The 118,907-nt window shown below is 41.3% G+C and overlaps 5 protein-coding genes across 6 annotated transcripts; 2 read left to right on the forward strand and 3 right to left on the reverse strand.

Moving 5' to 3' along the window:
* Positions 1 to 22,947: 22,947 nt before the first annotated feature.
* On the forward strand, positions 22,948 to 26,052 carry rfc3 (replication factor C (activator 1) 3). The gene is made up of 9 exons (XM_034550976.1): positions 22,948 to 23,151; positions 23,565 to 23,702; positions 23,835 to 23,902; positions 24,329 to 24,426; positions 24,558 to 24,739; positions 24,872 to 25,008; positions 25,118 to 25,216; positions 25,332 to 25,401; positions 25,493 to 26,052. Exons 1-9 carry the CDS (start codon positions 23,065 to 23,067, stop codon positions 25,682 to 25,684), a joined length of 1,071 nt encoding a protein of 356 aa, XP_034406867.1. The 5' UTR covers positions 22,948 to 23,064; the 3' UTR covers positions 25,685 to 26,052.
* A 384-nt stretch (positions 26,053 to 26,436) lies between these two features.
* kl (klotho) lies at positions 26,437 to 34,517 on the reverse strand. The gene is made up of 13 exons (XM_034550977.1): positions 33,737 to 34,517; positions 32,891 to 33,321; positions 32,706 to 32,785; positions 32,409 to 32,571; positions 32,092 to 32,197; positions 31,375 to 31,524; positions 30,547 to 30,782; positions 29,795 to 29,990; positions 29,247 to 29,425; positions 28,829 to 28,936; positions 28,491 to 28,596; positions 27,954 to 28,080; positions 26,437 to 26,983 (listed from the first exon to the last, which is right to left on the reverse strand). The coding sequence occupies exons 1-13, from the start codon at positions 34,466 to 34,468 to the stop codon at positions 26,649 to 26,651; spliced, it is 2,949 nt and encodes a 982-aa protein (XP_034406868.1). The 5' UTR covers positions 34,469 to 34,517; the 3' UTR covers positions 26,437 to 26,648.
* A 4,099-nt stretch (positions 34,518 to 38,616) lies between these two features.
* Positions 38,617 to 67,451, reverse strand: pds5b (PDS5 cohesin associated factor B). Of its 2 annotated transcripts, none has more exons than XM_034550104.1 (35): positions 67,353 to 67,451; positions 61,498 to 61,625; positions 60,904 to 61,107; positions 60,544 to 60,630; positions 56,847 to 56,944; positions 56,081 to 56,207; positions 55,682 to 55,762; positions 54,881 to 55,021; positions 53,934 to 54,049; positions 53,386 to 53,480; positions 53,026 to 53,171; positions 52,132 to 52,283; positions 50,624 to 50,737; positions 50,342 to 50,423; positions 50,196 to 50,244; positions 49,892 to 50,031; positions 48,386 to 48,501; positions 48,148 to 48,253; positions 47,831 to 47,991; positions 47,524 to 47,647; positions 46,960 to 47,118; positions 46,445 to 46,513; positions 46,058 to 46,194; positions 45,692 to 45,815; positions 45,250 to 45,454; positions 44,466 to 44,580; positions 43,971 to 44,103; positions 43,718 to 43,837; positions 43,313 to 43,375; positions 43,069 to 43,214; positions 42,412 to 42,484; positions 40,840 to 41,261; positions 40,637 to 40,717; positions 39,542 to 39,641; positions 38,617 to 39,400 (listed from the first exon to the last, which is right to left on the reverse strand). In XM_034550104.1, exons 2-35 carry the CDS (start codon positions 61,603 to 61,605, stop codon positions 39,368 to 39,370), a joined length of 4,227 nt encoding a protein of 1,408 aa, XP_034405995.1. In that variant the 5' UTR covers positions 61,606 to 61,625; positions 67,353 to 67,451; the 3' UTR covers positions 38,617 to 39,367. The 2 variants fall into 2 exon arrangements, with proteins under 2 accessions (XP_034405995.1, XP_034405994.1); XM_034550103.1 differs by having other exon boundaries at positions 40,637 to 40,720.
* A 1,515-nt stretch (positions 67,452 to 68,966) lies between these two features.
* On the forward strand, positions 68,967 to 70,479 carry zar1l (zygote arrest 1-like). The gene is made up of 4 exons (XM_034549484.1): positions 68,967 to 69,539; positions 69,900 to 69,992; positions 70,066 to 70,140; positions 70,301 to 70,479. Exons 1-4 carry the CDS (start codon positions 68,967 to 68,969, stop codon positions 70,442 to 70,444), a joined length of 885 nt encoding a protein of 294 aa, XP_034405375.1. The 3' UTR covers positions 70,445 to 70,479.
* A 467-nt stretch (positions 70,480 to 70,946) lies between these two features.
* On the reverse strand, positions 70,947 to 116,049 carry fryb (furry homolog b (Drosophila)). Its single transcript, XM_034549485.1, is given in 66 exon segments — positions 70,947 to 73,626; positions 73,813 to 74,048; positions 74,265 to 74,375; positions 74,912 to 74,998; positions 75,112 to 75,210; positions 75,360 to 75,509; positions 75,677 to 75,881; positions 76,651 to 76,865; positions 77,037 to 77,174; positions 77,305 to 77,499; positions 78,122 to 78,292; positions 78,574 to 78,648; positions 79,115 to 79,279; positions 79,395 to 79,580; positions 79,708 to 79,848; positions 80,180 to 80,350; positions 80,461 to 80,558; positions 80,680 to 80,878; positions 81,197 to 81,418; positions 81,527 to 81,725; positions 81,828 to 81,922; positions 82,030 to 82,217; positions 82,475 to 82,596; positions 82,803 to 83,022; positions 83,665 to 83,758; positions 83,894 to 83,985; positions 84,953 to 85,056; positions 86,072 to 86,222; positions 87,524 to 87,597; positions 87,783 to 87,873; positions 88,024 to 88,192; positions 88,429 to 88,575; positions 88,695 to 88,945; positions 89,224 to 89,395; positions 89,550 to 89,649; positions 89,772 to 89,926; positions 90,035 to 90,145; positions 90,250 to 90,410; positions 90,626 to 90,798; positions 90,877 to 90,968; positions 91,314 to 91,371; positions 92,080 to 92,204; positions 92,665 to 92,854; positions 93,019 to 93,278; positions 93,416 to 93,502; positions 93,787 to 93,951; positions 94,260 to 94,373; positions 94,679 to 94,805; positions 95,017 to 95,124; positions 95,361 to 95,493; positions 95,580 to 95,751; positions 96,772 to 96,858; positions 97,352 to 97,460; positions 97,755 to 97,858; positions 98,837 to 98,938; positions 100,793 to 100,891; positions 101,161 to 101,253; positions 101,617 to 101,785; positions 102,976 to 103,056; positions 103,185 to 103,264; positions 103,970 to 104,060; positions 104,524 to 104,663; positions 104,828 to 104,881; positions 106,053 to 106,246; positions 115,846 to 115,915; positions 115,917 to 116,049. Coding segments are annotated over 66 exon segments (9,138 nt in total). The 5' UTR covers positions 115,959 to 116,049; the 3' UTR covers positions 70,947 to 73,367.
* Positions 116,050 to 118,907: the final 2,858 nt, after the last annotated feature.

Raw genomic sequence — 118,907 nt, forward strand, 5'->3', positions numbered from 1 at the left:
TTGACCTTCACAGTGACAAGATCTCAAACCAACTGAACCCCATTGTGAAGAGGTTTTGAACCAACATCACCAAAACACCAAATGTGGGATTATCGGTAAAGATTGAGTTTCAGAGAGTTGGAGAGTTTATGCGGAGGAGCACTGAAGTTCAGATGAAAGTGACTTTGTGTTTTAAAATCATAAAATAAAGACTAATGTAATAACAGTCCAAATGAGAGCTCACATGAATATTTGATCATTCAAGTAAAAGGTGCTATAAGGGTTAAATGTGCTTTTCAGATGTTTTTACAGCTGCATGTGTGGTCAAAGGTCAAAACTGATACACACATACACCAAAATGGCTAATTTTACAACCATGAAACACAGCGTAACAACAAAGTGTAACATAAAACCTGAAGGTACCAGACAGAGTGACGGTATTACGTCCATCTTGTCAGTCAAAGAGACATAAATACACCATGTGACATACAGACAAATGCAAGTAAATATAACGTGAAATAATCAGAATACTTTGACATAACTCTGAGGAGGAGAGGATTAAGTACCACTGACATTGTCCGTGTTTTTTTAGATCATTGTAGACATTTACCACTGATATGTTTTTCTACTGGGATGAGCAGAAGAGTGAAAGAAAAAGTGCCCCAAAACATTATCTGGGGATAAATATCACAAAACACACTTTTGTGCAAAAATCGTTGAATGCCTGCTGACAGGGTCTGTGATAAGTCTTTCCATTTTTCAAAAGGAAACCACTAATTTTACATGTAAGCTTCAGTTAAATCGTCTTGGGAAGTGTAACTCTGCCTGTAAAAAAAGATGTATAAGGCTCTTTTAAATCTTAAAGCTTGACCCATAAAAGTCAAGATGTCTCGGGCCCTGCTGCTTCAGCTTTTACAATTCTTTACTTAATCTGTTTCTTGTGAGTGCCCTACAAAGGCTGTATATAAAAAGTGGTTGTAGCCACCGCAATGTGACCCATTGGTTTGTGGACTACAGTTTAGAAGCGTCGAGTCCGACATTTTGGCCGTCGCCATCTTGTTTTTTGTCACCAAAAGTGAAACGGAAGGTTGGCAACCAAAATGTTACAATTAAATTCCATGAACTGAAGACACACTGTGAAGGGTTCAAAGTTGACCGACCAATGCCGTGGTTGTGACCTTGCAACCCACAGCCATGTCCTAAAGCATGTCCTGCTTTATCGCCTATTTTACTCTCAATGGGACAATAATTTTCATCAGGCTGTCTTGAAAAAGACTTGAAACTAGAAATTGAGACCATCAACTCACATGTACTAAGGTAATATATCATGTGACAAGTAGGGTCATTTTTATCATAGAGTTCTGTATAGTTGGACTTCTTTTTGCAACCAGAGGAGTCTCCCCCTGATGGCTATTAGAAAGAATGCAAGTTTAAGGCACTCCCGCATTGCTTCACTTTTCAGACCTGGAGGTTGCTGCCTAGTCCCCTAATTTTATATAAAGGACATGTGACATTGCTAGAGTGCCCTTTCAAGGAAAAATAGGTTATCACCTCTACCTCTAGATTTCCATCACTGACCTTTAATACAAACATCGGTCACAATTTCTCAGAACGCCAGCTAAGAACGGAGAATTGTTTAACAGTCATACTGCTTTTCACAATACTTTTTTTTTTTTTACGGAAGGATGAAATGTCTTGTAGCACCATTAACTCATATGCTGCACAGTCTCTATTGATGAAAATACAATCAGACTGGGTAGATTGGACTGAAAGCGATGAAAGAAATCGTAGAAACAGAGGGGATTGTGGGTTAATGTCCAGAGACAGAATGAGTGAGAAATAAAATAGGCCCCGGGTCAGAAATGTAACACTTCAGTGGGAAAACCACAACACTATAAGTGACTTTGATCCAGGGTCAGTTTTGTATTTCTCCGCTGTGATGTTGAAGGCTATGTGGATGGTGAGTTGGTCCTGGAGGTCAACCTCTACTTGAGAGAAAACACCACGAGAACTATCTCACAGCAGCAGCCAATCAAAACACCAACCGAACCATTGCAGGGCTTAAACAGCCAATCAAAGCAGCACAATGGACAAATCCGAGATCTGATGTTCAGGATAAATACACAGCAGAGCATGGGCGTGTCCCGTGGGAGAGCAATCAAATCAGGCAGCGGTTCCAAAAATGAACAGTCGGGAAAGGTTTGGAGCCAGAAAAGAGGGAGAAGGTGCAGCAGGAATAGGAGGTTGGATTTCTATCTCTTCATCCTGTCACATTGCAGGTTATGCAATTGTATAATCAGCATCATATGTCAGAACATCTGCACAAACTGCATGTGATGGTCACAAAGATGCTCAATGCCATCTCTTGTATTATCGGTCTCCAATGGCTAGAAATGATTTGGCAAATTCTGCTGCAATCTGCCTGAACATCATTCAAACAACACATTACACTTTGGTATTTCTAAATCCCAATTACAAATGAAAACATTAATTAATGCCAGTTTTAGATGCATTTTGAATGCATTTGTACGTTCTGAACGTGAACCTGGTAGTTTCCAGGGGTTTCTGTCACTGACTCTCTTGAACTCTGATAGTATGACTGTAAAAGGTCAACAGCTGTAAAGGCACACAGATTCTGGGTTAGCGAATTCAGGATGATCAATGATTTAACTGGTCACGTGATCAAAGACTGTGACAAACGCATCTCTGAGCAGCCCACGACTCTCTCCCAGCTTCCTTAAATTGACATGTCTGCTCAGCTACTGTGCTCCCTCTTTCCCTGCCTCCTCCTCTTGCTCCGCCTCCTGTCCCTGCTCATTCTTTCTCCTCTTCATCCCTGCCACTGTCTCAGTGGTCTCTGTCTTCTATTTTCAGAAACACTCAGTGATTCAGGCCAAGCTGCTCAGCTCACTTGGCTCTACTGTTTGAGACTGAAACACAGGCGCATGCATACACCGCCTGTACTTATGCTGTATGTCACCTCAACAACTGCTTACTTGAAATCGTTGGTTGCACTACAATTAAAACTAAACAAAAGAGGAATCCAGACGGATAATCATCTTCATACAACAAATTCCTATCATCCTATAAAATAAATTGTCTGCAGCTTCAGTGAGCACCACCAGTCTGCTAAAAGTGGAAAACCTCAATATTAAATGAAACCATTGAACAGATGGCACTGCGTGACCTTGACCTAAATTCCAAGCTCATATTATAATCATGTCAACCCTGAGAGCACACACACACACACACACACACACACACACCTAATCATCTCACTATGACTCATATAGTAATTCCATATGTTGCTCACTCACTTCCTTGAAAAGCATTTCGAAGAGCACCGCTGCAGGAATCAAATCCCAGCATCTGTTTATGAGTTCATTTGTGATCGTGTTCTTTACCTTCCGCAACACAACATGAGCTGAGACTGTATATCTGGCAAAAAAGTAGCTCTGTCGAAAAATAAAGTTGCTTCTGAATATTTACATAGAGGTACAAACAAAACATCGACGGCACAAAGAAAGTATGTCTATGCTTTAAACATGGGAAAACAATCATTTAGTATTCAAGTGGTGATATTTCTAACCCGACCCTTGACTTTGATACACCAGAGTGACACTGTGATTGACAGGTGCTCCCTGCAAAAGTAAAGGCAGAAAAGATTCAGCAAGAGAAGAAATGCACAGAGGAAGACAGATGATGGTGCACTAGAGATCCAAAGAAGTTTGAAGACATTTGATTTTCCAATAGAAGAATGACTGATTGGAAACAATTCAGACTTTCCTTTCTGACATCTGACTTTGATCTTCATTCAAATGAAGAATGACAAAAAAAATGCATAAAAATAAATCAATGCTTATCACATGTCATCATAAAGGAGCCTGAACTGAAACAACAACATTACGAGGAGACAACATTATGCCCATCTGTTCACGAGGACTAGAATCAACAGTGTCGGCGTGTCTCTGTCAATATTTCTGCACCAGCTGTCGGGGAATGCTGCTCTGGTCAATTCCATCAGAAAAAATGGTCCGTGAGGAAAGTGGGTCAGGAGCTAATTCTGAATGTCTTTCCCCCATTCTCTTTCTCCAAGAACAAAACCTTCCCTTGTCCGGTATGCAAAGATAAGTGTGTTGACATCGTCCACCTCCTATGCTGAAGACTGGATCACCTTCAGCAGGAGATGGCTATCACTGTGACCTGTCTGAGGCAGGGGAACACAAAGCAGAGGTCTTGGCCTCAGGACCAAGGAGGAGAGATGATACAGATGGGAAATTGGGGAAACCAGGGTTTGGATATGGGAAGCAGACTCAACCTGAAGTATAAAGTATGGAACTTAATGGGGAGGGGTAGACACAGACAGATGGGGGGGGGGGGGGGGGGGGGGGGGGGGGTTTGAAAGCTGAGTGCGGAGGGCTACGGGGTGCAGACTGTGGTATGAAAGTAACAGGGCCGGGAGGGGAAACAATAGCTAATGGATACGGAGGAAACTCCACAGGTCATGGGAGTGCAGATCACATGCTGATAGGAGGTCTTGTTGCTGGGTGTCTCATTCTAAAGGCACTTAGGGGCGATATACACAAAGTGATGTTTTAGCTGTTAAAATAAGCATTTTAGCAGGAAAATCCTCAAGGACCAACTTCCTTCCTCAGGCATTTTCTCAGTGCTCGTATCGGGTTGCAGGACCACACGCAAACAAACAAGTGTGTAGAGACAACTCACAAATATGCACTCATAGGTGTGTCGTCAAACACACATGTCAACACATATACACACAATTACACAAGTAGTCGAGTTTTACAATCGTTCAGCTCCTTGTTTTGGTGTCATGGCCTGTAACTGTTTTGGTCTCCCTGTTGGTTCCAGTCGTAGCAGACAGCTACGATCAGTGGCAACGCTCTAAAAAACAACTGCATGCTGCCCAACCGGACACAGTGAGCAACTAGCTGGTGATCATAGTGGAGCATTAAAGCAGCTTGAGTCAGATCTTTCCCTCAGAAGATCGTGGAGACCAAACCAGAGTTAAAAGAAGCGTGTGAATTTTGGACAAATAAAGCCAATCTCCAAATTAATTTAAATCCTGCTCCATATCTGCTGGATGTGCAAATAGACAAATCTTTTCTGACACGTTCCCCGTAACAAATATATACGGTAATAATATGTCTGTGTTTAGAGCTTGTGTGTGTGTTGCTAATTTACCTGATAGCTTAGTTTAATAAAAATAAAAATAATGATTTGGGACTTTACAATTAAGACTAGAGAGCCAAGGTTAAATCATTTGGGATTATAGCAATATACTGTATATGCATAGTAAATGTGTGTTTATTTGTGTATTAATGCATTTGCATGTTGTGTTGCATGTGTATTCTTTACACATGGAGACACAGGGCAACAGAAGCATCACACAGGATTCATCGGGAGGTTTAGGGAGACACACAAACATTGACAGTGAAACGAATCAAGATGGAAGATAAAAATCACTTTGGGGGTCGAGTTACAGTTTGAACGATCAGAAAAGACAGCAGAGGGCAGACAGACAGAGGAAAAATTAAAAGGGAGAGGTGAGGGAAGACTGGTACTACAGCCAAATCCACTTCCAGACTTGTTAAAGCACTGCTGCACACCACTGCAATATTCAACACACACACATGCTGACTTACTCAGCCCCAAGTTAATAAGGGACCTCCTAGCATCACAAACCTTTAATGTATGTACTCTGGTAGCCCTACACATCACAGCTACTAACACACACACACACACACATGCGAGCGATAACACCACAACGAGCTACCACCATTAAGCTATAAAGGTTTATTGCAAGTTAATTGCTGAGCCAACTGCTTTTCTGTGGGAGGTATATCTTATACAGTGGAAGTAGTAGAGGTTTTCAGTCTCACACACACATTCATAGACACATAGACAAACTGAACCCTCTGACACGTTCAGCACTCGTACGCAAGATAAAAGAAAATGTCAAGGAAGTGTGAAACTTTGGGTTAAACATCAGCATGACATTACTTCAAGGAAAATGTGTCAGAAGTTAGCTTGAGCTCTACATCAGCTGAATCCCTCCAGTCAGACATATTAAACACATATTTACAGACATGCAAGGCCCACACCACAAGGATGAACGAACAATAAGTCGAGATTGCACACAGCTTCCCAGAGCGCTTTCCAATAACGTGAAAATCTGTTGGATTGTGTTTTTTTTTTTAATAATCCTGGACTGCAGTGAAAGTGTAGAGAATGTGTGTCAGTGTGTGTTTGGTTCATGCCAAGGTCATTCGTAGCTTATCAGCTGCTCTAAAATAGCAGCACTCTTCTAAAATATCTTTTGAGTGGCAAGTATAACCAGAGCAGTAGTGTTCTCGTCAGCTTGTGTGAAACAATGTCGAGCTGGAACAAAACAACGCACTCGACTCCCAATAATGAAATGTAGCAATGATTCATCTAGAAGGCCCATATTAGTAAACGTTCATTTTACATGAACAGTATATTCACTTTTTGTATATAGTTTGCCTGATGTATTCTTGATAATTTTTCCGAAATGAATTTTTTTGTATTCTATGAAACAATTCATATCTAAAATACATAATGCACTGTGGAGTGACAGATTAAAGTTGTTGTTATTGGTAAGGTAATTGCTTTGCAAGTCCCAAGTCAAGACCAATGAGTCCCGACTTGAGTCGAGGTCCTAAACTTTGTGTTTCAAGTCCTAAACAAATGTATTATTTGTAAGTCTCAAGCCTTTGCACTCAAGTCCCAAGTCCTGAACTTTGGAGTTCTAAAACAAGCCATAATGCACTCTTTCACAAAATGTATGGCCATTTTAACAACATAGTAAGAATATATGAAAGCGTTTACAAAAATCCTGATTGCTTTAAAAAAATTATATTTATTTGTTAAAACAATTTTTAAAACAAGTGCAACTTAACTGATAAAAAAAGAGATATGGGGAATTAAGTGTCGACTTTCTGTGACTGAATATTGTAAATGTTTGTTGGTTCAAGAAATGATTTGATTCGTGCCAAACGTTTTGAATTACATACTGTTTAATCTTTCGGCCTGGAGAAAATAATCAAGTGTTCTACGGCTCAAGTCCTTATGAAGACAAAAGTAATTGTTGTTAAAGTCCAAGTCGAGTCTAAAGTCATACAATTTGTGACGAGTCTGACTTAAGTCCAAGTCATGTGACTAGCGCATACACCTTTCCTTCCTGTGTGCACAACTCGATTGGATTGGCTGCTTAATTTCAGTAGTAGTAAGTATTCAAATTTGAGCTGGCGATGAATTTCATAATTGATTAGTTAGGTCTATGTTATGATGATTGGCATGTAACAGCCAACGATGCACCTTGTGTAGCTGACAGGATGAATCAAAGGAAATGTCGCCATCTCTGAAATAAGCATTTGAAAAGCAGCGGAGGCAGATTACAGGTTCATTTAAAACCAAATGGATGTTGCCCTGATGGATCTATTTTTAAAGTGAACCCTTTCTAGGGCTAACGCCATTCTATTAGACTTGGGTTTAAATGCTGGAAAATCTGGTTTTATACATGTGTTGCAGAGCTGAGGTAACAGCTGACACTGTGGAGGGGATCTTAAAGATTAAGAGATCACTCAAATGCAAATCAACTTTAGATCAAGCAAAGCGCTTCAGCATTTATCCCAAAATACTCATTCGTCTGTTATTGCATATTAATTCCTCAGAAAAAGAATGTGTTGAAAATAAATCCTTTGCAGGGATTAAATATTTTCCTCAGGGCAAATTTGATTTAAACCGCATACCATCATGGCATGCATTCCCTCATACACACACCCACAGAGCCACATTAGTCACACACAAAAAAGACATCAAAAGATATACGCTACCGATGATTACAAGAATCTACAGCCTGATGAGGAGACTCCCGGCAGAGAACACAGGTATGAACACCAGTACTTCTGGTTTAATCTACTAGAGAGGAATTCCCTGTTTATCTGGCAGGGAGCAGACTGAATGTCAGCTATGTGAGCAGAGATATGTGCATATCATATGCTGTCCCTTTGCAGCTAAGACGCGGCCCACACAGGCCGCTTACACTTGATTGATTAGACAGGATTTATGTCAAAAAGCCAATGTGTTTCCTCATATCAGAGGAGAAAATAAACACTCTCAAGAGAGAACACAAACCCAAAGCCCGAAAGCCCAAACAATGAAACTAGTCTACACTTCTCGCTCATTGCAACCATGTTTGTATGAAATGTTTCTGTCTCTCTCGCACAAACACACACTTTCAACCCCAGCAACGGCATCACCTCTGACCTCCTACAGCCTCTGGGGCCTCATTACCCAGACTGCACCTCTCCTCCGTGGACTATTGACAGTAATGTGACCCTTGCTGTGGTCATCGGAGACACCCCAAAATGTACACAACACACACACACACACACACACGTACAGACAACACACAAAAATAAACAATCCTGCAGCATGGCGAATGTGAGACTTGCTGAGTTACCGTTACTATAGTTGCCATGACGCCTGTGCATGTCAATCAAAAAGGGACACTGAGGATAAGAGATATGGACAGGGGTCAGAGTTGGACTCATTAATCATCTCCTCAGACTCTCATATCACTGTCTCAGGGAACTTGAGTCCCAGAGGGAAAAGCAAAAAAAGACAAATGCAATCACCAAAAAATAGATTAAAGTTCTTCTTAAAACAAGAAATATTTTCAATAAGAAAACCTTTGTTTTTGTTCTGGTGAAAGTATGATTAGCTTCCAAGTGTTATCACAAGTTTCCACCAAACCAAAACTTCAAAGCATAAAGTATTTGTTTTTTTGTATGAGCTTGCCCGCATATCTTTGTTTATGTACCTGAATATGTATGTGTTGTGGCAAGGCTGTGTGTGTATGGGCATGTGTTATACTAGAAACAGTATATCAATACTTCTGGGTGGTTGAGGTTTGTCATACCGGCTGGAAGTCCTGTGGGAGACATTCCCAGAAGTCCGGTTTTATCCCAAAGCAGGAATATGCAAACAAGCCAACTGAATGGATACCCCCCCCCCCCCCCCCCCCCCCCCCCCCCCCCCCCCCCCCCTCCCACACACACACACACACACACACACACACACACCCCACATACCTGCAAATCCACTGGTCATCCTGGCAGCAGCCTGACATGAACAAAAGAGAAGAAAACACACAGTGAGAACAAAGACAAAGCAAAACAATTGATTCACATCCATGAATGTTTGTGTATGAGAAGCTTGGGAGAATGTAAATTCAATGTCAGCCAAAGGCAAAGACTCAGTTTCCTTGATACACACACTACGCTGGGAAAGTGGCCCACGTTTAAAATGTGGTTCAACCAGCAGAAACAGAAGCGTGTATGTCATACAATCATATTGAAACACAGCAAGCCCTAAAAGCTTAATTGTTTGAATGTCAACCGGAGTTTATTGGAATTGGAAAAGTGAAGAATATGTTGTTTGAACAGCAACTAAAATCATAATAAATTATTAAAGTAAATTAGAGGAAATTGAAAAGGATATTGTCTATGTGTGTGTGTGTGTGTGTGTGTGTGTATGTGTGTGTGTGTGTGTGTGTCTGTGTTTCAGTGATCTCTTGGGAATCTGTGAGCTGATCTGAAAAGAAGAGAAGGAGAAATAGAGGGCATGACAGAAAAGAATAGGTACTCAAAATAGACAATGGTACCTAGTGTAAATAATAATAATAATGTAGACGAAGAAAAAGCGCGAGAGAAGACAATAAGATCAAAAACAGTAACAGTAAAGTCCATCAGCAACAAAACACATGACGTAAATATTCAATCGCTAGAATATTAACACAGGATACTAAAGCTTAGACTCTGGTTACGAGGAGTAGATTACACACACTTTAAGTCCAAGAATACACAGGAACTGAAAACAAATAAGGTTGAGGAACTTAAAGTTCCAGATGTATTCCCTTACTCGTGTGTGAAACATGATAAAAAACAGACTGTGTAACATGAACACTGCCACTGTCATAGGAAAACCCCACATCCTTCCAAAGCATGGGATTGGGAGCAAGAAACCTGCCAAATGATGCACCTGCACTTCTGCAATTACACAGGAAATCCTGCATGATTCCCAATGGGCTTCCCCCAGCCCTATAATTATAAACTGTAAATCACTAAACACACAAGGCATCATCTTACTTGTCAATTCAAGTTTTAAAACGACCATGTACTAAATGTGCAATGATTTAGGGTGTAATTTGTTACTAGTAAAAAGAAGAAATAAAAGAAAACTATCACTCGTTTAAATTATGTGTTTGTGAAATTCCTACTCAGGTAAATTATTAACCATAATATTTCTCAAGCAAAATGTAACCAGACAAAACCCTAAAATTGACACAAAAGCAAATCCTTTAAGTGTGGATAGCTTTCTGCAGTAGGATCAACAAAGGATCAACAAACAGCAACAATCTCACCAAAGGTGAGCAAAAAGTGATTCAATCACTACTCAAAAATATCACCTTACTACAGGGGAGTATTGAACAATGACATGCCCAATGCTGGCTTTTAAACATTGTAATTAAACAATGACAACAATATATTCAAACACAACTGAACTACTAAAATTCATCTACAAATATACGTGCGTGTGCCTGTGCATGCGTGTGCGTGCGTGCGCGTGTGCGCGTGCGTGTGCATGTCCATGTCAGTTTGGACAGCTGTGCTTTATCAGTCACAGTTGGGGGAAAATAAACGCACTCCTTAGCATCAGTGTGATCCCACGGCCCCTCCTGCTATCTCTACCTATCTACACTTTCACATATAACACAGACACACACACATGCACGGACACACATGCATATGTGTACACACACACACACACACACACACACACAACTTCAGGATTGAGTGCACGCTGACCAAATGCATTTTGTTCACATCTATGTGAGCAATGTTTTGTGATTTTCTTCGCTCAAAACCCATTATTGTATTTTAGTATTTCTGCTGTTTTAAAGATTTAGAGACATCTAAACTAAGATATAAAGTGACCGTTCGTCATATTTCCACTGACGAAGACCTCGTGATCCAAGAGGACCAAAGGACCTTGAATTTGCATTGTTTGTCAAACTACTATTTTCATTGTCAAGAATAAATGTTCAAGCTTAATATTTATGTGATCAACAATTATGAAATATCAATTAAACTCATTTCCCCATTGCTTTGCTCTTTACCTGTAGAGCAGTGGTGTATTTGTGCTTCACTGTTGCCGCAGTGCTGACACAGAGAAAGATGACCTTGCATACTGCTGGATGGAGCGGAGCTGGATTTACACAACAGCTGGGTACATGCAGACTGGACAGAAGCCCAGAGAGAGGGAGGAGGGGTGACGGAAGAAACAGAAGGGAGCTAATTGAGACTTTTTCAAAGACGAAAGTGAGCTTTGGGTAGAAGTCACCTGTGTAAGGCAAAGAATATACAAAGCAGTGCAAAGATCAAACTGTTGGCTTGGACAAAAAAGTCACTGTCCACAATTATACAGCCCAAAAGCGTCCTGAACCAGCTGGTTTCACTCAGAAGACTTTTCTCAGATGGTTAACTGGTCAACTTATATCACGTGTCTCTGAAGCTCCGGTCTGCAGGGTCAGCTGCAAAGTGGTAGATGTTGTTTAAAACCGCATCCATTCTGTTTCTAAAGCGTGAGTGAGGTATGAGTAAACAGCAGTCTGTAAGATGGTCAAATTAGGGTAAGCACCATATGCTTATGAGTGGTAACCTGACATAATAGTCAGTAGAACAAACATGTGGGTTTCACATGGGAGAAGCTGCAGTTTCTATCCATGTGCAGTGAATAGTCCGCAGGAAGTACCAAACACAAACGTTTTGGCAGACTCACTCAACCTTTTCAATACAACTCACAAACACTCTCAGACACCTCCACAAAAGGACAGTCTTGCTCACCCGGGCCCGTCGAGCATGGAGATGTGTAGGGGACGAGAGGGACGAGCGGGTCAGCGGCCTGCTGCGGGTCAGAGGTCGGGAGTGCCGCCTGGTCAGTGGCTCGAGCTTGTCCGGAGCTCTGGTGGTTCCCTTCTCTTGACTTGGCGCTTGACTCATAACCGAAGCCCTCTGTGAGGACATAGAAGAAGAAGTCAGATAGGGGCAAAGAAAAGGTGCTTCTTTAGCCCAACCCATGACCCTATCAAGCTAATTGAGGTTGAAAGTTCCCTTTTGAGTTTGGAAACAGTAGTTGACAAAACAAGTTCCTCTCAGTAGCTTTTCTGGTGCTTTCCATCATATCACATGATCTTCCTAGGGAGATGAAGTTGCCCGGTCGTCAAAATTCAGTAACATTTTCCATTTTTGCTGTGCACTGAAAGAATTTTTTATCCAAGTTCAGTCTTGCTTGGAAACAGCAGTTGACATTAAGGGGTCGGTTGTAGCTCAGTGGGGAGAGTGGTTGTTCCGTAAAAGCTCAAGAACAGCTGCTGAGTGGACTTTGTGGTGAGGTTGTTTTTGTCCTCTATAAAACTAATGTTTGATACAAGTTATAAATAAGGCAAGCCAGTCAAATATAATAAGATCAATTTCTTTCCCACATCAGGTCTTCAACGTAGCCACACCCGCTAGTAAGTAGTTATAAATTAGTAAAACGATCACCACGGTCAATCATACAAACACTCTTCCTTTTGCTCGTGTTTCTCAAGGTCACAACATATTCTGTTAACCCCATTAGTTGTTTTCCCTCTCCAAAGATAATGTGCATTTATAATTTTTCGACAATACGCAAGAAACTCTCCTTCTTCTTCATAATCTTCTGCATAATGCTGGCAGGAAGGAACTGCTACCCATTCTCCTCATTTATTTGTTAGCGTTAATTGCAGTTATGTCTCAATATAGAGGCTTTTTTTTTATGCTGTTGCACGTTTAACATCCGTCTCTACGTAGCTGCGTCTCCTCCAGGCTCTTACCCGAGTCCCTGTCTTCATGTCACCTGCCTCTTCAGCAACTCTCTGTGTCTCTGTTTGGTTTCTGTGGAGTATTTAGTGGAGCTGGTGCTGGTGGGAGTGTTTTAAGATATATTACACTGCTGATGATGTGTCTGCCCTTCTCTCTTACTAGAAAGCCCCCTTTATCCAGCCCATCCTCGTCCTTCTGTGTCTCCACTCAGTCACAATACTGGAAAGGTCATCCCTGCTTGACCTCATGACTCAACTACTGTAACCACTTCAGTGCTATGCTTCCCGCTCTCCCCTCTCGTCCAACACTGAGCTGATAACATGGACGTCTGTGAAAATGTGAGTGAAGAAGGAATGAGATACATTTCCGTAAACAGCGTGCAAAGAATCCAATCTTCAAATGCATGAACAGAGAGACATATTTTCCCTTCATCACAACGTACAATGCTTGTCTGTGTTGAAAATTCCCTTTCTGACCCCGTGGAGCACTTTCCATCATAGAAATAGCATGATGCCATTGCAAATGTTCTAACTATGTGCGGTCACAGTTAGAAAGCAACATCAAGGACAGTGTATCCTCAAAACAAAGTTGTGCAGTTCAAACTGAAAGTCAGTCTAATTTTGGCAGAACAGAATCTCTATCCACTAGATCCATAGTGTAAATATGTAAATAAATGTGTAAATACATTCTGTTGTTCCTTCTGCACCCATTGACGTGAAAGTGACACAGTTGGAGGCAAGGAAGAACCAAAGAGTGCTACTTCAGCTTTGGAAGTTGGGGAACCCAATGCTATTCATAAAACGCCCTTGTTCTCTTCGTTTGTGTTACGTATCCAACGGCAAAAATGGCATCACAAAATATGAATACAGAGGATGTGATAAGGAGGAGGATTTTTAACGGCTTACATTTTACAATGTAGATTTCGTAGGGTTTTGACTGACTTGGATACTCTGTTCAGCCAGAGAAAGAGGCCTCTCCAGGCTGCAGCTGAGAGGAGATGGCAGGCGACGGACAACGCCGTGGTGGCGACTTGTCAATCACATCCTATCATTGAAGAAAACTCGAGACTAGCAATTGAGATCATAAACTCATGTTTACTAAGGTAATAAATCGAGTAATTTTCTCATAGACTTCTATACGATCAAAGTGTCGCCCCCTGATGGTTATAGATAGAATAACAGTTTAAGGCACTTCCGCATTGGTGGATTAAATACAGTTAATGTAATGAGGAGGGATGGTGATTAAGGTATGTTGTCTGATTACACTACAGTCACAGAATACTGGTTGCAGTGATGTCAGTTATTTCTGCAGTTTTTTATGTATTAAGCACTCAACTTGCAATAACAAAAACACCATTGTTGTTAGAAGATAGATATTAAACTACTGAACTGTTATTTATTTATTCCAATAAATATTGATTTTCTTATTACTCTGCCCTGCACCCAACTCTGAATGCCTATTACTGATTTCTTTAAAGAAAGTGAGGCATTACCGTTCTGGGCTGGGGTCATTTAATCTTTATTACCCTGTAAATATTTCATATTTTCGGGATAAATAGTCTCTTCGCTCCTCTTCCACTACAAGGCAGGCAGGTGAGCTGAACATCATCATTGATTTTTCTTTTTATTGATCGTAATATTGTGTTGTATTGCTTATTTTACCTTCATGGGTTGCTGCAAAAAATCTATTCCCACTGCAAATCAAAGTGTTCCATAAAAACACTTGACAGATAATATGACACGCAATGTGTCTGTTTTACTGCGGTTTTACTAGCTCACCAGACAGTTTGATTAAGATTAGCGTGATTAAATGCAGCTTTTTATAAGAATTCCTACAGTTTTGTGCTGTTGGTTTAAGAGCTATTTGAGGTTACCAGATTTACACTTGGTGTGCATAATGAGGCAGCTGGAATGTAATGTGAGAGGACAACAGAGGAGCCCAGCACAGGAGCTGGCTACTGCCTCCTTCCAAAAAATATTTTAAATAAACCTTTAAAATAACGGTAGACTGGTGTGGGCTAAGCTCTTATACAGGACCTGTAGTTCCTGGAGGCTTGATGCTGTTTCCAGATGGAGGCCAGACGAGTCAGAAACCATGTGATTTAGGAAAGGCTTTAATGGTGGAAAAAACATCAAGCTTGAAGCTCATCCAAACTATTATTCTTAATTAATTCACTATTAAATAGGAGAGAGACTAGAGGAGACTGCAAGCCTGGCAACCCATTCCTCTTAGTGGGCCCATTGTGGTGAACTGTAAGTTGACTCAATGGTAAATTCTTCACACTTGAGTGGGTGTGGCCAAGATTGATATGATGTAAGTATTTATGAACTTTATAACTATATTGGTATATTAGTGCCAGCCAAATTACCAAAGATGGAGCTTTGGGATTTTGGCTACATTGCCGTCGAATCAAAACAATCTATTTTATCTATATCGTATGCGATTTATAAAGTTACAGTTTAAAAAAGGAGTGATTACTTATGAATACATATACCTACATACATGCAAGACTCAATTTCAGTTTCCCTTGTCTTGAACAGAAAGTCTATCCAGACTCCTCACGTCACCTTCATGATTGTCCTGTTCATTCATTCATTTATTCTTTTGTTCATTTGTTTCTATCATGATTCATATCAAAGCCTGTTTAAAGCACCATATACATAAATAAGACTTGACTTGACTTAACATTACTTTACTCACCGTGGTGCTCTGCTGCTCCTCGCCAGCATTGGAAACATCAGAATCAGCGCTTTGGACTTCCTGGATTCCCTCATTGAGGTGGTCCAACCTTTCCATCAGCAGGGTCATGGAGTCCCCCTCAGCAGCCTGAACACACAGGTTAAAAGACACAAACACACACGTGAATATGGTTCAAGGACAGTCTCTGGGGTTAAACCTTGCACTGATATATGCTGGTCTTAAAGAAATCTGCTGAACCTAACTCAACACACGCTCCTCATCCTACTCCACCCTTCATTGCCTCCAGCCTATTCACACAAACAGTGTGCTTTTTCAGCCCGTCTAGGGGTACACGGTGTACCCTGCACTGTGGAGGAGGTGACACCTTCTTAATGAGATTAATTTAGAGCGAGGACAAGAGAGGCTTTTGATAGAAGAGAAACGCCTAAAGCCAAAGATACCTAAATAAACTGCCTTTAAATAATATTTAAAAAAGCAGTGTGCACAAAGCACATTATTTAAATGTGTTGTAATATCTGTCCATTCCATACAGCTCAGTTATGCACATACCTAAACCCTCGCTTTCCCTCTCTTTCCCTCTCCACTCATTGGGCATGGACTCTGACTGAGACACTTGTTCACTGGCCTTCCAGGAAATGAACAAACTGCTTTGTTTTTGGGCTCCGCTGCCAATCCCAGAGTCCCAGAGGCTGATAGCAGTACATAGGGCCCCTTTGAGGAGCTTGAAGTCCTAAAACAGCCCCCTCACTCACACACATACATGCATGTAGACACAAGCGTGCCCTCGCCTACCCAACCACCCAACCACTCACTCACGCACACAAACAAACCCTTCTGTCCACTCCCATTCCCAAACCCATCATGGTGACCAGTTTAAAAAATATCTGCATCAACAGCTTTGGCAGTAAAGCCATTTCCTGTGTGTTACAGCCCCCACATCTCCAGATTCCTACACACAGAAGGCTGTCTCTGTGCAGCAGGGTGCTATTTTTACCCTCACTATGGGGGACATATCCAGGGCGAGGGGAGAGCACAGGGAGAGGAGGCTGTTCTGTGGCATGAGTTACTGCAAACATGAACATTATACGTCGAGTGGCAAGTGAAAGTACGAATGTGAACACAAGTGCACACCATGGCATGCGCAGACTCCCATTTGCACACTTACTTTCCACAGCAGAGTGCTCTCAAAGTTCATGAAATGTTAATAGTCTTCTAACCACAGTATATTTACAGAGCTCTTAATGCTTCACTATATCTCTGCTACAAGACCATTTCATTATCAGTCTGAAAGTTAAAAACACTCAAGTAAAAGCATGAATAAATAAAGAAGTGACGCTATCCTTGGTCTGGACATTAAGTGTACTCTCAATGAAAGGCATGTGTCAATGAGAATATCATGTTGGTACTGTAACTAAATTATAGTAGAGGGGAAGTAGGCACTTCCAAAGGCTTATTGAGAATGAATCTTTAAGATAATCAAGTCACGCCTTCTATGAAAAACAGATCATAGTTTGTATGCTCAAGTCAGAAAACATTCAATTCTCTTGGTAAAAAAAAAGCTAAATTAGTTGAGACAGTAATGTACAGGGACCACGGCTGAGATTTAAAACACCTACAGAGTTTGGGACATGATGGGAATACTGTCTTGAAAGCGGACTGGAGTATGACAGCTAAGCTTGTAAGATTCATGTCACTCTAAATGCAGCTTAAATACTTGATTTCTACCCTAAATTGTTGCCCACATTGTGGAGTGTGACGAAACTGCCTGAACCTCGATATTCCAGGAATGTGGAACCACAATGGGGTCTCTTTGACTTAACAGGTATTCAAATGAGCGCTCTCAATAAGTGACCTTAAAAGCTACTTGGTCAAACTCTAAGAACGACATCACAAAAGGAGCTCGGAGAGAACAAATCCTTTCATTTCAAGTCCAAGAGAGAAGAACTGTGTGCCAGAGGACTGTTATGGGAAGGTGCCAGTGTCTAAGGGCTGCTCTGACAGGTGTGAGAACGCCATCAGGGGCTCACTCACACTACACTGTGGATGCCCGCTGGTACGGTGCATGCTGGGAGGTGGTGATGCCAGGCCAGAAGAAAAATGAGAAGAATTTATGATTAAATTTATACCTGCCAAAATATTCCTTTCTATTCAGTTCCCCCTTTTCTTTCAACACGTTTTTCTCTTTCCCTTAAAAAATAAAAATTCCAAATATTAACTATTTGGGTTAAGATATTTTGGAAGCATAATGGACAATGTTATGATGAGATTCATTTTTGCCATTTCCAACATAACTGCCAACAGCCAAAATCAAACCACTGACATTGCTACAACATAATATTAAACACATGCATGTTTGCACCTATGACCACCAACCCATCAGGATGATGCAATCCTTTATATTGTTCCAAGCTAATATTGAAACGTTAATGATATTCAATATATTTACAATTACACTATTTTAAATGACTGGAAAAAGCATCAAAGTAGCCTGGTAGTTAAGTGGAAAGAAGATCATGCTGAACAGTTTGACACAATCTGCTGCCCTCTAGTGGTAGAAAGTAGGTTTCACAGTTACAGAAAAGGCCTTTTTTTTAACTTATAACAGTTTGCCACATAATGAAATTAATGACGGATCAATGACATTTAGCTACTTCTCTTTCAGGCTCGTGGCTTCCTGAGAAACTTAAATAGATCAGAGTCATTAGTGATTTTTCTCCTATGAGAAGTCAACTTGTCTGCTGTGAAAAAGGCTTATCGGCAGTGCAATGCAACACAGGCATGCAGCTACTGAACTGCTTTTACTGGTAACTCTACACAGTGAATAGGACTTCTTTGTGTTTGTTATCATTCTGCTCCTGTCTTGTTTTTCTTACCTGTTTTCCATTGTTCTGCTGTGTTTCCTCTTCCTCCTGGCTACCTGTGACCTCAGGTTTTCCCTTGTTGATGGGCTTTTGCCAGCTGCCAGATGCAGCACCGTTAGGCTGTGCATCCTGTCTCTTCCTCGAGCACTTCCTGTTCCTGCTCAAGTTTCTACGGTGGCGACTGACCAGGAACTCCTTATATTGTGACGCCTGAGGGAAATCATCGTCCTCGTTATCTGCGCCCTCTCCCTCCTCAGTGGTGGATGAAGAGGACTCTCCAACGTCAGAGATCACCTGCTTGTCAGTGCCACAATCATTGCCACAGAACACAATGGCACTTGGCTTGTGCTTTACTATTCTCAGCAGATCCAAGGAACAGTCCTGTGATGCGTTCACAGATGCCGGGAGATGGTTGCAACTGCATTTATCCATGTCGCGACATGTTCCAGGAGCCGTGTCTGAACTCTGTCCATTCCGCTTTAAGGCAGGCTTGGTTGTGTTACAGGGGGAGCTGATGTCCACCTTCAGCTCCTTCCATCTTTGAGCATGACTGGCAACTGCACCCGGAGCGCAATGTAGCAGAGCAACGGGTTCAGACATGTTGGAGCTTTGAGTCAAGAGGGGAACTTGAACTTGCAGGTCAGCCAAAGGGACACCCACAGCCTGGGGGTAAATATGCCTGTTAGGTTGTTTCTGAACAGGCAATGCAGCTACTGGGCCTTCATGCATCACGAGGGAACCAGTCCTCATCTGTTGAGCCCTTTATGGTGAGTACAGTAGAGGCTCATTCAAACAGAGCCAGGTGAACTGTCGTACAATGTACAGCTGCTAACAGCATGTCTGAGTGGATGACATTTACACTTTGGCCCACATTCGAATGGCCCAAGAAATTCCTTTGATACCTGAGATGGAGAGAAAGAAAGAGACACAGGACATCACTTTGGGGGAAATGATTCATACAAACATTATATGCATATGTGCATGTACAATCCAGAGTCATTTGATTCTGTAAAGGATGTCTGGATTTGCTTACAGGCTCGACTGCTGCTTAGTTCATCGGCCGATCAATAATTTTCCTCTCAGTGAGACGTGGTTCAGTGCTTTGATTTATTTAAGCAAAAATAGCTTTGCCACTATTTTGAATATGTGAATACTCTCCTATTGGTACTAGATATTAGTTAAATAGTTTGTGCTAAAATAATCACAAATGTGACTGGCCTATGCCAACGTCCACAAAGTCAAAGAAAACCCTCATCCTGAGGCTCTTTAGACAAATGAACTGGGCTCAAACACATTGTTTTTTTTCTGGTGGATATTTCCTTTTCCTTGCCTGCATCTTCTTTCTTTGTCTTTCAAACTCGCAGTAGAGGGTCTTAAAATTATGTTCACTGTTAAGCACAGACAGCATGTATAAGTGAAACAAACTAATTAGTTTCCTACAGCAACAAAAAAAAGGGTTCCCAATCAATGTAGGCCACCTGTCAACTGGTCTGTGAAAAATAATACTCTACATTAATTTAACAACATCTTCATTTCAATAAAAATCTTAATCTCAATATTAACCATAATGGAGCATCTCTGACTGTAATCTTTTTCTTAAAAAACATTCAGGGAACTATAGGCTGCTTTATATAGAAACACCAAATTAATATTTCAACATACCAGATATTTTTGTACATGAATTGTGTCATCGAAGAGCACATCCAGCGGAGCAGTCTGAAGGTAACACAAGTATCCAGCGGAGGCAACGTAACGCTGATATGCTGCATGAAGCCAATGATACAGAAAGAGTGAGTTTACCTCTGAAAAGAAAAAAAGAAAGAGGGTTGAGGAATGCTCTCCCCTCCTACATGAGTTCCACAGGCAGGTGTTTGTGCTACCTGTGTGTGTGTGTGTGTGTGTGTGCGTGCGTGCGTGCGCGCGTGCGTGCGTGCGTGCGTGTGTGCGTGTGTGTGTGTGTGTGTGTGTGTGTGTGAGAGATAAATAATGCACTCAAAGCTACTGAAATATAAAGTTATGTTGTGCAAATGATCAAACAGATTAAACAGCTGCACATACATAGAAAAAATAAGACTTTGATTAAAAGGCTTGGGGTCTGAGTTGCACCTTTCACTCTCCCCATTCCTCCTTTTCACTCAATGATGTATAATACCACTCCAGGCAAAGGATTTCCTTTACCTTAGGAGCACATTCCTCATCAACACAGGAGGTTATGCTTTTAACATGTTCTTATCTTCTCTAAACAATCTCTCAGTTCGTACAGCAACGCTGTGAGCGAAAAGGACTTTAGCTCCTTGGAAAACTGACAATGAACTCTGAAATTCCTCAAGTCTGCCAGCAAACATAACATTTTATTTTACTGTAGGTCATGAGTACAAACATGTTATTTGACCTTGAGGATGCTTCTGCTTGACCTTGGTCTTGGGAGGAAGAGATCTGGTCAAGGTAGAGGGTGTACTAAGATTTAGAAGTTAAGTTATTCTCAATCACTCTCTGTAATATCTCTCCACCCACAATCATGTAACAATACATTATTCACAGAGTGCTAGTGCTTATTGAGGTACAAGGATATCGTCTGCGATTCATTCAAATAGAAAACTAGCCCAGAGATGTAAATGTTTGCTGCAGTCTAACTATCACAAAATGGCATTTGAAAGCAGGTCTTTGGGTCTTTACACATACAATAATGATAGTGCAGTATTTATCCTGCATATTTAACTGCTAAGTGTTTCTGAGTTATTGAAAGTCGATAATTTTCACAACAAGATCGCTGATTTATCGCCGTAAAAAGATAATTTAATCTTTAATTTATCAAATGAAAAGGCCCCAAACCATGTTCCATTGGGAATGCCACTGGGTTTTGTGGGTGACCTGAACCCTTGAAATACATGTAATACCTTTTAAAAAAGACCATCAGCACAAGTTGAACTATCTAGCAAACTTATTCATGACTCAAATTGATACTTGTGAATGAACATCAAAAGTTATCTTGCATGAAGGAACTTGATAAACTTCCACCGCCAGTCCCATATGTTTCACTGTCCCACATTGCGGTGATGATGGAGGCTAATTAATTTAACTCAAACATGTATGTCAGTACCAGCTACGCCAACCTGCTGAGACATGCTCCAACATTTACAACATTCCTGTCATGGAAAGGTATATTTAGCTGGATCATGCTGAAGAAAAGCAGTGAAAAGAAAAGGCTGAGATAGGATGCTGTAAAAAAGAAAGAAGAGGATAATGAGTATATATAGCAGCTTATGATTGTCTTATATAAAGTCTATTAATGAATTCCCCTGAGGGAAAGCACATAAACGTGTGTCAAGACTACTGCAGACATACCCACACTGAATTGTGTAAACTGTGTTATCTTGGCAGTGTGTACTGTAGATAAAGTGTAAAATATTAGATAGAACAAAACTTGATTTTGACAACAAGCATTCACATGCATGAAGTCAGAGAAGCAAAGAAATCATCTGCTTTCCAACTTTATCACTGCATGAAAGAAAACATGCTATTATAATTTGACACTTTCTTGCCTGGTGGCGGAGGACAACTTTCATGAATGCACTATGTGTAAAGTTTCTCTTTTTAGATGGGGATCATAACATAATGACATTTAATAAGTGTAATATATAAAGCAACACATTTAGTGAGCTCCAAAAAAAACTACCAACTCTCATTCTCATTATGGCTCGGAATGACCTTACGGTGACATTATAAGCTTTTGTTTTTGTTAAATGGAATTAAATTCTCACATTCCTTGGTGGTATCATTTGAACGTTACTGTATTAACTGTAAACGCATGCAAATCTCCTGCAAAAAAATAAATATGTTATCTTTAAGAGACAGAGATTATTCTGCTGGTGGGTTTATAGGTGTGACGTTAGAGACTTGGTCCCTTTTAACTCTCTGTCCTCCCCCAGGTTTTCTCCCAACGAGAGTTGTCTTTTCCAGGTCTGTCCTGTATGGTATACACACACATCTATTTACACCTGAACACAACATCAGAATTCATGCAAGAGTGACAGTGGTGGAGGTCATCTCTTGGTGGTCTGCTGGAGAGTTGCATATCATCACAAAAGACCAGTGGTGGAATGTAACTAAGAACTATTTGTGACATACTTGTACATGAGTATTTCCACTCTATGCTACTTTGTACTGCTTTTCCACTACTTTTCAGAAGGAAATATTGTACTTCTTTCACCATTGCAAAATATAATGACTGTCTGTGACTCTGGGAATATCGTGGACAAGCTGTACATCGCTAGCTGTGTAAGATTGTATAAAATGAACAAATACTTCACAATAAATAATTCTGCCAAAAACAGTGAATCGCTATCAGATAAAAGACATGTCTGGTGTCTACTAGCCTATTCACAGCTTTGTGTTTGCCACGATGAGGGTGGATTTACCGCTCGGCTGTCGCCTTTTTGACCCCTTCGACTCTCCGTAGTGCAAGCGGAAGTAGCAGCGCGGGTTGTCTACTGGTTGCTTATGAATACTATTTCGCGGGAGAGTTCGTTAGCCAGAGCCAGGCTGTCAACACTGACAGTTATTACATTCATAACACAATGAGTTTGTGGGTGGACAAATATCGACCGACGTCACTCGGCAAACTCGACTATCATAAAGAGCAAGCGACCCAGCTGAAAAACCTGGTAAGAGGACCAACCTGCGATGTTAACTAATCAGGACAAGTTAGCATTAGCATACTCAATAGCTGCGTATAGGCTATCGATTAAATTTAATTTAAGTCACATTAACGTTAAATATAAGTTGGAGAGCAACCCGAGTTAAACTAGCAAGTTAATGACATCATTGTTTTAAGGTCACGTTAACGTTTGGTGCCACTATTGATGGATTCACATCACAATGCCCTTCAGTTTTGTAAATGTGTTATCGTAGTGTGTACAACACCAGGCATTAGAATAAATGTGGCGCAAGTCATCTAACACTACCATGTGGCATATTAAGGCAATGTATGTTGATGACATTTTAGTCCAGTAAAGTTTAAGCAACATTTTTTATATATAATAAAGCAAACACTCTTTCTTTTTAATGTCTGTTTCAGGTTCAATGTGGTGACTTCCCCCACTTGTTGGTGTACGGGCCATCAGGTGCAGGGAAGAAGACCCGCATCATGTGTCTGCTGAGGGAGCTGTATGGAGCCGGGGTGGAGAAGCTCCGCATAGAACACCAGACCATTGTGGTGAGAGGGGAAATATATATATATATATATATACTACGAGTCACTCCAGACTTCTCTGTCCCCATGACAACACTATCAAATTGTCTGACGAAGGCTTACTTGCAACCCTATTTTTGTGTTTTTCGTCTCTAGGCTCCCTCAAAGAAGAAAATTGAGATTAACACGATAGCCAGCAACTATCACTTGGAAGTCAACCCAAGGTAACTTAATGATTAATAAGTAGCTCTGTACATTTACTCAAGTACTGTAATCACAGTTTGGAGGACATCATTTATCTTCATTTCAGAGAAAATGTTGCATTTTCTACTCAAATGCCTTTATTTTAGAGCTGTAGTTGTTTGTTACTTTGCAGATTAATATTTATTAATAGGACTTTATGGTTGAGTTATTATTAGCCATCTACTCTACAAACTTATGTTAGTGGTGCACTTTTCCCCTGTGAATGGTTTGTTTGGTCACTCATTAAAAAAAACTGAGGTGCAGGACAAGACAAGTGTTGGATAAGAAAGAGACTTTAGTTCTTCAAAGTGTGTGGCTTTTGTGTTTAGCAGGCTGCTGTCTGGCTCAGTGAGACTGTAATTCATTTTCTGTTGGGACATTAAGTATTTCTGTTCTGTTTCTAAAAGTGATGCTGGAAACCAGGACCGCGTGGTGATTCAAGAGCTGATTAAAACTGTGGCTCAGTCTCAGCAGATCCAGACAAGCACACAGAGAGAGTTCAAAGGTAAGAAAGACGCATACCGTTGTGTCACTTTAACTTGTGATTGCTGGTCCATGTCTAAGAATGGTCTGTGGCTCAGTGACAAACATAATATCAGACTGTCACTGTTGTAACTGGCAAATGTTTGGTTTTAGTGGTGTTGCTAACAGAAGTGGACAGACTCACAAAGGATGCCCAGCATGCATTGCGCCGAACAATGGAAAAGTACATGTCCACCTGCCGTCTCATCCTCTGCTCTACCTCCACCTCGAAAGTCATTGGGCCAATTCGGAGCCGTTGTCTGGCTATCAGAGTTCCTCTGCCGAGCACAGAAGAGGTGAAGATGATGTGCTCAAGATTGTCACTCGTAATCATCTGAAAGTTGCACGCCTTAAAGATTGCTGCGTAAGTCACAATCAAGACTACGTTTCACCTGTTTACCCCTTGTCTCCTGTGTTATTGTTGTCAGGTCTGCAGTGTTTTGACATCAATCTGTAAAAAGGAGGGCCTGCTCCTTCCACCTGAGCTGGCCAAACAAATCACTGAGAAGTCTGGTCGCAACCTCCGCAAAGCCCTTTTGATGTGTGAGGCATGCAGAGTGCAGCAGTACGTTTTCACAGAACATATTATCATTCCTTCACATCATACTCCTTGGATTAGCATGGGATATAAATGAAAATGGTTTACTTATTTAGACTGCATTATTCTTTCCCAGGTATCCCTTCTCGGCAGACCAAGACGTCCCGCAGACGGACTGGGAGGTCTACCTCAGAGAAACCGCTAACGCCATCGTCAGCCAGCAAACCCCTCAGAGGTAGGAGAGGCAAAAAGAGAGAAAGGAGCTTTAGTTTGTTCTGTAGCAATTAAGGAAAGTGGTTCAGATTTGTGGGTGTATTTCACTGCTGAATCTCCATCTGTGTCTGTTCCAGGTTGTTGGAGGTTCGCGCCAGGCTATACGAGCTGCTGACTCACTGCATCCCTCCTGATATCATAATGAAGGTATCGTTCATCTTCCGTCATAGTGTTAAAAAGGTTTGCAGTGATGTTTACGTTCAGGATTATTCATTTTTCTCGTCCAATCCTCAAACAGGGTCTGGTAACAGAGTTGCTGAGTAACTGCGATGGTCAGCTGAAGACAGAGGTGGCCCACATGGCAGCCTACTACGAACACAGACTGCAGCTGGGCAGCAAAGCCATCTACCACCTCGAGGCCTTCACCGCCAAGTTCATGGCCATCTACAAGAAGTTCATGGAAGACGGTCTGGATGGGATGATGTTTTGACTGATGATGTACTTTTCCTCAACAGCCATTGTTGATTTTCTGCTATCTTGATTTATTGCCCCGACAAGACTTCCATTGGACTTAATACAGGTTTGTATTATGTAAGGCTCGGTGGTGACATGAACATAACTCACCCAAAAACAAGTCGGTCTTACAGTTTGTTGCTTTTTGCCGTGGATTGTTGCCCAGAAACTCAACTCAGCACTGCACATAGTTTGTAAACCTTGAACTGTCACTCTAGTGGGGTTAAACAATGCAAACTGAGCAGTTTTGATAGTAGCAGGCAATTCTTTGTATTAAAAACATACTGCGAGGATGAGATGTTTCCCTAAAAATCTGTATCAGAACATAATAAATTACTTTGTTTATATAAAAAAAAGTCTGGTGGTGTTCCCTGAAAATGACCAGACATGGATTTTATTATTGTGAACAAACACGACAATCTGTACATGAACCCTAAATGTTACATCGCAATCATGAGTTTGACAAGAGCGGCCGTGGCGTCGGATATTTTATGACATCACAATGCGTACATTAGTTTGATGTTGCTCTAAGGTTCCCAGTATGTGAGACAGACAGGAAACATGTGGAGAGAGCGAGGAGGATTCATGCAACGGCCCAAATTAAGCCAGGGCTGTTAGTGTTTTCACCTTCTTATTTAAGGAAATGTTTTGTCAAGTAATCAAAACAAATACTCATTACAGTCACTACACAAACATTACAAATATAAAAAAGTATTTTTAGATGTTCTGTCAACCCATGAAGGCCGATACCAACACGTTTCCTTCTTTGGATTCTACGGGTAAATTATCTTGTGGAGTGCAAGAGGTCTCAAATGTACACCACTCACGGGATTTGAAGAGGCCATCCTGTGATATACACATCATCTGGAACCGATAACAACAATCAGCTCAGTTTTATTTTTTTCTTGAGTAATTTAGAAAAAGAAACCCAAAGTCAGTCATCAGTAAGACTCTTTGTGTCTCTTGGCTGTGTAGTAGATAATGAGGCCCAGGGTGATCAGCACCCCTGAACCTACCAGAGTCAGGAAGCCCAACACAGGCCTCTTGACCAGCACATGGCAGCCGATGCAGGGCTGAGGCATGCTGGGACACTGTTGGGGTGCAGCTCCCTGAATAGGGAAGCCGTTGTGCTGGATGATGTTGCGATAGTTGGAGAGAGAGGCCTTGATGATGACCTCCCCGTGAACGTGGCCGTACAAGCCAAAGCCCGGGTCCCTTTGGTCGCTCAGGGCGTATGCAAAGTAACCTTTCAGGTTTACGCCATCCAGAGTGTACGCTGAGGAGGAGAGAAACATGTGACACGTTCAAGATTCATTTTCAGGGACTTTTTAAGTGAGTTGGTGGGCTGGATGTGTTTGACAGAAAATGCTTTACCTATAACCCCTCGTTTAGTGTTTATCAGTAGCATATACACATATAATAAATTGCATAATTGAAAAATGTACTGTTTAACAGTTATAATTTATCCTTCACAGACATATTGCATATAATGTCGACGGCTACATCAATGCATATTCCAACAAAAAAAATGTTGTAGGAGGGTTGAAATAAATTGTTACCAAAAAAGCCACTGTTTTGATTCGCAGTCCCCAAAACAGTAGTAATTGTTTTTAGCAGTAGAAAGTAACTATGGTTACAAGCACTAATAATGTTAAAAAGAAAAATCCCATATGAGTTTTTGTTTATTGTAAACCCAATTTCTGGCACTATTTAAAAACAAAAACAAATAGGAAGTAAGATAAGCATTTTCAAAGATCAAATCATTCAATGTAAAAAGTAATAAATTCCTCACATGTTATGGTTGATGTATTTTAGTCAAAATATAAACACTAATATATAGTGATGTATCCTAACTGCTTTCTGAGGGCGGTTGCCCCCTAGTGGTTAGAGAGCAAACTTAAAACAGTAACATAAAACTATGTGCACATCAGCGCATGACTGCAAGGTTTTAAACTGCAAGCCAAGGTCTTCCCTGAGTGTAACCCAATAAACTTTGCAAGGACAGGTAATTGGATAGCGAGTGACCTTGACTCCAGAATCCAAGTGAAGAGTGTGTATCTGTGTTGATATTTGTGTCTGTTCTGAGTCAGCTGACAACTCAGGGGTCAGTGACCTAAATACCTGTCTAATAATTAAACTCCACTGAGGCCAGTAAGGGGGAACACTCGATTCAGTGATTATAGTATTCAGCGGTTTTGTATTAATCCTGTAAAAAACAGCAAGATATTGTGTGTCTGTGGTCTCACCTTTCAGCGCCTCGTTGATGTAGTTGTACAGATAGTAGACTCTCAGGCTGTCTTTGAAGTGGGCTGGGTCCTCCTGCGCCCCGTTGGCCATCACATAGACGGGTACATCGCAGTAGTGCTCCCTCACCTGACACAGCGGGAGAGCAACGGAAGTATTTACCTCAGTTCACTTCTCATCCACTTGGTATGAAAACACTTCAAGTGGAATATGCCGTGATAAGCCACTCTTGGTTTTGCAGTGATATTTTAAAGAAGGTGTTTGTAGACATTTAAAAATACTAACATGGAGTTATAGATTGTTCTTCCATAAAGAATACAACAACCTGGTACAACATTATTAAAGTTGCACCCCTTGTTGAAAAATTCAGAATCTATTAATATTAAACTATTCTTAATATCAAAGGTTTAACTACTGGACACAAGATGCTTTTATTATATCCCTGTCAACTTGCCAACTACTGGTTTAAGTCAATAAAAAGGGTCAGTTAGCTATACATCCAACTTGTTATCTTTTTACAAGACTCAGACCAGGCTCACCCAGTTGAGGGCTTTCCTCAGACCCCAGGGCACAACAGGCCACGGGGACATGATCCATGTGGTGTCTATCATGTGCTGGACCTCCAGCATTGCTGTGTAGGTGTACCTGCACACATGGACATGATACAGAAGCTGAAGACAAAATAACATTCTCACTAATATCTAACGCCTTTAAGATGGTGGCCGTATCACTACAACAGGGCTTAATATTGGTCCTCAACTGAACACTATCCAAGTAGCTTTTAAAATGTCATACCTCGCTCTCCCCCCTCTTGTTTCCTGTGTGCATGTCATCTTTCACTGTCAAAACAATGGCAAAAAAAGTGACTTTATCTTACGAGTCTTCCATGGCGTGTGTCACCAGCTCAGTACTGAAGTGACTAATGGCAAAGAAGTCATAGGACCCTTTAACCAGCCGTCTGTCCTCCTCATTGAACACTGGCAGGCTGAGGAAGCACACACACACACACACACACACACAGATTATTAATTGTGTATACTTAACATGTTGTCATTAATGGTATACTGCTACTACAACTTCCAGCTCAATGATACTGAAATCCCACCATATTACATCTTGGAATAGTCCCAGTTTAAATCCAACCCTTACATCCTGTACAATCAGAAATAAAGCAACACATTGAATAACGGAACCGAGGTGATCTGTTCACATCTCTTCATTGTGACTCTAAACTGCAATGCTTATTCTTTAGCCAACAGAGTGAATGTATTGAAGTAAGAATGAAGCATTCATACTCTAGTGAGCTGAGCTGCCGCAGCCAGCTCCTCATTCCCAGAGGGTAGTCCCCACTGCCAAAGATGGGCTCTGCAAACCAGCCCACGCGGAAGTCTAAAACCCTTTTAGCTGGTTCCACATCTTCACGGCTTAATGAAAATGCCGGTTCCACCCAGTCCATGTGCAGAGCCAGAGACACCTGAGACACAACACAGAGTGAAACGTGGCGGTACAGATATCATCTGTGACGTTTTCATTCTCCTATTGACTGAAGTGATTCATGAAAGCTTTTACATTTAATTTATGGACTGTTTAAAACACATTGTCAAGTTTTATGTACACCAAATTGCTGTATTTTAATGCACCAGAAAGAGTGATTAATTTGGAGTAGCAAAAGCAGCGAGAGAAAACACGAAAAATAAAAAACCCAACACACAAATTTCCACAATAAAAGATCCATTAAAAATATATTACTGTACTGACGAAAGATGACTCGCATTTCATAAAACAACATACCGGTATGATAAAAGTATTCAAGTATATATAATAGATAAATTCCTCTGCTGACCTTTCCTCCCTGTGCGTGTCTGAACTCGCGGTCGTAGGCGCGCCAGGCCAGGGCGTGCGCCCGCAGCATCTGGTGACCCTCCTGGTAGCTCACCGTCTCATCATTGGGCTCGTTCAGGGTGATCCACATCTTCACATGGGCGCCGAGTTCTCTGTAACAAAGTCTGGCATAGTCTGCGAACGCCTCTGGAGTCTCTCTGAGAAGAAAAGAGAAATGGGTACCATTTTAATTAAGATTGCATTCATATCGGGCACGTGGTGGTTTTTCACCTTGAAATTCATGTACAAATAATCACTATATAACAAAAGACTGTTTAAAAGAAACACTCAGAAGCTCACACACACACACAAATAAATACATGTCATAGATGAATCATATGAGATCTATTACCATCTAACAATAAATGTTGTGCCAATACAGATGAAAATGCCAATACATAAGATGGTTCCAGTGTGTAAATATTGTAATCACTGGTTTTAGTGATATCTCTTTATTACAGGAAAAGGAAAGATGATAACATGGCAGCAAGTGATAGCGGTTTCATGTTGATGGCACATAGGACAGACTGGGGACATCATTGCATCAGACCAGTCAGTAAATTGCAATAAACCATATCTGATAAAGATGGGTGTTTATTAGTTCTGTGTTCAAGCTCGAACTTCCATGTAAATAATAATAACATTTGAATTAAAATGAGAAAGTGGCTAACACCTTAAAAGTGCGTTTACTCCAGAATCAGCTGTGCATCTGACCTGTTCAGCCACCTGTTGGCGGTCTCCAGCGGGGCCGGCAGGCTGCTGCGCAGGCGCGTGTGGTGCCACAGAGTGACCACGGGCGTGACGTTGGCCAGCAGCAGCCGACGGGTGAAGCAGCGGTAGTAGCCCAGCAGGGTGGTGTTGGGATGAGCCACGTCACCTGTAGGCACCACAGCCGACCAGTTGAGGGAGAAGTGGAAGTGGTTTACCCCAACTTGCCGGATTTCATCCACCTGAAGAGAGGGAGGAGGAATAACGTGGCACAGCTTTAACTTTCACACACCTGGAGAAACAGCACCAATCTATTGAAAAACTGAGCCAGTTGCTAAGGGAATACCTAAAGCAAGTATGTTACAGTAAACCTTCCTGCCAATCAGTTGTCGAACCCCTAAAAAAGTACAAATACTAACACAATTACCAACCATTCTTGAAAATCAGAGTGAGATAAAAAAAAAAGTAACTGAAAGAACCAAAGAAAGTCCTCCACACTGCTGGTTACTTCATTATTTTTACAAAGATGTACCACCAAGTGACAAAAATGTTTACTTTAAATGTTTTTTAAATAATGATTAAGAATTACTAAGAAAATAAATGTGCTACAAAGTCATTTTTATTTCAATTGTCTCTTCATGATGCATTTCAGAGCTACTTTGGAGCTGTAGAACAGACATGATCCCTCACTGTCTTCCCACACATACACACTGCCAAATGGGCTTTAGTGTTATGGTAACTGTGAAAAATACACTTTTCAGTACAGAAGAGTTCTGTTCCTCGAGTGTTTTCCGCTCTTCAAAAGATAAATGTTTGACTGGTAGGAGAAGCCACCTGTTGTCGGATGGTGGCGTAATCAGAACAGCGTGTGGTTCGGCGTACAGGCGGCGTACTGAAGCCCTTCAACTTCATCAGCTCTCCGTTGTCAGAGATGTTCCACAAGTAAATACTGGGGTCTGCAAACAGGCTGGGCGTGGTCTCCACCTATGACATGAGGGAGAACAGAAGTAACACACCAATGTAAACATGCACTGAGTCGCCCTCTCGCCACATGTTTACCTAATACACACCACGGCAAATAGAGACCAAACAGGACCAATCGATAGAAAGACTTGGTACTGTGCTGTTTAGCTCGGCTGGCAGAGCTAGCTGGTGTCAGGTTATGTGGTTTATGATTAAGAGATGATTCATCAGTGTGGCTGTTTCTGAGCTGGACTTTCACCATGAAAACTGCAAGTTCAAAACTTAGTATCGGCGGAATTGCAGCTACTAATTTACTTCCTCAAAACACTGAAAGACAATATAATAATAATAGTGATAATACTTCACTAAATATTAGAGAGGTTTGTACTGAATCGCTCAACCAAAGTTAATAAAGTGTTAATGTTTTCTCAAGTTCTTCTGTTTCTGAGGAAATATTCTCATTGAGTTTCATTCACGAACAGACCTCTAAACTTTGGCAACTTCCTGTCCTTCCACACACACACACACACACACACACACACACACACACACACACACACACACACACACACACACACACACACACACCTGTATGGAGTTGGCTGATACCCCCCAGGCAAAATCACATGGGAAGACTCCTTGTGCTGGTCTGTTCTCTGGGAGTTCTGGGAAACCGTTCCTCCGGATGACATTTCTTTAAGAATAATGAATAATCATCCATTCAGGAGGATCTGTGCTGAGAGTGAAAACGATGCCACTAGTTGTAAGGCATCATTAGATGTGCCATTATGTGGTAAGTTCCATCAATAAAGCTTTCAGAAGAAATATTAGTATTAGTTATCGCACACGTTACAATAGTGTGCATCCGTTGTCAAACTCACCACTGGTCACATGATGACACGTACCTGTAAAAGGTGGCAGATGTCTTTGGCTCTCTCTTCATGTCGAGAGTGTTGAAGTCAACATAGTACAGTCCCCGTCGTATCCCATATTCCCTGTGCCACTCGAAGCCGTCGATGAGAGACCAGGCTGTGTATCCGATCACATTCACGCCATCGATGACGATCGCTGACAGACAGATGGACAGACCAGAGTAAAGTCCTAGCTTCTCCCAACTTGAGATTTCATGTCAAATGGTTTATGCTCCTATGGGAAACAACTGTTGTAGTTGATGGTTGAGATCAGACTGTATCATTACTCACATTTCAGTGCCTCTGCAATGAACCTCTTGAGGTAGTACATGTTTTTTGGGTCTTCCGTCTTAGTATTGCCAAGGACGTACCTGTGTTGAGAAGTAGTAAAAAGACGATGTTTGACAACACAGCGACCTCCAGAACAACACACAAGGACATCACAGACGGATGGACAACAGGACATCCACACCTACCAACCACTCTGCACCACAAAGATGGGTGGCTTGTTGTACTCTGCGTTGACCCAGTAGAGCAGCATCCTCAGGTCCAGTTCCTCCTTCTGCCCAAACTTCAGGCTGTCATTGATGAGCTGGAAGCTCAGGGCCGCTCCATGAGAGAGGGCGAAGAAGTCGGCCGTTCCCCTCACCTGCTCCCTCTCCTCCGGGGTGAAGGAGGGCAGACGTGAGCCCAGCCTCTCCTTCATGCAGGGAGGGTAGTCCCCATCTATGAAGAGAGGCCGGGCGAACCAGCCCAGGACGTGGTCCAGGGAGCACTGACACTCGTGCAGGTTCTGCAGGCGAGTGCGGCTGGGCTTGATCCAGTGAGAGGCCAGCGCCATGGACAGCTTGCCCTGCTGACGGGGTCGGTAGTGGCGATCGTAGAGATGCCATGCAGCTGCATGAGCCTGGGCAGACAGAAGGGGAAGGAGAAGAGGATGCTAGGTATACAATGATCATGGAAAGTTTAGAGTGCGAAGAGTGAGTGGGACAAAATGAAAAAAAGACAAACTATTTCATTCAGGTCAGTGCAGTTTAAAATACTTCACTAACAACATAAGACTATTGCATGTCAGTCAAACACAGGGAGACTTCTTCACACCAAAATAAAAATCTAAATGAATCTAAATAAAAAGTTTCCAAATTATAAAAGTGAAAAAGATAAATAAACACAATAACATATGCCGTTTTGGAACTGTACCCAAGTAAATGTTATGCTTCGTTTTTTTAAACCAATTCATAAAGGAACATCTCATAATTCACTAATTAACTACAATTAAGTTGCTCGATCTTTTACTTCTTTTTTTTAACGGAAAAACTGACCTTGAGGAGATTGTGTCCAACACGGAACGGGAGATCGGGGTCGTTCTTTATCCCGGGAGCGACCACTCCGGTGCCATACCCGTGCCGCGCCACCACAAACGGGTTATCAATGGTGATCCAATACTTCACATCATCCCCGAAAGTCTGGAAACAGAAATCGGCGTAGTCCTTGAAAATCCCCACAAGCTCCGGATGGCTCCAGCCGCCGAGGGTCTGCTGGAGGTGGTCTGGCAGGTCCCAGTGGTAGAGCGTGACCACCGGCTCCACGTGGCGCTCCTTCAGCCTCTTGATGAGTGTCCGGTAGTAGTTGGTGCCGATTTCGTTGTAACTCCCGCGGGTGCCGTTGGGAAATATCCTGGACCAGGACAGGGAGAACCTGTAGTGGGTGACCTCAAGCTGCTCGATGGCTCTCAGGTCTGTGTGGATGTTATGATAGCTGTCGCTGCCAACGTCTCCGGTGGTCATTCGGTTCCCACCGCGCGTAAAAGTGTCCCAAATGGAGAGCCCCTTGCCGTCCTTCTCAAACGCGCCCTCCACCTGGTACGCCGCCGTGCCCACTGCCCAGATGAAGCCCTTGGGGAAGGTGTCGTAGAGGAACGCCTTGTCTCCTGGATAGGGCAGTCTACGGAAACGAGCCCACGTTTTCAGACCAGCGTTGGGATATGCGGCCGCAGAGGAAAGGAGGGCGAGACATGTCAAAAGGGCGACCGGGCCACTCGTGTTGCCCGTCATAGCCGGCCTCTGTTGTCCAGTGGAACGCTCCAATTGTCATTCAACCATGCTTAGGGCTGCCAGCGACTATATAGCGGGCTGTGGAGTGCAGGCAACCAGCTGTGAACCCACCACACGTCGCCTCTACAAATCTATCAATGATTAGCCAAAGCACCTGACGCACGAAGGTCTCCATGGGCACAACATGATGTCTCCATGGGCACAACATGATGTTAAGAGCCCGGGATGATCACTCGCGTGCTAAGCAGGGACACATTAGTTTACGATTTATCTATGAATGAATAAGGAATGATAATTTCAAATTAAATTGGGATTTCTTTCTCATTTTGTTTTCGTAAAGCCTCAGAGTGCTTTTTCTTCAAGATGAGCATTTCTACTTGAAATGGATTCGCTCCAGGACCCAGGTGCAAAAGCCTTAATATGATCTCCGTAACAGCACCATTACCATATATCCTGCACTGGCAGATAATCTTATAACGCCATTTATATGTCACACGACAAGAGCAGAAAAACTAATCTGAATTTTTCACTGGATCAAGTTCAGTCAGGGAGCGAGGGGAGAGGAAGGAGCGAGGGAGCGAGGGGAGAGGAAGGAGCGAGGGAGCGAGGGGAAAGGAAGGAGCGAGGGAGCGAGGGGAGAGGAAGGAGCGAGGAAGCGAGGGAAGAGGAAGGAGCGACGGAGCGAGGGAAGAGGAAGGAGCGACGGAGCGAGGGAGCGAGGGGAGAGGAAGGAGAGAGGGAAGAGGAGAAGATATGCAAACAGCAGTCAGTGTACTGCTGCACCGTGGTCACTGCTTCCTTATCGGCCTCCAGTGTTGCTTGGAAACTCAGGCCTCTTACTGATGGCCATCTTGGTCCATGTAGCACCTGCACAAATAACTGAAGAGGGTTAGGCTGAAGGATCGTGAGAGTGTGTGCGTGTGTGTGTGTGCGTGTGTGTGTGTGTGTGTGTGTGTGTGTGTGTGTGCGCGCGCGCGCGCGTTGCAACATAGGAATACGCATTTTGAGATAGGTACACTTTTAAGAAATAAACAATTTTTCACCACAGATAGAATACACACATATACAGAAATGAAAAGCAAGTAAGAAGTAAATTAAGAATACTCAAAGACAACAAACAGTAAGTTGTGTAGAGTTGAAAACAGAAGACAGTAAACATTTTGATAATAGATTCATCGTTAAAAAACAATTTCAAGCAAAAATACCAAACATTCCTTCCTTTCAGTTTCTCCAATGTGTGAATTTGTCTGCTTCATGTTTTATATCATTGTCAATATAATAATATGTGGGGTTTACCGGTTGGTCATATCAACCGGGGCTTTACGTTTGTGTTGTTCCAGTTTTCTGATAGACCAAACAACTTTAATGGATAATGCCAATAATCATGTCAATCAATAATGTTCTGAATAAGGTTTAAAAAGATCCAGCAGAAAATTAACTGCTTAAATGAAATATTTATCAAAGTTGTACAAGTTATCAACAAAAGTTATAATACATAAGTAATATACATGGTGAACTGGGCAGGCAGATCTTTTTATAAAAATGCATTCAAAATACAAAAGTCAACAAATAAATCCCAGCATATATTTATGAATCACGTGGAGCTCAGCAAGTGACGGGTGAAGGATGTCGTCTTTCAGTGGTTTATCTGATGCAGGAAAACAGGCTCAGCGGGCAGTCGAGCAGCACGTGACTGCGGCCGGTCATGGAACATAACCAGGGGCATTGTGGGTGTTTTTCCACCAAGCCAAGCTGCACTGGGAAGTTTAGATCTCAAGTGTACATGCATAAGCAATGTGGAGCACAGTTTCCATATTTAAAAGGAAGAATACCATAAGCATGAGAGAGCAAGCTGGTGGTGATGGGACGTCTGTGTGGTTAAATCAGAGCCAACTCATACATCTGTCTGAGAAGATGCGGAGAGGGTCTGTTATGCTATTTCGATGAGGAATGATTTATGACCAAAACAGACTCCTTAACCAAAGGTAACTTGAGCCATTTGTTTGTTTAATTGTTGCAATTAGAAATTCAAACTTTAAAGTTGGCTAAAACAATTCTCAAGACCACTGAGAGGGTTAAATCCTTTAGCCGGTTGATACATCAAACATGTAGTTTCTTTGTACATAAAGCAATACCATAATCTACTCCTTCTGGTAGGAGCTGTCACAGCCTGCTTTCTTTCTTCTATCTCTGGCCAGAAAAAATATCAAATTCATAAAATGAATGTTCCCAGTTGTCTGGCATTCGGTACACAACGAGCAGCTTTTGAACAAACCTGGATTACACATTGTTTTACTTTTCAAAATGAGAAGGTCTTGACTGGGCTGTGCACTTAAAAAGTCCCCAAAGCAACAACACGTTCAATCATTAGCTGCGGGAAATTAATAATCCATCGGCACGCTAAGAAATGTGCATGAGTGCTTTTGAAAAGGCTACTTTCCCAAAATACAATACACAAAAGGAAATTAAGAGGGGTGAAAAACCCAAGTGTGCTGTTGTTGTTGGTGAAACAGCTCAGGGACTGTTTTGTTTAGAACAATTCTCGCCTCTTTATGAAACCAGACTGACAGGGGCATTTTGATACGATAGATTAATAATACTGAATATAATTAGCTTGTTACTGGGACAAGAGATAGGAGTCACTTTGACAGGATGGTTGATTAACAGTTCCAATTCACAAAACTTTAGAAAAACATATTTTTGACTGCAGCGGTCAGATCTGTCAATGTCTCCTTCATGGCATTTAAAAAAGTAGCCTATTTTTATGAAGTTTCTGATCAGAAGCCGTTTTCACAGCAGAAATAGACTTCTCATGTCACTAATAAAAGGTGTTACCAAAAACAACGGTGACACTTCTGTGATCTGTGGTTCCTAGAGTCCAAAAAAGTAGGATGGGAGCAAGAGCCTTCAGTTATCAAGCTCCTCTTTTATGGAACCAGCTTCCACTTTCAGTCTGGGAGGCAGACACAGTCACCTCATTCAAGAATAGACTTAAGACTTTCCTCTTTAATAGTGCTTATAGTTAGGGCTGAATCAGGTTTGCCCTGGTCCAGCCCCTTGATATGCTGCTATAGGCTTATAGGCTGCTGGGGGATGTTTTAGGATACACTGAGCACCTATCTCCTCTTCTCTCTCTACTTATGGATGAATTTACATCTCTCCATTGCACCTTACTAACTCTGCTTCCTCCCCGGAGTCTTTGTGACTTCACATCTCATAGGGTCCATTGGACCTGGAGGTGTCTGATGCCTGGTCCTCCTGACTCGGCCAATAGCCCCTGCTGATTGTCCCACCCCCTCCTCTCTACATCCTCGTTTCATGGAATGGAGGTCCATTCATACATTGTTATATTCATGTCATGTGTTTATGTAACTCTATAACGCTGTTCATTCTGTACACATGACATCTATTGCATCTGTCCATCCGGGGAGAGGGATCCTCCTCTGTTGCTCTCCTGAAGGTTTCTTCCCCTTTTTCCCTGTGAAAGGGTTTTTTCTATTATTTGGGAGTTTTTCCTGATCCGATGTGAGGTCCTGGGACAGGGATGTCGTATGTGTACAGATTGTAAAGCGTTCTGAGGCAAATTTGTAATATTGGGCTATACAAATTAAACTGAATTGAAAAATTGAATCTGTTAAGTAGTGTGTTAACCTGCACTTCCCTGAGAAGTTTCAAAGCCTTGGTATACAGAACAGGCCAACAATACTCTAACACTGGTGCTCAAAATTGGGGTACGTGAAGGCACTCCAGGGAAAAAACACATTTAAAATTAGAATAAATTCAAAAATCCTTTAAATAGCCATTTGTCTAAATATTCAATACAATTTAAGTGTATGTTTATATACTGAATTTGATATATTGTATATTAAATCAGACTGATGGCACAGCGCTGTGAATTAATCTGTTTCAACCAAAAATGCTGTGCACTGGTTTGGGGGAACATCACTGAAAAACCAGTGCTCTAAAAAAGGCTCATTTACAGATACTTTGAAAGTTTGTGAAACACTGAATTCTAGATTAAAGCTGGTTCAAGCTGGTTTTGTGACGCTATTCGACACATTCTGCTTCCATATTTGCGTTGAAGGCATCACAGCAAGCAACCTGCTTCAAACAAGACTTCAAAAAGAAATAAAGAGAAATTGTGCATGTAAGGTTTTATAGAGAATTATATTGATACAACGGAGGATCTGACTGGGTGGATGTGAAGTTAATCAGCAGTGACAAACACTACAACCACAGCTGCTCATGACTTCCATCTACTATTAAGTACAAACCTAAAAAGGAGACGCACACTACAATCTTTTCCAGAGGCAGGCCTACATTTGGACAGGTTTGACATTTTTTTAAATGTTTCAATACATGGTAAAAAAGTTAATATACAGAGCTGTAAACAAAAATGCATGTTTTCTTTTAGAGTAAAATAACACAATTAACGTCACAAAAAAAGATAATGGTTAATCACTTTCAGTTTTTAAAAGTGTGACAGGGAATGATTGATAAGCAATATTGCTTTATGGGAGCACTTTAATAATAATAATATTGGCGGGTAAAAGGCTTAACAGCACCCCCCCCCCCCCCCCCCAGTCAGTCAGCATCAAACAACAGAACATGAAACAGACATAAGAGACTATTTACAAGTGATCTTTTTTTGTTTTTCTGTTAAAATTATTTCTACTTAATGTGGCGAACTTCATCACAATGCAACAACCCACAGCTGATGACAAGGATGTACTGATGTAGTGTGCATGTGGCATATGCAAGTGTGTGAATTTGTGTAACAGTAGGAGCGTCGGCGTATGAAAAGTTTAAAAAGTTCAATGTCCATATTTTCTTTTCTACGTCATTCCTCCACGACAGAGTAGACGCGCCATTTCTGTTTGTCTTCCCTCACTTTTTAGCTCATCTTCTTCGCGCCGCTGGCTTCTTGCGACCCTACAGAGGAGGAGGAGAGGGGGGAGGAGAGAGAGAGAGCGGCAGGGTGAAAACAATGAACAGGAAGCGTATACATTCTTCCACACTTCTTAAAATGTGTCTAAAACTCTCATATACAATTCATGTCAACACTTTCAGTACCTTCGGTGTTGGCTCCTCCTCCTGCTCCTCCTCTTCCTCCTCCTGCTCCTCTTCCTCAGAGTCGTCTTTAGCAGTAGCTGCCTTCGATCGCCCACCACGCCTGGATACCAGAGGGGAAACGCTCTGAATCAGAATGTCTCAGCATGCAATGGGGAGACATTAGTAAACGTAGAACCACGGCTCAACACAGAAAGTCACACAATTCTCTAGTATGTCGAAATATCACTCATTAGGTGCCACACCTTTTTTGTTATATTCAAACTCTTACTATAACCTGACAGTAGTTCACTAGAAAGATCTTTAAAAACAAATCAGTTTCCTTTGCCGCCTCATAATGCTTCTGAATGTATTTGCAAGCTGGTCAGAGCTGTTCGTATGAATCAGGGTTCTGTTACTTTATTGGCCATTTCAATCAGACACTCAACTCTGGTTGTTTTTCTTTGAATCTTGCAAATGCCATTTAGGAGCACTAAAGGCAGAATAACCAGATTTCTCTCTCTCACACACACACACACACACACACACACACACACACACACACACACACACACACACACACACACACACACACACACACACACACACACACACACACACACACACACACACACACACACACACACACACACACACACACACACACACACACACACACACACACACACACACACACACACACACACACACACACACACACACACACACACACACACACACACACACACACACACACACACACACACACACACACACACACACACACACACACACACACACACACTTATTATTATGTGCTTTTCATGGGATGTCATATAAGCCACCATGAGAATATGCTGTATATGAAAAAGGTATTGTGATTGAGAAGATGTATGTTGAGCTTCAACAGAAGTTCAAGTAAACATTTTTTTTGACCTTTAAGTTTTCTATTTGAAGAAAAAATATTCGAGGCTGGTCCATTTTAATTTCTTTACCAGTCAGTAGCAAGTGAGCAAAAAACTAAATGTGGCACACAAACGGCTTTCCAAAGTGCAAATGGTGTGCTGGACTTTATGCAACAGCCTGAAAGATGACAAAGCTACAAAGTGCGCATCTTACGCCGGTTTCTTGGCAGGCGGCTGAGCTGATTTGGGTGGTCGTCCTCTCCTCTTCTGCGGTGTAGACTCTGCTGACTCTGTGCTGCTGTACGAAGACAAAATGCAAACGACACCAGAGTTTGAGACAGAAATTAATCTCGCTGACGGACCGCTCGGTTCCAACAGCCGACTCCTCTGTCCACTTTACTGCATCCGGTTTCTTACCCTTGTGATCGCCTCGGCGTCCTGGCCGGCCTGCCTCCCTTCGTCTTCAACTCAATATTTTCACTGCTCCCGTCATCCTCCGCTTCCTCCTCGACCTCTGCTGCTGCTTCCTCCTCCTTTTCTTCCTCCTCCTCCTCTTCCTCTTCATCCTCTGGCGGAGGAGCTGCCTTCTTTCGGCCCCTCTTTCCCTTGGCAGGAGTATCCTGACTAGGAGTAGCAGACTTTGGAGGGCGGCCCCTGCGTCCTTTTTTCGGCGGGCTGTTCTGCTCATCCTCTGGCCGGTTGTCCTCGTCCCACTGCTCCTCGGACTCGGCCACTGCGGCTGTATTGGCCGCCGCCTTCTTGCGTCCTCGTTTTGGTTTGCTGTCCTGGTCTTCACTCGAGGCCACGCCTCGTTTGCGACCGCGGGGTTTTTCAATATCCTGTAAAAAAAACAAAACAATAGTTGATACGGAGCGATGGGCTTCCTGCTGTGTGAACCTCAATCTTTCATGAACGAACCAGAGTTCTTCTATTAGTTTAAATGTTATGCTTTTATGAATGGCAATGTCTTTCAATCCACAGAAAACTTGTTAACTGTCTGGTTTCCACAACAGTTTTGCTCGCCGTGTAGATAAACTGCTCAAAACCTGATATCTACTTAAATTAATTGGAGAAACAAGTTGGAAATTCTTTGTAAATATTGGTACAACCCTGTGAAACATTTGAAAGGTATGCAACATTGATACTTTTAGCTAGAAAATGTTATATTGTTTGACATTTAGAGAAGAGGGAATTGCTAAACTGCACCGATTCAGAGCTAAACAAAATGATGCAGGCAGCCGGTCTCCAGGAGGTTATGAATAGTTAACACAAAGTATACTTGCTAATCCCATCTCAACTTAGATCCAGCGAGTGTTTACACAGTAGAATCAAAACAGTCACTCGGGTTTATGACTGGAAACACTCCACTGGATCGCAGCAACAAACCTCTCTCCTTGTCCTAAGCTACCGTGTCATTTCTGATCATGGTTTGTGTATTTGTGCTGTCATACTTTAAAACATGATTAAGAAAATGTCAGTTTCATTGCTTTTAATACTGAAGACCAAGATCATATTGTAAACAAAAAAGCCATTTTATATTTCATGTTTATCCTATTGGTGTCATGGGCGCTCTCAAAAACTAAATTACAGCCAGGAGTAAATAAAGCTTCAGTTTCTAGAAATAAGGTTGTGCAAATATGATCCAAATTACAATATCAGCAACCTTTCCAACTGAATGGAGTAACATTATCAAGAGGATTTTATTAATACATTATATTTGTATTGACCGTCTACAAAAAATATTCCAATAGTTGGATGAAATGACTCCATAATATAACAAGCTTTTAGACATTACATACACACAAGATACTGTGGATATGATAACTAAGCACATTTTCACTCTGAAAAAACACAAATAACTATAAATTAGAAGACAAAGAAACTAAAGACTTTGAAAAGAAAACATTGATGCACTTCTGCTATATTAAAATAAGCATTCTCACATCACAGAAGATATTATTATACCAGTACATAAAGAGGTTTTAATACCTTGTCAGTGCTGTCTGCTCTCTTTAGGCTGATGTCCTCGTTTTCACTGTGATCCATTTCTGTGCTGTCAAGCCTGAAACAGTAATTATTAATTGTTACTATTTTACAAACCAATAAATAAATGCAGCTAAATAAAAGGTGCAACGAGATACAAAAAGCCATCCATTTGTCTGGTCCTGTGTAATCTATGAACATATATCATGAACATGTTTTCTTTATTTCACATTTGGTGAATAATTAGATCCAGAGGTCGTTCTGAGAACATTTGGAACTGGACTGGATTCAGTGTCTCAAGCACACTTCAGCAGGGGACAGACTTATTGATCAGGGTCTGAACTTGGGTTGTCAGCTGGAGCCAGAACTTAACCTTACACTCCTCACACATCTAGGGAGTGCTTTAATGGCACAGACTGGCCTTCTGTCTGTTCTTTTCCCAGTGTTCTTCTTTTTGTTTGTGAAGACAGGCAAGTGGCCTTGAGTGGGGGGTTTATGTGGGCCATTGAGAATGAAACAATACCAATATTTACAACATCAAAAGTATTATCTACAAAGAAAAGGCCACTCAAACACTCTGCCCTGCTGCTGGGCTCACTTCCCCCAGAGGCAATCCCGCCACTATTTTTTTTTACCATTACCGTAATGTATCATGTCTTGTACCTGGTCTTGCTGCGTTGTGGGGAGCCTGGGTTGGACGAGGGGTCGTCGTTGCTCGCCGTCTCCATACGTGAAGCTTTACTCTGGAGCTGTTTCCCCGCTGACGACAGCGACTTGTTTACTGCACCCAAAACGTTAGCCGACTTGGGCTTGATGAGGGAGGGGCGAGAGAGAACCGGAGTTGGATACGTGTTCCACTCAACAAAACACAGAAATTAGATGCAAAACCATTTCATATTAAGCCTACCTTTCCAGGTGTGAAGAAAGACTTCATCTCTGGCGGGAGAAAGTTTTTTGTGTTGCTGAAATTCTGAAACAGGGATAAATCTTATATCAGAGAACAATCCCCAAACACAAGCTGAGAATTATGAGAAGAAGTTTTGCTGTTGCCAAACGATCTCATTCAACTAAATGTGAGCCAGATACCTCGATAATTCTTGTGTTTACACCAAAATCGTTGGCACTGATAATCAGATTACTACCAGGTACCACTGGTACCTTTTAAAGAGTTGCATATCCGTTTGTACCCGTAACGTGTGAATCTTGACCCATCATTTAAAATCTCCTGAGCAGCTCAGCTGTTAACATATACATCAACAAAAAAGAATGTAAAAGAAACTGCAGGGAAATGCTTTGCGGTGCAGAAACAAACCTTGTCGGGTTTGGTGAAGAAGCATGAGGGCAGTACGGGGTCTTTTGGAGACTCTAGGCTGTAGGTGGTGCTCTTTGACATGATAATGTGCATGGCTACATCACACACTGTGTAGAGTTTCTGTACAGGGAAGAGACAACAATCTGGTGAGCAGGAAGGCAATAAGAGCAGTGTGATATAAAAAAAAATAAATATAAATATACATACATACATACATACATACACACACATTAAGCAGATGTAATATATTTACTTCGTTGGTTTTGGGATCGCTGGGGGCCTGGGCATCTTTTGTCTGTTTGATATTTTCCACCATTTTCCTTATGAAGGCATGGCTGTTGTTGTCATTCTTAGCCATGATAATCTCCAGGACAAACCACAGAGCCCTAATAAAAAGGAAAGAAAGTTTGACATCAGTCAATCGGACTTTGAATTCTAGCTATACGTTTGTAGGTTTTTCCCTTTAAATTTCCTGAGAATAGACCTTAAACTGCACATGCAATTCAAGACTAATGGCAACGGTAACATCACTATATTCTCTATGGGGGAACCGTGATATCATTCAGTGTTTTTCCAGCCAACGTAGCTGTGTGTCCCCCAAAAATATGATTCTACAACGTAAACACCAAATTGTAATATTCCACATTGATCCAAGAGTAATCTATAAAATGTGCTTCTTTCCATTTTTTATGTATTCTTTTGTCATCAGTGTTACCAGCAACCAACGGCTTCCTCAAACACTACTCACTCTTTAATTTCTTTGAGCTGCTCAATGTCCTGTAATTTGACGTAGTCCGGGTCATGTGCCAGCAGGTGGATGGTGTAGGGCACCACGTACTCGGGAAGCAGAGAGAACAGCTTGTCTGTTGTCATATACACACACGGTAAATACATATTACATCATATTTCCTCATTACAACAGTGATACTAATTACCGCCATGAGCAGTGGTGCACTACAATTCCTTTTTAATTTCCTCCTTACAGTCATATCATATACTTGTATATACACACACCTTGCATGTATTCTGTTTTTAAATGTAGACTGTAGAGCAGGGGTATTCAATTAAAATTCAACAAGGGCCAGTTTCCACACGCAAAAGTCCAGAACATCGCAATAATGTCTAACAAGCACTATTTTTTAGTTAGCTTGAAGTAGCTTAAACGTTGTATTAACGTCTTCATGTAGTCACTAACTAACTGTCAAATCAAAAATACAGAAAGTTCAATTGAATACAATTTCAAATTGAAATGGATGAATTACAAATAACAAATTCATGTTTGTCTTATTTCAAGTAAAATAAGGGCTGGAATAAAAAAATTAAATTCAGTTCATTCAGGTGTGAAGTGATGTCACAATATTATATTCGCTTCAAAATACCACTTTAAAAAAATCCCTTTGGTCTTTGGGGAATATTGGAAATAGAAGCATCTGTCCATTCTTGGCTCTGGCCTCGCTTTGGGAGTATAGCCTGATCGCAACCATTTACAAAAAGAAACAATCGTCAGATTTTCTTTTGTTCAGTTTCTTTACCGCTGATGGCAGCATGCTGTTTGAGGTACTCTCTGCGTATGTTGACATTTTTCACCAGGCACTGGCGAGCGTGAGCCCTCCTCTCCTTAACAGGGTCCTTGGCACACAACGCAAACACTGCCATGTATTCCAGAGGCAGACGGAGGCGGCACAGGCCCCGGTGGAGCTTCTGGGAAAAACACTGTCGCACCTGGTAGCACTCATCCTAGAGATCAAAGATGAGGAAACAGTGACAATGATCAGGAGGAGACGTATTAAGGTAGAGAGAAAAACATGGAAAAGAGCGGTGGAGTAAGGCTAAGTGTTGGAAAGAAAATGATACCTGATGTTAATGCATCATTTCAAAACAAATATAACATCAAACTGCTGAAAACAAAAAAAACAAGATGCAGAGCCCTAAAACAAGCAGAAGCTTAGCATGAAAAAAAGCAACAATTCATACGTTGATGACGAGCGCACACAGCTGGTACTGCTCCAGTGTGATGATTTCATGATAGCAGGGCTCCTGTGCCAGCTTGAGCAGGGCGCACGCTGCTGCCAGCCGCAGCCTCGACATGTCTGGTTTACTGGGGGAAAGAGGGGAAGGAGCAGAGGAGACAAGAGTAAACAAGGATGTCTTCATTTATCTGCACGTGTTTGCGATTAAAGCCCAACATCCCCCAGGGTCAATACCCATTAAAAATCCAGCGCGTCACTGAAATTTACATGATTATGATCTCAAGACAAAGCTTACTCTAAGCTGCTCAAAAGGCTGACACGCATACAGACAACCTTTGTTTCAGGAAGAAATATAGGCTATGCCGTTTACCCCATCCTGCCCTGCTCGGTTAAGTCGCCATCACTGTGTAGAATAGCAGTCAGCATCCTCAGCGTGGAGTTGCCCGATTTGCTCTGATTGTTCTTCACTCCTAGTAACCACCGCACCATCAGCTTTATGCCCTGGATCTGAATGGAGGGGGTAGGAAAAAAATCATTCTTTGGTCAACAAAAGTGCATTACTTGAGCTACAACATTCATAATGGAGGGGAAATGTCTCCTCATTTACTTGTGAATACATGTATACTGCAAGATCAATGATTGCAATTCTTTCTCTGAAAGTATTCTTCAGATGCATGTACAAAGGATAATCAAAAACACAGCAGAAGACTGAACAGGTGGACATCTTCTAAGAGACAAACGAGGGTTCAAGGCTGACCTTGGCCAGAGTCTCTGGGGACACTTCTTCATCAGGAACCCAAAGTTTGGTTGTCTTCTTGCCCGGGATCTACCGACAACACAAATACGACTTTAAGACTTTGAACTGCCTACATTGGTATTTTAGCTTGTGATGACATTTCTTGGAGAATCTTCAAATGCCTCATACGTCTAAAATCTGTACAACAGAAGCAAGTCAATAAACCATAATCATTTATAAAAGTATAAACAATAACAAGTGTTTTTCATGAAATCTGAATAAATAAAAACAATTTTTTTTTTTTTTATATGTAAATAAATACATTCTGAATGTGGAAACATGAACAAAACATTTCTCAACACAACTCAGATTATCTATCCATCTCTTGGTTAAAATAATACTGATCATAGAACTGTGATGAAATTTCAAAAGTTTGAGATATATATATATATATATATATATATATATATATATATATACACACATGTACCAGACTCTCAACCCGAGTCTGGTACATGTCATTTATGCATGTGTACCCTGTCATTCATGAGCAGATCCTTCACAATGAAGTTGGCGACTAGAGATTTGAGCGGTGCAGCAAACTGTTCTGGGGCCAGCTGAGCCAGATGACCCAGGGTGGTCAGAGGAGTGATGAGCTGCTCAAGGTTAGCGGGGTCTAGGCCTTTGTGCAGAGGCTGTAGACACAAACACACAACATTTCATTCACCGTTTGATCCTGGGGCAGACATGCAGATCTACTGGTGAAAAAAACAACATGGACGTCACATTATATTTGACAAACTGTTCGGCCGTGGGAGGTGTGTCTATCACATAGCAGCATTCGGTGTTTCATTTATTTAATTTATTGATGCACTTAAAGTGAATATTGAGTTCACCTTAAGGTGTCTTTTAAAAAGAAAAAACATTTTCTAAATATGTCAGGCACATATATCAACATAATCTGTTAGTCTGCATAAAATAATAAAAGGGCAATTTAATTGAAAGAACACAACATGTGTAAATGGCTCGCAAAATGTGTCAAACCAGGTACTTATATTAGTAAAAACAAATCTAAAACCAAAGAGATGGGACTGACTAACCTCGAAGATTTGGGCGAAGTGTGTGTCTCTGTTGGTGAACATGGCGTTGATGCAGTGGATGGCGTACTTGGCCTGGCGAGGCAGCCCCCTTTTGGCTTTGGCCTGCAGTACAGGCAGCAAAACGCTTGGGGGAGCAGGCAGGAGATCACCATTACAAACCATAGAAGTATTGTCATAAGTCAGAGTGCAGCATGCTCAAAGCGAACCACAGTGATTTCTATGTCCCAACAACTACCAGTGTTTGACTGCATAAGCTGCTGTAAACTGGACAATGAATTAAAAGCATCAATCAGGCAATGAAACGTACGATTTAATATGAGGAAAACTCTCTTCCAACTTGCTGCCAGTGTTCTTGAAGATCTGCAGAGCAGCCTCCGCGACCTTCTCGTCATCCATCTTCAGACAACCCAACAGAGACTCAAACGTCTCTGCAGAGTGGAATGAAACCGGGTGTGTGAACGAAAGCACCTGGGATAAAAAAAGAAAAAGAAAAAAAGGGGCAATAGCATATTCTGATGAATATTTGTCAGCAAAATCCATAAAAAAAAGAAGTTTGGTTTGTGTCACTGTGAAAACTTCTGCTGCCAGCTTAAGTTTGGGTTTCTGGCTGCTTTTTTAAATTACCTTCAGCAGTTCCAGTCCTGCTCTGATGGCCTCTTCAGTGGGGACGCCCTCCTCCTCATCATCAGCTGTTCCGTCAATAGATTTGTTGACCTGCTTTATCAACGCACTGATTGATGAGGGTAAAGATAAAAGAGAGATTATTAAAAGTCATACACTGTACAATTGAATCAATCAGCACTGGCATTTTCAGTTTGTATCAATGTGACCCCCCCCCCACCCCCACACACACACACAGTACCTGATGGATTCTGTGTCGATGTGGACAGGCGCAATTCTTTCCAGAAGGAACTTGACCATTTCCAGGAATGGATTGCTGGGCTGTTTGGGGCTGCCAAGCTTTTTAGTGATGTCTCGCTGAGAAGGGAACAACAAATATTTTTTCTTTTACAAATGTATTCATATTATAAACACACACATATACATATATATATACATATACATATATACATATACACACACACATACATATACGTTATAAAAATATATAATAATGACACTTATGTAGAAACTCGGTCAATCAACCTGTCTCCCACTTTTTGACTTTGTTAAATTTTGTTGGAAAAACTAGTTCTGTAGAACCATATTCACTTTAAGTGACACTTAGCACTTGCTGGTCTACATACTACAAATATAAAGCCCCTTTATACTAATCTGACGGCAATTTATCAAATCAAATCATATTTCTCACATACACAGAACAACGCGAAGTGAAACTCTTTTGAGCCAAGCTCTAGAAAGCAACTAACAAGTTGAAAAAAATAGAATACTATGATAAAAATATGTATATTGGACAAAAAGAACAATGAACGACATAACAGTATGCTTCAGGGAAATGGAACAGGATGGCCATGAGTGAGTTTCAGAAATACATTCATATGCAATATATGGCAGGCGGATGAATTATAATCATGATATATAAATTATGTGTAGCGAGTTATAGATGGTGAAAGTTGCCGCCTCCTCCTCTCCATCTGAATCAACACTCTGGTCGGCCGTGGTTCAAGTCTGAACGTTGTCAGATTATTGGCTGCAGCAGCACAACGTGAAAGAGCTCAGAGAGATTTGTGTGTGTTTCGCCCTCTAACGCCACGGTTACCAATGAATTATCTTAATCATCATCTTTTATGCATACAATCAGTCCATTACACTGGGAAATTATATTAAAAACGCCAAAGTCAAAGATATCCATCTTCTCATATCTATGTCCCCCTTGCGGTGCAACCATGGCAAAGGAGGCTATAAAACCCTTTTATAATAATTACAAAAACAATAATCAGACCAATAGTATCTTCGTTCCATTTATGCCAACAGTGTGGATGAATAAATGAATATCCAGTATACTCTTTGAATGCAGCATGAGAGTTAAACAAGAGTTAATGTCCTGTCATTCAATGGTTGTGCACTGTTGGATATTATAAAACATGGGCAGCAGAGTCGGGTATCAAATAACATCTGCTGTCATGTCTGAGTGGAGCTGTAAGGCACATTAACAGACAGCTGAGTGGGACTCGGCTTGAAGCACCTATTTATGAAACAAAAACATTTTGTACCACCTTTTGTCCTACATGGTCTTTGACTATTTCTTCATACAAACGATAGATTGTAGATAGACTATACACATTACTGAAGACAAACTCACATTAATTAAACTATAACTTTAAGGGTATGAATGAAAACAAAACCAAAGCCAGTGGCTGGATGACGGCATTGACTCCACGCTGAAGAGGGAAACATCAATACTCACCACGCAGACTTCAGCTTGCTTGCAGGAGCATGAGGGGCTGACCAAGGTTTCCAACTGATCTCTGACCCGCTCGTCTTCATCCAGAACCTGAGCCAGCTTCTTCACAAAGTCCTGAGCCTTGCCCGGGTCCGGCAGGTTCTCTATAGTCACACAGTAATATGAATACAATGAATACATTTGAAACAAAGTTAGGTCAGGCTGTTTCAGCAATGTCATTAAAAAAAGGCTGTTGGTAATTCAAACACCGAGATATATGGTTTCTGAAAGAAACTTGTTTGTACCAATGTGTGTGTAAATCCCTTACTTGTGATCACCATGACCTTGGCAAATACGGCCTTGCTCGACGCTTCAGACTATAACAAAACGCATAAAAAAAACAAAAAGTTTAGAAACATGAGACGAGAGGATATTAAAAATCAGCTTTTGTTGTAGTGTGCTTCAGTTAGTTACCTTAGGTTTTTTAACCAAGTCCAGCAGGTCTTTGACATTGTGCCTCAGCAGATTCTGGCACTTCCACATCTCGTTCAAAGCTCTGAGAGGCAGGTGAAGAAGAGTCAACGGACAGAGATAGAAGCAGATGAGGAATCGTAATAGTACAGTAGAAAAATAAAAAAGGGACTGCATTTCATTAGTTCGCCCTCACAATCTTTTTTTCCTGAAATTTTTTCCAAGGTAAACACTAATGAAAATGACAAGTTGTGTTTTGATCTTTTTTTTATGAGAAATACTTACTTGACAGCATTTGTGTCCAGGGTGGCATACAGGTAGTAAAGACACTTCATCCTCTCAGCGGTTTCCAGGTTGTGAGGAACCATGTACTGGGCAAAGACCCGCTCCACCAGCAACCTGTGCACATGGAAGGAATCATTTGGATTTAAATGAAGAATATCGTCAGATACATAATATCCTATTCAATGGTTTGAGCTTAGAGTCCTGATAGGTATTAAGCTACTGTTGGATTTGTTTATTATGAGCATCTAGACCAGGGTCTGAAATTGAAGGCCCGTGACAAAGTACCGTTGAAAATGTGGGAATGCCGTTGAAATAAAAAGATGGGGCCCAAAAAATCAAATGCTTTTCACAAGTTCCCTCTTAAATTTGAACAAATAACTATGTATTAACTAGATAACCGTTCCTCACTGGCCACTGGCAGTTTCTAACCAAACATATCAGAGACTATCTAATTTAGTAGACCGATATGATTTCTCAGCGGTCCCAGAATAATCTCAAATTTTATTAACCCTCATCAATGGGGCATTTTTAGAATCGTTTTATCCTTACATTTTGGATAATCAATTTCAGAGGCTTAAGAGAGACTTTGCTGAGCATGCACAAGTATTTCAACACTGCCCTATTTATCCTTCATACAGTTATACACTCAGGCACTTCCTGTTACGGTACAGACTTTTCCTGTTGGCAGCTGAGTGGCTCCACTGCAGCAGAGTGATTCAAAGGATAACTGCACCCGCAGACACTGTTCAGCACATTTCTACATTTGAGGCAATGAGGTTTCATGAAGTTGTCATTCAGGCATTTTTCAGAGGTGCCCATTTTGCCTCAACGTGGCTCATCTACATGCACTGCAGTCAGTGACGTTTTGCAGAATGACATTAGACATTCCCAGTAAGGCACTGCAGGATCTGGAGAAACAATACCACACCAAATGTTCCAGGTATAAGTGTAGCGAGTGATACTGCAATGTCCCGTCTGGCTCCGCGAATGCTTTCAAACATGTCCTACATATTTCAAGTGCATATGAAAACAGCTGTGACTGTTTTCCATTATGGAGCCCTGAGGCTACAGTGGGTGGTGTACGTATGATTGTCAAACTGCAGCGACTAAAAATGTTTCAAGTCTCGAGGGAAGCCTCTGCTTTTTGGATTATGAAGGGCTGATATTTAAAGCCTGATTTTACTTTTTGTATTTGAGATGGGTTAAAAGTGTTTGGCTAACTGCAAAACATCTGCTATAGAATATCTCAATGTGATGTCATTATTTACAATTGTCTTGTAACCCATATTAAATCAAGAAAAGCTATTTAGCCAATAGCTCAAGGCACAAAAGCTGCGGTTGAGCAATTGAGCTCACTGACCCTAATCAGCATCTTTAAGGGAACATATTTAAATGTTCTACCTTTTTAACAGTTACCCCCAGGTATTAAATGCATTATAAAAAATCATAAAGGGATTTTGACTTTTCTACTTTTATATTGGAACAGCCAGGAACACATTCAGACAAACCTGTCATCGATGCTGTTTTGGTAGTAGATATGGAGCAGCTTGTCTTTTATCCAGGAAATCTGTTTAGAGGCCTCCCTCCCTCCCTCCCCCTGCAGCGAGTACTTCCTGTAGATCGATGCCAGGCCCATCATGGCCTCCTTACGTACACGCCACTGATGGAAGAGGACAGGGCAAGATAAAAGACAATTACCAATCATGACAACTAGTTAAATGAGAACTATGTGAGAAGCTGCAGTGGCTGTAGTCCACACCAAACACAATAACACTGACCACGATAGGAAATATTCTTTAACAAAATCAGAGACACTGATGTAGTCAATAAGCTAAATAGTTTGACAGCATACCACAGACACAATCAAGTCATAGAAACAAAGCTATGTGTATTGGTAAAGTAAATTACAAAATTATCATGGTGTGTTCAAATGTTAACTCGCATAAATACAGTTGTTTGAAAAATGGATCTTAGAAGGAATTATGACTTGTTTAATTAACTTCCTAACACAAGCACCTTATATTACATAGTTAAAACTACTAAACATCGCTTAATCAAAGCTTTAGATACAATAATAAATTCCTATTCATTGGAATTATTGTGTTTTTATGCAAATAACCACTGTATTTGACAATGACACAAGATAACATTTACATTAGTTTGACCTATTTTGTGGCCAATTGTCCAAAACTGTTGATTTTAGCAATTTTTAATAAGCCTACATATTATTTTTTGGACAAGCGAGTTTGGCCTTTGATTCAAGTGAAACTTTTCCCGATTTCATATTGGCTGTGACAAGATTTATTTATTTTAAAACCATATTGTCCAGGCCTTGATAGAACACAATGATAAACAATATGAGACCATAGAGTCCAATCCCACACACAGAGTTGTCCACTTACTCTCTTGTCCAACGTCCTCTCCTTTACAAAATTGAGCAATGCATCATTCACTAGAGACAAGTCTTTCTTGGCAGCAGTTACTATAGAAACGATGACATCATGGCGGATGGCCTCCTCTGGGTCATGTGATCTAACCCTCAAGAATTCTGGGAAAGAAAAAAGGAACAAATGAGTAGGAGACATCTCTAACACAGAAAATATCTGGCAAGTACCTCATCACATAAAAATAGCACATTTGTTAAGGAACAACAATAAGTGTGTATAAAGTAAGTGTTGCGGCATCACATCCATATAGTGGCAAAATAACTCAACGAGCAGGTTTCTGAGTGCATAGAGGTCAGAGCATTGCAGCCGATTTACCTGTGAGGTCTTTGGCCAAGTCTGGGTGGTTCATGAGACAATGACTGGCAAACTTAACACACTCCAGCCTGATAGGCACATGGATGTCATTAAACCTTTTGGGGAAAAAAAGAAATGAATGTTAATATTGTCAACATCACACGGCAAGCACACATTGTAACTCAGGAAACCAAATGTGAGATTTTAATGATTATATTGCAATAAAATCATTAACCAAGCGACAAACCACACATTTAAAACTGAATACAGAAAAAACTATTTCTAAACCCATCAAAGAGTGTTTGACAAATTACAAGGTGGTATTTTGATTGTTTAAAAGCATGAATGAACTTTGTTGAATGACGCAAATGTGATGATGGTGAGAAACTACAACAAACAATACGTTTTATAACAAGAACCCTGTTTTGCATGAATGAACCATCAACAATACGCAACAATAATGGAATGTTGCAAAAAAACAACATTGTAACCCTTATGATGATATAGAAAATATGATTTCTTTCAGACTTTTAGGATCCGTGGATGCCATAGTCACAACACTGACCCACCTGCCGAGGTAACACTGCCAGAGTGGTTTATTCTGTGCAGCCAACTCAGAGTCCTTGGCTCCAAACATCTTAGCCAGAAGCTTCACTACTTGCAGCCTCTCGTCATTATCATTACTCTGCGGAGACAGAGTGAAGGAGAGAGAAATTATGCAGAGAATTTGGCTGTGTTGAATGGACAGACAAGCATCGTCTATTGCATTGGCAACATTACCACTTTCATAAAACAAAAAGGCAGCAGCTTCTTTGGTATCAATCTTGTTTTAGAATGAGCTGTGAAGAAGTAACAGCAGAGACAATGAGAGGTGAAGACAAAGGAAGACAAGTAGAGGGGAGAGAGGGTGAAAGAAGAAAAACAGCGGGGAGAGAAAACAAGCAAGGAGAGGAGAAATAAAGATGGAAAAGTGATGGTGAGACAATGAGTGAGTGAGCATGAGAGAGACAGACAGAGGGAGAATGTGTTATCTGTGAGGGAGAGATTTTATCACAGCTATTATTTTGAGAAGACTGCAGTGATCTACGCTCCCTCTGAACGGTTAATGAGTGTTATCCATCAGCAGGAGGCCTTTATGAGACACTGCAGAGGCAACATTATGCTGACTGGCGGGCTGCTCGATCTTTCTAATATGAATCAACAACCCTGCAGAGAAAGTGAAACTGTGCAATTCTGTGGGTAATAGGTTAGAGAATGTGGGTCTGTGGCCTGGTGAGTGAATATACCCATAATATTACTCCAAGAATGGCTGCTACATCCATCTCATCACAACAAAATTTAATAACCATACTAATGCAATGTATTTGTCAAATGTCCAAATAAAGTGCAGTCGGGTGCACGAAACAATTATACTAACAACATGATATGACACTCTCTCACTCACACACACACACACACACACACACAAGCAGCTATCAATGTTTAGCTGAAAGAGTGATTTTTTAAATTTTACTACCTTGAGTTTAAACTCAAGCTGCGGCAGCACCGAGAGCAGCAGGTGGCTGTCTATGCTGTAAAGCTCCAAGATGAGGTCAAAAACATGTTCAGACAGATCACTGACTGAGGTCTTCCCCAGCATCAGCACCTGGTTGAAGAACTGACGAAGAGGACAGAGAAGGAGGAATAATGGTTACTGATAACACATTCAAATAAATAAATAAATATATATATATATATATATATATATATAAAAAAAATGCAAGATGGCGCCGTGCCTGTCGCAGTAGCTCTGTGTGTTTTAATTTCTTGTCTTTTTATTGCATTGTGTATATATTGTGCATATTTTCATACTTAATATTAATACGTTGTGTTTACTCTGTAAGCTTGTTTGCTGCTGCTACAACAACCAGTAGCCTCCGTTAATCTGAATTCATAACTCTGAAGCTGCATGTATACAATGTGAGCCTCGGCACAAATATTTGGATGCATCAAATGTTTTATGCTCAACAGCTGATTTGAATTACCAACTTATAACTTAGCTTCATCTTTTGCCCAGAGATAAAACTCTTGGCAGTGCCAACACATTTCTGGCGTGCTTGGCCTTGGTTCAACTACACTGGCAGTGCTCGTGGCATGCTCTTCCCATTAGGCTTTGTGAGACAAACTTTGAATCTACAGCATGCACTGTTTCACCAATAACAGGTAGAGCTGTAGGATTTATTTTGTTTATGACTACTACAGGATATAGACATCGGCATGGTGTTTAATTTAGGAAAAGGATTATACATCCAAAAGAGAAAAAAAGATTGAATCTTACATTGGTGATGTACGGTTCAATAGCCTGAGCAGTCCTCTTCAGCAGAGCTTTGGCCAGGTCATACGCTTGTTTATTCAAATTCTAGACAGACAAAACAATTGGCGAATTAAAAAAAAACAGATCAGAGAGCATGTTAAGACAGATCACAAAAACTACACATGTCCAAAATAAGGGTCTAATCCATAATTTCTTGTTTTTCACTCCCATTTGAATGTTTGTACCCAACAGACTGCTTTACCTCTTTTCACCTGCAGGGGTCTCATTGAATTACAGAGGATGGAAAATTATGTCAGTTACTGAGCACCAAAATGTATGATGTGTGTGTTTATGTGTGCGTGTGTAAGGTGTTCTTATGTGATCGTGTACATTGAGAGTGTGTGCATTATTTTGTGCACATACCTTGTGTGCAGGCACCAGGTTGACCAACACGGTGTCCAACAGCTCCTGTGATACAGTGTCTCCCTCGCAGATGATGGAGCTCATCAGGTCCACCATATGCATGTGCACCTTCTGGTTATGGCCGTTGCTACGGAAACACAGCAGGAAGGGTCAGAGACCATGGATGTTAAAATACAATATTCCTGTTGAGGCAGCAATTTAAGATTAGCTGGGCTAAATCAATATGTCAGATATTCCTTGGTAGTTTTTAAAGTTTTAAGATTTACTTGCAATTTGTAGGCCTCGTGTTTTTCAATTACTGAATCTCATCTTGAAAACAAACAGACTGCGGTGCACTGATCACACAGATGATGGGTGGACTTGCTCATAATGATCACATTACATTGGAAAGTAACGCTTATTACCTAAATTTGTATCACAGCAATTGCTGTCCTGCCAGGCATTACTAGTCTCATTACCTCCCATTCACTGCTTCACTTACACACAAACAAACATGAAGCCTGCACTCCCCTACACCTTCAAGCTCACTTTAATATTTCAAGCAGAGCGCTTTAAATTCTCCCCATATGATAACAACAACAGTGTTGGAACAACCTTGACACACAACCATCATTTTGCTCCAATGGTGATGAGCCCAATTCTGCACTGCAAAAAGTGGAGGCTATGTGGGAAGGGAAAAATAAAATATGGACAAACAAACCCCACGACAAATATGGAGACAAACATTAACAACCAAACTAAGGCGGGCTTCAATGAAAATACTTACTTGATGACTTGGAAGAGTGTTCTGTAAAGCTGGGTGAATATCTCATTGCTGTCTTCAAGCTCAAAGCAAATATTGTAAGACTTCACCCATGCTATGTTCTGAACAAAAGGAGAGAGGAGAGGAGGCAGGATGTCAGTGACAATACAATTTACAATGGTACCAGACTAGGAAGATGAAAGAACAATGTGGTGAGGAAGGAGGGTATTTACACATACAGAACAACATTAGCCATTGTTTGGAGATGCATTTGTGGCCACCAGGTGAATTCATCATCTTTTAGCTTAGTTTTTCTGGTCTTCACCTACTCCTGAAGGAAACATCTGTCCCTTTAGCTGCTAAAATGCACCACTGTGTTCACCAGCTAGTCGCTGGCGGTGTCAATCGGCTGTACGGTGCCGAGCAGGTAGTGTGTTAGTCTTTTCCTTAAACAGTTGGTGGTTACATTTTGAGAATATTTAAGGTTTCCATTCCACTTTAAATTAAACAAATAACAAAATAACCAAATAATAAAAACCGCAGTACTTTAGAATAACAGAACCCTTAGGAAAATGTAGCCTTGAATTAAACTAAGACATGTGGTTGCGTTAGCCATCTATCTAAGCCGAGAACGGATACAAGTCTAGCTGAGTCCTTCCCGAGTCCTCATCACACACATACTTGAATCCAGGAACTGCCAGAGAGGCGTGGAGAGCAAACTCAGAACGCTGCCGTTTAGAGGGTTTAAGCAAAGTTGACTTTGAGTTACATTAACTCAACCAAAGCATAAAAACAGCATGTACACATTTTGATAGGTGAAAAGAAAGTGTGGGTGAAGCATCTGACCGTGTGACAGAGGAATTGTTCTGCTTTAATGAGGACAGGAGCCCATGTTGCCTACAAACCGAGAGGTTAAAGCTCTCCTTCGCTCACGGCGGTTATGGACGCTACAGGTTGATTCAAACCTTTGAATAGCCACAGCTCAAAAAATGGTCTTCGGGAAAGCCCTATTTGAAACAATTAAGACTGAAAACTAAACCAAACCATTAAATGAAGAATATCAGAGTAAAATATTATTTATTAAAAAAAAGATCCTACAAATACTGAGGGATTTAGAATAGTACTTTTTGGAAGGCAAACAACATTTATTAATGTAATCCGTTTTAAGGTGTTCAGAGTCTGCTGCAGCCTGAAGGAGAAGAAAAACAAAACTGACAGATTGATGCAGATATAGATAAACATGTATCCTATAAGCTTCTGTTGTACAGCAGAAGAGAGTGCATATAATTCAGCCACCACTGCTACCTCTTGTGTCTTGCCCTCCACATCATTTATTTAATATGATTACAGTTGCATAAGATCTTGAATACAGACATGAATTAGTGAATGCATTCAGAAGACCAGAGGTCAAATGCTGTGTGAAATTCTGATTCACTGATAAAACAAAACTGACAATGCTTACATGGACAAAATGAGCCTTTAGGTCAACAAGCCACACAACAACTGGACTCCTGCACAGGTGTTGTTTTGTGTAAGTGACTCTGTTGCAAATTATAAACTATTACAATATCACTACACCAGCAATAATGCACAAAAATAGGAGCAAATAGCTACCGATTGATATACAGTGGATTACTTCTAATACAAAGAGAACAAAGAATATTCAAGAATCAGACCATTTAAAAAAATAATCAACACCGAGGTTGTTGATCGTGAAAAGTAACAAAAAATTATAGTAAATAGCAACTAACCCAAAACCAGATAACTTCATCTGTAAGGATATTTAACAAAGATTCAGAGTGAAACCAGGATAATTTAGAACAATACAGTATGTTTCACAAAGGAGGTTTGATATTCCATGGAAACATAACCATAACTGTCTTGCTTTAAGATCCCCAACAGACATACAAATATTCTTCTTGGAATAATGTGGAGTTTCCACTACAATAAAGTTCAACTATCCATAATGAAATGTACTTATTTTCTTTTTATAAATTTTTTTTAACATTTATTCCTTCAACTTCATTTCCAATCTATGAATACTCAAATATGGTTCATTTGACAAGTTCAACTCTTGGACACAAGTTGTCTCAGTCTCCTACTTCACTGAAAAGTTTGTGTTCTGGAGGCTTCAAGTGTCCTGTTTAAGTTGCATATTGGACCCCGATCGGCTTCCAAACTGCAACAACGGCCAACTAATGTCAGAAATCAAGCTTGTACATACACACCTGACAAAAACAGCCTTGCAGTGTCAAACTCTGCACAGTGAAGCCGTCATGAAGTAAACAAAATATATTCTTGAGGAGAGGGGCAGACAGAACCACCCCAAAATATCTTCTTCACGGCTACACTGTGAACATTATACTTGCAGTAAAATACAGACTTTTCACAATAAGCCCCGATTTTAAAAGGCTTCTATCTCTCAAAGTTATTTCTATTAGCAATGTACAAATCATTTAGGGTCGTGACCTTCTCATTATAGCCAGCGCTGTCATTTACTAGGTACAAATATATCGCTGGCTGAATCCATTATATTGTGAAAAATGTGTACAAAGTCAGAAGGCTTTTTATTATCACTGTGCCAGATACATGTAATCTACACTTCACACTAGATTAAAATTTGATTAATTGTGCAGCCCTATTTGAGAGTGTGACTTTTTTCATATTTATACAACAGATGTGTTTGATGAAATTGTTTACTAGAGCAGTGTACAAATACTCGTTACAAGTAAAGGTTATGTATACATAATGTTACTTAAGTAAAAGTATTTGCATCAAAATATTCTTAAAAATAATATGAATTATGTTGAATGGCCCATTTCAAGGGTAGACCTATATCACTGGATTATAATTATTGATACATAATATGCATCCCTTTAATTATATTTTGCATTACGAATCTGTAGTAGCCTAGTAAACTAATATGCTCAAATAAATGTAGTGATATTTCCTTCAGAGTTGTAGTTACACAAGGGAAACACTGCATCGTCAACTATATCCAGTGAGTATTTATGGTGTAATGTAAATGATTTATAATGGTTTAATGGGAATAGGCTAGAGAGAGAAAGAGAGAACGACAGCCCCTCCCACAGTCCTCCTCAGTTGGTAAAATTATAAACCTGCAAGACTCCCGATAGTAAACAGGACCATGTTGTGGACGACTGTATTGATCCAGTTTAGTACATGTTAGTTACATTGATTTTACCTTTACTTGGGCATAAAGGGGTGGATGATAATTTGTTATGTTGAAACATATTCAAAGTGTAGGACCCCTGTGCAGTCACCTTTCATCTGTATGCTTTGCACATTTCCGTCTTCCACAACAACTCTCTGGTCATTGTGTGGATATCCAAATGCTACCACACTGTTGATTTAAGGAATTTCTTTTGAGGATATAAAGCCAGAATGTCAATTACTTCTGACATTTTTACAGCTCTTCTCAGCGCTTGAGGCGAGTGGCACGACAAACCGCCACACAAACATGTGTTGCGTGATTCACTGGAGCAGAGATTTTATACCGCACACACAAACAACCCGACTTGTGCAGCAATGCAGGAATCAGGAGACATCAGATTAGCAATATTTGTACCTGTAGTTATTTGTAGAAAACAAGCATCTACAAATGTTGAAACCTAAATTAGATTCAATGAGGGATTCAAATTCGATACTGGATTAAAATGTGTTCCAACCGTAGTATTGATCCATACACATCGTCACGTACCTCAAGCAGATAGAAGTATCTGTTGAACTGGGCGCTTTTAGTGTCCTCCAGTCCTTTGAGCTGTCTTGTGATGAACATAAAAATGTCCTGGACATGAAAGAAACGGACATGTAAATGTACTACACACACACACACACACACACACACACAGATAAGCTGTACTTATAAGTATATAAATTGAAGAAATGTTCAGCCAACTTCCCAAAACAATACAAAACAATGTGTCAGTTAATATTAAGTGAATACTCCAGAGAAGATGCAATGAGTTATGCAATTAAAAAAGTGAGTAATCCTGGTGGAGCGCAGTGATTTTGCAGTATTTTATTTTTATTTGCCTGAGCAAAACCTTCATCCCCGTACCTTGAGTTTATCTGGGGAGGTGTAGGGCGCCTCTGGGGCGTAAATCCTGAATATGTCTGCCAGACAGCAAGCCACCAGTAGACGCACGTCCTTGTCTGGGTGTTTGAGGAAGAAGTCTGAGGCCAGGTGAAGGGCCAGGTTCAGGTACAGCTCCTTCTCTTCCTCGGAGTCCTGATCCATGTCCATGAAGGTCTTTACAACCATCTGGAACAAGGATGGGGGATTTTATGTTGGAAGAGAAGGTGCCGGACGTTAGTGACTGAGTTGACTCAATAGCTTGGTGAGTTTTAAACTAACTCAAGTGTGCAGTCAATACAAGAGAATGAGGTTCAAAGTACCTCTGTAGCAATTCATTTAATAAGTGAAATCTAACTTTTATTAAATCTTTCAATAAAGTTGACCAAAAAACACATTTAAATATAACAAATCTTAAACATTACTACTAATTACTACAAACAATTACAACATCTCGCCTGTCACAATAATTATACCATCACGCCTTCAGTGATATTATATTGAGATGCTTGACAATTACCCCATGATCTGTGCGACCACACAGTGAACAGAGGAGATGCTGCAGCAGCAGACACTGACCTTGAGCCTGCGGACCATTTCCTCTTTGGAGATTTTGTCAGAGATCTCCTTGACCCCTGGAGGGTAGGTCACCTTCCCATCTGTGACTCGAGCTTTAGAGTGAGCCATTCTCTTTAGCTCTTCACTGCCTGAGGAAAGAGAAAGTACCGTTGAAGATTAAAAGGGTTACACAGGCAGAGTGACCAAAAACCTAAAAACTTGAAGAATTGATGAACCAAAAAAGAAAAAAGCGCACATTGTTAACCATCTGGGACCCAAGGAACATCTTTATAATACTTCAAAGCTTCGAAAGAAAGCTGCAGAGGAGACTTCTGAAATAGTCAGCAAGGTATTCACACAGAAACAGCTTTCTACAAGCTGAAACGGGGATGACATTTCTGCATTCAGAGAACTAGCCAACGTTTCACGGCAAGCTGCTGCGACCATTATGCTCCCCATTTCATTACCAGATTACACCCAATTCATGTTTAGGACATTCACATGATGCAGATGTGCCTTGAATTTCAATTCAATACATTTGCCTTTTGGCAACGCTACTGAACTGATCGATTTCTCCTCGCGGCTGCTTTTTGTCCATTTAAGTTATCAGACATTTGTCCATGCGTTAGGACTTTATTTTACTTTCTATATCTCAACTATGTCAGGCAAATTAAAGCCTGAGTCATAGTTCATTAATCTACAAAAGTCTGCATGGTGAACTAACATGCAATGATTAAAAAAAAACATAATTATGATACTTTATAATGGGGGATCATAAAATGGCTAAAGCAATTTTTACAGCAGTGCATTAATTACAGCAGAAAGGCAGTGCAGGGGTTTGAGTAGAACAAAGTTTGATGTTTTGCAAATAATGAATTAGAAGACTACAATAAAAAAACTCTATTGTCTCAGACATAGCGCCTCAGACACTGCCTGAGAAATAGCACAAATACCCAAAACAACTTTCCTTCAGCCTCAAAATGTCTGTTTACTACTAGTTTACTCAACCATTCACATCAATTGTTGTGACTGAAAAGTAATCATGTAGCCAATTATCATCTTCTATACTTTTAACTGTAAATAACAATGTTATACACTAAGGGAAAACTCACAATTTAGACATTTCACATTATACAAAAACGCATCAAAATAACTGAATTAATTCAATACATTGCCCAACCACATAACCCCACGCCAGCTACACGCAACAATAATTATTGAATGGCCAAATATAAACTTTGTTTGTTGTCTTGTTATTGTAACTGTACTCAGCCAAAGATATTGAGTGTCAAGCTGTATTTGTAATTCAATAAGCCCACCGTGTTTTCTGAAAAGAAAATATCTGAAATGGCTAAATTTATATGCAACTTTTATCCAAAACACGGTGGCGGCAAGCTACCACGGGAGGCACTAGCAAGGCATTCGGCAACAATTCAAGGTTCAGTGCCTTGCCCACTTCAACACGTGGATGGGAGGAGCGCATTGAACGCTCAACGCTGTGGTTAGTGGACAACCCACTCTCAACCCTGAGTCACAGCTGATCGTGTCATGTCACACAGTTTTGCATATCGAATCAATAGGCTCCTTCAATAAAAGGCTGCAACTAATAACAATTATTCTTGATTAAACAATACATTGTTTGGTTTTGGATCAGTAATTTAATATAAAATAAAGAAGACAGTAAACTGAATACTGTTGGATTTTGTTCTGTTGGTCAACAAGCAGGTTGGCTTTGGAAACTGATGAGCAGTTTGACATTTTATAAATTAAAGTATTATTGCATTATATTTCTTTGTGTCATAATTGTCCATATCATACAACGCCACCACAACCTCCACATCAGTAGTGAGTTTACATTGATTTTTAATCAATGCATTTTAGCCAATGGGAAAGATTTTGCATTTGTGATTTGAAGTGTTAAACGATAAATAACTGTAATGCGTGTGTGTGTGTATTTGGGTTTTGGACTGGTTGTTGCACAAAACATTTGAAAAGGTCACCAGTATGTTCCACTATTTATACATTTTATAAACAAAACAATTAATCAAAACATGAATTTGCATTATACATTTTATTTGTAAGGCACTTTTAAGTCAAAAGTAATCTCCCACAGAGCCAGTACATAGTTAAAAACAAACTATAGTAAAAAAGAAAAGAAAATAGCCGTCAGTGATTTAACACACCTTCCTGAATAAAAAGTTTTTAGGCCAGTCTTAAGAGTCCAGTGGCTGTGTTGCCCTTACATGCTCAGGGAGACTGTTCACAATCAATAAGGAAAATATTGCTCTCCTTCATTTTAAGTTTGTTATCCTATCATAACACTGTATACTCAGTATGTGAATAAATTAAAAAAAATGAAATAAGCACCGTGATTATCCAATCATGTCCAAGCCGGTTTCTACCATTTCAAACAATTAACAACAAACACTCCTCCACGCCCAGCAGCCTTGTTCAATTTCAATCAATAACAAACATCTACCATTTTGACCCAAAGCGTTGATCCGGCCTGGGATATAACTGCAGTATAATGCGGTTAAAGAGTAATTGGTCAAATTTCATAAAGATAAAAAACAACAATAGTGAAATACATGTCTGACATATCCTGACAGATGGGCAGAAAGTCAAGACAAAGGAAAAGACAGATACTGACAGCCTGGTCCATAGTCCTTTCCCGGTCCTATCTGCTTTTACTGGTTAAGTATCAGAGTCGACAGAATGTGATACACCCCAGGCTTCTGGTATGTGGCATGTTTTCTTTGTGAGCTCCAATATCTCATTCCAAAACAACCACCTCACCCAGGGGACTCAGCAAAACAAGAGTATACTACCTTTAAAAAAATAAAATCACTGCATATATACCGTTACTAAACACTTTACATTATTTGACATAACATTTCTTCTGTTACCAAGTATTGTTTGCTACTTCTCACAAAGTATGCTGCTTTCTCCACTGAAGGAGATTTGATTATTCTGAAGCTAGGTAAGTGTTTCGACAAAAGTGCTAGGTTTGATTTAGAGTCCAGATGACAAAACGGAAATTTGAACAACAAACAAACAATTTTCTAAGGCTGCACTTGAGCTTTTATAAAACACACGCACAGAAATGCAAGCAGGGCCAAAACAAAAACTAGCATACACTGGACACTGGCAGGCTGCCAAATTGTTTGAGTGTGACCTTCTTTTTCACCCCACAGCTGCTGCCAAATTTGAGGACATCTCTCTCTTAGTTTACCACACAGACACACACAGAGCTTTGGCAGCCAATTAGAGTAGAGTATTTCTCGACCTGGGGCTGTCTGGGTAACATCCAGCAGAGAATATTTTACTTTGAATAAAAAGCAACAGTAAATAATCACACACACTGGCAACACTAAAGCACTTGAACATGAGCGACTGTCAACTCAATAGTGGTGTATCAAAGTAAAATACATGTATTCCCCCACTTAGGGTTTCCTATTGGTCAGCTGCTTATGCTCTCACCACTTTACCCCTCTGACACAGCTGCCAGCAGAAATATGAATACTCGGATCAGCTCTCCTAACCTAATCTGAACCTTGACACAGACGTCCTTTGTTTTAACCCTGTGGGTGATTAGAGGGAAGAGAGTGACTGTCAGCAAACAGAAGTAGGAGGACTGGACACCAGCTGGTTATAAGGGTGAACTCAACAACCTCCACATCGGGCACTCACAAATACAAAGCAATGGAAACTGGCTGAACATGGAAGCACTACGAAAGAGTTTAGTCCCCTCCCCCATCCCCAAATTAAATTAAATAGACATTTCTGAACAGAGCATGTCTCTGCCAAATCAGAACCAGTCAAGGCCACCGGCCAGAAACAACAACGAAGCAGCGAACGAGGGTTTTAAAGTAGTCCAAAGGTTTTGAGAATGAGACAGGGTTGGATTAAACCTTCATATATGCCATACGACATGCCATCTTCAAACAGATAATACAGTGGTGAATGACAAGTCTCATGTTAGTAGGTAGTGCCGACATGTTTCTTACTCTGTATTCATGCAACACAAGCAAACCATCTCAGAGAAACAAATTTACGACTTTGAAATGTGGCTTTGCAGACTAAACATAATTTTGTTACGTTTTTCTTTGGAAAATAAAAGTTGAAGGGCTGCGGCCAGCATCAGGTCTAAAAAAAAAGGGACCAAACCAATAACTCCTCCAGTAAATAACTCCAACCAGAAATGCTACAACATGATTTCTGATGAAACACTAGTGCCTGTGTGCTTTTGTAAATAGACATTCTAAAACTATATTTAGCAAGAATAAATGTACAAGCTAAAACACAATAATTGTTGTTGGTAATGCAACCCCAAATCAATATGCGGCATTCCCTAAGGAAAGTCTTGAACAGTACTGATTTTAAGTGTTATAGGGTACCCAATGAAACGTTCTAATGGCATTACAATCAGATAGTTCAGAGACTTCTTGTGATCCGTTGAACAATTCGAGGTGTTGATGGTGAAACGATTCAACAATCACAGGCTGGTGCTCTCAAAACTAATGGCTGCAGCACCCTGGATGTGACTGTCCAAAGTTTAGTCCCCTCAGTTTTATGAAACACGTGTCCAACTATATAACTCTTCATGTCTTGGTGGGTTCTAATGCCGCTACTCCTTCGCCAAACGATTAGGTTTGATGCAGTCATCATCAGAAAGGGTAAAATATTCCTCCAATATCTGGTAAATACATAAATTATGGAGCCGACTAAACAATAAATAAACAATTAACGATGAGAGACGACGTCTGCAGTAAATGAAAGTGCCTTGTACAAACAGTTAGCTTATGAAATTAGCATCTCTGACTCGCTTAGTTTTACTGTTGATTGGTGTGCATTGTCCCTGCAAAAAACAAACAAATAAAATAAGGAGTCACAAAAACAAGAATTTAGCAAACAAAAAAACGACCGGATTACTGTTACTTTTATAAATCAACGTGAGATAACGTCAGTTAGCGGATAAAGAAGAAACATGCAATGAATAGAGGCGTTTGTTGTTAGGAGTACAACAGTAAGTCAAGGCCAGGGACTCTGGTGAAGCCACAGACTATGGTACAGCTATGGTAGACTATAGTAAAGCAAGGGACTATGGTGGACTATGGTAAAGCCAGAAGACTATGGTAAAGCTATGGTGGACTATAGTAAAGCAAGGGACTATGGTGGACTATTGTAAAGACAGACGACTATGGTAAAGCTATGGTGGACTATAGTAAAGCAAGGGACTATGGTGGACTATTGTAAAGACAGACGACTATGGTAAAGCTATGGTGGACTATAGTAAAGCAAGGGACTATGGTGGACTATTGTAAAGACAGACGACTATGGTAAAGCCAAAAGACTATGGTACAGCCAGAAGAATGTGGTAAAGCCAGATTGCCGTTATGTTGACCATGGCTAATCTAGTGAGCTGCCTCTAGCTAACGTTAGCCGTTATCTCGCTGGCGACAACACCGACTACCGTAACCGAGCTAACGTTAGCAGAAACCTCAGTGACAAGAGGGCGGACATGTAGTAACAAAACATCTCGTTACATCGTTAAATAAACCGACCCCCGGTCAAACAGCCGAGTGGAGTCGTTGTTGGCTCGTGTCGCCGGGGGGACATTTAAGCTAGCAAACCAGCCAAAATGTCACTAGCTAACCGTTATGCGCCGCAGGACCAGGTCAGCCAGCGTTGTGAATCGGACGCTGCTGCCGAGAACACAGGCGAGCGAGGCGGGCTGCGCTCCGCCTGTTAGCGCTGGAGACCTGGATCCTCTTGCGGATTCATCCCGGGCCGCCCCTCATTGTTCGCAACAGCACTTGGAAAATATTACTACCTTTCAATAAAAAACATTTAGCTTGTGTCTGCATTGTATTTACCTGTTACGGTGAATTGTGATCACTCGCGTCCTCCTCTGCAGCTCTCTTCCCCCTCCTAGCTCCAAAATGGCGCCAATATGTGTGGATTCTGTGCCCGTGGGTACAAACGATGAGTGAGTGTGTCGCGCCACCTATAGGCCGAGTGGATGTAGGCCTTCGAGTGGTGCCCGTATTATCCTTGAAGAACCTAGAATTATCCATCTTTATTTATTTATTTAAGAAAATTAAGTATCCATCGCAAATATTACTTAGCGGACAGTTAGATAAAGTGTAACGTAATTAGAAAGATTTTCTGACATTTATATATTTTTTTATATCTGATCAGTGCTGATCAGAAATGTAATCAGTTATTATTATTATTATAAAATATAGTTGCTTTGTGTTAAGTAGCCCACATCTGGCTGCAAAATAAGGAGCATCAATTCGCTCTAAATTAAAATCAGTAGGCCGTTCCGACAGCATTGAACGAAGCAACTGACTGTGTTTTAAATTAGCTTTTCTTTTTTATACGTAAATGATCCGATAAATAAAACACGGTCACAATAATGCTCTCATTAGGGTAATATTCATGTTCCTTCCGATTAAACTGTATTTACGACCAAATTAGCTGCTTCTCCATAATGCTATTCATATCAGAAAGTATCCATGTCTATTAAAGGGCATTTTAAGTCAAGTCAATGCGTCTATTCATGCAGCCTTTTCTCAGATAGTGTTAGCCTGTCATTATCCCTCTTTCCCTTCACTGCTAACCTATTCATTAATATGCCACGTTTCCATGTAAGAACATTTGTTCCTCTCACTATGTGCATTTACTTTGATTACACTTGTCATTGATCATTCTCATGCAAAATCCACATTTTAAGCTATTACAACCACCCGTCTTGCTATACTGGTTTACAGAATATTAAAGTAAAAGGAATACATGTATAAAGCAGCGTGCTTTATCTTTCTCTGCAGGGTCTTTGGCCAATATGAACTATAGGGGGAGCTCCAATACAACGTTTCAGATTTGCACCCCTCAAATCCAAAACACTATACTGCAGGTCCAGAATGAGAGATACATTCATAGTTAACCAGAGAGTAATACGTGTGAGAGAATAGCTTGAAAGCATATTGTCGAATTAGTTTGAGGTAGGCCACGGCAGATTAGTGTGCACATTATGAATATTTGCTGTTAAATAAGAATTTAACTAAATAACAGTGGATTTAATATAATTTCAGGCTGAACCAATTGACGTACATTGCACTTAAATAACACAGGCCATAACCGTGAACATATGAATACAATTATTTGAAATCAATCCACTTGAAATTACAATTTCAAAGTATAATTGGATCTTAACATTTAAGGCATTACATTAATCAACATTCATTATTTCCGACGAACATGATTTAGAGCTATTACGAGCTTGTGTGTCTCTGTGGTTGTCAGTAGCAGATTATGGTTGCTCTATTTCTACCAATATAGGCATACTATTTGCATATTTCTCTCCATGGCGACTCAATTGGAGGATGCGCAGCCCCGTTCTCAATCAACCAATTAGTAGGCTACTGCAAGAAGGCCACTGTTTAAATCCCAGCTGGAAGAACTTAGACTGGTTTCATGGCCCCAGTATGGAGGGGTTCCTGTCTACGTTTCCACCGTACAACGTCTGCGCGGTCCCAGCTCAGGACAGCGGCTGGGGGAAGAGAGACGGCCGCTTCATGATCCCCCAGGGCCTCAACTACCTGGAGCTCTGCAAGGCCATCCTGTCCCAGGTCCACCCCAGTGTACACCCTCCACTCCAGAAGGCAAACACCAGGGAGTGCGGCGTGCAAGTAAACGCCAAAGTGGATAAAATCGTGCAGTGCTCGCTGGGTCCCAAAACGCTGTTCTGCGTGGAGGGCGACCATGACGTGTCCTCCAAGTCGCACGGGAGCCCCGAGCTCGGCACGCCGGACGGGAAGGCGCTCTACAACACGCCGCTCGGCAAGCTGCGCTTCCGGAGGCCCGTTTCCATCTACTCGCCGGTGTTTGACCGCCGGCTCTTCTTGAAGCAACTCGATGACGATGGAAGCGAAGGAGAAGCTGAAGCCGCCGAACAAGCCGCGTCTGACAAGGACTGCGAGACGGATCACAGTGCCGAGGACACGGTGCGGGACTTCAAGACTACTTTCCACAGGTCGTTAAAGGGGTCCAACTTCCAGGTGGGTTCCTCTGACGGGAAAGCCGGAGGAGTTTCTTTCTCACATTTCCACTTTGATGAGTTAACCCATTTTCAGCTCTGAACATTAAGATTTAAGATCTTCCCCAAACGGTCCGTGTACGTTTACAGTCACTCTACACATGGGCCAAGAAATGACGTGTTATACAATATATTACCTCAGAAATGTACAGCATATAGAAGCATATAACTGAAATAATTAAGGTGCACAATATAAGGCAATAAAGACTCACCTTAAGTACCTATGTTGGTTCATTCTGTGCTTTAGAAAATATAAATGGCACAAGGTAAAGCTTCTTTTTATAGCCCCTTTCAACAATTTTTTTCTATTTATTTATTTTAGTTCCTGGAGCAGAGGTATGGCTTTTTCCACTGCAAAAAGTGCAACATCCGGTGGGAGAGTGCTTATGTGTGGTGCATCTCTGGAACCAGTAAGGTAATTGGTTTGTTGTTCACTGTAATTTATGGTTTAGCATGCACACACTTATGTTTTTTTTGTTTTTGGTCAGGTTTACTACAAGCAGCTCTGCCGGAAGTGTCAGGTGGGTTTTAACCCCTACAGAGTGGAGTCCATCCTCTGCAAGGTACATGTACTTGGTTTCTCCAAGAGCAATGTGAATCAAGCCTCAAGATTTTGTCTTCAGTTTCTTAAAACTAGAGCATCAGGAGTCAGAAGGGTCCTCTGACTGCTCGCTCTTCTCTTGCTTCCTCCGGTCCCTAACAGTCTCATCCCCTCTGTCTCAGGGCTGCTCTCAAACTTGCTGCAGCTGTGAGAAGAAGCAGAGGCACATAAACATGAAGAGGCCTCACCGACAGGACCTTTGTTGTCGCTGCAAGGGCATGAAGCTGTCTTGTGACGCCACCTACAGCTTCAAATATATTGTCTGAACTGCATGGCATGCTCGCTCTGGGATCTCCTGTTTCTCAGCAGACGTCTAGTACCTGTACGTGTCATGAATGGAAGTTTCCTCCACTTACGGACTGAAGAGATTCATATATTTTCCTGCCAGCGAGTAGATGAATCTGTCTTCTTTGTTAATTTGAAGCAACTTCTCAAAAGGGTTCTGTTTCCCTTCATCAACCTTGGAGCTAAACTTGAAAATGAAAACTATTTTTGTAAAAAGAAATTAAATTTATGAAATAAAGAAATTGCATGTCAAAAGTTGAGAAATTCTTCTAGATTATATTGAATTTGCACTTTCATTTAAAACCTTTTTCTTTAACTTGGCACAATCTTTTTATAGCTCTAAAAGCTCAGTTCGGTTTGACAAATGCTGCTTGAATGCACAATATCCTGAACAAAACACAAAATACTGAGTGAGCCCCAAGATTGTGTTCAGTACTGTAGTGTCAAGAAACTGTGTGCAATCTAAAAAGGTTTTAAGTAAAATGCAGAAGAAATTACTCTTTTACTTTGACACAGACTTGTACAGAGCATCAACTCACAAAGGCTGTGAAAGTGATTACAAGGTGGACAAAAAAACCACTACAGTCTTGATCTAAAAAGCTTTAAAAATGTGCAATTTCTTGTTTGGCATGCACACACGTTCTCCCACACAGGAAAGAAAAAAACCATACCCGCGTGAGCTTAGAGCTCCCTTTTGTACCTCCATACAAACATATCTTTCAGATAAAATATGATTTGTTAATAAATATTTCATACAGTACAGTCATGCATGGCAGTTTGATTTGAGAACATCAATATAAAACCTTAGTCAAATGAGTGATTTATAGCGGATCAGATATAAATAGGGAAACAATATTTGTACAGCAAATGGAGGGGGAAACGAGGGAGTCACAAAAAGGGCTGACGACAGGAAGTGCTGGACTTCAGTGTTATCAGCACAGGGTTTGGTTTTGAACGACGATGAGTGCTGAATGTCAGCATTTCCCTTATGTGTAAGGTAACTACAAACCACACACAAACATATGTTACAATGGTTGTGTGCCCATACCTATTAATAGTATACAGAGACAAAGTATTTGAGTGTACATGCACCATCCTCCTAGCATGTGGACACAAGGTCAACGTAGGACAGTGATAAATATACAGCGTCTACACTCACTAATGATGCTACAACTTGCCACAGGAGTGCAGAGATAATGGCATGATAAGTGCACCAATGTTTACAACAGTAGTCGGGAGACAAGCTGGTTCACTGATACAGAATATAAACGGAGCGAGGGCAGCATGAGGAGAAAACGCTTGAATATTATACTTCCGCTCTTTGTCGATCAGTCTTTCAGTCAGTCTGGAGAGGTCAGACTTTCAGGGAGCAAAAGGGACACGAGTACAGTGAAAATCATTTATCATGCATTGCACAATTTCCTCCATAGTTATTCCAGCTTTTGGTTTCTCCTCCTCAGTGAAAGTGACAGCCTTTTCTCTCACATTGACAAAAAACGGAACCATAACCTTCTTTCTGTAACATCTTTTTAAAAAACTAATACCAAAATTCCATTTAGTGCAATAGCGAAAAACTTTACCAGTGATATTTTCTCTAGTGTCATAGGTAGTGTCCTCACTGTCTCTGGCAATACTAACAGCAAACTACGCCCTTTTTGATGGAGGCAGTCAATCAAGTTCTTCTGGGAATCAAGTTAGAACTCAAAGCTAAAAGCCTTCACAGGTCCTCAGGTGCAGAATAGATTTAGTGCTGAATGACAACCCTAAAGCAGGACTCAAACTACGAGCACATCAATCTTACAACATGTAGCCGTAGTGATTGGATAGAGTCACATCAGGTCGTCTTCATCAGCAGGCAGCAATCTGTAGCATCTAGTCGGTTCAGTGTTCTTGTTCTTAAAGTGTAAAATCTAAAAGTATCTCTGGGAATTCATCTTTCCTTTTCAGATATATAGATCTGAGGGTTAGTAGAGGATAGTTGGTTTCATTCAGGATTCATAGAAGTCTAAGCTCTTTAGGTCCTCTGGTATGGTAAGTTTACGTCTTAGGTCTGGACGTCTGACGGTTCAGCATTCAGGAGCCCCCCTACTTTCAATAGGGGCAGGGCGGCGTGCCCCACCTTCCCAAGGTAGCAAGATAAGGGCGTAGCAGCTCCACCGAGGGAACAGCAGCAACCCCATGCCGCAGCCTCTCCTGGGCCGGTGGGGCAGGGAGAGGGAGGAGGGGGAGGAAGAAGGGATGAAGATGCGGCAGAGCCATGGGTTAACACTGTGTCATGGCCAGGGTGTACAATTGGGGATGGACTTAAGTGTTTGTATGGAGAGCGGGGGAAATGGGGGAGATGTGAACCCCGAGGGGGATCGGGAGATGTGTTTGTGTCCGAGTGTGTGAGCAAAGTAGGTTCTGAAGCTACAGTCGCGAGCATGCTTGATGTACGAGATAATATGAGGTGTATGCTTCTGTGTCTATGTAACAATGGTAAACTGTTAGACGAATGTCCTCTGAAAGGATAATAAAGGTTAGTGTTCTCATTGAGATAACTGCTCCTTGGCTCTTGTGTGTGCGGCATTGTAACATTTGGTTGGCCTGGAGTGTTTGAGAAGCTATGCGATGAGAACAAGTCTGGGGGTTTGGGAAAATCAAATAAGGCGGTATCAGAGTGTACAGTGGATGTGGAGATGTTTGGGTGATCTAAATATGGTTCTGATGTTGGGCAAGACGGTAGGCAGGTATCTGTCTGTTGCTGTGCAGGCGGGGCAGCAGGTACACAGGAGGAGGCAGGGGCCAGGTGTGTGGGTGAGAAGAGAAGGGATGTGGAGATGGTTTTGTAAGCGTCAATGTTTGCAGAGACGGGGGAGGTGGGGAAGGAGGGGAAGGAGGGGGAGGAGGGCTCCTGAGCTCCTGTCAGAGGCTGGTCCCGGAGGCGCTGGAGTCGGGGAGGTAGGTTGTGACGACCCGGTAACCCTGGGCACGGCGGATCATGTCGCGGATCTCCCCGTTGAGCTCCAGCAGCTTGGAGCAGATCAGGCTGAGGTCCTGGCGTGAACCAACCAGGGCGATGGTGCCCGTCTGGCCCAGCGTCTGGTGGCGAAAGTAGACGTTGAGCAGTGTGTGGACCTCGCTCTCTGAGCTGCCACCAAACACGCCGCTGGGCCACTGCCTCCTGCAAACAAGATAAAAAATAAGGGGCGATAGATGGATTTAGAACACTTCAAAAGCACTGGATCCAAGAAAGTTTTCACTATATTTCGAACTGATGTTTCAGGATATTATATATAAGCACAAACTACTGGTTGTTGATGTCAACAGGCAACTGTCATCTAAGAGTTTTGAGAGAATTGCCACTCACCTGCACTCCTGGATGTAGCGCACAGCTTTGGTGAACTCATGGTTCTTAAGGCACTCCAGTATGGCCTGCACAGCTGCCTCCGAGGTGGGGAAGCTGGGCACAACCATGGCTGCCACCAGGGTGGCGTGTGATCGAGTGTGGGCCAAGTGTTTGTGTTCCAGGTCGCTGGCTACCGCCGCCTCAGCCACCTGCAGGCTGGTCTTCAGATCAGTGAGCTCTCGAGACATGTTCAGAAGCTGGGACGTAGGAAGGAAACAGATGGTGGTTGAGTGGGAGCATTCTGAGCGGAGTTATCGGGGCCGCAATGCTGCTACTTTGTTGTATCTTTCGTATGAATATTTTGTTTACTTTGATGTGTTTTTGTTATATTTACAGCCAGTGAGGTTTTCTTGTTGACACCATGAACAGTGTATAGACTATAAATGATGTCTTTGAGCTATGATTTGGCTCACCTCAGGCACAGAGCTGATAGCATGAACTTGACCAATGAGCGAGCAGTAGGACTGGAACAGTAGGAGGAGCTGGAAATGCAGCTTGTAGAGCCTCTGACAAAGCTCCAATTGCTAGAAGACATTAAAGAAGAAAGCGGCTCAGTTTCATCAGGAGCAGAGAACATGCAGACACAATAATACAGCATATACACACGCATGCAAAGTAATACAAACACACAACATGACTAGCAGATTGTCTTGTGCAAAGTAAATTAAGCAGTTTATCAAGAGGCAGTGAAGTGAAGAAACTTACTGCAAGAGACTCCATTTGCTAGACAGCGAGAGAGCATGTTAGGGCATCAGAGTGAGGTGAGAGGAAAACAAAGCATCAATCAAACACATGCACAGCGAAGTATAAAACATGACTATTCAGTTAGCGAACAAGAATTAGTCAATGATGTATAAAACCCAGCAGCTTTACATTCCATTTAGTGCTTGGTGGCTGGGGATAAAAGAGAAGAAACTACACACTGCAAACATGCAAAGAGAGCAAAAATCTCAGTGTGACAAAGAGAATTAGAATTACAGAGCACAGATGCTGAGGTTACTCATGTGTTGAGCTTGTCTGCCTGTAAACCCTAAATAACTTGTACACAAGTTGCCTGTACCTTCTCCTCTGAGTCTCCAGGCTGGCAGGTAACCACACTGCTGTCACCGGGGCACCTGGGAAATGTGTCTTTACAGTTCCTCAGCCACTGATGTAAAAAAAAAAAAAAGAGAAATTAAATATATATTAAAAGAGAATATGTTGTTAGTTCATTACACATTTGACATGAAATACATAAATAACGTGTAGATGTTAGATTACCGATACAGCAGAGTCCTCTCTGGTGTTGTAGGTGTCCAGGTACTCCTGCAGTTCCAGTGCACTGAACTTCATTTTTTCAAGAAGACCATATGACATGATCTGGAAAAAACAATAAATGAGTTCAGTGCATTTGACTTGCATGACACATTCAACACAAATCCCATTTCCCACTGTTTACAGATCACTATTTGCTGATGCAACCAACAGGCTGTTATCAAGATCTCGTCAAATCTGTCTGCAATACTCACCGTGTCAGCATCAATGTAGATTGTGGGACAATCTGAGCATGTGGTTAGCATCTGTGACGACCTTTGGAACTTTGATCCAATGCCCCTTAAGCCCTCTCCAAGGTAAGTAGCAACATCAGTGGTCAGGAGGCAGAATTTTCCCTGGATGTTCTGGAAAGAAAGAACGTTTGATGAATTGTTGTACAGGTCCACATACATGCATGTAAATTCTATTGGATATGAGTTTGCTTGACGAGAAAAAAAGAGCAAAATAGTTACTAACAGGGACAAAAATAAGCATGAATTATTCATTCCAACTAATCCTTCTTGCGATTTACCGAAAAGAGAGATGAGAAGACTTGAAAAGTGTGGACGGCACAGGATCCATCTGAGTCGGTGACAAGCTGGTTGATGTGAAAACGCCAGGCCTCCTCAGCATCGTCACACACTGTGGGTTGGAAGGCTGCCAAGATGGCGGAGAAAAATGGAGAGGGGGGAGGAGGAAAACCGAGGTCTTCCAAGTCATCTACATCATCACGTAAGCTGTCGCCATGGAAATGGGAAAGATATGGGGGTACAAAGAAAAACGGTTTTGATACCTTCCCCCTAAAAAGGTTTTCTATCAAAAAAAGTGCCCAGCTACATTATGGATTTATATGAATTGGATAATGCAGTTGCTGTTCAAGTAGTATTAGGCTAAAAAGTATGAATGTTTTTCAAAGATAGCCTAATGTACGGGTTACAGGGGGCATCGCATGGGCCAGGATTAACAGAAATCATCTAATTATTTAAGAGGAATAATACCTGCAAAATCGGGACAATAAATGCCAAACACAAATTGTGGCAACAAAGAAAAAAAAAAGTAAATATAATTAATCTAGCATATATAACATGTACAGCTTGTAGGGTTTGAGACATACTGTCAATCTGCATGCAACCTAATAACCACACATATTGCAGTGTCTTCATTTAGTGATTGAATTACTTACACAAGGTTTAAAGTCTATTTTAATGATGCTTATTCACTATTTTAACTGGGGGTGTTGCATTTATGAAAAATGGAAATTAGATGTTTGAGAAAAATATTTACACCACACTTCATTGTCTATGACAGCATGTCATAAATGACCTAATCTGTCCCAATGCTATTTGCGCAAGCACTCTGGTTGTGACAGATACAAATCAGTGCTTGGACTGCAGTTTAACCGAGGTTTAGTCCCAATGTCAGTCAATCTGCCAGTTGATAAAAAGTTCCAGTGAAACAATATTCCATATTGTTTCCTGTTCTTTTACTCCTGTCTGTCACATTCACCTGGGCAGACAGTTGGGGTCTAGAAAGTCCAGCGGTGGTTGGCAGTAGTCTGCGTTGAGGCTGTGGTCCAGATTGTGCAGATGATCCATAGGTTGCCCCGGCAACTCCAGGGTGAGACTCTCGCCGCAGTCTGAGCCGTGAGGGAGCTCATTGGCGCTAAGCGACAGTTCGTCATCCTGGGCCTGAGTGTCTTCATCCTCCCCACACACCCTTCCCTGAGGAGACAAACAGATTACATGTTTCAGGGCATAACAACTGCATCTGTATTAATACACGAGTGTGTATATATATATATATATATATATATATATATATATATATATATATATATATATATATATATATATATATATATATATTATATGTTTATGTATTTTAGTCCTCACATGTAGGCCCCCGTCATAATCATGGAGTGCTCCCTGTCCCGGTGTGGAAGCATTGAGGGATAGTGGGTCGGCAGATGTGTCGTAAGAAGTAGATAGAGAATCAGTGTGATTGGTTTCCTCCGATGGAGAAGGGTTCGTCTGAAACAGGAAGGAAACCAAGGGATATCTATAATTTTGATTGACATATTCTGTCAAATCCGGACAATAACATTTTTCAGGCTTCAGTGGATGTTAATGTAGCATTAATCCAACAGTTAAAGCTACGCACAAGCTGAGAGTGAGAGAGGCTCTGGCTAGTTGAAGATTCCTCTTCCTCTGAGGACTCGTCTGAATCGTGGGGGTCCTCGTGACCCAGACTGGGGGTGCTGCCTGAGTGCTGGCTCTCCTCCAACAGGTCACCCAGCTCTGTGCTGTCCAGAGAGCGCCGACGCACGCCCCAATTAAAGTTATCGACGGTCTCTCCCTGGATAAAACACACACACACATTGGAAGACAAGGGCAGAGGCAATGGTAGCAGTGAATTGTACTGCTATGAAAACATGAATAGTTGCTGTCTAAGAGCGTCCGATGACAAGCAAAAGCTGCAAAATGTTATTCATGTAATGAAAATATGCTGGAAAGGCTGTCTGCATTCAATATAGCCACAATAGAATTGATCTCCATTATGACAAATAGCAATAAGGTTAGAAATGTAGTTCTCCAACAAAGCTGTGAGAGCAAGATGAAGCACAATTATCCTTTTTTTTTCAGTGGGAAACAAAGAAGCCGGCAACACCACAGCGCTGATTAAAGCTAATGTAAATGCTCAGTGTGAGAGACCTTACCTGGAGCTCCTAGGCAGCGAGGGGAAGAGAGAGAGAGACAGAGTTAGACATAGAGAGAGACACAAGGAGGAGGGACAGAGAAATACATTTCAAATGTATTGTTAAAGAAAGGCAGAGGAATAAAATTAAACACGCATCAAAGGTAAAAGGGAACGGAAGAGACAGACTATACTATCTACAGTAAAAATTAAGAGACATATGTTCAACACTAACGGGGACCCAAAGTATGTCTGTAAAAATACAGTAAAATATAAATCTCACTTCTCCGTCCTCCAGCTCCACATCCAGGAAGTCAAAGTCTCGGAAAACCCTGAACTGCTGCTCGCTGGCGGTGTCGTCTAGCGTGTCCTCTCTGGTTCCACCCTCCTCTGATGATACACCACTCTCCCGTATCTCCATCATGTCCAAGTCGCCACACGATGAGAAGATCACCTGACAAGAAGGAACAAAAAGGTATTTACATCTGGTGAAGTTAATAAACAACTTCCTTATAAAATAAATGAATATATCTTTCCAGATATGTATTTATTTTATAAGTAAGGAAGAATTATTAACCTTAATAAGATTCATCATTTCAAAAGATTTACTTAAAAAAAAAAGAATACAGAGAACACAATTTCCCTAAAACAAAATAGTCATCTGCCCTTTTGTTTGTACACTGTAAACAATTCAACATCACAGGCTGTGTAAACAAGACATGGGAGGCAGCTTACAGATGGGTTCTTGGTGAGTCCAAATTCTTGTCCACAAAGAGACAAAACATTCACCAGCTTCTCTCTGGTTCTTTTCTGTATGAATGAGATAGACAGAAAGAAATAAAAGACTATAATTCCAAGAGGGAATAGACAGAAACTCTTCTCTTTCTTAGATTGTTCATTGTTAACTACCTCAGATGCTTAAAAATCAATAAATCAGTTGAGCACAGTTTCTATGAATTTAGCGTTTACAGTACATATATACAAAGTCTAGCATGGTTTTTATTGTACTATTAAAAAAGGTAAGGCAAGCATGTGCAGAGAAAAAAAACAAATAAGGTTGCCAATATGTCATTGGATATACAGTAAAAGGTATTGGCAATTATTTGGGCTGTTTTATATTACAATTTGACTGTTAACTAGTGTTAAAATATTAAGCAGCATTGAGATGCCACATCCAAACACAAACAGTTAGAGTTACGCAAAGAAATGTACATAACCCGTGACAGATCTGAACGTGTTGATGTGGTGATACCTTAATGGAGGTGTCTAACTCTACCTGAGAAGACTGCGGGCGCCTCCAGCTGACGGGCACCAGGATAGTGTTGGAGTTGGATCCAGAGGAGGTGGAGGAAGTACTCCGCGTCACAGCCATGGCTCTGGCCTTCCCCTCTCTACCCCCTGAACCCTGAAGCTCGTCGAACCGACGCCCAATCACTGGAGTCTGTCAAGAAAACAGTGAAGAGGGCCCGTATGAAAATGCTTGAGTGGTTTGAATCTCACAAACATATATGACACGTAGTCGTCTTTTTTCTCCAACACTGGTGTAGTTTCTTCACCTCAGAGATGTCAAAGGTAAAGTCCAGTGTTTTCCCAGGCAGAGCCTTGGCCGAACCGTCCCACACCCGGCTGACCTCCAGGTTGGACAGGTCCCCCTGCGAGTGGCCGTACACCGGATGAACTAGGCTGGCCGAGCGTGATACCACCAGCTTCAAGATGTTTAAGGCATCCTTCCAGTGCACAGTCTATGGAATCACAAACACAGTATGGAGTATACAAGAGACAGGAGTGCACACTTTATATCACACAATAAAGCACAGATAAGGAGTGGACAACTGGATTTGGTTAACACACAGTACGGTAAGGAGTTACCTGAACAAACTTCTCAATGGTCTTGGTGACATCACCGTTGAACTGTTTTACATGTACAGCAGTCAGGTCCATGTGGCTGAGCAGGCAGTAGATGATCTGGAGGAGAGACTGTTGCATACTGGGAAGGCCCTTATCCAGCAGCTGAGAGATGAAGAGAGACATTTAGTGAGTGACAAAGTATGCAGCCACTAAATTAATCTTGCTTAGCGGCAAAGACAACAGGTATGTCAACATATGGCCAATGCGCATTACTGAAAAGTTAGATCTTTTAGCAAAATATTAACGTGACTCAATTCTGCACCTGATCACTTGGTAGCTGTCCTTATATCACAAACACTGACAACTTTTACCAAAGCAATACACTCAATTTTATATTCTATTATTAATACTTGTAGTGTATCATTACAGCCACACAGAGAGACATCTAACCATGTACAAATAAGGTATGCAGTGTATACTTATCAGCACTTGCCTCAGCCATATAGGTGACCATGTTGAGAGTGATATCGGAGAAAGCTTCATGGAGGTAGCGGCAAACCACACTGACCCAGGAGAAAGGGTCCCGTGTGTAAGAACGTGTCTTATAGAGAGTCATCACATGGGCCAAATGGGACAGCTTTGTGTTCTTCTCCATTAAACACACCTGAGAAGGGGAAAGGGAGAGCTTATATTTTCTGTAAACACTTTAATATAAAGCCGAATATAAGCTAAAGGAAACTCAGGTCAAGCAAAGAGTGAAGAGTTTCATCGTACCTGTGCTATCCTCTCAGCGCTCTCCTTACAAAACTGAGTTGGATGGCCAAAGTGCTGCACCAGGTGAGGCAGCAGACACAGCACATTCAGAGGGAAACCTGCACAGGGAGAAGAGGTTGAACTTCCAACACCACCCATTATAAATGAAAACTATAGACATGTTTGTTTTTAGCCACTAAAGTAATACAGGATGAAGATCACCGTGACCCCGGTACGTACCTATAGACTGAGAGCTGTCAACAACTGGCACGCGGGAGACTGGCGTGAGCTGGCAGAAGAGCTGTAAGGTGAGGTCAGAGGTGGCCTGGGATGTAAAACCTTTCAACAAAAGCTGCTGAATCCCAGAGAACCCGCTCCACCTCAGCTGAGCCTGCAGCTTCTCGAGGCGTTCGCGGTTTTCGGCTCTGTCTAATGGCACCTGGGAAAAGAGTTTTTTGTTGCGTTTGTATTGTGTCATAGTTGCTGTGTCACAGTTGCTTTTATTTCTGCACAGAACTGACAGCTGTGAATCGCTTTCTATTCTTTACTTTAAAAATGTAATAAATAGGGCAAATTTGTAGCCCTATTAGTAAGAGTATGAGGTTTTTAGGATGGCCGGACTAGTTGATGGTAAGAAGCATCACAGCCTTTAGACATTGCTTGCACTCTTCTACTTCTAGTCTTACCTATGTATGAACTTATGCTACTACAATTACATATCTTCTGCTATAAGGTCTGTAAAGCTAATCTCATCTACCTTTGACAGCAACTTGTGAACGAGGCGTAGTGACATCTGATATTCAAACTCAAAGTCCGACTCCATGAGGGACACCGCCACCCAGAAGACTGTGGCCAGTATTGTTGAAGGATGGGAAACATGGGCAGGATCCGATAGAACGCTGGGATCGATGCGATTGGTTGATGATGTGCAGGACCCGGGGGTTCTTCCTGTTCGGGCGAGGCCATGACTGTTGCAGGCCTGTCGATTGAAAGTTAAATATCACACTGAATTGGTGAGATGCATTGTGTTCAACAAGTCCGCTCCCGCATTAAGGTATCACACTAAACCACAATCTTCCTGTCTTGCCTGTATGCGATCCAGAGTTGCACTGCGGGGCGGATCACTCAACTGGTGCCCGCACTCGCCAAACTTCTTGGGCACCGAGTAGGAGCGCTGGTGGCGTTGTGACGACAGACCGACAAATCCCGGGCCGGGGAAGTTCAACTGACCTGTGCTCTTTCTGTTCATAAGTTTGTCACTCATCACAAAGTCTGGTGAGGATGTCCTGTGAAAACACAGTAAAAAATAATATACCTGAATATGGTATTTTCGCAACATAAAGGCTATCTGAACTTAAATGTTTCCCTCTTAAAGAGCAGAGGCCTACCTGGTTAGAGCTGCCATAAGGTCACTGTTTTTCAGACACTCTGCTAGATTCACCACCACTGACTCCAACGTCAACAGCACCTCCATCACATAGCCCTGAAACACCAGCATGCATTCTCATTTACAGAGTAAAGAGGGTGTTGTGTGCTGTGTAGTTCTCTTATATACTGTTATTAACCCGACAATCTCTTGCTCGAGCTCACCTGAACCTCGTCTCCGTGTTCTCCCACCACCTCAACGAGGCGCGAGATCAGGTCAGAGACAGCGTGGTTGTTAATTGGCTGTTTGAGGGCTCTGAAGATTTGGAAAGAGCGGCCGGCATAGTGACGCGAGGAGCTGCACAGAGCCGTCTGTAAAGCCACATCGCTCAGCTGATGCTCCAGGTGGAAGTCTGTGGAAATAGATGGGTCAAAAGACACATAAAGATGTACACATGCAGGTTTGTTTGTAGATAAGCGTTACCTTTGAGAATATTAGCAGACTCTATTTGCTCCTGGACTTTATCATTCATTTTGTGCCAATGAAATTGTGCATTAAGTGTAGTGAGGATTGCCTCATGGCTGAACACAGAAGAGGGATTTAAACAAATCATCTGGAAGTGGAATAGCCTAGAAAAGACATTTGACATTAATGTGAGCAGTTTCTCACCTGACTTTGACTCCTTAAAGACAGAGACGACGTGGCGTAGGAAGTTGGAGAGCTGGTCCGTGCTCTTGGAGTTGGGGTTCTTTGGTGTGATGTCCTCATGCACCCACAGCGGCCCAAACGCTCTGAGCAACAACAACACAGTACTCCAGGCACTGTATACCCACCACCAGTAGCACCACATACATGTTACACAAGCACTTAAGTATGTGCGTCGTGCACATAGAGTGCACGACAGTGAGATAAAGATGCACTTTGCCAACACACCTGCTTGAACCTTTGTGCGCCAAACTTCTAGAAGTGCACAACACGTCACTGTAGGTGTGCCTACCTGGTGGAGAGGAACTCAATGAGTTTGTTTGTCTTCTCATCGGTTTCATTGGGCATATAATCAAGGTCCTCCAGGTCATCCGGTGTTACGAGGGGCAAATTTCCAACACTGCCTGCAGTGCTGCCGCCACCAAGACTGGCAGAGGACGAGTTGGAGGTGGAGCTGAGGCCGGAATCCGCCACTGGAGAAGATTGCCACTCTCGCAGGAAGTCAGGTGCATCTAAGTGAACATGACGATTATTAGAGCCATATATTTTGTTTTGATTACAAATCATGTTATTTGATTTATTGATTTTGATCTAAAGACTTTCCTTTATGAATGGATGTTATATTTATATTTGAAGTGATGCTTTTCTTTGGGAATTATTTCTATTAAGCTGATGAGGATCAGCTGGTATAAGAGGAAGGGGCGGGACTGAGTCTCGAGTTGTATTTTTGTTATCTAGAACGGGACATCGGCACAGTCTTTGACCTCACATTATAGCTCATGTTATAGCTCACCTTATAGCTCATAGACTTATGATTTTGTTAAGTTTGATAAAACAGAGAAAATAAAATCGACAAAATGTTGGAAATCGAATCAACGTCTCGAGAGTCATTATATGAGCATTTCGACGTGTGAGTCAAGACGGAGTCCCGTAACGTGGCACAGAAGACAACAGGAACAAGGAACAGGCCACCACAACGATAGAGTATACAAAGTATACCATTAATATATTGCCCTGCAGCGTTATCATATTGTTATATACTGCACTGTTTCAGCACATTTGTATAGGTTCTAATCAAACAATCTATTCTATACATCAGTAAACATCACAAGATTAATACATGTGTGTTTGCATGTGGAGTATTTTCTACTTACGCGACTGCTGGTACTCTGTGTGGTAGCTGGACTTAATCGTGAGGGTCTTGTTGTCACTTATCTCTCTTGTCAGCATTAGAACTGAGGCTATTACCTGGAAACACAAAAAGGAAGATTCTTCAGTGTTCAAATTCATTTTTTACCCAATAACTTTTCATTGCCACTTTATGCAATGCTAAATCAGGCTAAAATAGTATCATAACAATAACTATGAGGATCCTACTCTGACCTGGAAGTTGTTGTTGCAGGAGAGAGCAATAAGGAGGTGGAGAAGGAGACGTTTACTGTGTTCATAGACCTCTGGTCTATAGTGGTCCAGACCTGCCAATGAAATACACATCAAGTAAGAAAACCACATGATTAAGATTACTATACTATACTATAACAGATACATGCAAAGAAAGAAAAACACACAAGATAATTAAGTGCCTTTTTTTTTTTTAATTCATCAGCTTGTATACATGCTGGTATTTATCTGCATATCTGTCTCACTGTAAATACAAATTAAATTTCTTAGGAATTCATTATTTATAAGATTAAAATTACAAAGATAATTGAAATATTGCTAGATGCTGTTACTATGTCCAGATATGTTGGTGTACAGTTTCTTATAGGCCTACTTGTATGAGGGCTTGTTGTGTGTCAGTGGTTGCTATGACAACATTTCTCCCAATACACTGCCAGTATTAATATACGAAACAAGATGATTTCTTAGACAACGTCACGCACACAGTTGTACAGATTGGATGATAACTTGAGATAGTATGCTGAATATCCATAATAATACATCTCAGCACAGCTGACAGGGTAGGTATGCGTCCACATGTCTGAGAGAGAAATGCAAGCCATGGGGAATGTGTCCGGGTCTTTGGTGACTCAAGAGAACGTTGTGTCCTGAAATGCACGTCTGTGACCTCACACTGTCACGTGACGATCTCTTTGGACGTCACAGAAAATGCCTACACACTTCAAAGGTTATCTTTGTGTCTTTGTGTGTAAACGCCCTTTTTGGCATATCGGTAAATGATGATTTTCCATCTATTTTAAAGTTCCTTTAAGGCCCTCATTTTGGAGGTAAGAGTGAGGCCGGCTGGAGAACTTCATACGGTTGACCAGCCAGCTAGTCCAGGTTTACACATATAATAAAGAATATGAACGACATTAAGGCTGTTTTCTTTTACCTTCCTCTTGTTGTTTCTGAGATGAATCACATAATGGCTGGACTTGTACCAAGAGAAAGATATAGAGTATATTGAGGTATGTGGAAGTGTGTGTTGTGTACGCCTACCCAAGAAGAGGGCATGGAGTAGCAGGGGCAGGTGTAAAGCCCAGTCTTCTCTCACGCTGTGGTCCACCACCATTTCTGTCATGAAGATCACTGCAATGTTACACCTGAAAACCAACACACACACACACACACACACACACACACAGGTCCAGTGAGTGCACACAATATCAACAATGCTTGCTCCATCTATGGACTGTGGGATGGTTCAAGCACACGTGACATCAGCCAACATGTAGTCTCATGGAGCAAGAATCCTGAAGATTTAGCCATAATCAGAATAAAGGGCCAATAGGTAATGATGTTGTCCTTCAATCAAAATAACAATGTGGCAAATTACTATTTTCATAATATTCAATTAATCGTTTTGGTCTATAAAGTCTTTGACAATAGGAAAAAAAATCAAAGGTTGTCATTGGTTGTTGAACCAAGGATCTTTCTTTAAAACATGACTGAAATAAATCAAAAAGAAAAAAGGCAATAAAAGAAAAAAGCTCAAGACAACTACATTCAAGAGAAAACTAGTATTAGTTGTACCTCTTAAAAGCACATTCCTTAACTTACTGATACAGATCCTCTTCATCACATTTGACAACTGAGACATAGATTGTGCAAAACAATTCTCTTTTTGGCAGGTGTATCTCTCCATATCACTCAGTGCACATTATCATGTCTTATTTTAGAAACTGCTTTTGTGTGTATATTGTTGTTGAGGCTCCTCTCTAAAAATAATTAACATGGCAAACTGCACATGCAGAAACTATTTGCCTGAAAAAAAACTGCACCATTAATGTAATAAATCTAGCCTGAAACTCATCTTCAGTAAGGACTTTTGAGGTGTCGAGAGAGATGGAGAAGATGGACTTCTAATATTCATTCTCTACTTAGCAGAGACACAGCAGGCTGGTTGGCTTTCATTCTGTGCTGGGGTTTCTCAGACCATCTGAGAGAGTAGGTATCACTCGTCTGTGAGAAAATACCTTTCTTTGCTGAGTCTGCTGATACGTTGCTGAAAGTAACATTGCTGTTCCAACTCTAAATCGGTTTTCTGCGTACAATTTTTGTGGTTGTTTCAGAGTGGATAGTCTGTTCAGTGTTTTTTCCATGTTTGTTTGTGTATACCTATGCAGTGGTCCTCTGGGTGTGATGGTTTCTGGGAGGTAGTCAACCAATGGAGCCCAGCAGCCTCCGTTAATGGGCATGGGTAACGGCTGAGGATGGTTGGTTTCCAGAACACCCAGTAGCCACCCAGCATATGGTGGGAGTGGGTCAGCTATAAAAACAGACCACAATATTTAGTTATGTGTAACATACGTTTGTATGTACATATCTCATGTACACACAAACACCTCTCTCTTAACTTTCACGATAACCATGTACAACGCGCTGACCATTGAGCACAAGAAAGTAATGTCACGTGAATATCAGAGCCGTGACAAACAGGTAATGTGACGGGTCACTTACGAACCGCCCCAAAGCAGCTCATTCAAAACGTGTAGAATTCCAAACAGAGATAAGTCGCAGTCCAGATATTTCGACAGCAAAGTGGTTCTTCAGCATATTTGCAGCTGTTGGCACTTTGAGTTACTCCTACTCTACACTAATACAATAGTTTATTTTATTTTGTGATCTAAACATACCCAGTTTTGAAATGTATTCATTTCATGATATTTTTTATTTATCTTAAATTATTCCTTATACCAATACCATACATATAATAAATATGAAACTATAGGTTGGTAATGATGAAAATCTCATCAGCACCTCTAAAGCTCACTAATTAACATATTCAATCTCAGTTGTTTAATCCGTACAAAACCAAAACCAAAAATGACAATTTGCAGGAAGATACGGTCCCAGTCAAGAAATATTTTGACACATAACCTCAGGGATATTGTTTCATTTTCCGAAACTTAAAAAAAAGAAGAATAAAATACGTACTGAGGAAGATATTTTCCTCTTTAAGTGCTTGACAACATAAAAGTGTACCTAATTGTCATGGTTAAGCGTGAAATAACTATCTCGTAAAACACTGGCTTGATGAAAGACGTGTAGGGTCCATCTTTTAAAAAATGGACCCACCCTTTTACTTGGCTGGTTACAGCTCTGCTTGGTCACACGACGACTACCAGCAGCAGAGTCACACCTGGAAGCCTCCCAACACAGACGCTTGCTAAAGATAGACTGGGAGTGTGGTTGAGGTTAAATCTGTGTATCTGTGTCAAAGGGGATAGTGGTGGGCCTTGGCTTGTGTCCAAACAACATTTTATAAATAACTACTACATAAATAGCAAACATGTAATGCAGTGAATAAGACACACACATTTTAGCTTGGCCACACAAAAATAGCTGTTTTTTCAGTCTGTATGGAGGAAGCTAGTGACAATTAGAAATAAAGTGGTGAACATTATGCACTGACAGGAAGTCCTGAAGCTCTTTCCAAACAGCAGCTGCGAGGCCAATTGGGCTGTGTGTGTGTGTGTGTGTGTGTGTGTGTGTGTGTGTGAGGACACATTTTTCAAATAAAGCCAGCTTATGCATTCATTCTCATGAGAACCAAGACTCTTAACTTACTCTTTTCATCCTCATAGGAGCCCCCGGAGCTGTTGCTGTAGCGAGACTCCAGTCTGTTGTGAGCCCTGGCCATGCTGAGGCAAATACATGACATTAAAAGTTAAAAATACAGAATTTGCAAAATGTATAATCTTATTTTGTGACTGAAAAGTTGATTGTTAAATTAACTGCATAACTGCACTCATAGGATGCTGTTTGGCATATTTGATCTTCTTGCACAAGACTATTGAGAGACTGTTATAAATGTATTAATACTCACCGCTCTTCACATTCCCTGACCAGCTTATTCTCATCTATGTCTGTTAGGTTCTCCTGACCAGCCACCACAGTGTTACTGCTGGACGTGGTGCCTGACCAGAACACATTTCAGAGATATTCTTCAGAAATACTGTCACACATCCGTCACATAAAAATATGTCGATTTCAAACGGAAAGTCAAGGTGGAGAAGAAAATACAGAATATGGCAGAAAAATATATTATATATATAAAATACTCTTACCTGTCTGTGAGGTGGAGGCTTTGTTGCTGGCAGCAAAGCGATAGAATGGAGGGTTGTCACAGTGCAACACCACAGGGTTGACTGGGTCAGTCTGTTGTAGCTCAAACAGGAGCTCCTCCATCGTCTGAATGGTGTTGTTGCGACACAGGTAGATAACCACCTTCTTTATCTAAAACAGATACAAACATAAAGTACTAATTGGATTTCCTCACATTTTGTTACGGTATTTGCTATAACCATAAAATGTAATACACAACCCAGTACCAGTAATTTGTGCCAATCATTTAAATGTCATTATATTTTACATTATTTTATTAATAAATCACTTTGAAATCTGGGAGTGTTAACAGGGGGCCCTCCAGTTAAATTTCCTATTAGCAGCGTGTCGGTACAGACTACACTTACAAAAGGCAACAGTGTCGTATCACTGCTGACTCCACACAGGCTGATGAGGAACTGCAGGGTGATGCGCAGGTTGTTGCTCCACCTCTCGTTGGACACCAGAGCATTCCAGGCATTCTCAATCTCCGGGCCAGGAACCTCGTCTCCGTACTGATAATGTGAAGAGAAACATATCCAGTTGACAGGCAGTAGATTTTTTTTTTACTGGAAAAGTCGAAACAAGCTTGTTGAAACAAGTTGCGAAAACAAGCACAAACATAGCTTTCTACCTTAGCAGTCATGAACATGAGGTTATTGAGCACCAGCGATGTCGCCTGTAAGGAGCCCCAGCCGTTGCCTCTTAGACAGGGGGACATGCCCTGCCCCTGACCACGTGGTTCTTCCTCTGGTGTGCAGGGGCTTGAGGCTGGAGGTAGGAGCCCCGTGTCCACTAGCTCAATGTTACTGAGCCAGGGCAGCAGGTAGGATAACATTATCTGTCTGCCGTTGGTGTGGGTGGTTGAGAAACGCTGGCTCACCTCTGGACGGGCAAAGAAATGTCAGAGGAATAAATGTTAGAAGTGCCTTCGGGAAGCTGAGCTTTCGTTAAAAGTGTTCAATAACAGCAGAGACATTGGAAGTACATGTAACAGCTATCTCAGAGTATACTGGTCTCTTGGGAGTCTTGAATGAACGGGTTCAAAGAGATTGTGCCGTTTTGGAGGCATTCCTCCCTGCTTCAGGACTTAATGGATACACTACATGCAAACATTCAGCATATCGCACTGTAATGTAAACATTCACCCTGAAAAAATGTACCTGAGAAAAGAGGCAGAGTGAGCTCTGGGTACATGCTGGCCAGCTGGATGGAGAGTTGAGACAGGTTGACACTGTACAGCGGAGGCAGAGGACCGTGTGTTCCATACAAAATATTACCAGGCTTCTGCTCCACCATTCGCTTAGAGTATGCACACAGCTTAGACTCCAGCACCTGCAGACATATTATTGATCTTTTACAGTCACACTGAATTGCAGGTTTTGGCTTTATGCTTATGCTCACCTTTCCCACCCCTTTGCATGAAATTCAAAAAGAATACATGAGATCTGTGTTTATGTACCCTTTATCTATGTGCGTTTGTATGTACCTGCATCAGCTGCATTGAGATCTCATATATTTCCCTGCTGGTGTCTGAGGCTTTGAACAGCACCAGATTGAGCAAGGTCACAAGATCACATGGGTAATTCCTGGCAGAGTAAGGAGGAATAGTCATTAATAGCTAACTCAATGGATGTAGACTACCTACCCTCCTACATGGGGGCGTAACAGGCAGATTCTAATGAATGTAACAAATGGCATGATTCCCCACCTGTTGCCGCAGACAGTGGCAATGGCCTTGAAGCAACCAGATGCGAGCTGGTAAGACCCAGTGAAGCAGCGGTCCACAGCCCAGTTGAACAGATTGATTTGGTCTGGGTTTAGTTCTAAGAGCAAGATGACCACCTCACACCCCAGACGGTGCACCTACGACAAACACATGTTATTATATAGAGGTATATATAGGAAATTACACAAAGGGAGCAACACATATAAAGCTCCTGTGCAACAAGTTAAAGGCAACAGTTGACCTACCCGTATGTCATGGCAGGCCAAGATGTTGTCAAGCCATTTGTAGAGATAGCCGTCAGTAGAGAGGCCCACATTGTCAAACACTGGACCACAACACAGAACTGCTGACATGGCCTAAGAGACAAAAGTTAAATTGAGTTAATGCTGAAGTTTCCGTCAGAAAATAACAGAATAACTCCTGTAGTGTAGCAGGGTTTGGGAAGTTTGGGTATCGTTACCTTGAGAGCACAGTATTGGTAGCGAGTGATCTGGTGGTTGCGGTCACTGTAGCGATCGAGGGGAGTGAACATGACACTGAAGGGTCCAGCCCATTGGCTGAAGAGAATGAAGAGATGGTGTCTCAGAGACTGTTGAGGGAAGAGAAAGCGTCTGTGGTGGACTGTGCAGATGTGAGGGTGAGAGAAAGAGAGACATGGAGGGTCAAAACAGACGACAAATAAAGAAAATGCTGATCGATTTCAAAAGTAAATTTAAGTCTGACTGGAATTCTGTTTGTCAAAACACTACAAAAGCCAAGGATACAACATCTACTACTACTGAAAGACCAATGTATTGTGACATATAATATCATAAAAAAGTAAAACAGTGATTTACCAGGAACACACTGGATGAGATTTGCCACCATCCCACTGAAATGGGCTCTGATATCTTTAAGCACATCCATCTCCTTCTCATTCTCAGCCTCCAGAAGCATCCGGGTTAGATCCACATACTCAAGGAACAAGGCACCCAGGGCCAGTGAATCACGCTCTAGTGCTCCATTAGTGCTTAAGGGAAAGAGAAGATAATGATATATGTGCATCACCAGGCAAGAAATTACACTGTAGATTAAATGTGTGTGCTACCTGTCACTGATAACTCCTGCATTAGCCAGCAGTTCAAAGATCCTCAGCAGCTGCAGCCTAAGAAGATCCCTCCTCTCTCTGCGCCTCTTGTTCTAAAAGCAAAGACAGGTTTTCCATTTACTGCTAAATATATGTTAATTTACATACAGTATGTGGTTTTGTGTATACCGGATTATTGAAAGTAAAGAGAATTAGTTTAGAGAGACTGAACATAAGCATCCATTTTCATAAACAATACACTATTGACTTGTGGAAAACATCTCTAATATATATAAGCACAAGTACAACATAAAAGACAACTTCTAAACTCTTATTAACTGTTGTATATAACATTACATTTCATCAGGAGGAGGTTTTCACAATTTTCTGTCTGAAATCAATAAAGTGAACCTGATCCTCTCTCAGTGCGTTTCTCTCTCAGTGTGTTTGTGTGTTACCTCAGGCCGACGTTCCAGTGCTTCCTTCATCAGTGGATGGAGTTCTTCGACTAGCTCCCTATAAACAGGATCAAAGAGGGCAAAAGTCAATCGATTCCTTCATTGCTAAATGAGAGTGATCAAATAATCCTTATAGATAGAGGATGGCCTGATTTAAGGAAACGGTTTATAAAAGATTGTGAAACCCAAATGTCACATGTCCTAAAAACCACTAAGCCTCATACTGTCATGTTAGACAAATTTGTCTGGGGAGACCTTAATCCCTTTGACAACAATGAACGCCCTTTTGGAAAATATTTTAGGTTAAAAATAGATGATCTCTTTAAAAATGAAATACCTCCCTTTCACAATGGAACCTATGTCCTTTGATAACATTTGACATATCTCTGTCCCGTGTAAGATTTTCTTCTCCATAAGGGACATACTTTTTTTCTTTTCTGAATGGCAATGAGGCGTGCAGCTCAGTTGTGAAGAGAATGTAAGCACAGATGGGATTCAGTAATAAAAGGCAGTGTGAAAAGACTTATGTAAGGGAAAAGGGTCAAATCTAGCGCGTCATACATGTCTGTTGAGTTTGGTCGAGTGGCATTCCTTCCATTTAGGCTTTGTGTGTTTATTATTATTCACAGTTTGTTGAACATCTGAGCATTAACTCAGAAATGTATTTGACAACTTAGAAGGTAAAACAATATCCAGCACTGATGAGAATGATGCAATCTGTGTGTGTCTTGTCAGTGCACATCTCTGAATGCTCCTGTTCCAGTACCTGAAGACCAGAGCATTTGTGCATCCGAACCCCAGCACCAGAGACTCTGTGATCTCCAAACTCTCTGCTCTCATCAGCGGGACGAGCTGTTTCAAAAGCCAGGCTACTGAGGGAGTGCCTATCACCTGAGCAATAAAGAAAGAAGAGATACACAAACATTGATCAGGCAACATTAACAACCTAAAACACAATCTCATTCCCAACTGGTCAAATATAGCCACTTGGCCAGTGGCTCAAAGCTTCAAACTATGATGCTTTAGGTAACCCTAGCATGAGTGTGTGTCAGTTTCCATTGGTTAAATGTACAGTGCCAAATGTGAGTGTACAAATTAACTTCCATCTTCTCAGGAACTTAGGTTTATGCAACAAAACCACTCAGTTGGGTTTAGGAAAGAACAGCAGTCTCCTGAACTAAAGTCCTGTATTTGCTGTTGCTTTTTTTTCTGGTATATATTATTACAATTAATGTATTTTGATGTTGGTCTGCTAGTTGGACAATACATCACCTTGGGTTCTGGTAAATTGTGATGGCCATTTTTTCACTGTTTTCTGACATTTTAGAGAAAGAATTGGTAGAATGATCACCTTGTTGTCGTAGGTGACGCTGCCGTCGGGCGTGGTGGCTGTGATCTCTGGTGTGGAGGCTCTGAGGTGACCAGGGGACATAATGCTGGGCTTAGCCACACCTAGACACAGGATTAGGTAGTTACGCCACAGAGATATGTAGTTGTCACTGGAGCCTGCGGTGCTGGTCTTCTTTGCATTCACTGGACTGCTGCAAAAGACAAAAGGAGAATCGGCAGGTGGTCAGATATCTTAATCTCCCATACACATGGATCATTTGTTAGATGAGATACGTGATCATTCTATGGTCACTATGTTGTTAAAGTAACAGTTAAATGCCTAAAAAGTACAATATAATAATGTGTGTTCTTGTACTTGGGGTCAACTAGTGGCAGTAGCAGCTGCAGCCGTGTGAAAGCGTAGGGCCAGGCGTATCCCAGGGCGATGGGGCAGTGTTTGGGCAGATGCTCCTGCCGCAAGAAGATGTGCAGACAGAGCACCCATGGATCCTTCACACTCTGGGCAAAGATCCAGACATGGCTGGGGCTCTTCACGTCGTAGGAGCTGCTCACCAGTCGAGCCGTCCACTCCACCAGCCACTGGAGGTCAACATGGTGGCTGAGAGGCAAGGTAGACTAAAGGGAGGGGAGGGGAGGGGAGGCATTTAGGAATGATACACAGCCGCTGAGGAAGTAACTTGGAGGATTGTGATATGAATAACTTATCTGATGTACTAATGTTCCCAATACATGCTGCCCGTAAACACACTTACCGAGTCAGAGACAGCCACATGAAAAAAGCTGTCCATTACAGCTGGGCTCAGCTGGTCCATGACCTCTATCATGGGTTTGTCATCATCCTGGAGGGAGAATTAAAGAATCAGCTATTTTTATAACAGCGTCATACAATATGAAAAGAATACATGTGCCGCATATGCTCCATATCTAATTACAGCTACGTCTCTCCTTCCATCATTTCTACCTCTTTGGTAGAATTTTGACACCAGCTGTGTGATACATGTTGGTAATATCCAAATGTCTTTGGACTGTATATTTCTGACTTTAAATCTAATCAGAAACTTAAAATGTCAGAGAAGCTTGTGAATATGTTTGCTCGGTGAAGACGTGAGCAACCTGTACTCACCTCAGCATGTCCCAGAGCTGTGAAGAGGCAGCGTATCTCTCGTAACACGCCGACAGCCAGCTTCCTCGTGCTGATCTGACACGAGCAGAGGAGCAGCAGGGCCAGGCCCTCAACCGCATGGAGCACTGAGCCGTGAGGGCTTCGCTCTGGCAGTCTGGGGCTGGACTGAAGGAGAAGGAAGACAACGAGGGAGAGTAAGTAAATACTACAAATATTACTGTCAGTCACCTTGTTTGACCAGAAATCAAACCCATAGTTATGGCAGTTGACCCTTTACATGGGTCAAATTGACATGCTTGAAGAACCCCAACCTGTTTTCAGCTTATCATTTTAGTGATGAGCTACATCATTGGACCAACGTATTTCAAAACAAGGAAAATACAATCAACTAGTCATTTCTGAGATATTGATGATGTGATGGGTGAACAAAATAACCAAATATGTCTGTAAAGTAGTAGTTTTAAACTACAAACCTCAACTCCACCTCGCGTCTTCCCCTGGAGCTGCAGCGCTAACCTCCACTGAGTGAGCAGCTGGAGAAGGAGCTTCACTGAGGCATCCTGCAGACCCTGATGGGTGTCTTGAACCTGGAATCATTTGGAGAGGGGCATTTACAGAATGGCTGCCAATGTCATGTTATTATATGTTGTTGTTAATAATAATAATGCCTTTTGAATCACTCTTTTTGGTTATTTTTTCTCTGTTTCCAGTGGCACAGAAGATCATTTTGTGTGGGGAAGCTACACTTAGAAGTATAAACTTAAACCATGGAGGACAGATGTTCTGTATTTATGTTAAGCCTAAAACACATGTGTAAAGGAAGTGTACCAATTGCAAATGCCAGATTAATGTTGTATTGGTGAGGTAGCTGCATGTTTCTGTCAAGATATACCTCGCGCAAAAGGAAATGTGTGTAACCAAACAGGACGTCCTCCCTCCAGTCCGAGAAATCGAGTAACAGGCTCTGCAGGGAATTCTGGGAAATAAGACGAAGCTCATCGTCCATGTGCACAGTAAGTCTGAGGGATAGAGGAGAACACAGAGTTGAATGAATAAGAACTTGTTGCACAACCTCATTGACAGAAAGAAAAAACGTTATAAACACAAATGTATAAAATCAGTTAGAACTCAACAATATAGTTTATCCTGAACATATGTGTTTTGTATATAATTTGCACGTAATGACAAGTTAACCGGCCATCCATTAAGCATTTCCTGTCTCTAACTCACCGTGAGAGCAGGTCAACAAGCTCAGGTTTGGACATGGCATCAGGAAGGATACGAGGAATGGCAGCCACACATGTCCTGAACAGGTCGATTTTAGGCTTCCTTTCGCCACTATCAAAGATAGAGGGGGATGTTAGGTCAGGGAAAGTTAGGTAACTCCAAATACAGGTAGGTCATGTTTGCAAAAGATAACAATGTATAAGATATTTGCCTTGTCATTAAAATAGCCTAATTTAATATGCTATACATTTATTTTCTGTGCATCGTGTTTTACTTTAATTACAGTATGACAATAACCCTCGGCACTAAAAGGGTGGAGAAAAACACTGCACTTTGCAGTTACATACGTGATCATGTCCTCCGGTTCTTTGTTGAGCATCTGGACGCTGGTGAGCATCATACAACGACCCACCTCCTTGTCCAAGTGTCGCAGGATGTTGTCCAGAGCCTTCCGCACCTGGGAGTAGTACAAGGACATGCCTGTGTAGGACAGGAAGAGACAGTTCATGCCGTTAGAGGCGACATTCATATTACACTGTCTGGAATGCCGATAGACACACACAGACCTATAAGTTTGGCTTCCTCTTCAGTAAGTGTCTTGCTGAGATAAGTCTTCTTTTTCTTCAGAGAGTTCCCAGAGGGCAGAGTGGCTCCTGTGTTGGGCATAGGAGGCTCTCCGTCCTTCTGTTGCAGAGCATCTGCTATCACCAGGAACGCCCGGAGACCTATGTTCATACGCTAGAACACGGACAAAGCACAGCATCCTCACTACGTGCCAGTAGTGATGGCAAATTGAGTAAACGCACATACCCAATCAGTGCTTACAGTTTGAGAACAAGTTTGACAAATGTATATGCTGGAAGACGCAACAGATTTTTTTTTTACTACCGTGTATGAATATCTATTTGGGAAGATTATTTTTAAAACTTTTTTAAACAGTTCCTCTCAAAGGATTGTTGTTCTTACAGTTTGTGTGATGTACTACTACAACATGTACTATATGGAACAATTGTTTATTTATTGTACTCTAAAAATCCTGATATTTTACTGTAATTTAAATATTTTGGAATTATCCAAAACATACTCATTCATCGGTGAGTGTTAATAATGTCTTTACTGTGCGATGAAAACTTATGCATCAGAACCAGAGATGTATTTTCCCACGTATACTTCCTTGTCAAACTCTGGTCCCTAGATTTACAAAAACGCTCGACTGCCAACGGTTTGGTTGGAGATTCAGTCGTGTTCTGCTAGCGGAGGCTAATGTAGCCGCGAGCCGCAAGCCTCAAGCTGAGAAGAGGAGATAGTCAAGAGGGCTGCTAAGCTCACTTCTTTGAAAATCAAATAAATCTGGAGGAGTTTTAAACTCAAGTGTCAGCACTTTGGGCTAATTAATTAGAGATCTGCAAGCTCCCGCTGAAGCCACAGCTTGATAGAACTTTTGTTCACATATGCAGTCGTACTCCCCAAGACCTCTAAACAGACTGCATTGATTCTAATGATTGGTTTTGGTTCAAATGACCAGAATCCTGTAATCACATGGCATATGATCAACCCAAAGTGCATCTCTTTACTACAGCTGAAATATGTCCTTCAAAGCTCCAACAGAGAACATACTGTTCGATTATCTTCCTCGCTGACCGAGGACTACAAATAAAAACTGGAATGCTCATCCTTGTAACACGGCCCACGGGATACAATGTTAATCTGTGTGCGATTGTGGGCACATGATTGAATGTCTGTGTTTGCTGTCTTTACCTCTGGGTTGAGACTGAAGGCTTTGGCAGGTTTCCCAACACTCAGCAGATCAAATATGATCTCCTTCATGGCAAAGTCCAGTTTCTCCTGAACAGAGGACAAGCAAACGGGTGTTACAAGTTGTCAGACTTATTGTGGTGTGAGGCAGAAAGCCCATTATTGTATGTCACCAATAGGACATCTTTTATTATATAACTGTTTATAAAAAGAAATAACAAATGAAACAGGCAGGACAAGGCAATGTATGGATATAATAAGGCTTATTTATCCACATGTGTTATTCACAATAAATGTAATATATGCCGTTTGGTAATTGTGTTTTATCAAAGCATCTGTAGAAGGTGCCAAAACATTTTTTTTGGATGTGCTTTTGACCAGTTTCAGCAATTATGTCAACTAAGAATTTTTGATTAACCAGTATTTATATTTCTTAGAAATAGCCGAAAGAAGCACAGAATAAATCTTGGAATCTGTCACATTGTTGGCTCCACACTTAACACAACAAACACTCCATTGCTCATGGCCTAAAGCAGAGTGTACCAACTTTGTGTATGAAAGTATGTGCAAGTGTGATACACACCTGTGCAATGAACTGGATAATCTTGACAAAAATATTCAGAGGCATGTCTCTGGGCACAACGCTCCGACTCCCTTTAGGGAACAGAGTGGAGGTGATGGACGTCAGACGACTGGGGAAAGAATGAGAGAAGAGAGAGACGAGAGACAGACAGAGAGGGAGGGGAAAGTGTTGAGACATAAGTTAAATATCTCTGCAAAATCAGAACATATTTATCTTTTTATTGAGAACACCACCACTAAAGTGCTCTGCATTTGGTAAAACATCACAAATGTTACAGCACAAAGAAGAAGCATAAACAGAGCCAGAGTTTTCTTTGTACCCTCATCTGTTCATGATATCTACAACACTAAACACTTGAAAAGTTTAAAGTTATATCTTACATCTTGTTGATAATAATTATTACCTCTGTGTTCCAGTGTTGCTCTCGCACTTTATTCGGATCATGTAGACCCACAGCAGGCGGTAGAGTGATTCTAGAGCGACACGGGCCATCTTTGGATCTCTATTCTGCATTCAGACAAAGATGTATCGTGTTTCACCAGGTGCAGTATTTCACAAAAATGCTTCACATGAATTACTCTGAGCCAAAAATAAATTAGTATTCCTCATATATTGTACCTTACTAGGGCTCGGTATCACAAAATGATTTCCCAATTGATTCCATTCTGATTCAGAAGGTCCCGATTCAAGAGATTCTCAATTAACTACTGCTGTAACTGTTCAAGGAACCCTTTAACCTCGTGCATTTGTAAAAAGAATGAACGAGAACAGGTGAAGTAAACAATTTGCCACGCGCAAGCTTTACTACTCGCAGTACTACTGTGTGAAAATGGCCACGGCCGAGTTTAGGTGCAATCCACATGTTTACAGATTATGTCAGACTGATTGGTATAAGAGCACCACAGAGCAGATCAGCTGTTCGATGGTGCCGGTGTGTGACACTTTGCTCCCGGCATGTTTGGACTCCACTAAGGTCCGCTTTATTTTCACGAATCCACTTGAAAAGACATATATTAGAAGATCAATCTTAGGATTTTATTACTTTATATCAGATCATTCAAATAAAGAGCAATTTTAATAGTTTTTTTAACCAGCCCTATACCTTACATAAACATGATTCACTATATGCACTACATACACTGCTTTCAGTGCCTGTATAGTGATGTTCATTGTGCGACAGTGTGATCATAAATCAAGTGTTAATGACTATGTTCTTAACCTGCAGGGTTTCCCTCAAGGCAATACATACTGATTGTTGATTTTATATTATTATTATTATGTCATGCTGGTGCAGCAGTGTGACGTTCAGTGTTGTGTGCATGTACTGTTTGTCACTTTGTCAAAATCATTATTCATTGGCAGACATGCTTTGCACTGGCTGCATTGTTTCCGTGTGTGAATACAACACTCACTGCTTGTGATCTATACAAATAACCCCATCTCTGGAAATTCTCGCATTTGCATGTTGCAGACAGAAAGGCTGACCTTGAGGTTTGAGAGGCAGTTGTTGAGGAAAATGTGCCAGCGGCTGAGGAAGAACTGCTTCTGACTGACACACAGCAGGCAAGTCACAAGAGGATACAGAGCCTGGGGTGGAGAGAGAAGGCAGATGGGAGACATTTGCATCAGGCACTTTACATTCAAAGTTCATTCATTGAATGTAAATATTAAATAAAAGACTCTGTCTTCCTCAATAGTTTTCTACATGCATGCAAATTGCAGCCTATTACTTTGGAACTGCTTTTAGATGTTGAAGCTGGTATTGATGTCAGTCATTAAAATCATTAGGAATCATTTATTCGAAACTGAAATCATTTCTGAGCTCCTCCTTTATCATCTAAAAACAATGTGCAATTACATTATTTCAAATTAAGTTTTTCACAATCATGTTCCAATTGTTTCAAGCCTCATAAATCCCTCATTAAACAGTTTGTTCCCCCTTCTTCAATCATCTTTCTCTCTGGAATTAAACGTTTATGTATCTTTCCTTTATATTGTCTGTCTGTTTAATTAATTATATTTTTTCCTCCATTTCATGTAAAAATATAAATCAACAACAGTTTGAACCACAGGAAGCTTATAGAAAACTCAACATACAGGAATGTGAACCTGGTGTCTAGTCTGCTCAATCATCTCGTCAGGGCAGGCAGACAGATCATTGTTAGACATGAATGCCTTCAATGACGTGTGTGAGTCCAGGTACACCCTTGTCATGAATGGTTATGGAAATGCTAGGTTTGAGGAGTGCATCATTTACCTGTCGCTCCTCATTGAAGTTGGTATTTGTTATCTGTCTCCCTATCACTTCAGTGTCACCTCTCTCCCTCGGGTACTAAGACTGCACCACATTACTGTCATTCCTCATATTTATCCATTCTGCTCTGACATGACAGGTTATTGTTTGTTCATATGCATGGATGCCTGTGCACTATTCGTTTAGACATTGTTTGTGTGCAGAGAGGTGTGTCGAGCCTTGAATGCACACATTGCTCTGAGTATTTGGAGAATCTAATGAAGAAAACATGCAGAATTGCAGAATAGCATGTCTGCAGCCCTGAGGGCATGAGTCCCTGCCACAGCAGGAGATACCCGGGTACATATCACGATTGGCACATTAACAGCAATGATGCAGCACAGGTGTCATCTTATCTGTGTATCATATGGCTATGGAATACAACCCCAAGGTGGGGAAACATTTAGGTGAAAATGACCTCAGCAAGCATTGCTCAGCTGCACTACAAGAAATTAATCAACTACTTTCAAGAATCTTCTCCAAATGAGTGTTTGTATTTTGAAAAGAGAAAGATTAAAGCAGGTTACTGCATTAAAATAATTACTGCAATTGCATGTATGCCTCCGCCAACCGGTCAAGTTGCAATTCAGTGTCATAATTATCATCATAATTCTTGAGTTATGGCCAAATTTGAATCAGTTCATCCTTGAGCCCAAGAAGACAATCTGAAAACATAATACCTCTGACCATGGCCGTTGCCTATGTGGAGGTTCATTTGTAGAAAAAAATAATATAGGAAATATTTGTAAGGAAGATTTTTGTTACCAGGAAATATGTTCCTTGTATGTGAAAGCATACTTGGCAATAAAAGGTTCTGATTCTGATTCTGATGATGTCGTTAAAATGTGTTAATCCTGCATTAGAGATTAATGCCTGTTCTATAATTTCCTTGACATTCATGGTTAAAACTTTTAAGCAGTGAAGAACCAGTCCTGAAAATGTAAAAGTTCATGAGAGACCATCTTAATAAGGGTACTGCTTCTAAAATGCCAGTGCACTGCATACTGCACTCCTGTCTCCTTTCCATGGAAAGATAAAAGCCCATGAAGAGTTACAGTAAGTGCTTTCACCAATTGCTGTTAATGGAGAGGAAATGAGGAGAGAGGAGAGAGGAGCAGTGATGAAACAGAATAAAAGGAGAAACTTACCAGAGAGTGTTTCTTCCTTGAGGACAGGTCCAGTGTGGTATCGTGCAAACTTTCTACGAAATTCCGTAGACACGGCACGTTCACCTCGTTCTTCACAGTCTGGAGGAGGATGAATAACGCAAAAGTTAGCTTAGAGAAGTGTTTTTGCCAGACCCCAACACTCCTTGATGCATACAGATAGATAAGACACTATATATTCAAGCTACTCTCTTATGACCATTCTCAAGATATAAACACTATATATTAAGACCAGCAGATATACTGTACAGCACAGAGACAATAACTTCAGTGTGACTCTGGCTTTAAATGAATCCAAAAAAGCAAAAGTACACTGAGGTGCTCTCAGCAGTACAATGAAATGTACTTACAGCAGCTACAGGAACAAGTATCTCCACAAAGAGTCCGGCTAATGAGTGTTTAATATCTTTGTCCTTCACTTCCAAGAAATACTGCGCACACTCCTTAGGAGACAAAGAGAGTAAAAGATAGTTATAGAAACAATGTATGTACTTGATAATGCTGTGAATGCAATCATCGCTTGTAATCCCTGTATCGTTACGGTTGAAGGAAATGAGAAACATTTTAGACCACTGCAACTACCATCAAAGGGGCAATAGAAAAAACCTAATTACTCTTAGGGAACCTCTTGATAGTCAGGATACGACTGCTTTTTGATAGCACTAAACTGCTTCCAGAGATGAATATGTGCAGAGAAAGAGCATGTCTGTCCTGTAAAATACTACCCCAGATTCCTAAACCACAGCCTTTTTACAATTTGTTGGTATGTAAAAATCAGATAAGAGACAAAATGATTTCAGCTCTACCTGCATGAACTGGAATGAGGCTTCAAAGTCTTCCACCGGGTACATTTTGATGCGGAAGAACTTGAGCCCCATGATGAGGCTGATGGTGGACTGGATGACGTAGGGGCTCTGCTCCTTCTGTCTCAGCTCCTTCAGCTCGGAGATGAACTTCTTCCTCACTGCTGGGAACCTGCAGAGTAGATGGCAACCAAAATGTGACCAGTCGCTCTCTGTAAATGTTTTCATACCCAGGTCTCAGGTGAGGGGTGGTATGGTTAGTGGAATAACTACAACAAAGTGGCAAGATTTGTTGCATGCGTGTTTATTTGCTAATATTAAACTGAACTATACTGTATTGTATTCACACAACGTTTTGCATGTGCAAGAAGTTGTGTGCGCTTGTGTGCGTAAGTATCCAACATCCAAATAGCTTTTTACCAACAGCGCTCTGCAGGCCTATATTTAGAATGGCATCTGGACGGGGGATGTGGAGGGAATGTGTACGTGTGTGCGTGATTCTTTGGGTGTTTTTTTTGCGTGTGCTTTTGCATGCTTCACAGGGGTTGCCACAGCAGTTAAGTAAGTGGAACAGTCATCGGCCTTTTGTTTAATGTGTTAGAATAAGATACACATAAACACTGTGGTTTATAAACCAAGCTGGTAAAATACACACTTAATGCCAAGAATAAAGTATGTGCCAGTGTGTGCTCAACCTTTTCACAGCCCTGGGTGTAAATAATGTACAACAAACAAATAACACTGAAAGGAGTGTTAGAAATCATCTAGGAAGTTTGAATCAAGTGTAAAACCCACCCACGACCCACACAGTAGACAGTCTGCATTTGCTAAACCAACCAGATCTCATCTGGAGTGTCATTATTCTCAGTTGCAATCAGCACTCGCACTCGCACTCGCACTCGCACACACACACACACACACACACACACACACACACACACACACACACACACACACACACACACACACACACACACACACACACACTTGTTTCTTTCCTTTCCAGTCTCTAAGCTGTAAAAATAAGTAAATAAAGCCACATTTAAAAATGAATTGTAGATATTTAAGTAATGTCTTGTGAACATTGCAACAAAATAAGACCATTTGTAGAACTTTGAGTAACTGTATCACTGTATAACTGTAACACTCGGCATCTTCATTAGCCTTGAGATATTATTATATTATTATTATGAACTTCAAAAATGACTTATTTTCACTTGTTTGGGTATGTGGTAAATGGCCTCCAACAAATTTACAACAAACAATCTGAGAAACGTAATGTTGATGCTGTTGATATACAAACATTTACATTGCATGAACTCATAAACACACTAGCAACATAAACACCAATTTGCACAGTACCTGGACTGAGCTACAACTCCCACGACTTCAGCATAGAGGTCAGCCACTATGTGCATGTTGCCTGTGTTGGGTCCCAGATACCTGAGAAGTGAACACAAAACATTCATATTATCATATGTAGTGCTGTTCAGTCTGTAAATGCATGTATTACACTGACATTCAATGCATTCTAGAACATTATTTGTGTTTCTATATATGATCATTCTTACCCTTCTTTGTATTTGAAGTGCTTGAACGTCAGGTTTATGACTTCTTGGATGAGTCCATCCAAAAGTGGATGGAGAGGGATCTGGATTGAGAGAAAAAGTGTATTATTATTGTATTCTGATTTCTCTCAATTCAAGTAAAACAATACATCCAAATAAAACGCAGTTTTTCTATGTTTCTGCTCACAGTCTGGGGAACATGGTGTGCAATATATCAGCATATTCTTGGATCATTTTGTAATTGCGTTAATTTAGATACAGTTTAACATGAGTGGGGTGGGAAATACTGGATAACTGATATAAAGTAATTTGTAAAGGAAAAATTCGCCACAGCTAATGTGGCTGTCAAATGAGCATTGATTGTAAATGTAGTAAATTGAAGCAGTAATTGAAGCATGTACCAGCATGCATTGCACACGAGTTTCTCAAACACAGGATCCCCGCTGGCCACAGCTTCTTGCACTGCATTTCTTAGGCCTTGTATTCGAATAAATATGGCCGAATATCTATGTCAGCCGAAATGCATCTTTGTCCGTAACATCCACTTATATTTTGGGATGGCTCTTTCACAATGGAATTTACAACAGGTTTCCCCCAGGCAATCAACAGTGAGTGGACGTACACATACATTTCCCTTTCATCAGGGAAGAGCTTTGTTTCTAGTGATTGAAATAGTTTGACGACAGAAAAGTCAAACAGTATTTAACCCATAGTTTAAACAGTAGTAACCCATTGATGCTAATAAATACGAGGACAACAGGTTGTTCACAGTGTAAATTGAGACTCACCTGCTTTAAAACCTCTATAAGCACGAGAGAAAAGATGAAGTCTATTGCCAGATCTCTCCTCTCCAATAAGTAGTCTTTCTGTTGCTCATCACTGAGACAGACCGACAGAAACAAAGAAACAGAGAGTTAGTTTTTACACTCAGTGTTACAGTGTTGATCTTTTATGAGGGCCCAAGTGCAAGCTCCTGTTCTTGCCTTTGTAAACAAGACACACGAGAATCATCTTTTAACAAATTGCCGCCAATTAATTAATTGAAGGCAGTATCTGGTTAACTAGTAGCTGTGTGTACTCAGTATGCAGTGAGTTTGAGATTTGGAAACGCACTTCTGCCTTTTTTTTCAATGGCAGTATTTCTTTAGTTTAGACGTTGTTTGTGTGGGAGGGCTAAATGCAGTTACTGCAGCATTGCTTATTGTCTTTAAAAGTAAAGTAAGTAAAAAAACTTCATGAGCCGGGCTGAATAAATATTTCATTAGAATATAGTTATATAGTCCTAGTGGCTTGTTGTGTGTTTTAGTTTTACAATCAAGTGTATGTGCCGTTTGTGTCTCACTTTTTGGACTTGGTGTTGGCCCTGGGTCGATATTCATGGGACTCGTCCTCCAGGCCGTTCTGCCTCTTGTACCAGTCAAACAGAGTTCTCAGGATGGACGGCAGGCAGTACTCTGCCAGAGAACTCATACTGCTGATCAACTGCACAGAAAGAGGAAGCAGGTGAAGGTGAGCGAGAATGAGAGAGAGAGTGAGAAAGAGAGAGAGAGGAGAGAGGGACAGGTGAATCCCACTCCCAAATAAAACAATGCTGCAGCTAGATGTGAGGAAACAGAGGAAAATGTGTCCATGTCAGCTGCACGCACCTGGTCGAACTGTGGGTCCTCTCCTCTCTGCAGAGATTTGTTAAGTGGCTTCTCCTGTGAGATGAGAACAGAAGGGAAAACATTAATGTCGGAGGAAATCGAGAGCGGGAACACATTTTATGACGAAACTTTATAATCAGAACTAGGGCTGAAGCTATCGATCATTTTAGTAATTGCGTATTCTACATATTGGCCATATACTAAATCATATAGTAATAGGATAATAAATACATTTGATTCATTAAAGAGTATTAGTATATACAAAAGACAAAATAAGACAGGTCTCTTAAAATGAAGAACTAATTGATTTCCTTAATAATATGTTAAACCCATTTAGTGTCATATCATATTCTGGGTTTTAACAAACAAAATAAACAATCAAAAAAAAAACTCAAGGAATTGTTTCAGCCCTCATCAAAACTCAGTTTCACTGCATTGTCAACATTTTTTAAATCTGCTATCTCTCCAGACTTTAACCTGTACAGTCTGTAAATATTGAAGACACTTGAAACCTATGATAGTGTTGCCTTTTCAGCTAAATGTAAATGTGATTATCGGCTAAGTGCCTAAAACAAGCCCAGGACCGACTTCACTACTTAGTATCAAAATAGCTGCTTAGGCACTAACCTTGTTATGTTCCTTTCATAAAACATATCAGGTGTTCAGCACTAAGTGCCATGAGTATACACAATCTTAAACATTTTGATTTAAAACAATAATAATAATGAATAAGCCCCAATTAAACATTTAAACTCGAAGAAGAAGTTTCTAGTACACTTAGTGTGACAAAAAGGTAATATGAGAGACTCAGAGGTTACAGCACGTCATACATATTTGGTTATATCTACAGGCAAATATGTAAATCCAGGACAACCACATGGAAAACCATAACTTTGTTTTGAGCATAAGAGGTCAAAGAGGTCACAGTGTGTCTTATTGTGAGATGGAAACTAAAACAACTAGTTCCTTCTACAAAAAAGATGAGATATTACTAATTATTATTCAGCCTTTTCATGTTTCAGACAGAATTTTCTAAATTAGGTTATATTATATTCAAGCCGCACTGCTGGGGATTTACTATTTAGCACCGAGGCACATTGCAGGCATAAAGCCACTCTGAATAACACAATCAGTTACCCTGTATCCCTAAATGACGCTGTAACCTGAGAGAGCTGGGATGACAAACACAGACGAAACTAAATGAGACAGATGCAAAGTCACTCACCAGTGGTTCGGCCATGATGATGCGAATCTTGCGTTCGGAGAGCAAGGTGAAGTTGGCAAACAAGCTTTTTAGGACAAACTCGCCCGGCTTACTCTCAGGGTCCACATTGACGGGCACCATGACGACAGGACCCTTCCTCTCTCCCAAGGTTCCACTGACTGGCGGGAGGGGGGGCTTCAGTCCCACTGGAGAGGCTGAGGAGAGTCAGGAAACATCAGTGAGTCCAAGACAGGGGTTTTCAAAGCCTTTTATTTGGGGCATAATCATGCTCTTACATTTTATAACCACAGTTATCATAGTTTGGAGGTTTGTGGGGATGCAATAAAAAAAGTCAAATATTTTAGCCATTGTTTTAGCCTTTATTTGTTTACATTTTGGGAAACTGGCACCGTTAATTATGCCAAATTATGTAATGGCGGTTCCTGCTTGCCATGTATCCATGGATGTACAGGCAACTATCACTGGAGTGCTTTCATACTGAGAAAAAAAAAAAAAAAATGATGAATCTCAGATTCATGGAGAGGAGCATCTTTTTTTTAATGATTTCTAAGTAGATTTATGAATGTTTATTCGAAATGGACATTGGAGATGCTATCCTCAGAAAGGGTGTCACACTCAATCTAAGAACATGTATATCTGTCTGGAGCAGGGCTACAAATCTTTAGATAAAGGGTTTTAAAGAACCATAATTGCCTCTATGAGTTGTGTCACAACCACTTCTGCAGCTCTAACTGCTACAATACAAACTCCTGTTATCTTCATCAAAGAACCTCCCGACGCAGACCGTCATGCTCATTCTCCAGCCTCGTGTCTTAATTGACCTCATTCATTGATGACCAGAATTTGTCCATATCAGAAAATGTATTTATCCATTTCTTTCTTTCTGTGAAGTAAAAATTCCTGTCATGACTTATTTGTGTTGACTGTGTTTGAGGCACACGCACACGCACACACGCACACTCTTGCTTGGCAGTCCATGTTTTCATTCGTCCCTTCTGATTACATCATTAGGGTGACTGGGCACTGTTAATTCTTGCCAGACGTAATGATAAACACACAGGGAAAGATAAATAGGGAGTGGCTGAAGTCTCACAGAGATTAGAGTGAGAGACAGACGGACAGAGAGATATCAGGATGGAGAGGGCATTTCCTGTCACGCGTCTCTAGGAATATTGACATGCCCTTAAAATAGAACAAGCTCATCACTGTAAAAAATGGCGTCGGTGACTACAGTATAAGAGCCTAAGCAAGACTTCGTGGAAATTAACCATATTTCAACGAATATAGTTTACGAAAAAACCCTAAACTCACACAACGCCTACAACAGCCTAAGAAGAAGACTCTAGCCACTTAGTGTGTGAGTTACCAGTGTCAGTATCATGTCTAACTGACCTTTCATTACTTCATAACCTAACCTCACCGGAGAGGTGAAATGTAAATACTAGTTCCCGGACAGAACAGGCCCCCAGGCCTCATAGACTGTGACGGTTTGTGTGAAAGCTGAGCACTCACATGAGACAAACATGCGTGCGTGCACAGGAACACACGCCCCTGCATGCTTACCAAGGCCCTTGATGAAGCTGAAGAAACTAGCCCTGCTCCATTTAGTTGGCACTTCCATGGTGCAGACAGCCGAACAGACAAGGATACAGTGAGTAGACGTGGGTAAAACGGGCTGGAATAGTGGGATGGAGGAGGGATGGGAGAGGGTAGGAAATTGAGGAGGGCTAGCTGTGTCTACAGGGTATAAAATACAGCTCCCATGATCGACAAGTAAAATAAATTCCTTGCGGAGTGATAAGCGGCCCAGGTGAAAGTTGTCTTTAACATCTAACTATTCCACCATGACAGAAAATACTGAATAATATCTGGCTTTGGCACGAGGCAGGTTTAACCAAAGCTAAACGTGTGAAGCTCCATCCTTTCAGAAAATGATTGGCAGGTAAAGTGAAAGGCGTGCGCCTGGGGCGATAAAGAAAACTCTCATGACAGCTGTACTCCACATTCAATCCAAATGAAACAGGAAGATATGCAGCATCCACAGACCGGGAGAGCCATTGCCAGGCTAAAACTGCCCAAGTGAAGACAACTTGACGCCTCAGAGCTGCAAGTGTCGCAATCACGGAGGACGAGATGACGCCAAAGTGTCTTCTCGAAATAGCAGAAGAGACAACCGACTCCGTCATGAGTGAACTCTACCAACAGGGATTGAGAAATATTCCAGTGCACTGCTCCAGCAGAGGCTTGGGTGGATCAGAGGCTGCGCAGGGCCCCATGCTTGAGAACTGCATGAGCCTACAGACCAACTATCAGTTTCAACTTCAGCTCCTGCTGTGACTCCGGCCTGCCCTCACTTCGTTGTACGACGGCTCCCATGACTTTGGAATCCTCGCATTGGACCGTCGTGTTGCACTAAAGTGCGTCTTTGAGAGTGGTTTTGTGGCCGCCCTTTAGTTGTCAGCAGCAGTTAAGTAAAGTCTGCTCCTTGTGGAGATCTGACCAGAAGAGTTGGGTTGGAATTTCAACACTGCCCCGAGAGAGAGGCGAGGGGAGGAGGGAGGCGCTATATTTAGACCACTGGAGGTCAGTCTCTTACATACCCACCACTCCCACTGACCCCTACTCATACACAAGTGCACACACACGCAAGCGCAGACACACTCATACACATGCAGACGGTGACAAATCAGGAAAACTAAGGAATGTGATTAAACTAGAAAGCAAATGGCACTGATCTAATTCAGAGAATATTAAATTGACTCTAAACAGAGGTAATCCGGGAAGGCGTCTGTGTGACATATTTAAGACGCGTATGCGCGTGTGTGCGCCTCGGGGAGAAGAAATGAGAGTAGGAAGACATAACGTGTCCGATAAAGCTGTCGATATAGCACAGCGGTGCACTTCCCGGGACCCTCGTAAACATTTGTATGACTCAGCATTTCAAAAGATTAATTAGCAGTAATCTGCCACGTCATTACAATTCTAATTTGATTTAATTACATTGTATATCCTAAAAGGTTTATATATTACACCGAGATGCCAAAAAGAAAGATGAGAAAAAAGCAGATAAGACAACGGAGATGGGGAGGATGTCGTAGACCTGCAGCGATTAGTCAATAATCAATGTACAGAAAATGTACCAGCAAATATTTGAATAATAAAACAAATTCCATCTTCTCAAATGTGAAGGTTTGATGCGTTTCTTTGTCATACAAAACGGTAGGGATATAGGAGAATATGGATGCACTTTAATATATTAATATGTTTTAAGATGCTGTGTGGACTTTCAAAAACACTATAATTGTTGTAATAAATAGTTTTCAAAATGTGTATTGTGGGATAGTAGCAAATATATGTAGAGAGACTACTTCAGACCTTCATCCATCACGTCTTACCGACCAACAAGCACACTGAAGTGATGAATCATGACGAACATTAATAACACACAAACACTACCTGACTCATCAAGAACACAGCTTTCAAACTTAAGTCATCATATAGTTTGGAATCTAAACCCCAGGATATCGGCTTGGGTTTTACAAGCCAACTTTTCTTGGCTTATAAAAGGATAAATCATTCTTGCACAGCTTGTATAGTTGGTTGGCAGCGCGGTGAGTCATTTTAAAAAGCTCAGGCACAGAAACACACCGACTGCCCCCGACAAGACCGAACAGAACCAAACCTGCATGTTGTCAGAGGAGGTAGCTGACAAATACTGCAAATGCATTTGATTAATGCATTTGCAGTATTTTCATGGTGTTACTGTAGGCCCTTTAGTCGGTTAGTTAGGGCACCTTTAACGACAACAAAGGTAAACATGTACGCTTGAATCACAAGCATATTCAAATATACAATGTATGACATATAGCTAAAAATAAAAATAGTTTTAACATTACAGATGTAAACAAAACCCTTCAGAGCATCAAATAATTTGAATAACAGTTACAATACCAGGTTTCTATTTTGATAATGGGGTTATCCTTTTGTTTATATTTGGATTAATGGTTGTTCTTTCAACCACTTAGCTTGTCTCAAGTGTGTGTTAATATAGAAACAAAGATACAGGCATAGACTTACAATATTATTTCATTTTGGCTGGCATGATATGGAAGTTCAACTTGATTAAGTCAGCTATTTATCTTGCGATTTCCTTTGATAAGTAACTCATGCTTGAAACACAAACCTAACTGAGAATTATTGGGCCATTTTTTTTTGCCTTTGGAGCCTTCCGACTGCGTTCATCATCATGACCTTGGGGCAGACAAACCCATAGGCGACTGAATTATGTCCTATAACTGAAAGAAGCCGGACCTTAAATGAGGAAACACATAGACCATCTCATCGGGGTTCCTGTGATTTCTTTATTTTAAATGATATCACATAAATGGCTGAGGGGGGGGGGGGGGGGGGGGGGGGGGGGATCCATCAACACATTGCATCCCCTGCAATTCCTCTGTAATCCTTACACCAACATAACCACTGCTGACAGTAACCTTCAGCACACCCCTAAACGGCTTCCCTGGCAACCACATGCACACACACAAACCATGTATATGGTGTCTGATGAAGGGGACACGTACAACACAAAGACCATTTAGCAAATAGAGCACATTGAAAGGCATCTATAACTTGTAGACATCTCAAAGAAAGGTCCCCACACATATGAATGCTAACAAAAGCAGTTTCCCAGTCAACAAATACAAATCACAATGACAAGGAAAGCCTGCAGTCTATAGACAGAAACATTAAAAGGTAAACTACAGGCTGCATGGTCATGACTATATTAGAGCCTCAGTGGTAAAACAGTTGTGCTTTTTACTTAATGTCTATAGCTGAAAGTGGGGAAAGTACAGCATGTCCAGTTGGCGACAGTCGGGGATGATGTTGTTGTTGTTGTTGTTGTTGTTGTTGTTGTTGTTGTTAGGCATTCATCCCTGACTAGCTCACTGTGACATACAGTAGCTTTACTTTCTGTTTGGTAAACGCTCACCTACTGGAGAACTGATGAAGATGATTTTACTTATTTGACTGTCAAAAGCACACGTAGTGAGGTTGACAGAATGATAAAACATGTAACCCTGGTCCTGCGTACATAACTTTTAGTGCTGTGCACAACGATTTTAAGAAGGTCAGAGAGTGACTTCTGCTTTTGATGAATAATATGCTGTATAAGTCATACAGTAAACTGACAGATTTACACTCAACTAAACCCTGGAGCTGTTTTCTCTCGCTCAACCCCATGTCTTCCATTACGTAACATCGGCATATATTGACAGTGTGGATCATGCTGCATGCTGCCTGTTGTTCAGTCTCATCCACTCCTAACACAGTTCAACAAAACTAAATATGCGTAGCCTGAACACTGCGGGATCTCCTGACCGCTCGGCGGCAGCTACGCGGGCAGACGCATCACGAATTCTTGTTTGGCATACCAGCATCAACAACTGTGATGTGGTAGCTGTACTCACTGCCTCCTAAGGACTTGAGCAGAGACTTGATGCTGATGTCAAAGAAGCCTGAATCCTGCTGGCTGGTCGCCATGGCTGCAGAGGCGATGTCGCCACGGTGACAGACAGCAGAGGGACAGGACGGCAGGATGAGGCGTTGCGGACAGAGCAAGTGAGAGAAAGAGGAGTGCGCTCCGTGAGAGAAAGACTGGGAGAGAGGGATGCGGGTGGGCAGCCAGCGATGCGGATGTTGCGGCTGTCTGCTGCTGACTGTGTGTGCTTGTGCGTGCGCATGTGCACAAAAAAAGTGTGTGTGTCAAATAGATAGAAAAAGAGAACGGCAATCAGCCTCGCCTGCGCTCTGTGTTGCTATCTTGCTGGCTAACACTCCCCATCCCCTCTCTGTTTTGCTCTCTCAGGACAGTGATACACAGATGTTGGTAGACGCCAGCAGCCAATCCTCTTAGAGGAAAGACAGGGAGAGAGAGAGGGGCGGAGGGATGGATGCAATAACATACAGTAGATGGTACTGCACAGAGGGTGTGGGGAGGAGTGAGGGACACTGAAGAGACAGTGGGAGGAGGGATGCTGGAGTAATTTAGATGCAAAGGACAGAAATTGAGTGTTTCCTGATCACTGTTGTTCTGACTCGCAATTAGTGTCAACCAATGAGAGCCAAGGGAAGCATTGACAGGCAGTCAGTACCAACGAATAGTCAGGAATAATAATAATGACATCACTGCCTCAAATGAGTCTATACACAGTGTATTCTAACCAGGTTTTGAGTATGAAGTGTGTGCGCGCATTGTCGAAAGTCACTCCTTATGACCATATGCAGCACAATAAGAATGTCTGTAGTTTAAGGGGTAATTTCCACGGGGATGCAATGGACTTGTGTTTACATTACCCCATCCATTTGCTTATATTTGTGTTGGACAGAGGAGTTCTAATATTAGACATCCAGACACTATCAAAGTGTGTGTAAATACCAATACAAAATGTATTAGTTACACACACAACTGTAACAGACATGCTCCCATGATAATTAATATCTTCCACCTGGGGACTGTTGGTTTTACCAATTAGCTTAATTTTGGGTGGTGGTAGGGTAAAGGGTTTTGTGAGGTTGAATCTGTCCGGGATAACACAGCACATTTGCTTTCCACAATCAACAGAGGTAGATGATGATGTGTTAGGTGATGATATGACAGCAGTGACACACTGTAGGCTGTGCAGTAAATTAACCTGCGTCATTCGCCGTCATTTCTATACAATGGTGATGTTTGGCAAGCTGCTCAGCTAAATCAACTGATATGCAATTAAATGAATGTTTTGTGTTCACTTCAGGTGCAATGATTCATGAAACGGGCTGATACATAGTTTTAGCATAAGAAATCTAATTGAAAGGAAACGTCTGCAGTTGCACTAGCGCATATATATCTTGGCTTGAGAGATTTTAGTGAGTACAAAAATGTAGTGACTGGGCTTGCTTGATAAAACCTCCCTTAGCTATCATTTTTCACTGGTTTACCACTGCACCCACTTTTAATTTGTTTCTTACCTCCTTTCGTAACACTTTGTTTGCAGCTAATATTAACCTTCCACACAAGTCATTTAAAGGGCTTCTGCATTGTTTCTTACAATTAGACAATGGTTCGTGTAAATACATTCTCTCCCTTCACCTCAAACACAAATTCCCTTAGATGTCCTCACAATTGTCTGGCAAAGCAGAAATGTATGATGGCCATCATGGCAATGACGCTATGGTTGGGTGACTATGAGTGGAAGTACAAGTGGATAATTAGGGTCATCATGTAATTCCCTGGATGAACTGCGGAAGTGCCACAGGACATAGGGAATAGAGGCAGGGGGAGAGAAAATGAGAGTGAGGAGAGGAGTAGAAAAGTACATAAGTTACAGTATCATGCAAAGCGGTGGCTCACAGGAGAGCTGCCGAGCACAGGATGGCCTGGTTCACATTAACAGACAATTACAGTCGAATCTCAAAGGAGGAGAACTATAGCAGAGAGCCACTGCAGGGCTATTCCTGTCTGCAACTTCTGCTTACTCCATTACGGTCCGGGGCCAATCAATATCAGCAAATAACAATGTCTGCCTCAGTGTTAACCTGCTTACTTAATTAGGATAATTCAGACAAGTTGACAATCACAGAAAAGTAAACCAAATCTAACTTTTAAAATGTCTTCTGCAATGAACGTGTTCTGTGTATACCCTCCACTTACTAAATATCTATTTTACTGAGGCGGTCCATTCCTTTGTTATCTCAAACCTACGCAACCTCATCTCTTCTTACTCAGGAGACAGTAAGAACACGACAAGTATTACTATTTGTTGACCCTATTTCTCACATTTCTCATTGGGTTAAAAAGCTACGTCTGCCAGCTGTGGGACCATGGGAGGTTTTAGTTGTTATGCATGGGCAAACTAAACATGATGACACAGGTAGTTTTTGTGTGAGGGGGGAAGCTGCGGATGAGGCAGAGTAAGAGCAACATTTCTTGCAGGATTAAATAGCAAAGTCAAGAGAAATAGAACAGAGAAATGTGTGAGCACAAAGTGTTTCTTTGTGCAACTAATATTCTCATCTATTCAAACCCACAACCTATAAAAGGTAATAGGGACATATTTGCCACAGAGTGATACACATTTATTCCACTTACAAATAAAAAGCAAAGACTTAAAGACACACACACACACACCCTTATGGAGGTCCTAGGATTCCTCACATTCTGAGCAGGGGCCTGGGCATGCCAGCTGTTGGAATGTGACTCTTCCACACAGACAGCAGCACACACACATACATGCACACATACATACACTGAACTCTTATGACGTGCTTGTGGGTGTTAACTGGTCCATCATAACACAGCAAATGAGCACGCACACAAACGCACACACACACACACACACACACACAAACAAAGGAACTGTTTGAGGGGTCACAGTTCACACAGCGCTGTCTCCTTGACACAGCTGGGCTGATCAAATAGATAACTCGAGTGAAGAATGTGTGTGTGTGCGTGTGTGCGTGTGTCAGTAGTTTTCATGCCAGGCATACCTGCCTCACCAACATCAAAGCCTAACGTATTATTACCATGCACATTATCATAGCATAGAAGCCCCATAAAAGTACATTACACTGTATCTATTGAGTTGACAATTTGAATTTTATGATCTTTGTGCTCATTTATTGAGAAGTAATTTGTCCTGAAAGACATGTTTGTGCAGGTGGTATTTTGTTTCACAAGAACCACCTCACTTCAGACCTCCCCTTTTACTGTACACCCACTTTTCTCTTGTCTTTTGCTACACTCCTACAAAATATATGTTGTCAGATACAAAAGGAGTTCCTTTCTCATCTCTCTGACATTTCCTTTTTAGTGTCACAAGCACAAGTTTATTCTAGAGACACATGAACTCTTTTCTTACTCTTCTTCACTATTATTGATTGTATTGTTAGTGACATGTGAATAAAAGACAATTCGGTCGATACTGTAACTTTAATTCACTCTGGATAATGGCAGTTAAAATATGTAAAAAAGTACTGAAAGTGTGGGGCCTCCTTATGATTTTGATCTGGCTGTACCTTTCATAGACAGAAACATGTTCAGGCATAAATAGTCAATCATTTTCAACTTCAATAGGTGTGTCTAGAGGATAAAGTGTTGGGAACTTAACACTTAACAGTATTTACTGGAGAATACCGGTAATACTGTCTGAAAACTACTCTTAATCACAAGCCTGCTTATGTCATTTAATGGTACTACTTGTAATGCTAGGTTTACTAATGTCAGAGCCTACAGTTAATGCCTCTTGTACATACATAAGCTATTTCATTTTAACCGTACGTGTGGCTCTTGGGTAAAGGTAATATGAGAAAGAGTGAGGGGTTGGAAAAACTAAATACTTGTGCTTAAATGTGAGGCCAGAACCACACTTTCCTCCCACCTCTATATAAGAAGGATTAGTGGAGTAGTTGTGTGCCGTTTCTCAAAACAGAGAAAGTATCACTTTTCACCGGAACCACAACAAAGACATGTCAAGTCCTCCAATTCAAAGCATTTAGAGGAACCTTTGTATGCCATACATTGGGGCTGAACATGCAGTAATGAGAACTAAAACCTTACAAATCCCTGGTTGGATAAACACCAGTTGTGGGGCTTGAGGACCATTATGTCAGCTGGATGTTTGACCAGCCTTTCCACCATTTCCTAGCATGAGAAACCCCCTCAGGTCATTCACATTCATGTCACCGTACTCCTCTCAGCTAATTGTTCTCTCAACTTGTTAAAAAAACAAATGATCGCAAGCTTGTCTGCACCTACCTCCGAAGATCCTGGTCCTCTTTCTGAACTTGGACTGGATCTTGGTAAACCTCCCAGTGAAGTCACCGGGGTCCAAACATTGTCCAACGACCAGGGGCGGCAATACGCTCCATGACTATCCCATCCTGGCCTTGGCTGTGGTTGTCCAGATCCTGGTCCTGACCTGGCTCAGAGAGTGGCCATTGTAGTGGTCTGAAGCGCTGCTTTCAGCCCGAGACTTGCAGTGCTTCCTACATCTTCTAGAGACATGTCTCCAAAAGCGCAGGAGCTCGACCTACTCCTGGTTGTCTATTGTCAAAACCTGGCCCACCTTAGAGCTCGCAGGGAGACACTACATGATGGTTCTACAGTAGACTTCGCAGGAACCAACAGAAATAACCATTGTTTGCCTGGTTCCAAAAATGCAACTCTTTAAAAAAAAACAGAAAAGAAGATTTGAACTGTTCAGACAGTCATAAAAATTCCTGTTTCCGTTGTCTTCATCTCCTTTTTGTCAGATTTTTTGGTATCCAATTTCTTCTCAAGCATTTCTTGTCTTTTTGATGACTTCATTCAATCCAGAGCTAGTGAGCTCATTGCTTTGTTGTTTCAGATACACAGCTCTCCTGATACCAGGTTCTCCCCTCGAGAGTTCCTCCCTCTTGCTTAAGATAAGAGAAAATATCTCTGTTTCTTCTTCTGTTTGAGATTCAATTTTATTTTCCGTGAAAGTTCAGCTGGCATCACTTTATACCCTCTCTTTGCTCTGACCTGGTCTTGTTTCTTTCTCTCTCTCACCGTCTCTGAGTCTCTGAGGCACAGCTGTGTGTCTCAGGTGGTGAAGAAGGGAGGGATCCAATTCCAAGAACGCACCTTGATTGGGTAGTTTGGGTAGTTTGGGAAGTTTGGGTGGTTCCCTTATCCCCTCTCCCTCTCACAGTCTTCTTTCTCTCTGGGTTTTTTTTCCAACTGCCTACCTCCTATCACTACGAACTCTCACATAGTAGGTAGTAAAGAAGTATAGAATGGCATGCATGTGCTCGATTCAAACAGCCAACACATGGCATGTGGGTGTGAGTAAGCGTTGGAGTCTCTGCACTCACTGGTCGAGGCTGTTTAGCCAGTTACAGTAAGCTCAATGTGTTAATGGTGTAGGATTACTGAGGGCAGACACACCCCTTTACAGAAGGGGGAAACAAAGCCAAACACAAACAGGAAGAATCCCAAACACACGACAGGCAGGCAGTGTTTTGTCTTGATTAGCAGATGTATTGTAAAAGACAGACTTGAGGTTGCATTGTCAAGCAGTTTGAAATCTGCCCCCCACATATGTAAATTGTTATGTTTTACAAAGGAGCTGGTTTAAAAAAAAAGATTTTTTAAAAACACTGACAAAGTAAAACTGTAGAAGTTATTCTTAATGACAAAAGAAACTTGGAGGGACCAGGAATGCTTATCTACAATAGACAATCTTTCAGGAAGTACAGTTCACTGTTTTAGTCTGGCCCTAATTACATGTGGTTTTGTAAAGCTGGCTAATCTTCACTCCCTTGAAGACATGTAGACCCCCCCCCCCCCCCCCCCCCCCACACCCACCCACTTTAAAAACCTATTGCTAAAGAAAAAGAGACCATTTAACGCACAGTAGAGGCACTAAACCAGTATAATTTCATCAAAGGTGAATATACTGACGCTCTCTTTCTCTGTAGGTAGGCTAGTTAGTATCTCACAGGAGGCACTTACCCTGAGGTGACTTCCTGCTGTATACATTATTATTGTCATGACATCAGCTCCATTAAGTGCCTCACCCAGAAGCTCACGTGTGTAGATTTGAAAACAACAAATCGTTCACATCCTTTGACAAAAACAGCACACAAGTTTAAATAACTATAATAAACTACGTGATCTGAATCTATGTGCAGCATAGAAGAACATGCCAGTGCAATAGCCTTAAAACATCCGTCTTAAATTCTTTCTCTGTACTTTTCTTAAAACAAGTGAATAAATGATGGGTTTTTTCCAACTTTTTTCGGTCATAAAAACAATTTTACCTTCACTTTTTTTACTTAGATTACTTTATATTGATTTCAGATAATTTCCTCACTTCTTTATACAAAGATGCCCTTTTAAGTGAGATGTTTGTATTTACATTGTTTACAATTCTTACAGCAACCGTCTGGCACGGAAATAGTTAAGGGTAGCAAACAAGCTGAGGGAGGCACGGAGCCAAAGTCAGTTAGAGAGGCGTGCCATCCCCTAGGGGAGTACAACAGCCAAGTATCAAGACAGACACACACACTCTGACACACATGCATTTCCTTTCATTAGCCGACAACTCTGACCAAGCGGTGAAAGAAAACACACAGGCTTCCCAATCATCTTTAGGAATGTGTTGGCAAACACAAAGTAGAGCTCTGGTGATGAATGGCAATGACACAATATGTAAACCACATATTTTAATAATGTGTTATTCTACTGATGATAAACTACAATATGATGATGGAAATGTTGCATTTGAGATATTTGGACTGATGCCTGTTGCACTCACCTTTAGTCTCACAATTAGTCTCTTGATTGATTTTACGTGGCTGCACGAGTGGACAGTTGACAACACTGATCTGAGACACACTAGGTGCATTAATAACTGGATTCAAATATATATATCATAATCTGTATAACACAGTAAGTCTAATAAATGATCTAAGATAAATAATTATTGTTATTCACATACCCCAAAATAAATCCTCGAAGGTCAATTCTCACGCCACATACATCGCTCATAATCATAATTATTCCATTTGTATTATCTTAACCTCCTATATTGGGTGGTTAGTAAGCAGATGTTGCACATAAATCAGCCTGAACTTGAATTATGAGCTAAGCTTTGCCTTCTACCAGCTGTACAGACATGCTTTGGGTGACTGGGAGAACCAAACACACCCAAACAGGCATACACACACACACACAACCACAGGATGAAAATCTGGATAAACAGCAACAGTATCTTAATAACTATGATTTCTCTGCTACCTCCGCGCCCATTCAGTCATGCATGTCTTTCTTTGTCTGTCCCATTTCACTCA

This window comes from Cyclopterus lumpus, chromosome 14 (genome assembly GCF_009769545.1).
Source record: "Cyclopterus lumpus isolate fCycLum1 chromosome 14, fCycLum1.pri, whole genome shotgun sequence".
NCBI classification, from domain to species: Eukaryota; Metazoa; Chordata; class Actinopteri; order Perciformes; family Cyclopteridae; genus Cyclopterus; species Cyclopterus lumpus.

Coding starts and splice junctions, on each gene's coding strand:
- rfc3 (XM_034550976.1), top strand. CDS start 23,065: ATGAGTTTGTGGGTGGACAAATATCGACCGACGTCACTCGGCAAACTC. Junction 24,740..24,871: donor CTCTGCCGAGCACAGAAGAG/GTGAAGATGATG, acceptor TATTGTTGTCAG/GTCTGCAGTGTTTTGACATC. Junction 25,009..25,117: donor GAGGCATGCAGAGTGCAGCA/GTACGTTTTCAC, acceptor ATTCTTTCCCAG/GTATCCCTTCTCGGCAGACC.
- kl (XM_034550977.1), bottom strand. CDS start 34,468: ATGACGGGCAACACGAGTGGCCCGGTCGCCCTTTTGACATGTCTCGCC. Junction 32,786..32,890: donor TTTGTGGTGCAGAGTGGTTG/GTAGGTGTGGAT, acceptor TTCTCAACACAG/GTACGTCCTTGGCAATACTA. Junction 30,783..31,374: donor ACGCCACCATCCGACAACAG/GTGGCTTCTCCT, acceptor CCCTCTCTTCAG/GTGGATGAAATCCGGCAAGT.
- pds5b (XM_034550103.1), bottom strand. CDS start 61,605: ATGGCTCACTCTAAAGCTCGAGTCACAGATGGGAAGGTGACCTACCCT. Junction 44,104..44,465: donor CAGCTCAAAGAAATTAAAGA/GTGAGTAGTGTT, acceptor CCTTTTTATTAG/GGCTCTGTGGTTTGTCCTGG. Junction 43,376..43,717: donor TCTTCACCAAACCCGACAAG/GTTTGTTTCTGC, acceptor TCCCTGTTTCAG/AATTTCAGCAACACAAAAAA.
- zar1l (XM_034549484.1), top strand. CDS start 68,967: ATGGAGGGGTTCCTGTCTACGTTTCCACCGTACAACGTCTGCGCGGTC. Junction 69,540..69,899: donor TAAAGGGGTCCAACTTCCAG/GTGGGTTCCTCT, acceptor TATTTATTTTAG/TTCCTGGAGCAGAGGTATGG. Junction 69,993..70,065: donor GCATCTCTGGAACCAGTAAG/GTAATTGGTTTG, acceptor GTTTTTGGTCAG/GTTTACTACAAGCAGCTCTG.